General features: G+C 37.7%; 6 protein-coding genes across 11 annotated transcripts; 3 read left to right on the top strand and 3 right to left on the bottom strand.

Annotated features, from left to right (window-relative positions):
- Window positions 1-32592: 32592 nt before the first annotated feature.
- LOC133726711 (uncharacterized) lies at window positions 32593-34356 on the bottom strand. The gene is made up of 3 exons (XM_062154318.1): window positions 33508-34356; window positions 32748-33389; window positions 32593-32613 (listed from the first exon to the last, which is right to left on the bottom strand). Exons 1-3 carry the CDS (start codon window positions 34354-34356, stop codon window positions 32593-32595), a joined length of 1512 nt encoding a protein of 503 aa, XP_062010302.1.
- Window positions 34357-36707: 2351 nt separating this feature from the next.
- LOC133724745 (pre-rRNA-processing protein TSR2-like) lies at window positions 36708-40826 on the bottom strand. 2 transcript variants are annotated; one of them, XM_062151576.1, is made up of 5 exons: window positions 40682-40826; window positions 40319-40523; window positions 39052-39140; window positions 37259-37372; window positions 36708-37067 (listed from the first exon to the last, which is right to left on the bottom strand). In XM_062151576.1, the coding sequence occupies exons 2-5, from the start codon at window positions 40500-40502 to the stop codon at window positions 36873-36875; spliced, it is 582 nt and encodes a 193-aa protein (XP_062007560.1). In that variant the 5' UTR covers window positions 40503-40523; window positions 40682-40826; the 3' UTR covers window positions 36708-36872. The 2 variants fall into 2 exon arrangements, with proteins under 2 accessions (XP_062007560.1, XP_062007561.1); XM_062151577.1 differs by having other exon boundaries at window positions 40319-40603; window positions 40682-40805.
- Window positions 40827-41480: 654 nt separating this feature from the next.
- On the top strand, window positions 41481-47303 carry LOC133724746 (pentatricopeptide repeat-containing protein At1g80270, mitochondrial-like). Its single transcript, XM_062151578.1, has 3 exons — window positions 41481-41639; window positions 42291-42888; window positions 45734-47303. The coding sequence occupies exons 1-3, from the start codon at window positions 41602-41604 to the stop codon at window positions 46979-46981; spliced, it is 1884 nt and encodes a 627-aa protein (XP_062007562.1). The 5' UTR covers window positions 41481-41601; the 3' UTR covers window positions 46982-47303.
- A 4939-nt stretch (window positions 47304-52242) lies between these two features.
- Window positions 52243-59209, top strand: LOC133724748 (uncharacterized). Its single transcript, XM_062151579.1, has 8 exons — window positions 52243-53677; window positions 53747-53879; window positions 56198-56413; window positions 56646-56801; window positions 57003-57255; window positions 57823-58223; window positions 58630-58746; window positions 58834-59209. Exons 1-8 carry the CDS (start codon window positions 52740-52742, stop codon window positions 59164-59166), a joined length of 2547 nt encoding a protein of 848 aa, XP_062007563.1. The 5' UTR covers window positions 52243-52739; the 3' UTR covers window positions 59167-59209.
- Window positions 59210-80323: 21114 nt separating this feature from the next.
- On the top strand, window positions 80324-93721 carry LOC133724749 (DNA gyrase subunit B, chloroplastic/mitochondrial-like). 2 transcript variants are annotated; one of them, XM_062151581.1, is made up of 22 exons: window positions 80324-80603; window positions 80689-80818; window positions 80906-80986; window positions 81055-81168; window positions 81335-81391; window positions 82665-82766; window positions 83702-83852; window positions 83976-84052; window positions 84268-84378; window positions 84550-84620; window positions 84786-84927; window positions 86590-86688; window positions 86796-86924; window positions 87022-87136; window positions 87830-87897; window positions 89320-89433; window positions 89514-89630; window positions 89773-89826; window positions 89907-90012; window positions 93086-93216; window positions 93413-93510; window positions 93547-93721. In XM_062151581.1, the coding sequence occupies exons 1-21, from the start codon at window positions 80461-80463 to the stop codon at window positions 93479-93481; spliced, it is 2181 nt and encodes a 726-aa protein (XP_062007565.1). In that variant the 5' UTR covers window positions 80324-80460; the 3' UTR covers window positions 93482-93510; window positions 93547-93721. The 2 variants fall into 2 exon arrangements, with proteins under 2 accessions (XP_062007565.1, XP_062007564.1); XM_062151580.1 differs by having other exon boundaries at window positions 80325-80603; window positions 93413-93721.
- Window positions 93722-96737: 3016 nt separating this feature from the next.
- On the bottom strand, window positions 96738-99405 carry LOC133736021 (large ribosomal subunit protein uL3). Of its 4 annotated transcripts, none has more exons than XM_062163465.1 (6): window positions 99272-99405; window positions 99008-99127; window positions 98543-98653; window positions 98032-98336; window positions 97270-97679; window positions 96738-97150 (listed from the first exon to the last, which is right to left on the bottom strand). In XM_062163465.1, the coding sequence occupies exons 2-6, from the start codon at window positions 99090-99092 to the stop codon at window positions 96892-96894; spliced, it is 1170 nt and encodes a 389-aa protein (XP_062019449.1). In that variant the 5' UTR covers window positions 99093-99127; window positions 99272-99405; the 3' UTR covers window positions 96738-96891. The 4 variants fall into 4 exon arrangements, with proteins under 4 accessions (XP_062019449.1, XP_062019442.1, XP_062019461.1 ...); XM_062163458.1 differs by having other exon boundaries at window positions 99264-99399; XM_062163477.1 differs by having other exon boundaries at window positions 99008-99102; window positions 99304-99332.
- Between the last annotated feature and the right edge of the window lie 44153 nt (window positions 99406-143558).

The following is a 143558-nucleotide window of genomic DNA, read 5'->3' on the forward strand; positions in this document are numbered from 1 at the left end:
GTGCTCCAGTGGTTGGGGGACAAAGGTTTCGTGCGGCAGGTTGAGGTTTCGAACCTTGCCTTCCCCGTTATTTCATTTATGTCACTTATGACATAATAAATATAACACGTGAGCATATATTAATGAAGGCAGCTCTTGCTTCAGTGGTTGGGAGCAAAACCTTCGTGTTTGAGGTCGGGAGTTCGAACCCTACCTCTTACAAATATTTTTGGGTCTCGTATATGCTTGATATACGGACGTATATACGGTATGTACGGTATACATACGTATATACGGTCTGTACAGTATGCATACGTATATACAGTTGTACGGTATGCATACGTATACACGATCTGTACGGTATGTATACGTATATACGGTATGTACAATTTCATACCGTAGCCGAGCTGGAAGTTGGTGGGCCGATTGGTAGGCCCAAATAGTAAGCCCAATTGTTCGGCCCGAATAGTAGGCCCAAATGTTAAACCCAAAGTGGTTTGGGCCGGTTCGAAATGTGGATGGTTCGGTTTCTTCGGCCCAATTGGCCAGCCCTAGTGCTTAGCCCAAGGATTGAGCAAGCCCAAGTCATCATCATTGGGTGACATAATTAATTGGCGTGCTTTTGGGGATGATTTGTTTTGAGTGATGCATCTCTATGGTTGTGAAGAGTGGTGCATGCTTAAGTTTTACTATGGAGATTTACCGTGATGCTAATTGAGTAGCGAAACACTTTGTGGGAGTGTTTACTGTGCTTGTATGCCAGTACAGAGTGAGGATCTATGAGATGATCCATGTGACGATTTTGTGTATGTGATGTGGAGTGTTGTTGAGCAGTTGTTGTGTGAGTTTACGTTTGTGATGAAAGGATTTAGTGGCCATAGGAATGTATTTTTATACAAGGGTTGAGGCTTTGTAGATTACTACAGCTTTGGGAAAGATGGAGATTCGATGGTTAGGTCAACCTTAATCAAGAGGAATTGACTTACGCTCAAATTTCGGGACGAAATTTCTTTAAGGAGGGTAGACTGTAATACCCCGGAAAATCCAAATTAAATTCCGTGGTTTTTTTAGAAATGATTTCACGATAGTAGGAGCGAGTACAAAGCTTGGAAAAGTTGTGGAATTAGTTCGAACGATTTTATTTTCGAAAACGAACGTTTTTAGGGGGTCAACAAAGTTGACTTTTTATACGTTCAAAATTTGGGAAAACTTCCTTCATGAAAGTTGTAGAGCTCGTCGATACGAGTTCGTGGACATGTGGAACGCAATATTCGGAGTTCGTATGTTTAAGTTATGAATATTTGAAAATTGGGAATTTTCTATAAATAGGAAAAATATCTGATTTTTTTCATTAAGGACAAAAAATTTGTTTTTTTGCGGAATAGCCCCCCCTCTCTCTCTCTCTCTCGCGCAAAACCCTCCCCACCCTTGCCGACCCGCCGACCCGACCCGACGCCAGCGGCGCCGTCGCTCTTCCTCCGGCCACGACCCGGCCCTCCCCGAGGTCGCCTCGAGCCGCCCAGCCGCTCCCTGCCACCGCCTTGCCCCGCCGCTGCCCCCAGATGGAGATCGAAGACACCCCAGCTAGGTGAACCCGACCCGACCGGAAAACCATTTTTCCGGCGTTGCATGGGCCGATCGTCCCCATTTTCGTGATCTCCTCCTCATGCTGATCATCCCCATGTAAGCCTTTCATCACGATTTTTTTGTATAGAACGCTAGATCATGGTTTGACTTTTTCGACGTCCCTGATTTAATCTGGAATCTGATCAGACGCTCCGGATTAATCCAACTTCAACGCTTGATCTAGGACGATCTAGGCCAAACCAGACTTAGCTCCAGGTATGGAAGTCGATCACCCTTTCATTTTGAACCAGTTTGTAGTTGGTCACTTTGCCATCTGAGGTGGTTGACCGTCGTTGACCGCCGCGTTGACCACCCACTGACCACCGCTTGTGGCGGCGCATCAGACCATATTTCGAGTTTTCATTATCTAGGCGATGATCTATGCATCCATACGAGCGTTTTGATATATAACATGGTCATGTTAGAAAAAGTTGATAAATAGTGGATTTACGTTTTGACGTTACTATTTAACGTTTTTACGTTTATCTTCGGTTTACGATCTGTGAAGATCTGACCATCGGTTTTGCTTCAATTTTGGATATGTTGATCGTATGACTGTCCCGGTGACCTTGTGAGGTCACGGGCGAAGATCCGACCGTTGGATCTTCGTATAATTGAGAAATAGTGATTCGGAAGGCGATTCGTGAGAATCTGACCGTCGGATTTTCATATAATTTTGTGGAGATGTTAGTAAAGGCGATTCAGGAAGATCTGACCGTTGGATCTTCGTGATAATTTTGGAGGATGATCCTAAAGGCGATCCGTGAGGATCCGACCGTTGGATCATCATTAAATTCAGATCCGACCGTTGGATCATCGTTTAATTTGAATCTGAGCGTTGGATCGTCGTTTAATTACATATTTGAGTTGTTGGCTAAGTCAAGATCATTATTGGACTAGGTGATTGACGGTTTGAGTTGGTGGACGATTGTGGATCGTATTTTGAGCTGAATTGAAGACGCAGCGGGATTATCGAGGTGAGTAAACCTCACGTGGTTCATATTACGAACCCAATATATTTAATTGCTTTATTTTGCAATCATATGAACTATTGTTGGTGTATTAGACATTCCTGTGTGAATGTCTGTATATATATTATTACGTGAAATAATATGTATTGTTGGAGTTGTGTTGAGTTATTGTTGAGAAACAATATATTGTGAGAGGTGTTGAGTTTTATTGTTGAGGAACAATAAATTGTTGTGATCTGTGGAGATCACTAGGTCACGAGGTGACCATGGCATCTATTAGTGAATCACGCTCTCGTACCGGGCTGGTGGTTATTAATAGTATTAAATCGTAATCACGTCTGTGGCCGGACGAGTGGTTACGTTCAGTTAGAGCTCTAGTCTGTCTGCCAAATGTGGAGTGACCTTATGAGTGAAATTGAGAGTAACTCATAAGTGTCAATATATATATGGTAACCTTATGAGGGAAATTGAGAGTAACTCATAAGGGTCTATATATATATATGAGTCTGTCTACCAAATGTTGGGAAATCTTATGAGCGAATTTGAGAGTAACTCATAAGTGTCTACATATATATATGAGAGTGAGTGATCTTATGAGCTAAATTGAGAGTAACTCATAAGTGTCTATATATATATATGAGAGTGAGAAAGTAACGTGGGTTTGTGGTAGTCTTGAAATCTAATAAATCAACAGTTCTTTCTTGTTTACTCATACTGGCTGTAAAAAGCTTACCGGGTTTTGTGTTGTTGCAACTCCCGGTACACTATTCAAATTGTGTAGCGGGTAATCCTACAGGACAGGAGAACCAGGACGGTGATCGTGCGGTTAGAGCAATTGTTAGAGTTTTACAACAATTGTAAGTTGTGAGGTGTGTTATGCTCATTTGAGCTTTATAATATATTGTGAGAGTGAATTGTAATAATGAACTCGAAGTTTCGAGATTTGGTTTTTTGTAATTGTAATTATTCAGGTTTCGGATTTGAATTTATTATTCAAAATTCGGGGCGTGACAGTTTGGTATCAGAGCGTAAGGTGCATATTTGGTGATGTGTCAATACCTTCCGAGTGATGGCCCGTCTGCAGCGGATCCCCATCGTGTGCTCTTTGGTATTGGCTAAGTCATTGGGTATGCGTGAGTGTTGGGAGTTGTTTAGGCCGCTAGGTCGTTTAGGGAACGTGAATACATTCCCTATAGTATTGACTTGGTTAATATGAATTTGTATTTGACTTATACTGTGTTTTAAGTGTTATACAAGTATTAGCCAAGCATACTATACTCCTTAGGTGATGGATATTCGAAGGGGTTGTACTTAGAACCTTACAGTTGTCTTGTAGGTTCGTATGAGAATAAGTTCAGTGGCCGCGAGTTACAATCCTTGAGGAATAGGAACCTCTTGATTCAACTCTGTTATGTCAACGAGGATTGTTTTATGGAAATGAGGTTCTTTTGATTGTTGAAGTGTTTGGTTGAAGGCATGGTCTGGACCTATGCTCGTCTGTAATGTGGATACGAGTATTAATCGATGGTAATTTTGCCTTTTTAAGTTGGATATACTAATGTTCTTGAATAGATTCTTGACTCATGTGGAGTTGTGAGTAGTGTTGCGGTTAGGGAAGGAATTATTGCGGTTACTTCTTCCTTGTGCTTGTAAGTTGTTAAGCAGGGTTTAAGGTGCGAGACAAGAATTTTATTTTGTGCTCGATGGTTAGAGAGGAGAGACCATTGTTTTGGGTTGTCGTTGAGTACTATAATTCCTTCAGAATCAGGATTGTTGGTAGAATTGGAATTAGTAGTAGTTTTGGTGATTCTGAATTTGAATTGAGTTCGCGAGATGTGTCTTATATACGTGGTTGATGTTACTTGCATCATTTTGGAACGATACGTTACGATTCACAAGGAAAACTGGATTTGAAATTTATTCATTTGAACACCATGGGTTGATGACCTGACCGTGACTTGTGAATATAGTTTTGTTCAAGTGAATGAAATTGAATTTTGTGGCCTTTGTGTGGTGAACTAGTTTTCTTAAGTTTTGGATCGTAGTATGGAGATGGGCTGCAGTGAATTTGAAGTTGTTGTGTGTTTTAAGTTTAAGTAGGCGGGACACTTAAAGTTTTGCAATGGAGTTGATTTTGGTGTAATTAATTGGGAGAGTTAGAATCAGTTCTTGTGAATGATGTTGGATGAGAGTGTGTGCCTTTGGTGATTGATTTTAGGTGTTATAGTTAAACGCAATTTCGGATATTGATTTTAGTGATTTTGTTAGGTATCCATAGTGGTTCAAGTGAATTACTATGTGATATGGAGTTTGATTTGATTTCTGAATCGCTAAATGTTAGGGATTGAATTGTGGTGAGTTTTTGTTGAAACAATTGATAGATGGAATTATCGAGATTCTATAAGAGTTGTAAGAGTAACTCTAAAAACGTGGGTTTTTCCTAGCTAACTCAGGATGTGTTTAGCTTTATAAATCCCTAATCCTATCGATGAAATTGTTGTGTTTGGTTTGACTCAGAGGATACTAGCTAGACCTCGATGCGACTTAATTGATTGTTGGATTCTTTTTGAGTGATTGTTTTTATTGCATCATTATGAAAGATGTGTGCAGTAGAGTTGTTTATGGTTTTGAAAACAGTATTGGGTGACCAAGGTTCGATCCTTGGTGTTGTTGTTGGTTAAACAAACAGGAAAGAAAACATGCACACCATCTTATTGAGTTTATATTACAAAAAAAAAAAAAAAAAAAAAAAAAAAAAAAAAAAGCGAGGACTATGCTATACTAAGCCTAGTCAGCAGCTCCGGATGGGTTGAGGCTGAGCTCAAGAGAAACGTTTGAGCCACTGTGGTAACCGCCTGAGCCACCAGAATAGTAACCACAAGCGCTACCTTCCTCGGAAGTAGCCTTCAGGTTACCAAAGACGTCCTCGCCGTGTACGGGGAACAGAGGAAGAGTTTGAACCTCCTGGTGATCTCCTCCTCGTTGTTGCAGGGATGTTTGTCCTCCTGTTGTGCCAAAAGAGTTGTACTAGTATTAGTGTTGAAGTGTGAGGAAGAATATGAAACAGAATTTAAATCAAGAAATCCTTCATTACCAGTAGAATAGGTGGAACCAAAGTTGAGATCAATGGATCTACCATCATCAGTAGAACTAGTGGACCCAAAATTGATGTCAATGGATCCACCAGCTGGCCCAAAATTGATGTCGATGGATCCACCAGCACCAGTAGAACCAGTGGACCCAAAATTGAGATCAATGGATCTACCAGTACCAAGAGAACTAGTTCTCATGGGCACTGGAGCAGCCTGATTACACCTATTCATCTGCTTCTCTCGAGCCCTGACGTTCTGGAACCAAAAGTAAATGTTCTTACCCTCAACATACCCATACTGGTTCAGCTGGAGACAGATCTCGTGAATCTGCTCTGTAGTTGGGCACTTAAATCCCTTGACATAGTAAAGATCCTTGAGGATTCTTATTTGTTCTGGAGTAGGAATCCACCTGGTACGGCTTCGCCAGAAATCCATGTTGGCACTACTTCCAGCTGCTTGGGTGTTTCCTCCCTCCTCTGTTGGTTGCTGTTGTTGTGGTTCCATTTGTTGCGGGGTTTGGAGCTCCATTAGTTGCAGAGTTCGTGGCTCTTGGGTCATGGGGTGAGAGGATGTGGAAATCGAGGAATACATGGTTTAGTGTTTGAGGGAGATTTTGTTAGAAGGATTGGAGTTGTTGAACTGGTGATTGGAGATCTGAGATTCTCAGAGGAAAGATGAGATCGAATCTTCAAATGGAAGAAAAGATCTGAGAAAGAAGGATTGAAGATTTGGAGGAAAAGATTGAAGATCTGAAAGTTCAGAGGAAAGATGGGATTGAATCAACTAGATGGGAGAGAAGATCAGAAGAGAAGGATTGAAATTGATGAAGAAAGGATTTGAGAAGAGAAAGGCTGAAGAGTTGAGAGAGAAAGGCTTGAGCTCGGAAGAAAATTTCTTTTCTTTTGGAGTGAACAGTTTTTCCCCAGAATGCACCTATTTATAGAACAAGGTGAGCAGATCTCCACCGTTGGATGAACGATCTCAGAATTTGAATCCACGCGTTGGATTAAAGTCATCCGAAAACCCGGAAAAGTTGTTGGCGCGTGGAGAGCGTGTAAGGGGACAGGCCGAACCTCGAGATGCTGTGGCAGACAGCTTTAGCCGAAAGCAGATTTGACTGCCGTAAATCACGGAAGGGATAAGCCGTGACACAAGTGGGCCGTACTTGGGCCTGTCTCGGATCAAGGCATCACTGTAGCTGTGGGTGGAGGCCTGATGGGCCGAGTTTCAGAAACAGTTTTGGACATGATGGGCCGAGTTTCTGAAACAGTTTTGGATACGTTGGGCTGGGTTTCTGCAACAGTCTTGGATGTTTTGGGCCGAATTGTTGAAACAGTTGAAACAGTTGGTTTAAATAAAAGGATTGGTATGGATAATAACGTGAGCAGCCGTGCTCGAGTGGTTGAGTGTACAGTTCGTGTACAAGAGGTCTGAGGTTCGAACCTCGCCTCTCGTTTATTTTTATTATGTTCGTTTATGACAGAATAAGTATAAAATTTGTACACATTATATTAAGCACAGCTTGTGCTCCAGTGGTTGGGGGACAAAGGTTTCGTGCGGCAGGTTGAGGTTTCGAACCTTGCCTTCCCCGTTATTTCATTTATGTCACTTATGACATAATAAATATAACACGTGAGCATATATTAATGAAGGCAGCTCTTGCTTCAGTGGTTGGGAGCAAAACCTTCGTGTTTGAGGTCGGGAGTTCGAACCCTACCTCTTACAAATATTTTTGGGTCTCGTATATGCTTGATATACGGACGTATATACGGTATGTACGGTATACATACGTATATACGGTCTGTACAGTATGCATACGTATATACAGTTGTACGGTATGCATACGTATACACGATCTGTACGGTATGTATACGTATATACGGTATGTACAATTTCATACCGTAGCCGAGCTGGAAGTTGGTGGGCCGATTGGTAGGCCCAAATAGTAAGCCCAATTGTTCGGCCCGAATAGTAGGCCCAAATGTTAAACCCAAAGTGGTTTGGGCCGGTTCGAAATGTGGATGGTTCGGTTTCTTCGGCCCAATTGGCCAGCCCTAGTGCTTAGCCCAAGGATTGAGCAAGCCCAAGTCATCATCATTGGGTGACATAATTAATTGGCGTGCTTTTGGGGATGATTTGTTTTGAGTGATGCATCTCTATGGTTGTGAAGAGTGGTGCATGCTTAAGTTTTACTATGGAGTCTTGAAATCTAATAAATCAACAGTTCTTTCTTGTTTACTCATACTGGCTGTAAAAAGCTTACCGGGTTTTGTGTTGTTGCAACTCCCGGTACACTATTCAAATTGTGTAGCGGGTAATCCTACAGGACAGGAGAACCAGGACGGTGATCGTGCGGTTAGAGCAATTGTTAGAGTTTTACAACAATTGTAAGTTGTGAGGTGTGTTATGCTCATTTGAGCTTTATAATATATTGTGAGAGTGAATTGTAATAATGAACTCGAAGTTTCGAGATTTGGTTTTTTGTAATTGTAATTATTCAGGTTTCGGATTTGAATTTATTATTCAAAATTCGGGGCGTGACAAGTTTCTTGGTTAGCCTTGGAATCTTGCTTGGTACACTTTCCTCTTTTGCGCAGGGTTTCCTGGTTGGAACAGGAAAGCTTCTTTTCTTCATTTCTGCTCATTTCTGTGGTCCATTGTTCCTCATTTTTGCTCCCCTTAATGTTCGCAAGCTCCTCTTTCCATTTATGAGTTCATTTCCACTTTTTAGCTCCGAGGTCCTGAAAATAGAAACTAGTAAGAAAAATATAAACTTTCCTAAAATGAAAAATGGCAACTTTCCTAAACTGAAACTGGAAACTTTCCAAAATTGAAAAATAGAAACTACAAAATAGAAACTTTCTACAAATAGGAACTTTCCCAATCAAAGAATGAAAACTTTCCTAAACAGGGTTTTAATAAGGAAATAACGCAAGAAATGTAGGGAAAAACAAGTAAAACGTCGCATTAAAATGCTCCTATCATTTTCTTACTTGAGGTAAAGACCTCTTTTTTACTAGAAAATGAAATAATTAGAACCTATAGGTAGACTAGTCACCTCCTGCTTACTCTAGCTTAGCTTTGTCGGTTAGATAACACCTGAGAGTAACTTATGCCAGCTCCTGCTAGAAATATCACCTGAAGATTATCCCAAACTGCCAGCTCCTGTTTTGAGCTTGGTGCCCAAGTTTTAAACTGCTCTAAGAGCAGCCACTTACAACACGCAATTAGATTTATATCTGCAGACTCTTACTTGTGGTTGGAAGTGTATAAGCATGTGTTACAATTAAGCTACTAGGTGATGCAGCAGTTAGATAAAACAAAATAGCATTCCAGAATTTATTCTCTAATGTTTTTCTGTGTATGTGTTACAGGGTTTAACAAACACTTCCAACCAATGCAAACTCAAGAAGAAGGAGCACAATTAGCTAAGCATTTGCTGAAAATTTTGATATTTTTGCAAAATGTAATGGCAGCAAGTCAAGGAAGCTATAAAGTACAAATCATAAACAAGAAATTGATGTATTGTGGCTTATGGAAACATGTATTAATGTAGACATAGTACTTTGCAGCTATCTATGTATCCTTCTTGAAACCATGCACAATCTGTACTAACTCTCTTCTTCTTCTTCTTTCTTTTTCTTTTTGACAATGATTGTATACAAGTAAATGTTTGATTTTCTTTGTAAGAACAAAGGAGTCTTTTTTCTAATTGAGTATTACTTGTGTTCTATTCTAGTCTTTTGTCAATAAAAGCCTGTTGGTTTTTGAGTTAACAAAACAAAACCAAAGTTAGCAGTGATCAAGTTTTTCATCATCCATGACCCCATACACAATGCTAGATAGCTTTCCTTTACTAAAACAAATAAGTTCAAAGAGATTTACATATATCTATATAGCTATAACATAGTTTAGAAGTAGAGTAAATTAGACTTATATATTAACTAAACAGAGTTCAATTCTTCACATCTACCCGCCATTGCTTCTACAATGTCAGGTGACAGAACATTAGTAACTTTTCAACATAAAACCTCCCACAATAGTACCAAGAGAGTGACGCACTCTAACACCGATACCACCACCTTAGTAAGACATATTGTCAATGACACCATCCAAATAAGCCTTCAACCAACCAACAGAGGGAGACACCCAATGTTGACGCTGCCTACCAACACACCCACACCTAGGTGTAACAGATTTCAGTAATGACACATAAGTGAGAACCTGATAAAATACATTATTCTAGGTTCTAGATTTATCATTCTAGTGTCTTTGGTTTCTCTCCTTCCAAGCATACCATGAAATCACCAATAGAAGAGCAAAGTTCTTACCAACTTGTTCCAAACAAGTGAACAACCAAGAAGCCAATCTTTAATTGACATAGGATGCAGTACCAATTGGAACGCATGTCCAAGTTTAGGAAATAATTTAATTGAATCATGGATAATACAATGATCTCTACTGACATGCTCAATTGTCTCATCCTCTATATTGCAGAAGTAACAACCAGTCAACGACAATATATGAAGCTTACCTCTTCAAAGACGACAAGTATGCTCTTATAAACTACGGTTCTAGTACTGCGCGCCTCATCCACGTCAAGCCCATCCGCGACGGCTATGCTAGCTTGAAAAATACCATCTTTGCAAGTGGAATCGAGGCAGCATTTTGCTTCACACAGGTATAATGACGCATACCTTTTCAAAGGAGATTCCTACTGCCTCTTCAACTTTGCAAATGACTTCATCGGTGCGGTGGCGTGAAGCAAATCAGTCCCAATTGGCCTGCCCTCCAAAGCATCTTGCCTCGCAAAAACTGTGGACTTGACGTTTATAATCACACTAGCCCTCGTCCTGATGATGATGACCGTGACCAGGATGAACTCTAAAAATTCAGTCCAAAGTGATGCATGGCATGCATGCTTCGAATAAGAGTTCGACTCATTGGTTTCTATTAGTCGGAATAATAAAGGGACTGTGTGTGTTAATTGGCCTGTGTTTGTTTTTTTTTTTTTTTTTTGGTTACAATCGGGGCCTAAGAGACCCAAACAAAAACAACAAAGAAACTAGGAGCTAAAGCAAGAGCTTCTCCTGGCTCTAGAAACAGCAGAAATATCATCAAGATATGCCTGAGCAACATGGATAGGCGGATTCTCAAAAGTGATAAGGCCAAGCTCGTGATTAATACTATCTTTCGCTAAAGAATCAGCCGTCATATTGCATTCCCTGAAGATATGGGTTAGGTGTTCATTCTCCATAGTCATCATCATATTAGAGCAGCCCTTTAGAAGGGAACCAAGGGGGTGAAGAGAGAAATCAGCTTTCTGCATCAGCTGCACAAGGATAGCAGAGTCAGATTCCACTTCAAGCTTAGAGATGCGACAGCTTAGAGCAAGTCTGAGCCCATAGAATAAGCCCCAGGCCTCAGCATCTAAAATTTCCCCAGATCCTAAGTTGATTTGGAAACCAGAAATCCAATTGCCAAGATGATCTCTTATAACACCCCCAGCACCGATTTTCCCAGTAGAGGAGGTTCTAGTCCCATCAATGTTTAACTTGCAAAAATTTTCCATAGGTCTTTTCCAAGCTAGAAAAGTGTATCTATAAACTGTATCAGCATTCATTTTGAGATTAGCCCCAATCCACTCCTCAGCATAATTCCAAATCACTTTATCCGGACAGAAAGGCATGGTAAAACTGGGATCAAAGACAGACTTATTCCTCCATTTCCAGATAAACCAACAGATAAAGACAAAGAGATTGCACCATTTAATGTTTTTCTGAATCAAAGTTTGGCAATGCAATTGAGCAGCAATCCAACCATTCCAGTCAAGAGAGAAAGAGTTGAGAATAGTACCAGGCTTAAGAAAAGCTTTCCAGATAGCAAGGGATCTAGGACAGTCTCTGAGCAAGTGAAGAAGAGTTTCATCAGCAGCATTGCAAATAGGACATGTGGCTGTCAAGGTAAAGCCTCTTCTGGTTCTTTGAACATTAGTTAAAAGCTTCCTATGGAGAACAGTCCAGAGAAAAGTTTTCAACTTAGGAGGAATATCACATTTCCAAGCAGCAATCCATTGAGGATTTTGGAGATTGAGAAAATCAAAATTCGAATTATATGCAGACTTGACAGTGAAGCAACCATTGGAAGTGGCTCCCTAAATTAAAGAATCATTACCACAATTTCCAAACCCAGTAGGGACATTAATAATCTGATGGACAATATCACATGGGACCATGGAGAAGAGAAGATCCAAGTTCCAGCCTGACTCAGTCCACAAGTCATTGATGGTTGCATTGATATTTATATCAGCTGAAGGAAGAGCTAAATTTATAAGAGGTGTAGGGAGAAGCCAAAGATCCAGCCAAAACCTAATAGAAATGCCCTCCCCAATACTCCATTTTAAACATTTTCTCAACAACACAGCACCATGAGAGATGCTTCTCCAAGTACTGGAACAATCAGGAGGGGGTTTATAGCTTTCATCAGTAATATTGGAGCCTTGCAAATACTTTGCAGCATACATAGAGGCCCAAAGTCCAGTATCCTTTTGAGAGATCCTCCAGCTAGCCTTAGCAAGCATGGCTTGATTCATCTCAGCTGTCTTTTTTATTCCAAGACCCCCCAACTGTTTTGGCTGGCAGACAGTGTCCCAATTTACTAAGTGGACCTTCTTCTTCGCAACAGTGTCACCCCAGATGAAGTCTCTATTAAGCTTGTCAATTTTGTCACAGAGTGTGATGCCCCGGAATTTCGTATTTACTTTCCGAGAATTTTCCGGAATTTAAATTGTGGGTATCGGACGGTTTCGTGGCTCGTGGAAGGAGCGGAAGTGTTTCGGACGAATTTTATTCGTAAAGTGTGGAATTAGGGGGGTTTCAAGGTTGACTTTTGATACGTTGAGATTCTCCGAAAACTTCCTTCACGAAAGTTGTAGAGCACGTCGATACGAGTTCGTGGACATGCGGAACGCGAGAATCGGAGTTCGTATGAAGAAGTTATGGGCTTCGGAAAAACTTTCCATTTTGGTATAAAAGGACAAAAAAATCCGGAAATTTCAAAAGAGCCCAGATTTCCCAAAATGGAAACCCGAGCTCGGTCACTTCTCTCTCGAGCCTGCGTCGCACCCTCCACTTCGCCGGCTTCGTTCTTCCTCCTCCGGCCACTATAGGACTCGATCCAAGGTGGGTTGTGTTCGCCTTGCTGCCCTCTACACGTCTGTGGAAGCAATCGAGGGTGGGTCGAGCTGCAGCTCGTGCTACAACGTCGAGAAAAACCCGAGAAGAGGTCGGAATCGCCTCTATTCGCCGATCTTCGTTCTCCCAGCTCCGGCCACCTTTGGCGGTGGTTCGAAAAGGGATTCTGCACTTCAAGGGACGTAGATCATTTCCCCCAAGGTGGCTTGCATCGATTTCAATTGTGGAGATCGAATTGGAGCGAATTCAAAACTAGGGTTCATCGGATCCGTCGGCTTCTAAGGTAAAATTCGATCGATTGGTTCATATTTGGACGTTGGTGTAGTTATGAAAGTTGAAATTGGGGTTTAGTTGAAGAACTTTGGTGTTAGGAGTTTTGTCAAATTCCGAGTTTGGTTTAGCGGCGGTGCCGCCACTGTGGTGGTGTTTTCCGGCGGTTTCCGGCCACCTCAGGGATAGTTTCTGTTCCTGAGTTCGATCTACTCGTCGATACGAGCATTTCGATATATTGTTTGTAATTTTTGGAGATCGGATGAGCATGTTGTGATTTTTACGGTTTCGGACCGTTCGATGTTTCGATCCGTGAGGATTTAAGCATCGGATCGACTTGTGGCTTGGACACATCGATCGTGGAAGTGTTCCGGAGACTTTGGGAGGTCTCGGATGTGGTTTCGCCTTGATTGGCGTCACCTTGGGAATTTTGGTTCGATTTAGGGTTTCGAACGTTATTCCTTGTGATTCGTTAACTGAATCAGAGTTGTGTTTCCTTAGGTACTTGACGAAGTATTCTTTGGACGGCTATTGTGATTGGCTGCTTTGTTTTGTATTGAAGACGCAGCAGGAGTTTCGAGGTGAGTAATCTCACAAGGTTCATTATGAACGGAATTACCATTATTGTTTTGGCGTTAATTATTTAACTGCAAACTATAGTTGGTATTAGTAGGCATTCCTGAGCGAATGACTATGTATATATTTACGTGAAATATATATATTCTTGTGGATGATATGTGATGAATAATATGCATGATGGGTTCATATTATTGTTGAATGAGACTTTTCATAGAAACAATATTGTGGAAAAAGATGTTTTCTATTGTTTGAGAAGTATTGAGTTAGATGTTACATTTTGGAGTCAAGCGTGACTCATTTTAAAGATATTGGTCCTTGTACCAAGGGTCACAGATGGTGAGCAGGGATGGAGAAAGCCGGAACTAGATGGTTGTAACGTTTTAGGTCAGGTGTGACTTACTTAACGTTGACTTGAGACCAGATGGGGTCTGAAAAGCATGGGTCACAGATGGTGACCAACGGTTGGTTCTATGACCAGACGGGGTTTGAAAACCAAGAGTCACAGATGGTGACAGGTCGCAAATGGCGACCAAAGGTTGATTTCGAGACCAGACGGAGTCTGAATGATCATAGGTCACAGATGGTGATAGGTCGCAGATAGTGACTAAGGCGTAAAATGGGGAATCACGCAGTTGGCCGGGTAAGTGGGTATGATCAGCTAGAGCGCTAGTCTATCTGCCATGGTACTTCACGGGTCTAAGTAGGTTACTTATGACTCCTGGGTACGTATTTTGTCCAGGTTGGACTAAGAATCATATGCTATTTGTTAGGTTAACGATAGGTATGATTGATGTGCTTATGTGTTTTATCCAGATTGGATCGATTAATCATATTTGAATTGTTAGGTTAACGATTTATATGATTTTGTCACGGTGTGACTTTTGTGATTTCCTTTTTGGAAAAAAAATATCGTTTTGGGAAGCATGGTATGTTTTCCTTATTCGCGAGTCGAAAGATGTTCCTCGTGTTGGCGTGAGTTGTGCGGGCTTTTATCCCGTAATTTGGTGTGAGTTGTTTTGAGTTACTCATACGGGCTTGCAAAAGCTTACCGGGTTTGTTGTGTGACAACCCGGTGCACTATTCAAACGGTGTAGGGGTTAATCTTGCAGGTCAGGGAAATCGTGGCTGAAGCTGAGGTAGCTTGTTGGCAGCAGAACTGGTAGGAAGAAAATTTGATTGGCTTTGCCATTGTTGCGACTTCCGCTTTGTAGTGAACTCTGAGGAGTATTTACGTTTTATTTTGTGATGGCAATTTAATTTGTAAACTTATGTAATATATAACTCATGTTAAGCGAGTGTATATTAACTTGGATTTGTTCAGGGCATCAGTACGTACTTGTTTTAAGGGAAAGATGTTTCAGGTATTTGTATTGATGACTGAACGTTCACGCATATATAATTATGGGGTTATATATATCGATTTTTATTTGCGTAAAAAAATCAGGGACGTGACACAGAGACTTATGGGCAACATAGCAGTTTGCATGGCATAGTTAGGGATAGCAGATGTGACAGATTGCACCAAAACCAACCTGCCAGCCATACTCAAAACCTTGCTTTTCCAACTAGAAAGTCTGCATTGGATCTTGTCAAAAATACCAGCATAGGTGTGTTTATTGACTCTGGAATGGAGGAGGGGCATACCTAAATATTTGCCAAGATCATTTGTCAAAGGAGACCCACAAATGTTACTAACTTCGACAGCAGTCTCCTTACAAGTATTTGGGGAGCAATAGATCAAGGATTTTTCAAAGCTGATAGCTTGTCCAGAGAGGGAACAAAACAGATCAAGGCAATTTTTAAGAATACCAGCCTGATAAGAAGAAGCCTCAGCAAATAGCATTAAATCATCAGCAAAGAAAAGATGGGAAATCTTAGGTCCAGATTTAGAAGCTCTAACAGGTTTCCAATTTCCAATGTCCACACAAGATTGAATAAGATGTGAGAGCTTTTCCATACAAAGAACAAAAATATAAGGTGAGAGAGGGTCACCTTGCCTAATGCCTCTTTGAGCTTCAAAAGAGCAATGATAGGAGCATTTTAAAGTGGTATTTTAATAGTTAATTCCTCACATTTTGCTTAGTTAATTCCTTAACGAATCGATTTTTAACTCAATTTCTATTTTCTTAGGTACATTGGAGTAAATGATGGTGAAATGAGCATTAGGTCCACACTTACCTATAAATGGTGGAGAAAAATGGAAATGTACTAAAATGTCAATTTTACACATTTTCCTACTCCGGCTAGAAAAAACCAAGCCAAGCAAGGAAGAAGGAGCGGCCGCCGGACCAAATGAACTTCAAATGAGCTGAAACTTTCCAGATCCATTCTAGACATCCTAAGGATCGTTTCTTATGAAGAGTGCCAGAGCTAGAATTGAGCGGAAGGCCTTCAAACAGTCAGCCCAATTTCCTGCAGAAGCAAAACTGGAAAACTGGACCTGTAAGAGGTCCAGCAGCATTTTCGGCCCAACCACATGGAATAAAAATATGAAATTTTACCATAGTGATCTACACTCATAATGGAACATTTTTTATGAAGAGGTCATAGTGAAATTGGGAATGCTTGTTGGAGAAATAATTGAAGGAATAAAGGGGCAGAAACTGATCTAAAAACAGCTCAACACCACATGTTCAAGTTTCCTACCCACATGAAGAAAGCTAGATGCTTTTCTCTTTTTCCTTGGATATATTTTTCTGCTCCAATAGATCATCATCACTTCCATACTTCTACACCTTCATGCCTTGCTTTCATTTCATCATTACTCCATCTTTTCCATATTTTACAAACCACTTTCATTATTTTTCTTCCATTTATCATTTCACTCTTCTTTTTCTTCCCTATATAAACACCTTCTCCTCTCACTCTAAAAACAGATTCCTTCATCCATTTCATCTTCTTTGTCTCTCCATTTCCATTCCATTTTTCTCTCCATTCTCTAGTTGCAAAATTCTGCGTTTTCAAGTAAGAAGAAGAAGAAGAAGAAGGAGCCGGGAATATCATATCCTCCATCGTCCACCTTGAAGGCTTGCTTCCAAGATTCAAGATTTCAACGTTTCAAGCACTCCATCTCCATCTCCAACTCACGGTGTAATTCATTCTTTTTCCTTATTTAATTTCGTAGGAATTTGTTTCTAGTTAACAATAACATTAAGGGCAAAGTTTAAGCCCAATTTCTATGTTTGAATAAAAATTGTGATTTCTTTATGTTGATTTTTATGTTGCTTATGTGAGATTGCTTAATTGATTTTGGATTATGGAAAACTTTTATATGTATGTGTTCTTTGATGGCCAACTTAGGATATATGCATGTAATTGGTGCTAGATTTAAGTAGTAAAGGCTTTGGACAAAAGTCGAAATCAATTAAGGAGGATTGCAAATAGATGGACTTTTTCATACTAGGTTGTGCACTTTGGTTGACATCCTTTCTTTGTTCTTCATGCATTGAATGTGTTCTTGATTAGCTAGTTTTCTAGACTATGATTGCATGTTCAATAGGTTTAATTTAGGTGCTTTCACTTAGATTAAATATTCAAGGAAAGTAAAATATGGGAAATCATTTGCTTCGAATGTTTCACATGGTCAACTTATTTCTCATGACATAGATAATCAACTATAGGAATTGTAATTGGATTTCATTCATATGATTGTAGTTTTGATCTTTGTTTCTTGTGTTCCACCCTTGTATATGTGTTTTTACACTTTCTTTATTTCATTTAATTTTAATTCCAATTCTATAATCTCAAAACCCCCCTTTTTATATTAACTTGTATATATTTTTATTCTTTATTTTATTTTTGTACATAATACTTTTTACTTTATTATTTTAATTCTTTATTTATTTTTTGACAATGACAGGTGTACCCTCAATCCCCGGAATAGAACGATCCCTATTTGCTTATACTACTAACGATGTTTTCAGGGTTAAATTATGCGCTTGCTTTGAGCGTACCAATTTTTGGCGCCGTTGCCGGGGATTGAAAAATCACTTGTTTTTGTTTATAATTGTTGTATATAAACTGTTTGATACTTAGTTTAAATTAACTAGGTTGTTTTTTTTATTGTTGAATACGAGTTTAATTGTGAGTTGTAAATAAAAGAAGGAATAGGTGAAGTCGTGTTTATTAATATTGGCCTAAACCCCTTATTGGTACCTAGTTCAGGTCCCTTAAGGTTGAGGGCGGCCTTTATTAACATTCATTGAACTGTCTAACACACTTAGGACCTTTTACATCCTAGTAAGAATATCCTATGTGAGATGGTGTCTAGGAAGGGGATAACGTTCATGACGGGTTTTTGAATCCAGAAGTGCTTATAAATGGGCTTAGCTCATGCCAAAATGGATTTTTCCTCTCGTGTTCACCCTCCCCTACCTGGCCATTTCAGTAAGGTTGCCCAACGGATGTAGGAGGGACTTTGTGTCTAGACGACTATACTTGGGCCGCACGTCCACTTGATTTACCGCTTGGAATTAGATTTGATATCAATAATGTTTATAACAAAAGAAATACTTGTACATACTCTTTACGTGTAAATTATTTTGTTGTTTCACACTTTATACTTGTAAAAATACTTTTTACGTTTTATACTCACTTGTGTACTTAACTTGTGTCTTATGTACAAAATACTTGTAAATTATACTTGTAGTTTGTAATTCATAGTTACTTGTTTATTTTTTTTGTATTTCTTTGTTAATATTAAGTTACTAACTTTATTTAATGTAGGTACCGTCTGGCTGCAAGACGTAAAATACAAGCGCTGCTTGGGAGGCAACCCAATTCAGAATATAATCAGATTTGCTTTCTCTTCCCCTTTTACTCCTCCATTTTCTTTTTGTTTTAGTAGTTATTTTCGTAAATTCCATCCCTATATGCTTACTTATTTCATTGCATGCTTTTAATTGATTACATTGAGGATAATGCAATATTTAAGTGTGGGGGAAGGGATTTATATTTTTGTCTTTCATTTTGAATCCTATAAATATTTTTGTCTTTCATTTTGTGTCCTATAAATATTTTTGAGTCCTATATTTTTAATAATAATAAAAATAAATAAAAATAAATAAAAATAAAATAAAAATAAAAATAAAATAAAATGCATTCATTCAGTCTTATTAAATTCAGCTTTTTACAAAAAAAAAAAAATAATAATAATAATAAAAAAAATTAAAAAAAAAAATAATAATAAAAAAAAAAAAAAAAAAAATGCATTCATTCAGTCTTATTAATTTCAGCTATTTACAAAAAAAAAAAAAAATAAATAAATAAATAATAATAATAATAATAATAAAAAAAATAAAAAAAATAATAATAATAATAATAATAATACTCTATACTAAGCCATGTCTGCATCTCTGTAGGAGTTGAGGCTGAGCTCAAGGGAAATGTGAGAGCCACCGCCATAACCGCTACCTCCCTCGGAAGTAGTCTTCATGATGCCCAAGATGTCCTCACCATGCATGGGGAACAATGGAAGAGTTTCAATCTCCTGGTGATCTCCTCCTCGTTGTTGCAGGGATGTTTGTCCTCCTGTTGTGCCAAAAGAGTTGTACTGGTATTAGTGTTGAAGTGTGAGGAAGAATATGAAACAAAATTTAAATCAAGAAATCCTTCATTACCAGTAGAATCGGTGGAACCAAAGTTGAGATTAATGGATCTACCATCATCAGTAGAACTAGTGGACCCAAAATTGATGTCAATGGATCCACCAGCTGGCCCAAAATTGATGTCGATGGATCCACCAGCACCAGTAGAACCAGTGGACCCAAAATTGAGATCAATGGATCCACCAGTACCAGGAGAACTAGTTCCCATGGGCACTTGAGCAGCCTGATTGCACCTCTTCATCTGCTTCTCTCGAGCCCTGACATTCTGGAACCAAAAATAAATGTTCTTGCCCTCAACATGTCCATACTGGTTCAGCTGGAGACAGATCTCGTGAATATGCTCTGTAGTTGGGCGCTTAACTCCCTTGTCGTAGTAAAGATCCTTGAGGATCCTTATTTGATCTGGAGTAGGAACCCACCTGGCACGGCTTCGCCAGAAATCTGTGTTGGCACTACTCCCGGCTGCTTGGTTGTTTCCTCCATCCTCGATTTGTTGCTGGGTTTGTAGCTCCATCAGTTGCAGAGTTCGTGGTTCCATGGTGATGGGTTGAGGGGATGTGAAGATCGAAGAGTAAAGTTGTCGAGTGTTTGAAGGAGTTGTTGTTAAAGGGATTAAGGATGATGATGGTGTGTTGGAGATCTGAAAGTTCAGAGGAAAGATGGGATTGAATCAACTAGATGGGAGAGAAGATCAGAAGAGAAGGATTGAATCGAAGAAGAAATATTTTGAGTTTTGAAAGAAGAGGAAAAGCTGAAGAGTTGGGAGAGAGGGGCTGGAACTCAGGAGAGATTTTCGTTCCTTTGGAGTGAACAGTTGCGCCCTCAGAATGCACCTATTTATAGAGCGAGGTGAGCAGATCTCCACCGTTGGATGGACGATTCCTGTGATTCATTCTACGCGTTGGATTAAAGTCGCCCTGAAACCCGGAAAAGTTGTTGGCGCGTGGAGAGCGTGTAAGGGGACCGAGGGAATCTCGAGGCGCTGTGGCAGACAGCTGTAGCCGAAAGCAGATTTGACTGCCGTAAATCACGGAAGGGATAAGCCGTGACACAAGTGGGCCGTACTTGGGCCTGTCTCGGATCAAGCCATCACTGTAGCTGTGGGTGGAGGCCTGATGGGCCGAGTTTCAGAAACAGTTTTGGACCTGATGGGCTGAGTTTCAGAAACAGTTTTGGACATGATGGGCCGAGTTTCTGAAACAGTTTTGGATGAGTTGGGCTGGGTTTCTGCAACAGTCTTGGATGTTTTGTGCCGAATTGTTGAAACAGTTGAAACAGTTGGTTTAAATAAAAGGATTGGTATGGATAATAACGTGAGCAGCCGTGCTCGAGTGGTTGAGTGTAAAGTTCGTGTACAAGAGGTCTGAGGTTCGAACCTCGCCTCTCGTTTATTTTTATTATGTTCGTTTATGACATAATAAGTATAAAATTTGTACACATTATATTAAGCACAGCTTGTGCTCCAGTGGTTGGGGACAAAGGTTTCGTGTAGCAGGTTAAGGTTTCGAACCTTGCCTCCCCCATTTTTTTTTATTTATGTCACTCCATCAGAACCCTCCTCCGAAGGCTGAAACCAGCAAGAAGGCTGCCACTCGCCCGCATACCGCTCCTCCAAAGGAGTAAATGGAGGTACAAGTCTAGGCTGAAAGACTTTAAACATTAAGCGCTGCATGGGAGGCAACCCATCTCAACCGTAGCTGTGGAGGAGCCATCAACGCAGATTTGCTCTCTTAAACTCTATCTCCTCTATTACTATTTTCTGATTGTATCTTTGTTATTTGCGTTTTTAGTTTTTGTTTTTAGGTTTTCTTGAGTTAATCATTCCATTCACATGATAATTGTTCATTGCATGCTCTAACTTGTTTAACATTGAGGACAATGTATGATTTAAGTGTGGGGGGAAGGATTAATGCTTGTAGTTAGTTTTTGTCATAAAAAGAAAACAAAACAAAAAAAAAAAATCGAAAAATGTCAGAAAAATAAAAAATTTCGTTGCTTTTGTTTTTGTTTTGAGTCTTAGGATGCCTTTCAACTGTCTGGGATGATTCTATATCTCTGAAATCATGACTAAAAGAGGATCACAACATTGAGATGATTTTAAACATGGTATTCTTTGGTTAATTGAGATATATGAAAAATGTGTGCCTTGTAGTGGATATGGATTGCATGACCTTGGTACAGAATATGAGCATGTTAAGATGAGGTGTGATTCATAAAGCCATGTGAGATAATTGAACCATGTCCCTTTTTCTTGGAGTGAAATGAAAAATATATTCTTAATTTCTTGGCGATGTTTTGATGATCTCATTATTCTTTCATCTTGATTGACTGCTTGCCATAGATTAAGTTTAATGGACTAGAGAATGCTAGAATTCGCTCTTGTGCTTGTTGAGACGTGATATCAATACATGGCCCTGATTCTGGAAGGGATAGAGGTTCTCTAGGAATTACCACCATTGCCAAATAAACTTGTGTCCCCATTTGTGCCCGTCGTGGGACCCCCCTAGATAAGCCCCTTTGAGCCTACTTTGAGCCTTTTCGTTCATCACCCTTAAAATCCTTAACCATGAAGCTTAGTATAGTTACAACCCTACCCTTTGTTCTAAGGACTTAGTGGAGCTATCTTTTGAGACATACTACATGGGTTTGGTGCTAAGGATGAAGATTGAGAAGAGGTGAAAGTTCAAGTGTGGGGATAGACTTGTCCATAAAGAAAAAGATATGTTGAAGCCGTGAAAAATGAAAAGAAAAGAGAAAAATTGTGTACGGCTAAAAAGAAAAAGAAAAAAAATATATATATATGTTTATGGACTTTCATCCCCCATACTTAGTGATTTTGGAGTTTGCTTTGAATTGAAGGCCCACTACAGAAAAATTTGGCCTTTGTCCATTTCACTAGAGTTCAAGGGAAGTTTATATTGAAGATTGGGCCCAACATGAAGACATTTGGCCCTCTTATATTACCTCTATGGGGAAGTGACGTTTTTGCAATGCCTTGGTGAAATATTTCGAGATCTATACATTCATATGAGCTCTACTAGGTTTTTAGGACACTTTGATAATCCTTACCTTTCATTTCTTTAAACCTTGAGCCTTAGCCCCATTACAACCTTTGAGAGGACCTTCTTGATCCTTAAGATGGGACAGCCTTTGATGTGGAGATGAGTTACAAGAGTTGAACCTATGGCTTGGGTCCATTCGTGCAAGTAGTTGATATCCTTCATGAGATCTTTTGAAAAAAAAAAAATTATATTCACAAAGTGCTTTTCGTTTCTTATATATGTGAGCTATTTGACTGCCTTAAAATATGTTCTCTCACATATAAATGAGTGATTATAAGCTTTTAAGCATTGCCTTGATCTGAGAGAAGAAAAAGTGGATATACCTTGTGAGGATATGAATCATACTTGTCTGAAGCATGCTAAGCTAAACCCCAATCACCATTATTACAACCAAGTCCTACTTGTGTATGTGTGGATCATATGTTTTAATTAACTCTCGAATGCTTAACATTGATTCTTGGTTGAGTGCTAATCTTGGTGTTGTGAAAGTAAGAGATTTCTGAGACAATATGTTAAAGGGCAATAGAGGTCTTTGTGATGTCAACATCTTGGTCTTTGTCTTTGAATTTACTCTTTTATGTGTGACGTTTTTTTTTTTCTTTGTGTTTTGCTTTGTGTTTTACGTTTTTGGTTTCTTTGAGTCTTTGTGTTTTTGTTTCCATACTTAGTCATTTTTTTCGTTGGTTTCTTTGTTTTGTGTCATAGTCTTTTTGGTTTGTTAGTTTTTGATTTTGCTAAGGGACTAGCAAAAGCTAAGTGTGGGGGAATTTGATAGGAGCATTTTAAAGTGGTATTTTAATAGTTAATTCCTCACATTTTGCTTAGTTAATTCCTTAACGAATCGATTTTTAACTCAATTTCTATTTTCTTAGGTACATTGGAGTAAATGATGGTGAAATGAGCATTAGGTCCACACTTACCTATAAATGGTGGAGAAAAATGGAAATGTACTAAAATGTCAATTTTACACATTTTCCTACTCCGGCTAGAAAAAACCAAGCCAAGCAAGGAAGAAGGAGCGGCCGCCGGACCAAATGAACTTCAAATGAGCTGAAACTTTCCAGATCCATTCTAGACATCCTAAGGATCGTTTCTTATGAAGAGTGCCAGAGCTAGAATTGAGCGGAAGGCCTTCAAACAGTCAGCCCAATTTCCTGCAGAAGCAAAACTGGAAAACTGGACCTGTAAGAGGTCCAGCAGCATTTTCGGCCCAACCACATGGAATAAAAATATGAAATTTTACCATAGTGATCTACACTCATAATGGAACATTTTTTATGAAGAGGTCATAGTGAAATTGGGAATGCTTGTTGGAGAAATAATTGAAGGAATAAAGGGGCAGAAACTGATCTAAAAACAGCTCAACACCACATGTTCAAGTTTCCTACCCACATGAAGAAAGCTAGATGCTTTTCTCTTTTTCCTTGGATATATTTTTCTGCTCCAATAGATCATCATCACTTCCATACTTCTACACCTTCATGCCTTGCTTTCATTTCATCATTACTCCATCTTTTCCATATTTTACAAACCACTTTCATTATTTTTCTTCCATTTATCATTTCACTCTTCTTTTTCTTCCCTATATAAACACCTTCTCCTCTCACTCTAAAAACAGATTCCTTCATCCATTTCATCTTCTTTGTCTCTCCATTTCCATTCCATTTTTCTCTCCATTCTCTAGTTGCAAAATTCTGCGTTTTCAAGTAAGAAGAAGAAGAAGAAGAAGGAGCCGGGAATATCATATCCTCCATCGTCCACCTTGAAGGCTTGCTTCCAAGATTCAAGATTTCAACGTTTCAAGCACTCCATCTCCATCTCCAACTCACGGTGTAATTCATTCTTTTTCCTTATTTAATTTCGTAGGAATTTGTTTCTAGTTAACAATAACATTAAGGGCAAAGTTTAAGCCCAATTTCTATGTTTGAATAAAAATTGTGATTTCTTTATGTTGATTTTTATGTTGCTTATGTGAGATTGCTTAATTGATTTTGGATTATGGAAAACTTTTATATGTATGTGTTCTTTGATGGCCAACTTAGGATATATGCATGTAATTGGTGCTAGATTTAAGTAGTAAAGGCTTTGGACAAAAGTCGAAATCAATTAAGGAGGATTGCAAATAGATGGACTTTTTCATACTAGGTTGTGCACTTTGGTTGACATCCTTTCTTTGTTCTTCATGCATTGAATGTGTTCTTGATTAGCTAGTTTTCTAGACTATGATTGCATGTTCAATAGGTTTAATTTAGGTGCTTTCACTTAGATTAAATATTCAAGGAAAGTAAAATATGGGAAATCATTTGCTTCGAATGTTTCACATGGTCAACTTATTTCTCATGACATAGATAATCAACTATAGGAATTGTAATTGGATTTCATTCATATGATTGTAGTTTTGATCTTTGTTTCTTGTGTTCCACCCTTGTATATGTGTTTTTACACTTTCTTTATTTCATTTAATTTTAATTCCAATTCTATAATCTCAAAACCCCCCTTTTTATATTAACTTGTATATATTTTTATTCTTTATTTTATTTTTGTACATAATACTTTTTACTTTATTATTTTAATTCTTTATTTATTTTTTGACAATGACAGGTGTACCCTCAATCCCCGGAATAGAACGATCCCTATTTGCTTATACTACTAACGATGTTTTCAGGGTTAAATTATGCGCTTGCTTTGAGCGTACCAATTTTTGGCGCCGTTGCCGGGGATTGAAAAATCACTTGTTTTTGTTTATAATTGTTGTATATAAACTGTTTGATACTTAGTTTAAATTAACTAGGTTGTTTTTTTTATTGTTGAATACGAGTTTAATTGTGAGTTGTAAATAAAAGAAGGAATAGGTGAAGTCGTGTTTATTAATATTGGCCTAAACCCCTTATTGGTACCTAGTTCAGGTCCCTTAAGGTTGAGGGCGGCCTTTATTAACATTCATTGAACTGTCTAACACACTTAGGACCTTTTACATCCTAGTAAGAATATCCTATGTGAGATGGTGTCTAGGAAGGGGATAACGTTCATGACGGGTTTTTGAATCCAGAAGTGCTTATAAATGGGCTTAGCTCATGCCAAAATGGATTTTTCCTCTCGTGTTCACCCTCCCCTACCTGGCCATTTCAGTAAGGTTGCCCAACGGATGTAGGAGGGACTTTGTGTCTAGACGACTATACTTGGGCCGCACGTCCACTTGATTTACCGCTTGGAATTAGATTTGATATCAATAATGTTTATAACAAAAGAAATACTTGTACATACTCTTTACGTGTAAATTATTTTGTTGTTTCACACTTTATACTTGTAAAAATACTTTTTACGTTTTATACTCACTTGTGTACTTAACTTGTGTCTTATGTACAAAATACTTGTAAATTATACTTGTAGTTTGTAATTCATAGTTACTTGTTTATTTTTTTTGTATTTCTTTGTTAATATTAAGTTACTAACTTTATTTAATGTAGGTACCGTCTGGCTGCAAGACGTAAAATACAAGCGCTGCTTGGGAGGCAACCCAATTCAGAATATAATCAGATTTGCTTTCTCTTCCCCTTTTACTCCTCCATTTTCTTTTTGTTTTAGTAGTTATTTTCGTAAATTCCATCCCTATATGCTTACTTATTTCATTGCATGCTTTTAATTGATTACATTGAGGATAATGCAATATTTAAGTGTGGGGGAAGGGATTTATATTTTTGTCTTTCATTTTGAATCCTATAAATATTTTTGTCTTTCATTTTGTGTCCTATAAATATTTTTGAGTCCTATATTTTTAATAATAATAAAAATAAATAAAAATAAATAAAAATAAAATAAAAATAAAAATAAAATAAAATGCATTCATTCAGTCTTATTAAATTCAGCTTTTTACAAAAAAAAAAAAATAATAATAATAATAAAAAAAATTAAAAAAAAAAATAATAATAAAAAAAAAAAAAAAAAAAATGCATTCATTCAGTCTTATTAATTTCAGCTATTTACAAAAAAAAAAAAAAATAAATAAATAAATAATAATAATAATAATAATAATAAAAATAAAAAAAATAATAATAATAATAATAATAATACTCTATACTAAGCCATGTCTGCATCTCTGTAGGAGTTGAGGCTGAGCTCAAGGGAAATGTGAGAGCCACCGCCATAACCGCTACCTCCCTCGGAAGTAGTCTTCATGATGCCCAAGATGTCCTCACCATGCATGGGGAACAATGGAAGAGTTTCAATCTCCTGGTGATCTCCTCCTCGTTGTTGCAGGGATGTTTGTCCTCCTGTTGTGCCAAAAGAGTTGTACTGGTATTAGTGTTGAAGTGTGAGGAAGAATATGAAACAAAATTTAAATCAAGAAATCCTTCATTACCAGTAGAATCGGTGGAACCAAAGTTGAGATTAATGGATCTACCATCATCAGTAGAACTAGTGGACCCAAAATTGATGTCAATGGATCCACCAGCTGGCCCAAAATTGATGTCGATGGATCCACCAGCACCAGTAGAACCAGTGGACCCAAAATTGAGATCAATGGATCCACCAGTACCAGGAGAACTAGTTCCCATGGGCACTTGAGCAGCCTGATTGCACCTCTTCATCTGCTTCTCTCGAGCCCTGACATTCTGGAACCAAAAATAAATGTTCTTGCCCTCAACATGTCCATACTGGTTCAGCTGGAGACAGATCTCGTGAATATGCTCTGTAGTTGGGCGCTTAACTCCCTTGTCGTAGTAAAGATCCTTGAGGATCCTTATTTGATCTGGAGTAGGAACCCACCTGGCACGGCTTCGCCAGAAATCTGTGTTGGCACTACTCCCGGCTGCTTGGTTGTTTCCTCCATCCTCGATTTGTTGCTGGGTTTGTAGCTCCATCAGTTGCAGAGTTCGTGGTTCCATGGTGATGGGTTGAGGGGATGTGAAGATCGAAGAGTAAAGTTGTCGAGTGTTTGAAGGAGTTGTTGTTAAAGGGATTAAGGATGATGATGGTGTGTTGGAGATCTGAAAGTTCAGAGGAAAGATGGGATTGAATCAACTAGATGGGAGAGAAGATCAGAAGAGAAGGATTGAATCGAAGAAGAAATATTTTGAGTTTTGAAAGAAGAGGAAAAGCTGAAGAGTTGGGAGAGAGGGGCTGGAACTCAGGAGAGATTTTCGTTCCTTTGGAGTGAACAGTTGCGCCCTCAGAATGCACCTATTTATAGAGCGAGGTGAGCAGATCTCCACCGTTGGATGGACGATTCCTGTGATTCATTCTACGCGTTGGATTAAAGTCGCCCTGAAACCCGGAAAAGTTGTTGGCGCGTGGAGAGCGTGTAAGGGGACCGAGGGAATCTCGAGGCGCTGTGGCAGACAGCTGTAGCCGAAAGCAGATTTGACTGCCGTAAATCACGGAAGGGATAAGCCGTGACACAAGTGGGCCGTACTTGGGCCTGTCTCGGATCAAGCCATCACTGTAGCTGTGGGTGGAGGCCTGATGGGCCGAGTTTCAGAAACAGTTTTGGACCTGATGGGCTGAGTTTCAGAAACAGTTTTGGACATGATGGGCCGAGTTTCTGAAACAGTTTTGGATGAGTTGGGCTGGGTTTCTGCAACAGTCTTGGATGTTTTGTGCCGAATTGTTGAAACAGTTGAAACAGTTGGTTTAAATAAAAGGATTGGTATGGATAATAACGTGAGCAGCCGTGCTCGAGTGGTTGAGTGTAAAGTTCGTGTACAAGAGGTCTGAGGTTCGAACCTCGCCTCTCGTTTATTTTTATTATGTTCGTTTATGACATAATAAGTATAAAATTTGTACACATTATATTAAGCACAGCTTGTGCTCCAGTGGTTGGGGACAAAGGTTTCGTGTAGCAGGTTAAGGTTTCGAACCTTGCCTCCCCCATTTTTTTTTATTTATGTCACTCCATCAGAACCCTCCTCCGAAGGCTGAAACCAGCAAGAAGGCTGCCACTCGCCCGCATACCGCTCCTCCAAAGGAGTAAATGGAGGTACAAGTCTAGGCTGAAAGACTTTAAACATTAAGCGCTGCATGGGAGGCAACCCATCTCAACCGTAGCTGTGGAGGAGCCATCAACGCAGATTTGCTCTCTTAAACTCTATCTCCTCTATTACTATTTTCTGATTGTATCTTTGTTATTTGCGTTTTTAGTTTTTGTTTTTAGGTTTTCTTGAGTTAATCATTCCATTCACATGATAATTGTTCATTGCATGCTCTAACTTGTTTAACATTGAGGACAATGTATGATTTAAGTGTGGGGGGAAGGATTAATGCTTGTAGTTAGTTTTTGTCATAAAAAGAAAACAAAACAAAAAAAAAAAATCGAAAAATGTCAGAAAAATAAAAAATTTCGTTGCTTTTGTTTTTGTTTTGAGTCTTAGGATGCCTTTCAACTGTCTGGGATGATTCTATATCTCTGAAATCATGACTAAAAGAGGATCACAACATTGAGATGATTTTAAACATGGTATTCTTTGGTTAATTGAGATATATGAAAAATGTGTGCCTTGTAGTGGATATGGATTGCATGACCTTGGTACAGAATATGAGCATGTTAAGATGAGGTGTGATTCATAAAGCCATGTGAGATAATTGAACCATGTCCCTTTTTCTTGGAGTGAAATGAAAAATATATTCTTAATTTCTTGGCGATGTTTTGATGATCTCATTATTCTTTCATCTTGATTGACTGCTTGCCATAGATTAAGTTTAATGGACTAGAGAATGCTAGAATTCGCTCTTGTGCTTGTTGAGACGTGATATCAATACATGGCCCTGATTCTGGAAGGGATAGAGGTTCTCTAGGAATTACCACCATTGCCAAATAAACTTGTGTCCCCATTTGTGCCCGTCGTGGGACCCCCCTAGATAAGCCCCTTTGAGCCTACTTTGAGCCTTTTCGTTCATCACCCTTAAAATCCTTAACCATGAAGCTTAGTATAGTTACAACCCTACCCTTTGTTCTAAGGACTTAGTGGAGCTATCTTTTGAGACATACTACATGGGTTTGGTGCTAAGGATGAAGATTGAGAAGAGGTGAAAGTTCAAGTGTGGGGATAGACTTGTCCATAAAGAAAAAGATATGTTGAAGCCGTGAAAAATGAAAAGAAAAGAGAAAAATTGTGTACGGCTAAAAAGAAAAAGAAAAAAAATATATATATATGTTTATGGACTTTCATCCCCCATACTTAGTGATTTTGGAGTTTGCTTTGAATTGAAGGCCCACTACAGAAAAATTTGGCCTTTGTCCATTTCACTAGAGTTCAAGGGAAGTTTATATTGAAGATTGGGCCCAACATGAAGACATTTGGCCCTCTTATATTACCTCTATGGGGAAGTGACGTTTTTGCAATGCCTTGGTGAAATATTTCGAGATCTATACATTCATATGAGCTCTACTAGGTTTTTAGGACACTTTGATAATCCTTACCTTTCATTTCTTTAAACCTTGAGCCTTAGCCCCATTACAACCTTTGAGAGGACCTTCTTGATCCTTAAGATGGGACAGCCTTTGATGTGGAGATGAGTTACAAGAGTTGAACCTATGGCTTGGGTCCATTCGTGCAAGTAGTTGATATCCTTCATGAGATCTTTTGAAAAAAAAAAAATTATATTCACAAAGTGCTTTTCGTTTCTTATATATGTGAGCTATTTGACTGCCTTAAAATATGTTCTCTCACATATAAATGAGTGATTATAAGCTTTTAAGCATTGCCTTGATCTGAGAGAAGAAAAAGTGGATATACCTTGTGAGGATATGAATCATACTTGTCTGAAGCATGCTAAGCTAAACCCCAATCACCATTATTACAACCAAGTCCTACTTGTGTATGTGTGGATCATATGTTTTAATTAACTCTCGAATGCTTAACATTGATTCTTGGTTGAGTGCTAATCTTGGTGTTGTGAAAGTAAGAGATTTCTGAGACAATATGTTAAAGGGCAATAGAGGTCTTTGTGATGTCAACATCTTGGTCTTTGTCTTTGAATTTACTCTTTTATGTGTGACGTTTTTTTTTTTCTTTGTGTTTTGCTTTGTGTTTTACGTTTTTGGTTTCTTTGAGTCTTTGTGTTTTTGTTTCCATACTTAGTCATTTTTTTCGTTGGTTTCTTTGTTTTGTGTCATAGTCTTTTTGGTTTGTTAGTTTTTGATTTTGCTAAGGGACTAGCAAAAGCTAAGTGTGGGGGAATTTGATAGGAGCATTTTAAAGTGGTATTTTAATAGTTAATTCCTCACATTTTGCTTAGTTAATTCCTTAACGAATCGATTTTTAACTCAATTTCTATTTTCTTAGGTACATTGGAGTAAATGATGGTGAAATGAGCATTAGGTCCACACTTACCTATAAATGGTGGAGAAAAATGGAAATGTACTAAAATGTCAATTTTACACATTTTCCTACTCCGGCTAGAAAAAACCAAGCCAAGCAAGGAAGAAGGAGCGGCCGCCGGACCAAATGAACTTCAAATGAGCTGAAACTTTCCAGATCCATTCTAGACATCCTAAGGATCGTTTCTTATGAAGAGTGCCAGAGCTAGAATTGAGCGGAAGGCCTTCAAACAGTCAGCCCAATTTCCTGCAGAAGCAAAACTGGAAAACTGGACCTGTAAGAGGTCCAGCAGCATTTTCGGCCCAACCACATGGAATAAAAATATGAAATTTTACCATAGTGATCTACACTCATAATGGAACATTTTTTATGAAGAGGTCATAGTGAAATTGGGAATGCTTGTTGGAGAAATAATTGAAGGAATAAAGGGGCAGAAACTGATCTAAAAACAGCTCAACACCACATGTTCAAGTTTCCTACCCACATGAAGAAAGCTAGATGCTTTTCTCTTTTTCCTTGGATATATTTTTCTGCTCCAATAGATCATCATCACTTCCATACTTCTACACCTTCATGCCTTGCTTTCATTTCATCATTACTCCATCTTTTCCATATTTTACAAACCACTTTCATTATTTTTCTTCCATTTATCATTTCACTCTTCTTTTTCTTCCCTATATAAACACCTTCTCCTCTCACTCTAAAAACAGATTCCTTCATCCATTTCATCTTCTTTGTCTCTCCATTTCCATTCCATTTTTCTCTCCATTCTCTAGTTGCAAAATTCTGCGTTTTCAAGTAAGAAGAAGAAGAAGAAGAAGGAGCCGGGAATATCATATCCTCCATCGTCCACCTTGAAGGCTTGCTTCCAAGATTCAAGATTTCAACGTTTCAAGCACTCCATCTCCATCTCCAACTCACGGTGTAATTCATTCTTTTTCCTTATTTAATTTCGTAGGAATTTGTTTCTAGTTAACAATAACATTAAGGGCAAAGTTTAAGCCCAATTTCTATGTTTGAATAAAAATTGTGATTTCTTTATGTTGATTTTTATGTTGCTTATGTGAGATTGCTTAATTGATTTTGGATTATGGAAAACTTTTATATGTATGTGTTCTTTGATGGCCAACTTAGGATATATGCATGTAATTGGTGCTAGATTTAAGTAGTAAAGGCTTTGGACAAAAGTCGAAATCAATTAAGGAGGATTGCAAATAGATGGACTTTTTCATACTAGGTTGTGCACTTTGGTTGACATCCTTTCTTTGTTCTTCATGCATTGAATGTGTTCTTGATTAGCTAGTTTTCTAGACTATGATTGCATGTTCAATAGGTTTAATTTAGGTGCTTTCACTTAGATTAAATATTCAAGGAAAGTAAAATATGGGAAATCATTTGCTTCGAATGTTTCACATGGTCAACTTATTTCTCATGACATAGATAATCAACTATAGGAATTGTAATTGGATTTCATTCATATGATTGTAGTTTTGATCTTTGTTTCTTGTGTTCCACCCTTGTATATGTGTTTTTACACTTTCTTTATTTCATTTAATTTTAATTCCAATTCTATAATCTCAAAACCCCCCTTTTTATATTAACTTGTATATATTTTTATTCTTTATTTTATTTTTGTACATAATACTTTTTACTTTATTATTTTAATTCTTTATTTATTTTTTGACAATGACAGGTGTACCCTCAATCCCCGGAATAGAACGATCCCTATTTGCTTATACTACTAACGATGTTTTCAGGGTTAAATTATGCGCTTGCTTTGAGCGTACCAAGCAAGTCAACTCTCCATTAAAACAAATCTGAAAACTAGTTGACGTAATGCAGTGCATAATGAGCTTAACAAGAGACTGAGGAAATTGAGCTTCATATAAAACCATCTCAATGAAGTCCCATCTCAATCTATCATAAGCTTTAGATAAATCAACCTTCCAAGCAAAAAAGCCCAAATTTCCAGAAGATCTTCTGAATTTAAAAAGCATTTCTTGAGCAATCATAACATTATCAGAAATGTGCCTGCCAGGAACATAACTTACCTGATTAGGGCTGATTAAGTGCTGCATCAAGGGCCTTATACGAGCAACAATGATCTTGGAGATGACTTTATAGATGGTAGTGCACAAGCTGATGGGTCTAAAGTTAGCCATATGCTGAGGGCCATCAATTTTAGGAATCAGAGAAATGATAGTATGATTCAGGCCAGGGGGGATTTTACAGGAACTAAAAGCATCATGAACAACTTGAAAAATTTCACCAGAATAGGTTTGCCAATGATTCTGGTAAAAGATGGCAGGAAAACCATCATGGCCAGGAGCTTTGAGGCCACCAATAGCAAACAAAGACTCTTTGACCTCCAACAAAGTAATAGGCTGACAGATGTTATCTAAGGTGACCTGATCGATAGGAGGGAACAACCAAGGAATGATAAATCTGATATCATCAACATCTTTAAGAGAGAATAGATCAACAAAAAAATCAACAGAGATTTTTTTCATAGTGGCAGAATCAGTGAACCAGTTACCATTCTTATCAAATAAGCCCTCAATTTTATTTTTCCTTCTTCTAACAAGAGTAGTTAGATGGAAGAACCTGGTATTTCTATCTCCACCTTGCAGCCATTTGTCTCTGGATTTTTGTCTCCAGAAAAGGTTCTCTTGATCTCTGATGGTCTCATATTCCTGAATAAGATCAGCTTCCAGATTAATCAAAAAAAGATTTTCATGTCTATCTCTGGCCCTTTGAATGCCACCAATTCTAGCCAAAATTCTTTTTTTCCTGTGAAAAGTGACCAAAAACCTCTTTATTCCATTTAGCAAGAGCAACAGAAAGGGCTTGAACTTTAGCAGAAAAATCACCAGTAAGAGAATTCCAAGTAGAAGAGACAAAATCAGCATAGTTAGCATGAGAGAACCACATAGCCTGAAATCTAAAAGGAATAGCCTCTCTATTAACAAAGTTATTGGAGTAGAGCTGCATCAGAATAGGGCAGTGATCTGATCTAGTCTTGGGAAGGTGTTGGATAAAGGCTTCAGCAAAAGAAGACCTCCAAGAACAATTACAAAAACCTCTATCCAGTCTCTCTTTAACTCTGTTATTACTCCAGGTAAAGCGAGATCCTTGAAATCCCATATCAATCAAGGCATTCCTATTGACCCAATCCCTGAAACCACCAAACCTTCCAGTAAAAGGACCACAACTTTTGTCATCAATTGAAATCAATTCATTAAAATCTCCAATAAACATACAAGGGAGATTAATATCAGCAATGAGATGATCAAGGTAAGGCCACAGATCAGCTCTAACCGAATTAGTAGGGCTAGCATAGATCACAGTGAGCATCCAACTAGGCTTGCCAGGAAGAGAAACTTTCACGGAGACAGATTGGAAATTTTTGTCAATGAAATCAACATGAACTTTGAGACTGTTCCATAGTAACCAAATACCACCAGAAAAGCCCTCAGCTTCAACAACTCTAAAGTCAGAAAAACCAAGTTTTTTTAGAGTATCTCGAGCCTTAATGAATTGAACACGAGGTTCACAGATAGCTAAAATATCCACAGAATGTAAATTAACCAAGTCCGCAATAGCAGATCGAAAATTCTCACTTCCAGCACCTCTGGCATTCCAAAATAAGACTTTAAACATTGAGAGGCAATGAAAGAGAGGGTAGACACCCTAGTTAAGCATCAACCATTCCCTCCCCATCATGGGAAGGCAGGTTGTCCTCAATTGTCAACATGCTATTATCAGCAAAAGTTTTCTCCACAAATTTATCGGAATCCTTATCAGTGGATAACAGCAAGTCGTCCTTTGATACGGTCTCCTCAGGTGGACAATGGCCAAATATGGCAGAGATCCCATCACCAAGAGCATTAGACCCCATATTTTCAAATGAGAGTTTCTTGAAAACATTAGTCTGATGTTTAGTGACAGAAGGGCAATGCCCTTTAGATTTTCTTTGGTAATGCATGTCAACTTTAGATCCACTACAACTTCCAATATTTGAAACATCTTTCATAGGAATTCTAGAGAGGTTTTTACTTTTCACATTAGAATTGTTAGAAAAACCAGATGCAAGCTTAGTAGGGGAGAGCGTACCAGACAGTTCAGAGTTCTTCAAAGTGGCATTAGAGGCAGTAGCAGATTTAGCTTTAGTGGACACAGGGGCAACTTTCTTCTTCTCTTGGAAACTCTGCCAACGCTTAACAATAGAAGGTGTGGTTGCAGCAGGATTGTCCTCAACAGTCTTCTCAGGCATTTCAGAATCCATGCCACCCTCATCCTGCAAAACCGAAAATCTAGACCCAGAATTTCCAGACTTTTTGGCAGCACCAGAATCACTATTTTTCTTCTTGTTCCTGTAGCTCATAAGCATCCAAGGACCCATATCTTCCTTAATCACATCACAAGAAGGAGGATGGATTAGCTCATTCTGCCCATTGGCCATATTCACATCAGCAAGGATTACACCATCAGAGTCATTAGCATGGAGGAGAGCAGTAGCACTATTGATATCTTGTTGGGTAACATTAGCACCTGCAGTAGACTTGAGTGTAGGACATTTATCTTTGGAGTGACCAAAGCAACCACATTCAAAGCAAATTAAGGAGATGCCTTCATACACAACATTATATGCAGCAGATTCAACTTCAACATATGGGCGCAGAGGCTTGCTTAAATCAATTTCAATACAAACACGGGCAAATTGTCCTCTAGATTGTCCAATAGTAAGCTTGTCAACCTTCACAACATCACCAAGGATCTTCCCAATTTTGGCCACAGTAAATTCCTTAAAGTACTTGACAGGCAACCCGAAAATTCTGACCCATAAAGCCATTTTCCCAATAAACTCATTCATAGGATCAAAGTCAGGCCTCCATTTTTTCACAATCAAAGTCTGCCCAACCAAAATCCAAGGACCCCCACACAAGGCATAGTTCATATCTTCTTCTAAATTGAATTTGACAATGAAAAAATCATTAGGAAGGTCAATGAGTTGCCAACCTCCTTTTACTTGCCACTTCCTTCGTAATCCTCTCAGCATAAACTCAAAAGAATTGGTGGAGTTAGGCTTACCCATGAGTTTCACAACCACAGCACAACGCCATTCATAATCAAGCTTATTATGGACTTTTTCAGAGAATGAGACATTCTGGCCATGTTTACCTTGAGAGTAAGAGCAATCATCGTCAGTAAACTCAAAGTCCTCCAGCATGGTTTGCATGTAGCGATCCACCGGATTTTTGAGTGTGCTGGCATAAGTCGTCTGATGCTGCAGAGAAGGAGGTGTCTGCACAGAGGAATCCAGATCTTCCATTCGAAGAGCCTCCAAATCGGTGCTGATATCGCCTCCATTCTTCATACGCTTACGCTGAAACGACATCGAAACCTTATCTCCGCCGCTTCCCGGTGGAAGGGCAGAGAAAACAAACGCCGGCGAAGCCACCAGAAAGATCAGGTAGTCAAGAGAACGTCGGAGATGTTGAAATCAACGAGGGCCAATCGGAGCAAAAGTTAGGTAACGATAGGAATGGAGAAAGCGCGTGAGGCGCGTTCAAGCGATGGGTTTTTAGCTATCCAATTCTATACTTTTTTCCATTAGTTTCGAAAGATAAAAAGTTAATCAATTGGCCTGTGTTTGTTTTAGTCACTGCTGGACAGGGTTTGTATTGTAAAATATTAATAAAATCATGAGGGTATTACCTAAATAAATAAATTAATAAGGACTACATTAATGTTGTTTAGTTAATTTCTTCTTGTATCAACATATATATGGGAGTCTTTTTTAATGAGAATCACTAAAATGAAGAATAGTTCAGAAATTTTTTAAAAGACTTACTTTTCGATTACATTTGCGCAAATCAACCGTTAAATATTTAGATATTTATGTGTAGGAGATGGAAGCGGTAGCAAAGATTTTGATAAAAGTTTGAAAGAAATGTTGTATGAGGTTGAGATTCTGGTTAGTAAATTAGACTTGCATTTTAGCCAAATGCTTCAAGAACAATCACAAAATCATATATAAAACTGATTAACGTCTTTTACACACATGGTATGAAAACAACTGGGTCTGCATATAATTACTCTACCACACGAGTAAATGATGACAAAAATTGAGTATACTATGTAGCATACAGGGGTTTGCATATAAGGGGTTTAACCTAATTCCTTTTACCCCTACTTCTTCTTGTTCCGACTACCTCCCAACCATCTTCCGCTTCAACTACCTGCTTGGTCTTTGGCTCTACTGCATGAGACTCTGGTTTGTCCACAATCATGTTTGATGAATCATCTTTATTCATGCTAGGATCAGTATCATCATCATCCTCGTCACTGTCTTCTTCATCATTGACAACCTGGCATGAGTAAGGAACAGAATGAAGAGTTTATTGTAATGCAAAAATTTATCATATACTCGATCATTACTCAATTTTGAGCACTCACCTGAACAAGATAAACCCAAAAACCAATGTCCTCAACACAAAACTTTGGCAAACTCATAGAACTGTCAAAACTCTTAATGCACAGGGTTTTAAATAGAACTTACCTGTTTAACATGAGGAGTAGGAACTCTTCGACTATTGGCTTCCCTTAGGCTTTCAATAGACTTGAAATTGCAATCCAAACATTCTTCATGCATAATCATTATTTTTTCAGCTACCTGTGCAAAATCCGAAGCCAATTAAAAGCAAGTTCTAAAAAACGCTAGGTGCTAGTCGGGCGGTGAATAGGGGACTAGCGCCTAGTCGCCTAGGCGGGGGACTAGACGGCGCCTAGTCGCCTAGGCGGGGGACTAGACGGCGCCTAGGCAGTTTTGTATTTTTTAAATTTTTATAGAATTTAACTAAATACTTATTTAATTAACTATTTTTAACTAAATACTTATTTAATTAACTAAATAAAATTATAGCTAGGCGGTAGAATTGAAATAGGCTGTAGAATTGACGACGAAAAAAAGTATAGTATTCAATTATCCAACAAAAAAGAAGAAGCTATTCACCAAAAAAAAATACAACAAAAAAGAAGAAGCAGCATTCAATTATGCTTCTTGTACCCAGCACATGTGCCCATCCAATCTTTTTTCTCTCTCTCAACTAACAGCAGCCACGAATTACTGTCTCTATCTCTCTCTCTCTCTGAAACAATAAACTACTGCATACATTTTCATTCCCTTCTCTCTCTCTCTTGTGCGAAACCATCTTCTGGGAAACCAGTAGCCACCGCCTCCACATTCTTTCTCATCTCTCTTTTAATCAATTTTTCTTAACTTTCTTCATTATTCAGTCAATCATCACACAAAAGAACTGGAAACAATAACCAAGACCACAATGACGATCAATATTCTGGCCTTTTGTTTTTTCAGCTACTTTGATCAGAGTCGATTCCTCTGCTTTCTCTCTCTCTCCGAGCCTTCATACTCCATGAAACAACTGATATATCCGCCTAGAAAGGCCGCCTAGCGCCCAACCACCCCCGCCCAGACGATTAGTCGCCTGCCTAGACCACCTAGGCGGCCACCCAACTGCAGTCCGCCCAACAACGCCGATTTGGCATTAGTCGAGTCGGAGAGCTGCCGCCCAGCGCCTAGGCGGAGCCTAGGCGGCCGAGTTTTAGAACACTGATTAAAAGTTAAAAACACAATAAAGATAAAACAGCTAGTCTAAAATTTCATCCCTCATATCCACAGTTACAGATTCCCTTGGGCTCTTAATAGAATTTACAAGATGAACATTCTGCATGCATAATTTATGAACATTCCAACTACTTGTGCTCTAAAGGAAAAATAAACCATAAAAAGACAAACTGCTGATACAAAATTGCATCCCCGATGTCAACCAGCCTTAAGCTTTCAATAGACTTGAAATACAATCTACACATTCTCCGAGCATTCTTTATGCATAATCATTAACTTTACAGCTAACTTCAACCCGCAAAAGAAAGGAAGAAAAGAGAAACCATAACACAGAAGCACAAAATTGCATCCCTTATACCCACTAGTCATAATCATTAGCTTTACAGCTACTTGTGCAGAGAATCAGCTGACTACAGCTGTAGATATGTTGGGTTAATGCCAGCCATAGTTAACAATAAAAGAGTTTGAGTTACTAAAGACGATTAATTAACCAAATACTGAAGGTCAGACATGCAGAACACGGACATCTCACAAATCCTTAATGGCTCCTCATTTTTTTAATTCAAGTACACTATCTAGGGCAAGCAGATATTTGTCTATTTCCAACCACAGGCATAGCATAACAAAATTTATTTGTAATACAATCCATCAAGATACTATCAGATGTTGCAACATGTCACCTAAGAAAATGGTGTAATGTAACATACCTCCTCAATGCTACCATCCTCTATCACAGTATTGAGAAAACTCATAGCTTCAATGAGCATTTCTTCTAAATCATCTATATAAAGAGGTTCTGAAAAAGAATGAACAGATGGCTGTCAGAACTATAACACTAATCATTGTAAGAAAATCCACATAATGCATACTATATCAGTGTATCATATTCCTACATAATGTGTACTATATCACTGTATCATATTCCTACTGCTACACAAGCACATCTCTCCACAGATTACATACCATCTTTTTCTACAAAATTGACAGCTCATGAGGCAAAGGTCCTTACTTTTGCAGATAACTTTGTACACAAAAATAAAATAAACTAATTAAAAAAATAACTTTGTGCCATAAGACCTGGATTGAACTCTTAGCAAATCTAAACACAGCATTGGCATAATAATGCTCTCAAAAAGAACCACACACATCGGAACTCGTATTGCAGAAGCATATTCTAGCACAAAATTGACAAATCCTGTGGTAAAGATCCAATAAAAAGAAAAAAAAACTAGAGGAAAGATCACTTTTTAACATTAATGAGCAAAAATATGGCAAACTAAAACCAGCCGCAATTAAATTCAACGGGTCAAAGAATTAGAAAGGAGAAGGGGGTCAAAAGCTACACTATAACCAAACAAAACCACTACACAACTCTCCACAGCTTCATACAACAAAAACTGAAAAAGCACTTTCTTGCTCTCTTGAAACATAGAAACTTGAATGCAATTGTCTTAATCATCCTTCAGATTAAGCACTCATCAGGACACCTGAACTATGCCAAAGGTAAGAGTTACAATATCTTTCCTCACGAAGATTAGCAATATATCTGGAGTTACCACAAATGCCCAAGTTCGTATACAGGTCTTTATTGAATAAAGAACTTTGTGCGTGTTTGTTTCTCAAACTGATGTTAAAAATCATATTTGCTGACACAAAACTACAATCAAACAGGAATTACACTAGTGTGAAGAAACTACTGCCTTCAAGGGATACAAAATTAGAGACCAATTTACAAGAAAACGGGAATAATTACACTGTCAGTTGCGAATTGAATAACAGATTCTTCAGATATACTAGATTAAACTCTGTCAGCACAATTTCTGAACAAAAGAATTGACCTTTATGCCAAAAAAAACTAGATTAAACTCTCAACACATCCACGCACAAACAATGCTCTGATAATTTCAGCACAAAAAATAAAAATCACAGACTCAATTCGCAGAAAAAGGAGAAAGCTTGACGAGTTGAACTTACCGGTGGAGAAATTGACCCAGGAGACGATATCAGAGACCAGTTGCTCGGCCTTGAGGCGCGATTCACGGCCACCCCACTCGTTCTCGACGGCCAATTGAAGCGCCGACCACCGCGACAGAACCAGCCCGACCCCTTCTTGGAAGGCCACCACAGCCGCCGCCGTTAGCTTTCTCTCAGGCTCCATTTTCAAGGCTCACTCAGTGGTCTGATGATGAGGAAAGGTATGATCTTGAGAAGTATTTAGTATTTAGGTTATGATGCAAATTGGGTCGGGTCGGGTTTTAACTAAAGTTGAATCAACAATGAAACTTGAATCATTTCAAAGAGAGCAACTAAAGAAGAAGGGACTAAAGGAGTACGTACGTGGTGCTTGGTGAGCTTTCGGCGACTGGCCCTGGTCTTGTTCTTCTACACTTGCTTCAATGCAGCTCCAGAGTAAGATCACCGAGAGCCCTAAACCCTAAAGCATCTCCCATGGTAGGCTAAAAGCCAAATGGTTTTAGCCTACCAAAAACAGAATATTCCCTCTAATATGCTTTTTTAGCCTACCAACAAAAAACAGTGCTGCCACCGTAGGCCAAATTCTGTAGGCTAAAATCAAATATCATCACATCTAACGGCTATCAATATATTCCCAGCTCAGAATATATTTCCGAATATGGTTTTGACGAGGCTATCAATAAAACTAGTTGATTTAGTTAAATGAAAATAAATATATCATAAAAATTAATGATTACACATTCTAAACATATCAAATATTGGGCTCATATTGAAGATCTCAACAAGATATTTACAATGATGTAATTTTAATATTTAGTAACATTATAAATAACCCATATATATAGGAAAAATGATTTTTCTTAAATGTAATATTCATGTTATTAATGAAACAAAAAAAAAGTCAGTAGGGCCCACCATTGGGCTTATCAAATCTGAGCCCAAATTTGGCCTAGCAAATTTCAGAATGCCAAATTTTTTTCTTGGCATTTGGGATATAGCTTACGGTGGGAGTATGTTGAAGGCCATAAATAGGATTATGGCTTACGGTGGGAGATGTCCAAACTACGTTGCTTTGGATTCGGTTTTGGGCCGGTCCCTAGGGTCTAAACGTCCAGGCCCACGTAACTAAACACTTTACCTCAAAGGGCGGGGCGCCTCATCATCCTAAGAAAAGAAGCATAAAAGAAAAGCTAAAACCCAGAGCGCGGGGTTTGTTAGGGTTTAAGAGACGCCATTTCCTTTGTTACTATCAGGGGCTTCTGATTTGCTTACTATCTATCGCCATGTGGGCTCTTCGTCGTCGTGTATCTCTTCCTCTCAGGTATGCATCTCTCTTCGCTCGATTCATCTTTAATCCCCGCTTCTTTGTTGGGGGATTTATGACATCTTTCAGTTTATACTCGATCAAACAAAAATGTTCGTTTCTTTTCCTGCTGGGTTTTTGATAAATTTTCGATTTTCAAAGTTTTTGTTTTAGAAATCCTAAGTTCAGTGCAGCTCTTGAGAAATGAAAACATGAAGCTGTTTCGATATCTAGTTACAAACAAAAACAAAAAGAATTGAATTTATAAAGTGAAGGAGAGAGTGAAGAAAAGTCCATTTGCTTCAGGTCCTTGCCCTTTGTGGCATATAAACAGATATTTTATACCAAAATCATTCCGCTGTTGCATCTTGTTTTACTATCATTATAGCACTCACTCCTTCTCATGGTTATGAAATAACACCTACCAAAAGGCACCTTTCTCTCTAACAATACTATTGTAAATGTTTCAATCTTGACAACAGTCGCACGCTTCCGAATTTTATGGTATACACATGTATTAATGTATGTCCTATTATTGGATTGGTTTACGCTTTTCCTTTTGTTGCAAATAGTGTGTGAATGCAATTCTTCATCTTTTGGTTCTTTTATGTCTGCCATATTCTTCTCTACTTGGTATTATCCTATACTTACTTCTCCTTTTGTTTCCAGGAAGCAAGGATTTAGCATTGGAACTTCCCATGCTTGTTGTGCTAATTTGGAGCTACCAATTACTTACATACAAGACAAGCCTTCTTTCCTCGAGTCCCCTCAATCAGTGTCCGGTGGATATCTGCCTTCCAAGAGATTATACTACACAACGGATGTTTTGTCAAAGTTCTCTATAGATAGACGCAGCCTTTCTTCACAAGCTGGTACAAAAAGCAGTGGGGAGGAAGATGACTTGGAAGATGGGTTTTCTGAACTTGAAACGCCACCTACTGCTGAGGCAATTCAGGTGAGCAATACAAACGATGAAAATGAAGATGAATTAATCTCTGGACCAGAAGTCTCTGATGATGAAGAAGACATTGAACCTTCTCAAAATGAGCTGGAGTTATCTGAGACAGAGACCGATCCAAATGAGAAAAGGTCGCCAAGGAGAAGGGATGTTTCAGCACTTTTCAAAGCCATCTTAGAATTTCCGGGTTTATCTGTTCATAGTGCTCTGGATAAGTGGGTTAAAGAAGGAAATGATTTAAGCAGGGCAGAGATCTCATTGGCCATGCTAAACTTACGCAGACGTCGAATGTTTGGGAGGGCATTGCAGGTGATTTCACATGTTTTTAGATTTATGCTTTGAGTTTTGTGATTTATGCAATTCTCAAGCGTTTTACTTTCGTCTTATCTGCATTTTAGGTATAACTCTGAACTTGTTTATTTATTTATTTATTTATTTTTATATAACTTTTAAACGTAGGTTGCTTTTGTAAATAGATGTCCAAATATAGCTTCTATTAAATCTTAGTTGGGGGGTGTAGTTTATTTAATTTTTCAATTATAACAATTACTCCAAAAAGATTTTCTCCTTCTGTGAGGGGGAGAGGGGTATTTCTTTGATTTCTGTACGTACTGCAGAGTTGTCTCTGATGGCTTCAGTATTTATTACTTCAAGCTAGGATCATAGAAAGAGAGGCCTGTTGCTTGATCCCTTGCTTGACAGTTTTACTGTTAGTGAACTAGAGTAGGGACCATATGGTGTATGTCTATTCTCAGCATGAAGGTTCATGTGGCTTATGATGAAGAATACAAGCAGATTATTTTAAGTCAGGATTTGGAAAGTAGTTCAAATAAATCTAGGCTTTTATTATTAGGATTATTTCTTTAGGATTCTTTTAAGCATAGGGATATTCCTAGTTATTCTAGAATTATCTTAGCCTCCCTATATATAGAGGCCTTTGTTGTCTTTTGTTTTCAGAGTTGTGAGTTAATAAAAATTGAAAGCTTTTGCTTCTCTCCAGGTTTGTGAGATGCAACCTAACCCTAGGTGTGATGCCTTTAAACCCTACTGGTGTGATGCTAGTAGCCTTATCCTAGAACCTTACGGGTGTGATGCTGGTAGTTCTATCCCTTTCTTCTTAACTTTGTTATTCAAAATTCCTTTTCGTCTAAACAATCGACACCCGCAGCAATCAAATCCTAAAGCGAACCCTAGTTCTACAGTTCTTTTGTCTATTGGTCCTGCATCAGCTTAGCTTTGAGATTTCTACATCACATAATCACCATATTCTTTTTGCATCATCTCAGAATGAATGATGCGTATACCATATAATCACCGTATTACATCATGTTCATGCTCCATAGGTAAGTAAGCATGCTATCCATTGAGTAAAGGAGTGGTTTGGGCGGTTTGTGGCCCATGAGTCCTTGCTGCTGTATGTGTTGTAGCTCATGATCAAAAGCTCCTCTTATATGAGTTCTAGCGTTTTGATGCAATCACATAGCTTGTGCGATCCATCCCCAACCTTAATGAATTGAGAATGAAGGAATTACCAAATGAGCTACTCCGCAGGCATGACATATACGCAGTTGAAGCATAGACCTCCCTCAGGTGGGCACGAACACTTTCCTTGATAATATTTACAAGTGTTCGTGAACTCTATCAGTCAAGTTCTTTTATGTAAGGTGCAAGCGCCTGACCTATGGGCTTGATGGGATAGGAGAAGCTAGTTCATTCACTTGACAGCCTCGCCATAAGTGACTGACTGGGGGACAAATACATGATATCAGTCAAGTTGCAAGTACCAAATGAGCCACTCCGCAGGCATGACATAGACATATATGCAGTTGAAGCATAGACCACCCCCAGGTGGGCAGGGACACTTTCCTTGATAATATTTACGAGTGTTAGTGAACTTTATCAGTCGAGTTCTTTTGCGTAAGATGCAAGCGCCTGACGTATGGGCATGATGGGATAGGAGAAGCTAGTTCATTCACTTGACAGCCTTGTCATAAAAGACTGGGTGGGGAACAAACACATTATATCTAGTTTTTGTGAAGGAAAGCTTTTTATTATGTTATAAAAAATGAATGAAATCTCTAGTTCACATGCAGGGGTGGAGGGGGCGGGAGCAAAAAGTAAAGAACAATTGTACTAGTTTCGATTACTTTTTAGAAGCATTTTTTAATTAATTCTCCACAAGTGCACTAGATGATTATAAGGAATCTACTGCAAGCATTAGTTATAGCTCTAATTAATCAAAATTGATATATTTTTTTGGTCACTATTGAGGAATCGCTTGTTTATAGTTTTTTCATTCTTATAATTGCTTAATTATAGCTAACTAAGAGATTTATAAAATGGTGGAGGTGCCATGGCCACTCCTGGCCCCTGAATGGCTCCGCCACTGTTCTCATGTAATCCTGAATTCGAATTTCTTATATTGAATCTCTTTAAAGTTGTTCCATAGCTTTGGAATTGCAATTCATTTCTACTGTAGCAGTTTGTTTTTCAGTAGCACTTCCTTTTCTTGATAAGTTTGGTCAGTCATCATTTACATTATACCAAGGAAATATTTTAAGTGTGCCCTTATCTTATTGATCGTTGCAGCATTGTTATAGCACTTATGTTCCTTTTCTCTTTCCCAACTAGAATAGTTTCTTGTTTTGTAGTCATGACTCATGACACAGATTTACTTCTTTGTTTCTTCTTCTTATTGGTTGATGCAACTGCACTAGAAGGTGGGATGAGTAAGCCTGAAACATGATCGTCAATAACACTGACTTTAACTGGACAAAATGGGAATATCATCGAGTTATCGCCTTAACTCCGTTTTTAGAGTGCAGGGTAAATTAAGAGTTGGCCTGGAGTCATGAGTTCTCAGATACTTTAGTAAGTTGTATAGTCTTATGTTAAATAGTGGATCAGTCTGATTTAAACACTTATTGCCCTGGAGACTGGAGCTGGAGTCATGAGTTCTGAGTCTGATTCATAGCAGAAGTATTCTCTTTCAGTTTTGGAATTGGCCACAGATATAACATGTTGCTTTCTTGGAACCAGAGTATTCCTGGCACTATAAATGCATGTTGCTTTCTTCCGTTTGATTTCCAGTTTTCTAGAAGTATTTTGTGCTGACTTAAATTTTGAAATTCTGTAATGCTCTGTCGATTTGCAGCTCTCAGAGTGGTTGGAAGCACATAAGCAGATCGAATTTACTGAAAGAGATTATTCATCTCGCCTGGACTTAATTTCCAAAATACGTGGCCTCCAGAAGGCAGAGAAGTATGTTGAGTTGATCCCACAGTCCTTTAGAGGTGAGGTAATCTACCGAACCCTGTTGGCTAATTGCGTTGCTGCCAACAATTTGAAGAAAGCCGAGGACATTTTCAACAAAATGAAGGATCTAGAATTCCCAGTTACCCCATTTACGTGCAACCAGTTGGTCCTTCTTTACAAAAGGCTTGACAAGAAGAAAATAGCAGATGTCTTGCTTTTTATGGAGAAAGAAAATGTGAAACCGACTGCCTTCACTTATAAACTATTAATAGATACCAAAGGCCAATCCAATGACATAGCTGGAATGGAACAAGTTTACGAAACAATGAAAACTGAAGGCATTGAACCAGACATTACTGTAAAAGCTATAATGGCTAAGCATTATGCCTCTGGTGGACTGAAAGAAAAAGCTGAGGTTCTTTTGAAGGAGATGGAAGGCGGTAACTTAAAGGAGAACCGCTGGGCTTGCCGAACTTTGCTTCCCCTTTATGCAGAACTGGGTCAGGTTGATGAAGTGGGGAGAGTTTGGAAGGTTTGTGTGTCAAATCCTCGGGTTGAAGAATGCTTGGCTGCAATTGAAGCTTGGGGAAAGTTGAATAAAATTGAAGAAGCAGAGGCGGTTTTTGATAAGATGTTGAAAACATGGAAGAGACTTTCTTCCAGGCAGTATGCTGTGCTTTTGAAGGTGTATACGAACCATAAGATGCTTGCGAAAGGCAAAGATCTTGTTAAGCTTATGGCAGATAGCAATTGCGAGATTGGCCCATTAATTTGGGATGCACTTGTAAAACTCTATGTGGAAACTGGAGAGGTTGAAAAGGCTGATTCTATTTTGCAGAAGGCTGCTGAGAAGAACCAGAAGAAGCCAATGTTTAGTTCTTATATGGCTATTATGGATCAATATTCAAGGAGGGGTGATATCCATAACTCAGAAAAGATATTTTATAGGATGAGACAGGCCGGTTACACAGCTCGACTTCGTCAGTTCCAATCTCTTGTCCAGGCCTATATAAATGCCAAGGCTCCAGCCTATGGAATCTGGGAGAGAATGAAGTCGGATAATATCTTTCCCAACAAAGCTCTGCTTGGGCAGCTGACACAAGTCGATCCATTTAAGAAGACAGCAGTGTCTGATTTGCTTGATTGAGGAATTTGACGGTTATTCTTCAGATCGGATAATTGAATCTTTTGATCTAGGAGCCACTATCTATAACATTGTAGGTTCATATTATGTTTTGCAACTATCTATTTCAAGTTCAGAGTTTATTTCCCCATGCTGGAGTATTTATCTACCGTATGGCAAAAACTTGGGCATTGTGGGATTTTGATCTTGACTTTCATAGACTTTGTTCATTACCTGTGTTATAGTTGTCGTTGATTCTGATGACTTATTGTTCCTAGTTCCTACCCTAGTGTTAGAATATGCCATGTTATCTTATTCTGTGAAAGCTATTATTTTTAAAATGTTCTCTTTTTTTGTTCCGATACTTTTTTTTTTTAGGGAAAGATAATAGTTTCATTCATAGTAACGCAAGCCAGAATGGCACAGATACAAAGCCCTAACTAGGGAGGATAGGTGCCATTACATTAAAAAACAATTCCGCTCCTTTATTCAGAAGGAGTCGGCCAACGAGTTTTTCAGTTGCTCCACCTTCCACTGCCGAATTCATTGTACGCCGCCGCCACAGAGAGGAAGAAGAGGTCGACGCGGTTCTGATGGAACAAATTTCATGGCCTGAGGTGGCCAGAATCGGTGCCGGTGAGGCCGAGAAGCAGGTTCGACGCCAATTTGCCTATTTCTGGGTTTGGGGGTTTCTATTTCCAGGACCTTCTATATAGGTGGTTTCCAAAACAGGAAGCTACTATTTATAGTATCAGGGTTCCCCCTAATTACAAAAATGTCACTAACTTAAATCCTTAATAACTTATTCGTTACAACTTTGATTTTAAAGTGCTTTTTCATGTGCTCGATTTAACGCCCTCTACAACTTTCCAGAAGAAGTTTTCTGGTAAAGTGAATAAATTAAAAAGTCAACTTTTGGAAGCCCCTAAAAGTTTCGAATCGAAGTTAAAAGTGAAGATGATTATCGAACTTTTGGGTACGGGGTGCAACAGCTTTGCATTCTTTAGCTGGGAAGGGCATCTCAGATGCTAAAGACTTGCTATATGAAGTTCTTAGATGGACTGTTGGTGATGGTCATTCTATTCTTTTTTGGTTCGTCAATTGGGTTATGCCTTTTCCTTTATTTTCATTTATTCCATAACAGTAGAGAAATCAATTAAATTGGCCTCTTAAAGTTTCTCATTTTATCCATATTCTTTTGGTAAAGAAGCTTTGTTGAATATTCTTCCAACTGATATTGTTGATAAGATCATATCTATTCCTTTGCCTTTCTTTCCTACCAGGATGAGTTTGTTTGGGGCCCTTCAGGATCAGGTACTTTCACTGTTAAAAGTGCTTCTTGGCTTCAATCTCAACAGGTTCATGCTCACTCTAAAGCTTCTTTGTTAAATAAAATGTGGAAGTTAAATTTACCTCCCAAAGTTAAGATCTTTGCTTGGATTCTAATTAGAAATCGTTTAAGAACAAGAGATAAGCTTTGTGCTTATAATCATAATATGTCTCCTCTTTGTCCGTTTTGTACTAATTCTTCCAGAAACTATTGACTAGCTTTTTATGTATTGTCCTTTCACTCATCAGGTTTGGACTTTAACTCATTCTTCTAATCCTCTTCAGTGGAATGGCTATTTTATTTCTTGGCTAGATCATATTAGTAATGTAGGTTCATCTTCTGATTCTCTTGCTCAAGTGCTGCTTATTTTTGGTCCATTTGGCATTCTAGAAATAGGTTAGTCTTTCAACAGTTAGTTCCTTCCCCTAATAAAACCTTGTTTGGGGCTATTATGATGGGAAATAAATTACTATCAGGCTAACCCTAAGAGTAGTCAGCCTAAGTTGTCCAAATATTTTCATATGGCAACCTCCTGATTCAGAGCAAGTGCAATTAAATTTTGATGGTTCCATAGAAATGACTCAGCTACTATAGGTAAATCCTTGTGTTGCAACTAACAAAAGATTAGGTCATTCTAGTGTTCTAATTGTAGAAGCAACTGCTCTCAGAGATGGTTTACACACTGTCTTACTTCATTATTATCCCAATATCTTTGTTAAGGGGGATCCAAAGCTCCTGACTGACTGCATTCAAGGGAGGGCTGCTGTTCTTTAGAGAATTAAAATCTGGTTCAAGATATTAAGCATCTAGCTCAACAGGTTAATTCTATTTTCTTCCGGCACATATACCGAGAAGTCAACTTTGTTGCTGATCATCTAGCATCCTTAACTCATCAATCTCGAAATCCGTTTGTTTGGCTCTTTTGCCTTCCCCTTTCTGTGTCCCTAGCATTCTATTTGGATTAACTGAGATGGGGAGTTAGTCGTGGTTTTGTGTTTTAGTTGTTTTGTTGTGTTTTTGTCATTAAAAAAAAATAAAAAAACAAAGACAAATGCTGTGAAAAAGTGAGGAAGCAGAACACCATATAGAAGCAAATAATGAGCTTGTCGTAGTTGTGATGGCTAAGTACTAAGTGAATTATGCTGATCCTTCTAGATGACGAGGTTCGTCGTGCCCATAATGTCGAAAGACATAAACATGTACGAGGCAAAAATCTTCTAGAAGATTATTTCATCAAAGATCCAATATTTCTTGCGGAAAGAATTTTAAAGACGCTATAGAAATATAGAATAGGACGTTCACTTTTCACTTGCATCTTGTCTGGGGTATGCAACTATGATATTTTTTTTTTATTATTATTTTTGGGTGCAAAAATTGACTTGGTTGCACAATGCTTGCCTATGGAGCATCAGTAAACCAATGCGATGAGGTCTGTTGGATGGGGAACTCTACTGCACCCAAGTCATTGAATTGGTTTTATACTGCAATAGAAGCTTAGCCTCCAAATGCTGCAGACTTGGTGAGGCTTCTTAACAAAGTTTAACGTCGTGATTTTTCAGGTATGTTCGGTAGCATGGACTGCAAGAATTGGCAATGGAAGAATTACCCCACTGACTAGGCTGGAGCATACACTGGTTGATAAGGCCACCTCCAACCCATTAGTTCAAACTGCTAAGGGGGCAAAAAATAGCCCAATTCAACTTCAACCCATGATGTTAAGGGGCAAAAGTGCCAAATTTGAGGGGCAAATGTGAGGTTTTTTTTTTTTTTTTTTGGTCAATGGAAAATATGTATTAGATGGTCCAACTAGTACATCCAAATACAAGAGGTACAAAAGACCCCAACATCAAGAGGCGCATAGGCCCCAGCAACAAGAGGCACATAGGCCCAGCAATAGAGGCACTTAAGGCCCAACATAAACAAAATACAACCCATAATGGGTGTGGCCAAATTACAAGTCAGAAGCCCAAATGTAAAAGAAAGAAACCCTAAACATTCTAACAGCCACCACATCTTCATCAGCCGCATAGTCTTCCTGCCGCAGTAATCAAGTTGTTATCTGACGTCAATTCGCCGCCGCCGCATCAGATCGCACCGCCTTCTCCACCGGTTGTGACACACTAGCGGGCTCAAGAACGCCCAATAGAAACCGAATAACCAAAGAGGGAGTGATTACCGAGGTAATCTGGACACCCTCTGTTGATATAACAAAAATCCACCAACGGGTGAAAGTTTGTTTAGAGATGGTGGAGCATGGAGCCGATCTGAAAGCAAAATTGGTCAAACCTGTCAAACAAAAACAATAACAAAGGAGGAAGAAGATCTGTGCTAAAAAATTGATGAAGAGTTGATGTGAGATAGGATTTGGGTTGTGGTGAAGGAGTGAAGAGGTGGAGAGGTGATGTGGTTGGTGAGAGTGAGAGCTCGCCCAGTCATGGCAGAGCTCATGATGGCAGCAGCAAGTGATGGGTAGATGGAGAACTTGAAGGAAATAGAGGGAAGAGAAAGAGATGGAAAATGAAGGAAAATGGCAGATCTGGTCAAGAAAAAGGCTGGGTGGATGGAGTGGAGATGGAGATAAAAGTAGTGGTGGTGGTGGTGGTGGAAACAGAGGTGATGGTGAGACTCTCAAAATGATGGCTGATTTGAGAAAATTTCTAGAGAGAAGGAGGACCCTCTCTCTCTAGAAACTTTCCCTGGCTCTTAGTTACAGAAAGGTTTCAGCAATGGCAAATGTGAGGTTAAATGGCTAAAAATAACCCTAAGGAGAGCCCTTTGGCCCTTGAAAAAATTGGATCAGAAGCATGCTGGCCCACGCCTAGTAGTGGAGGCTGACAACAGCATGACGTCAGCTAGCCGTTGGGTAATTTTTTTTTTTTTAAATAGCCGTTGGTTAGGTTTTTTTTTTTATAGCCGTTGGGTTTGTTTTTTTGTTTTTTTAGCCGTTGTCAGGGTTGTCACTGACAAGTGTTTGCATTTTCTTACTTTGTTGTGTAACTTTTAAATGCTTTTGTCATGAATAAATAAATATTAAAAATATGATTCCAGTTTTATTCCATTTCAAAATTAGTTAAAGATATTTTTAATTATCTTTAAAAAAAAATACAACGGAAAAAATATTTTTTATCATAAAAATTATTTCAATTACTATAAGTCAATTGACATATATATATATATATATATATATATATATATATATATAACATAGGGAAGGTTCTGAAGAGGACGTCCGCACTTTTTCTGGGTTGCGGACGTCCTCTTCAGAACCTTCCCGTATATAACATATCCAAAATGTTAAAATATATTTTAGGGATATAATTTAGTCTTGACGGGTTGGAGACGGTTAATGTCAGATCAATGAATAGTATAGAATTCAAGCTAAAATTTAGCCCTTTGGGTTGGAGATGGCCTAAAGGTACCCAACTATCATTCTTCAAGTGGTGGCCTCGTACGACACGTAGATAATGCACGCATTCTTTGTTACACGGGAATCTAGCAATGACATCAATGTGTTAGGCCCAAACCGGGAAACTTGGGTTTCGACTATGCCTTTAGGCCCAAAATGGGCTACCGTCCTTTTAGTTTGGTTGTCTATTTACTTTAATTTATTTTCTCTTTTTCTTTATACTATCTTTTGCATGTGAAAATTAATTTTTCAGCAGTATATGTTCTTAGAAGAAAAGATAAAAAAAAAATTTCCTCTTGTGCAGGAATCACACGCGATGACTTGTTTAAGCTATTTTGTCCAGGTTCACTTGGGGGAACCTCAGTGCAGAAACAAGACGAGATGCACTATAATGAATAGCAACACCAAGGTAGTCAAGATTCATTACACAAAGAAAAAACAAATAGCGCATGAAACTCTTGAAAAGTATGAAAATAATTTGGTATTTTGCAATCTATATTTTATCAACGACATATGTATCCATGTTAATAAATAGCATAGAAAATATTGGAAGTTTTTTTTTTTTTTTTTTTGGTGATGGAAAGATTTTTATTCAAACAAGAACAACATTACAAACAAAAGACCCAAAACGAGCCCAAATAAAAAGCAACAAACAAAACCAAATAGCCCTACAATCTTCAGCCACAGTGCAGATCTAACAGGAGGGAGATGACGTAGTGACGTCGCCGCCACCAGCCAAGCCCAAAGGTGACACAGAAACGTCACCAGATCTGCCGATGAAGACATGGAGTCCAACCAAAACAATCCCGTGCAAGTACAGCAGCATAGAACCCATCGAAAGATCTCCATAACCCAAATCTCTAAACCATACAAAACATCCTCAGAAACAAAGTCAGTAACCAAAGCAGAAGAAAAAAAGAAAAAGAGATAAGGAGAAGGAGACTGATCCGCAGAGGGATCAAAGGGACAGACGGTCGAAGACCGTGCAGACCCTTGTTTGGAAGTTTGAACACTTGGACGACACAGGAAAAGAAAAAAGAAAAAAAATGAGTGCCCTCAAGATCACCAAAAAGCACCACAAACACTTGAACAATCCTTTCCCTTCCGCACCTCTCTCTCTCCCGCTCATCCAAGGAAACCTTGTCTTTAATTCTGAAACGGTGCCTTCACCCCAACGTTTTGATATTGGAAAGGATTTTGAGCTGTCTTGGAACACCAGCAATGGCGGGTCTTTGTCAATTTCTCACCGATGGCAGCCCAGGAGAGCCATATGGTCCACCGTTCCTGGTCAAGCCTTTGTCTCTGCAGCAGTGGCTCAAACACGAGTGGAAGAAAGCAGGGGTTCTTTTGTGGTCGAAGACATTTGTGTTGATCTGGTTTGCCATCACCAAACCATTCAAGACATAAGGGTGATCAGTCAGTCTGATCATCATGATTCTCCATCTGGGTTTTCAGGGCTGGACCTGGAATCAGATTCTCCAGGTACCCAATTCCCTATTGTCCTTGTAACTGGCTGGGTTTTCAATACGGAGAGGAGGAAGAAGCGTTTTCTGAAATTTGAGGGGAAGGGATCTTCTGCTTGTGCAAAGTATTGGGTTTTGTTTGAACAGAAATGCAGTCATCAAATTGGGTTCCAAGTGAAGCTCGGACAACCCAACTTTGAATTTCCCACCAAAGCAGCTACTTACAAGGGTTTTAGAACTAGGCTGCTGGGTCGGTTTCAGAAACCCAGGCTGCGGTGGTCTTGGTCCTTTACGAGGCCCAGAGGGTTTGTCTTGCTTCCCTCTGAGGCTCAACAATTCAAAGAATTCAACAGGGTGTGCCTGACATATTCAAGTGAAGAAAAGGAGAGGTTTTATGGATTTGGGGAGCAATTCTCTTTTATGGATTTTAAGGGCAAAAGGGTGCCCATTTTTGTTCAGGAACAGGGTATTGGGAGAGGAGATCAGCCTATTACCTTTGCAGCTAACTTAGTCAGTTACAGGTAACCCATCTACTTCTATTTAACAATGAGATATTGGCAAATGAGTTTTGATTTCTTCCCGCATTGCAGGGCTGGCGGCGATTGGAGTACAACCTATGCTCCTTCCCCATTCTATATGACTTCAAAGATGAAATCTCTTTACCTTGAAGGATATGATTATTGCGTATTTGATCTAACACAACATGACAAAGTTCAGATAAAGGTACTTTTGAATAACTATTGCATCTTGCACTCAGTCACCATGCCATTTATATTTTTTATTTGGATTCTTCAGAATTTTATTTAGACCGAATAATGTAGGAACTGCAAGGTTGGGATTGAGTTTGGGTCCAAAAGGTAGCAAAGGGAGATCTATGTGTTTTTGTCTCATATTAGAATCATTAGCGAGAATTAAGTTTAATATTAGCATTTACATAGAATTGTCAGATAAGCAAGTACAGGACCTTCTAAAATAGATAAGGAGCTAGCAAGAGCTCAGATAAAGCGGCGCTTGGAATAGAGATAGGTGGGTACATAGCCTTTTTCCATTCATATCCTCTCTCATATAGATTATCAGTATATCATAACTATACCAATGCTATGCTGGTACAAATGGTTGTGTTTTTTCCTTGGAGGGTTTTTGGGTTTAGACCGAAATTGAATGATCTGGAAGTTGGGGAGCTTTGGTGCTTATACTCTTGGCTCAAGGGTGATCAAGACAAGATAAAAGTAGGTGAATGTTTAAGGCTGGGACTGATTTTATTTTAGTTTTTATTTTTTTTAATCTTAGCAGTTTATGCATAACCCTTTAACTTCCTTAGTTCAATCGTTATTTTGTAATTGGGAATTTAGGATGCCTAAGTTCCCTCCTAATGTTTGGGTGTTAGATTGGACTAGTACACATGGGAAGCTAAATACATAGTTGTGATTTGCTTCGAAGGATACAACCTTTTGGTTGTTTCTCCCCTAAGCCTTGTATAACTTGCAAGAAGCAAGTGAGAGTGTCAATCATTTGTGATTGGTTTAGCTCTTTGGAAAAGGGTGTTTAGGGAATGTAATGTGAGCTAGGACATAATAGCAAATTGTTGTGACCTAATTGTATGAAAGATACTGTAAAGACCTGTATTTAAATTAGGCAATACAGTATTTTTTTTTTTTAATTAAAAGGACACTCCAATCAGATTAGATTGTACACATCTTATAGCTTGCCATTCTTTTCTTTTAATTTGAACCTAGCCCAAACGTCTGATCTCTTTCTGTGAAGTTTGAATGACATCATACCCTGCTTCTCCTTATACTATCATCTTCCTCTTAGACAGTGACACCACCTTGTCAAAATGACTACCCTTGAGCAAATTTTATCAGCATCTATATTCGTTTCTTCTCTTTTTTCATTGCAAATGGAGTGCTCTCGCTTCCAGTTACCAACTTTTCCATACTGTCCAAATTGTTCTTTCATCTTCTTATTATCTTCATGATTGTAGATGGTTTTGTTCTTCTGTTTTTCTCTTGGTTCTGTTTGAGTAAAACTCTCGGTCGAATTTTATTACTACAAAGGTTCATGAGTTTTCAATGGGTGAGTTTCTTGAATGTTTTAGGGTCTTGGATTGCTAGTTCATATTGTTCGCTTGATCAATCTGAACCTATCTTTGTGCTGTACTTGGAAAATTCAGAGTTGAAACCTATTTAGAGGCAAATGTGCAGGAAAATATACAGATATGATTAGTTTTGAATATCATTGTCATTCTTTTGACTTGTTTAAATCGGTCTTTCCATGTTTGTTTGAAATCTGGATCATATCATAGATATAGTAATGTGTAAGTGGTTTTGCTTGATGAAACAAGGATTTATGGAAGTTTGACGAGTCATATTATAGACTTTATAAGTGTGTGTGTGTGTGTGTGTGTTATCGCTTGAGAGAACACGAGTTGATAAATGAAAGAGAAGACTAATAAATGTTAAGTAGATTGCATGCATATTCATGAGAACTAGAGAGTGAACATAACATACATGCGAACATATGCATTTATAAATATTGTTCGACAACTTCTTTTGTGTGTTACTTCTTTTAGTTTATTAATTGACCATGGTCAGAATTTTTTTTTTCCTACCGAGTGTAGGTTGTCTAGCAGGTCTTGAACGATAACTTAAAAGCACCAGAAGACCAGAAACTAGGTGTAATAAGAGTATTGTACTCTGTACCACTAGGATTAGATTCATGTCTTGTGGGACAGTCTGGTTCTGAACAACTTTTGAATCTTCTCTGTTTTAGGAATAGCTCATCTTTTACTGTTTTCTTAGATTGCAATGTAGCAGTTTGTTAATCCAGTCTTCTGTTTGGTGTTTCTTTTTTCTATGGATCTTTTTATTTATTTACCATTTGCTGGTGTATCTAAGAGCTTTGTGGATGTCTTATCTTTTCATCTAATCAATAAAGTTCAGTTTCTTATATAAAATAAAAGAGCCATATTTTTACTGGCTCAGCTCATACAGTATCTCAAACGTGCAGTTTTCCATTTTTGTGTATACTGGAGCTTGCAGATACATGGGAATTCAGTAGAGGGACGGATATTGCATGGAAACTCACCGACTGAGCTCATTGAATGTTTCACTGAAACCATTGGGAGACCTCCTAAACTTCCAGACTGGATTATTTCTGGAGCTGTTGTTGGCATGCAGGGTGGCACAAAATCTGTACGTCGTATTTGGAATGAGCTTAAGAGTTACAATGCTCCAGTTTCAGCATTCTGGTTGCAGGTATGTACATCCCGTGCGCCAAAACAATCTACATTACATATGAACCGTTTAACATGTTTTTTGGTTTTTTATTTGATCAATCCCAACAATATTTGCAATTCTTCATCTTCGCATAAGCTATTGAGCAATTTAAAACTGTAAGAAAACTAATTTCTAATTATTTCCACCAAATTTTGTCAAGTAAAATGTATGACTAGAAGTATGGTTTTTAACCCTCATACTTCTTTCACAGGATTGGGTGGGCCACAGAGAGACATTGGTTGGATCACAACTCTGGTGGAATTGGGAAGTAGATTCAACAAGGTATATGGGATGGCAACAACTAATCAAAGATCTTAGTGCTCAGCATATTAAAGTGATGACATACTGCAACCCATGTCTAGCTCCGGTATATATCCTCATCTTCAATAACTAATTTCTGTATAAACTTTTTTAGTACAACTCCCACAATCACTCATTGTCACTAATCACTTTAAGATTCAAAAGGCAAACGGGCATGTATGATCATCACGCTTTTCTTTTCTTAACCAAGTGAAATGAATGACAATGTCTCACATGGAACCAAAATCTGTGCTGATACTTATTTCAGTGTCATGAAAAGTCAAACATAAGGAGAAACCTCTTTGAGGAAGCAAAGAAGTTGGACATATTAGTGAAAGACAAGCAAGGAGAACCTTATATGGTTCCAAATACTGCTTTTGATGTAGGAATGTTGGACTTGACACATCCAGATACTGGAAATTGGTTCAAGCAGATTCTTCAGGAAATGGTTGATGATGGAGTCAGAGGGTGGATGGCTGATTTTGGTGAAGGCCTGCCTGTGGATGCCACCCTCTATTCAGGTTCGGAACCTCAACTTGATTCTTTAAAGGGTCCTCTCATGACCTTGGTCATGAGTTCTGTTATGCCATGTGACAAAGTGTGAATTGGAATCTCATAGATTGAATTATAATTTCTTTTTACTTTAGTAGTGAACAAATATCCTGACATACAAGGCAAGAAGACTAGGGTTAGAAGATTTTCTATCAAAGAAAAAGGCAAGCATTTACATTTTGGATGCTCTCTTAAGCTTGAAATGTTCTGTAATGGTTTTCCCTCAGTCACTTCTTAACTATGTTTTCTCTCACAGCCTCATAACAACAGTTCTAATAATGTTCAAACCGGCAGGTTCACCTTTATGCCAACAAAAACAGAAATTACTTCATCAAGATATACCCTTCATTTGAAGTGTTCCATTTGTTTTGTAGTTTTGGTAATTGAATTGAATTCAATGTTTCATTAAGTCACTTAGAAGTTAGAACTATAAAATTATTTGTTCAGAATGACATTGCAGGCGAGTCTAAGTGTCTTATTTTGTATGTAAATGTTTCATTCAGTCTTTTGATAAGGATTTTTATTCATCGTTTCAGGCGAAGATCCTATTTCAGCCCACAACAAGTACCCAGAGCTATGGGCCCAAATAAATAGAGAGTTTGTGGAAGAATGGAAAGCTAACCGTGTGGGAAAGGAGAAAGAAGATCCACAAGAGGCCTTGGTCTTTTTCATGAGGGCTGGTTTCAGAGATAGCCCCAAATGGGGAATGCTATTTTGGGAAGGAGATCAGATGGTAAGTTGGCAGATTCATGACGGAATAAAGAGTGCTGTTGTTGGTCTACTCAGCAGTGGAATTTCAGGGTATGCTTTCAATCACAGTGATATTGGAGGGTACTGTGCTGTAAATTTACCTTTCATCAAGTATCGAAGAAGTGAAGAATTGCTTTTGCGATGGATGGAGCTAAATGCTTTCACCACTGTTTTCCGGACACATGAAGTAAGTTCAACATCTGCAATCTGAAATACATAGGCATCATCATCGTCATCATCATCAATAATTATCATTGGTAAAAATAAGAGGGAAAAGAAGTAGAATCTTGGAAGTCCTGAGCAAAACCTTTTACTGAACATGTATATTTCATGATTGATATTGATTGAAGATAAAAACTACAACATGACCTAGATGCTTTAATCAAGAGAGAAGTACGTAGATCAGTTAATTTCAGAGCTGCAAAATCATCACCACATACTCTCAAGATAAAAACAAATATGCAATGCCAATAGAGAATAAAGGTTTGTTTAATAATGTATGTCATTTTCATTTGATGTTTTCATACCCATTACCGCAAAAACATGTATGATCTTATCATCTGCTGATCTAACTATCTCTCTTCTGCAAATAGGGAAACAAACCATCTTGCAACAGTCAATTCTACTCAAATGAGAGAACTCTAGCTCATTTTGCACGATTTGCTAAAGTCTATATAGCTTGGAAGTTCTATAGGATCCAGCTCGTCGAGGTAATTCCTGAACATCTTGTATACAATTTTATTACAACCTTTGAGATTTCCGTAGAAAATATGACAAACTTCTTTCCTACATTATAGGAAGCGACTCATAGAGGCCTGCCTGTATGCCGCCACTTATTTCTGCATTACCCTAATGATGAACATGTTCATAATTTGAGTTACCAGCAGTTCTTGATTGGTACTGAGATTCTGGTGGTGCCTGTCCTCGACAAAGGTATGAACAATGTGAAGGCTTATTTTCCAACTGGTAATGACTGTTGGCAACATGTATGGACTGGAAAGCAGTTTACTGAAGAGGGTTTTGAAACCATAGTAGAAGCTCAAATTGGTTACCCTGCTGTATTTGTTAAGACTGGTTCCGTTGTTGGAGAGACGTTTTTGAAAAACCTCAGAGATTTGAAAATTCTTTAAGGCAAAAATCTGGCCATTCAAATTATAAATAGTTTTTAGCCTATATATATATATAGGGCGCTTCTAGTAAAGAATCCATTTTTTTTGGCATGTTTAAGGGATCGCTTATGGGATCAACTTTTCGATCACATCTTCACATCTCAACTGTTCAAATTTTAGGACTTCCATTGTTAGATGGGTAATGAAGATTTTCAGACAGATGCAAATTAGAGAACATGTGCACATCCTGATTGGTAGATTCTAGTGTTGCTTGTCCTTGAGAGTTGAGACCTTGACAAAGATATTAAAGATATTAATTATGTGAAGGCTTATTTTCCAGTAGGTAATAGTTGTTGGCAACATATATGGACTGGAAAGCAATTTACAAAAGAGGGTTTTGAAACCAAAGTAGAATCTCAAATTAGCTGCCTGTAGTATACGTTAAAGACTTGTTCTATTGTTAGACATACGTTTTTGAAAACCCTCGGAGATTTGAAAATTGTTTAAGGCAAAAACCAAGCCATTCAAATTATAAATAGCTTTTAGTGTTGAGTCATTCAAGTACGGGATTTTTTTTATATTCTCTCTCTTTTTAAGGGATTGCTTGTGAGACTCATTTTTCGATCACATCTCCACATCTTGACTATTTAATTTTTAGGCGGCCTTCATTAGCTGATGACGTATGCAAATTTCAACCATGCAAAAATTAAAATAAAGATATGTGTGTGTGTGTGTGTGTGTGTATTTATTCATTTTTTGAAAACCTCAGTCCTTCTCTGCTAAGGAGGTCCTTAGATATTAAATTTCCTTGATATACTCACTTTTCGATCGCATATCCACATATCAATCGTTCAGTTTTTAGGTATATATGAATAGATCATCTCTGCAAATTTTCAGCCAAATTGATAATCATTAAGGCATTCAAAACTGCGATTTACAATTATGAACACGAATGGTTCAGGTTGGACATATTTGGTTCGTTCATTGATTTAATCTAGTTTGATACCTTAACGATCATTAATTTGGTTGAAAATTTGCAAAAGTGATCTGTACATTAGGACCTAAAAACTGAACGGTCGAGATGTGGATATGCGATCGAAAAGTGGGTCTATCAAGGAAATCCTTAGATATTAATATGGATTAATTTCAGTTTACCCCCCTAAGGTTTGGGGGTGTCATCATGTCACCCCCTCGACTCTCAATTTTGAATTTTTACCCCCCAAACTTTCCAATTTCAGTCAGTCATGTCCAATTTCTCAGATTCCGTCCAAATTGGACGTTAGTTCTGACGATCTAACCCACTTTGAAGCCTTTTATGGTCATTTCAAGATATACAAAAAACTCACATGTGTCCTTAAAAGGCTTCAAAGTGGGTTAGAACGTCAGAATTAACGTCCAATTTGGACAGAATCTGAGAAATTGGACATGACTGACTGAAATTGAAAAGTTTGGGGGGTAAAAATTCAAAATTGAGAGTCGAGGGGGTGACATGATGACACCCCCAAACCTCAGGGGGGTAAACTGAAATTAATCCTATTAATATCTAAGAACCTCCTTAGCAGAAAAAAGTTGCAGAAAACCCATCCCCGTCTTGGCTGTGCTCTCATCATGGCTGTGTTATATTCCATCCATATCCCAATTCCATTCATTTAATATCCCTTTGGTGTCATTGAGATAAGAGATGTCGTTTCTATTCTATCTCTTTCTATTTCTAGATATATATGGAAAGTTAAAAAATCATCATATAATAATCCAGAAATTACAATAGAAAAGAAAAAAGGGAGGTTTGTGATGATTTTAAAATCGTTTATACTAGGGAATCTAGTATCCTTATGCATGAAGATAATCAATTCGGTCGTTGTGGTCGGACTCTATTATGGATTTCTGACCACATTCTCCATAGGGCCCTCTTATCTCTTCTTTCTCCGAGCTCAGGTTATGGAAGAAGGAGAAGAAATAACCGAGAAGAAAGGATCAGCAACAACCGGTTTTATTACGGGACAGCTCATGATGTTCATATCGATCTAAGGATTTTCGGTATCTAGGGGAAATGTGTCTCAAGTACATCGAGGTAAAGCTTGAAAGCCAAGCCCATGTAACAAATTTTTTTGAACACACCCTCAAATTACGCTCCTTCCAAACAAACCACCCAACTAAAAGCAATACGGCCACATTCTTTTTAGAGAGAACTTCAAAACAAGAAGACAACCAAGTGATGATTGGCGTATCTTCATTGCAATCAATCTGCAGGACACCATGTAACTTAGGAAAGAATGAAAGCAAATCCTAAACAAACTGGCAATCCCTTGTAATATGATTAATGGATTCATCATGATCATTGCAGAACTAGCATCCATCCTGAATAAAAAGCCGTCTAGCACACAGCTTTGCAACTGTGGGGAGAATAGACGAGCAAACTTTCCACCAATGAACTTTAACCTTACCAGGAATGTCACTCCCCAATTTTCAAGCACAGTTAAAAAAAAAACAAACATAAATACTCCGGGCGTGATGGTTCAGACATCAATACAAAATAACTAGAAAATTTTTCGTTAAAGAATAAGTAAACAAAGATGTCCTGAACCCACAATGTCAATACAGACTCATTCTTTAGAGTCATATATTACATTACACTAAGTTTACAATTTAAAATGAATCTACAATTCAATAAGTAAACAAACTCACCACACACATTACACAGCGGAAGACTAACAAGTTTCTAAACCTATAACTGCAACAACAAGATACCTCTCAGCTCCAATCATGTTCACCCTAACCTGCTGGATAAACCCCTACACCATTGAATAGTGCACCGGGTTGCAAACAACAAACCTGGTAAGCTCATGAAAGCTCATGTGAGTAAACTCCAAACAACCAACATAAAACATGCTTAAACCATCTCAACCTAACAAAATCGATATGCAATTATCACGACAAATAACATCAAGTTCACATCCTACAATATCATGCTCACGTAAGTTAACTCAAAATTAAAACCCACATGCTCTGACTCTCAACTCATGCATCTAATTTCACAAAACTTCAACTAAATAATTAAACTCAATAACGTTTTAAACATTTTAAAATACAACAATCTACAAAATCAACATTCATTTGTCTCAACAAAAGTAGTTGCCACCTTAGTGACAACTCAAATCATTTTTAGTCTCAACGACACACCCACAAAATCACACTTCTTTCCTCTCAACATAAAGCATTTGTCAAAATTATGACATCACAACTCGTTTCACAACCCACTACATATTTCAAACCACAATTGCATTCACAATATGAATTAAGTAAAATCAGTAACCCCTGCATAGAAACTTAGTTCAGGAGATCACATTAAAAACAATCAATAGAAATCATAGTAATCCCTGCATAGAGTTTAGTTTAGGAAATTACATTAAAACAAACAATTCAAAAAAACAGTAATCCCTACGTGTAATTTAGTTCAGGAGATTACATTAAAATCAACAATCAAAATTCATAGTAATCTCTGCATATTGTTTAGTTCAGGAGATTATATTAAAACCAATCAATTCAGAACACAGTAATCCTTGCATATAATTTAGTTCAGGAGATTACGAAGGAAAACAAGCAATTCAATAATAGAAATAAACTAAAAATCAATACACATTCATCTACTCATCACACCAATCACCACATCAACAATCTCAACATCAAACACTCAACAACAACCCACATCATTTACACAAAATCATCACACAGATTACCACACTGGTTGTCACATAATATTGTTTCCTCATCTCCAACAGCCTCAAAACAATAATGAAATCATTTTTCAAATATTGTTTTCTCAACTCAAAACCATCACCAAAATCATACCTACTTCTTTCAAACCGTCTTTGCTTTCCAAAATTATTTTCCTCAACATCACATTGCACAACAATAGTAAACTTCACACACAATTCCACCAAGATATATATATATATATACACACACACACACACGTAGTCATCCACTTAAGGATGCTAGTAATACCAACTATAGTTTTACATATTATCCTACTTGAAAATCATTTTATAACAAAACATTGTTTTAACTTACCCATGAACCGTTGACGATCAAGTTCATATATTTCAAAACAAATATTTATTTTATATATACGTAGTCATCCACTCAGGGATGCTAGTAATACCAACTATAGTTTTACATATTATTCTACTCGAAAATCATTTTATAACAAAACATTGTTTTAACTTACCCATGAACCGTTGACGATCAAGTTCATATATTTCAAAACAAATATTTATTTTGATAAATATGATTTCGCATGCTAACAATTAAATCTACTAAATTAAAACATAACTAATTTCACAACCGAAACACCGTGAGATTTACTCATCTCAAAATTCCTGCTACGTCTTCATAAAATTAGGTAATGTACGGAACGTACTCTGCCAAGAACCTAAGGAAAATATGGCCTCGATTCATTACACGAATCACAACAACAATTAAATTTCGAATCTCCCAATTCGATCCAAAAATCCGAAAGTGACTCCAATCGAGGCGAAACATCATCCGAGACCACCCAAAGTCTCTGGAATACTTCTACGGTCAATATATCAAAACTACAAGTCAATCGGACGGCTGGATCCTCACGGATCGAAAGCCTAGACAATTGAAAACCGTAAAATCTCTAACAAATTCATACGATCTCCAAAACTTACGTACTATATATCAAAATGCTCGTACCGACGAGTAGATGATATATAGAACCAGAAACTGCTTCTGACATGGCCGGAAACGCCGCCAAGCGCCGCGGGTCAAACTCAGAACCATAACAATTCAATCGGTCAAAATGTAGACAATGAAGAGAGGAACAACTTTTATACCTAGAGCTAAGTCCGATTCGGCCTAGATCAGCCGGAATCAAGCCTGCAAGCTGGGAAAACCTCCACCGTTGACCTGAAATTCACGATCCCGGCCACCACACTTTGAATTGTTCTTCAAGGCCGGTATGGTTGTGATCTAGAGGAGGAGAGGTTTCCAACGAGGTAAGGATCAGACCCAGACACCGCCGGAATCGGAAAGTCCGATCGGGTCCAACGGGTTCGAATCTAAGCACTCTGATCTCCTTTTTTCCAGCGAGAAATGGCAAAAACCGGTCCGGTGGGGAAAAAGAGGACGGCGGTCTGAGTCAGTTGGTGGTCATCTCGCCACTAAAGGACGCCGGAAAATGCCAGAAAAGTCGGGTCGGGGTTGGCTGAGAGAGAGAGAAATCTTCCGGAATTTTCAGGAAAATTTCCGAAATTTCTGAATTTTTGGGATTTTTTTCCTATTTATACTAAAATGAAAAAAAATTCGATGACCATAACTTCTTCATACGAACTCCGATTTTCGCGTTCCGCATATCCACGAACTCGTATCAACGTGTTCTACGACTTTTGTGAAGGAAGTTTTCGAAGAAACTCAATGAATAAAAGTCAAATCTTTGACTGCTCGAAAATAAAACGTTTCGAGTAATTATTCGTCCAAAACACTTTCGCTCCACCCTCGAATCACGAATTTGTAGTAGAGAATACTTTATTAATTTCCGGTAATTTCAAGAAATTAATAACAAATTTTCAGGGTATTACAAAGAATTCGAGCAAACCAAATCTGTTTGCAGAAGGAAGAGAGATTCTCTGAACTAGAAGCAGCTGCCTCACTGTTATGAAGCTCACTAAAAGCTAGCACATAAGCACTCTTAGTAGAGAATTTACCTCTCTTGTCATAATGCTAGATAAGACTATCAGGAACATCACGCTGACTAAGAGACATAGATAAAATTAAATCAATATCATATCTACAAAATATTGTTGAATAAGTGTCTGATTCCAAAGTTTGAAATTGTTAGTTTATTTTTTTATATTTCTTTTGTTATATAGAAGCCTAAAAAAAAAAAAACCTAGCCTTTAGGATCTACACAAACTCTTCTATATCTGATGTGATCATCAAGATCATCCAAATAAGCTGCAAAAGTATAGGTGAGACGGTCATTAAAAACTACCACACCCACATCATGATCAATGCTTTTCTTGGACAAGAAAATTGATACTTTATTGACCCTCAGAAATATAATCAAATTTTTTTTATCATACAAAATTTATTACTGAATCACAGTAAAACAACAAATTTTTTTTTTTATTAATCCTCAATAAAACTATATATGACCCTCAGTAGAACAATCAAATTTATTATTGACCTAAATTAAGTAAAACAGCCAAATTTTTTATTAATCCTCAATAAAACCATATATGACCCTCAATGACACAACAAATTAATTATTGACCCTCATTAACACAACATATCCATTATTGATCCTCAATAACACTAATGCAAATTTTATTGAGAACATGAGCTAAATACTAACAATTAGACAAACAAATACTAATAATTTTATCAACCCATAGGGACTTTCAACAACTAACAATTTTATTGACGAAAAAAAAAAACAAAAAGAACATACAATATTCTCTGAAAAACCCTAGAGGCATGGCTGGTCCTCCAAAAAGATTATATGCCTGGTCTGACGACACAACCTTGCGGTGTCGTAGTCAGACGGGCTAGAAGGGACCTTGTGTCCGATGGTGATTGGTCTAATACTGGGGGTTCTCGGCGTAAGCCAAGTCGGAGTGAAGATGGCGTCACTGACCAGATCATTTAAAGGTGATGTCCGGCGGCGCGACTTGTTGGCAGGAGGGCGGTGGCTTTACGTCGTGATCTAAGGGAGGATCCAATATCGGCGATGCAAAACCGAGATAGGTCGATGGGCCGCAATTTTGGTTGGTTGGATTTGGGAGTGCAGGATCTTATCTGACTCATGTTGGCTCTAGTCTGATTCGTGCATACTCCAATCTGGGTTGGAGGAGGATGTGGGGGGGGCCACCTATCGGTTTGCTCTTCCTTAGCCTAGAGTGGGGAAGCTGGTGGTGGTAGGTTGGCAAAGAAGTTGGAGACGCTGCCGGTGGTGGGCTGGTAAGGGAGATGGGGGTGGCGTTGCTGCTGCAACCTTTCACTTGGGCTTGGTAGTGTTTGGGCCTGCGCTTTGGCTCTGGGCCCATATTATTATAGTTTTTCGAGAAAATGGTTCATAAGGTACCTAACCATTAGCTCCTTATAAATTTTGGTACCTCAAGTTTTGAAAAATGGGGTTCTAAACCCAACCGAAGATAGGTACTTAGAGCCGCTATCTTCGTTACGGAGTAATTCATAATTCAAAAAAGGAAGGCTACTTTTGTCCATTCCTCTGTGGTAGTTTAACCTAATCCATTTCCCCGATTTTTAACTCACTCTGAACCTCTCTCTCTCTTCTATCTCAAAAGGGAAAGTGAAACCTCTCCCTCTCTTCAAAAGGAATCTAAACTCTCTCTCCTTCACTTTTGTACAGAGATTTGATTCTCTGAATCTAATAAGAGAAAGCCAATATTTGTACTAGTATGGCCAGATTGTGGAGATACTTTCTAATCGATGGGGAGTCACGACACTACTCAAGTAAAATCAATGGTTCCCCTCTCCAAAAATTTATTCCATTTTACTCGAATATGCTAGGATATAATCTATTGTTTATGCCTTTATGTGGGTTTGTCTACGGTTTGGGTCTTTGCTGTGTTTTGTTTGTTTTTTTTGTCACCGTCAGCAATTTTTAGTTAGGGTTGTCTCTTTGATGTTGGGAATGAAGTGGTTGGGGAGGTTAAATGAATGGGATGAAATAGGGTGACCGGTTTGGGGCTAGTTGGTGAGGGTTCTTAAATCCCATCAGTTTAGGATTTTGGACATAAATGAAGAGGGTTGCGTATGGGGCTTGTTTGGTGACCCTCTTAACTCTTAAATGAATTTTGTTGCTGAAATTTTCAGTGTGTGCTTTGTGTGTAACAAGATGACATCTTTAGGGTTTAGCTAGGATGCTGTAAAAAGTTGATAGAATAACTTGTTGAATTTCCAATTGCAGATCCAAGTCTTTTCACTATGAGGATTCATTATGGAGGAAGATTTCATAGTGAGAGGGGATTGAATAGGGTTTACAGAGGGGCCAATTGTGCTATGTTGATGGAGTAGACCCAGACAAGGTGTCCTTGACATGGATATACTATTAGGCATACGATTTGGGATGCCAGATAGGCCCAATTCAATTCTGGTTTAGGATTCCTGGCAGTGAAGAGGGGACAGGCCATCTGCCTGTAGTTAATTATAGAGAGGCAGTGGAGATGTGTGGTTATGTATCTCCTAGGACCAAGTATCTAGACTTGTACATAGTATGTACAAGTGAAAGGAGGATTTTTTCTGTACAAGAGCTTGAAGTATTTAAAGACAATCTTAATCATAACTTGTTCATGGGCTGGTGGATTGATGATGTGGAAGAAGGGCCCAATGTTATAGACAATTAGGGGGAGAAAATGTCTTTGGGGGATGAGGACATGAGTGATGGTCATGGGCCTATTTTTATGGATTTGGATGACTCTGATGAGCCTAATGTTGAAACAGTTAATGGAGATGGGCATCAAGAAGGTATGAATGGAAATGGACCTGACAATGCACCAAATGGAGATAACTATGGTAATGTTGAGGTATCCACGACTGAAGCTGAAGTTCAAAGAGCCAAAAGGAGAGTTGTGTACAAGGGCAAAAGTGTGGTTCAAGAAGGGGACATTCCAACTGCAAAGAAGAATAGGGAAAACCAAGAAAAGATGAAGAGAAGATATGGTATTAGGTCAGGGGGTGAGAGTTCAAGGCAGAAAGTGCCTGTTTGGGAGGTTTCTTCTGAAAGCACAACAGATTCGGAAGACCCTGAGTTTGATGGCATCGTGGATTCAGACTTTGACCTTGATGAGCTTTGAGCAAGCGCATAATTTAACCCTGAAATATCGTTAGTAGTATAAGCAAATAGGGATCGTTCTATTCCGGGGATTGAGGGTACACCTGTCATTGTCAAACAATTAAACAATTAAAATTAAAACAAAGTATAATATTCACAAAGATATTCACAATTATAAACATTGTACACGAAAAAGGGGGTTTTTGATTTTGGTTTTTCCGAAAATAAACTAAGTTAACAAAACAATTAAAATGCAAAAACATAAAAATAAAGATGGAATGAGAGAACAAAGATCAAAAACCGAAACATATGATTAAAATCGATTCAAACCCTAATATTGTTCATCTAAGTCATGAGAAAGGAGTTGATCATGTGAAACGTTAAAAGCAAACAATTTCCCATATTTTACTTTTCAATGCTAATTAATCTAAGTGAAAGCACAAAGACTAATCCTATCAAACATGCATTCAAGCCCTAGAAAGCTAGTCAATCATGACATGTTCAACGCAATAAGCACCTAGAAAGGCTATCAACTCAAGTGTGCAACTTAGTATGAAAAAGTCCACCTAATTGCAATTCTCTTTAATTAAATTCGGTTTTTGTACAAAACCTTTACTACTTTTCGATTCAAGAACACAAAACCAAAAAGTTGATTCATGTTCTTAAATTGTAGCACCATTCATATCGAAACCCTAAGTGTTTGCAACCACATAAGATTAAAATACAAAAGTAATCTATAACGCAAATTTAATTAAACAAACCCACATAAGCAACTTTCGAAGAACAATATATGAATCTGAAAATTTCTCAATTAATCATAAAATTCCAGAAATTAATAATTGTTCAAACACATATGTCAACTAGTTCATAACCAACGAAATTCAAAGCAAAGGTTACAAAGAAGAGGTCGAATTACAACGTGAGATGAAGATGGTGATGAACGAATGATGTGGTAGTCTCTTGAATCTCGAAAGCAAGCTTCAAGGATGGTGGTGGATGATGATGCTCACGGCAATTCTTCTTCTCCCTTGGCCTTGCTTGAATTCCGTGGAGATGACTAGAGGATGGAAGAACTCACGGCTATGCTAAGAACTTTTCTGAATTTTTCTAAAGTGTAAAACGTAAAAAGAAGAGGACCTTAGACGTTGAGAATGAGAGAGTATATATAGGAGATGGCTTCCTTGCTCTCCAAGCCGTGCATATCTTATAAGAATCCTCACGGCAATTGCTTGATAACTCCACATAATTTCCTCCAATGGTAGCTTGCCACATAAGCCCTATGACATGGTCCAACCAATCACAAAATTCCAATGTTAATTCCCTAAATAATCTTGCCGAAATATATAGAGATATATTCTGATTTTCTTCACCAATTTCGGCAACAATATATTTGGAAAATATAGGGGACGAATCTAGACTCCTTTGAGAGCTTTTTGTGTTCAACACATATTCTCTTTCCTTTAAAATCTCCCTAAGAAATCTCCATCGAAATCTTTTCTTATTTTCTGATTTTTCTCACGGCAAACTCCTTGTTTCTCTCTTGATTTTCACGGCCAACTCTCCTAGGGTTTGTTCCATGCGTCACAAACCCTAGTTGCATGGGCTTTTAGTGGGCTTTGATCCAATTGCCGAAAATCCACAAAGTCTTGAGAATTCTTGGGCCTTGTTGCTTCAACTTCAAGCCTTGTCACCTTCCAACGTCAAGACACTTCATTTTTCCATTTCTTCTTCATAGTAACGTTGGAAACTTCATTGGTAAGCTTTCCTCCTTTTCGCAGGGTTTCCTGGTTGAAGCAGGAAAACTTCTTTTCTTCATTTCTGCTCATTTCTGTGCCTCATTGTTCCTCATTTTTGCTCCCCTTGACTTTCGCAAGCTCCTCTTTCCATTCGTGAGTTCATTTCCACTTTTTAGCTCGGAGGTCCTGAAAATAGAAACTAATAAGAAAAATAGAAACTTTCCTAAAATGAAAAATGGCAACTTTCCTAAACTGAAAATGGGAAACTTTCTAAAAATGAAAAATAGAAACTACAAAAATAGAAACTTTCTACAAATAGGAACTTTCCCAATCAAAGAATGGAAACTTTCCTAAATAGAGTTTTATTAAGGAAATAACGCAAGAAATGTAGGGAAAAGCAAGTAAAACGTCGCATTAAAATGCTCCTATCAGACCTACAAGATGAAGATGATGATGTGGTTTTTGAGCAGCATGTAGATGGTGACACTAGTAGGTTTAATGAGTTTGATGTGGTGGGGCTCATGGGGAACATATGTCAAGAGGATGGAGATGACTCTAAGGGGTTAGCTAGCTAGCATGGTTCCTCAGGTGAGGATGAGGAAGATAGGGGAAGTTTCCTGCTAAGTGCAGGAAAATGTACATTAAATGGAAGGAGTTCATGGAAAAGGAGGACATGAAGAGGCCCACATTTACATTAGGGATGAAGTTTCCAAACTATAAGGTGTTTAAGAATGTTATTAGGTGATAGGAGCATTTTAATGCAATGTTTTAATTGTTATTTCCTCATATTTACATAGTTATTTCCTTTAATAAATCCTTCTTCTTTAGGAAAGTTTATATTTTTAGGAAGTTTCTACTTTTAGTAATAGTTTCTATTTTCAGGTCCTTTGGAGCAAATAAAGCTGAAATGAAGAAATGGAGTTTTCTTGGTCCGACTAGGAATCCCAGTCAACGCAGGAATCCGGATGAGGCTAGGAAACCTGAAGGCATTAGGAAACCACATAGCTTGAAGATGACGTTGGAGATATTTTGGGAGATTAAATCTGATTTTTGCCATGGGAAATGATGGAGATAATGTGAAAATCAAGGAGATTACGTTGAGAAAATCAAGGGAGAGTTTCAAGGGATTGTGCAACAAGAAAAGGCTCGAAACAAGTCCAGATTCATGCCTCAATTTCCTCAAGATGTGTTGGCCGAAATTAAGGAATTAAAATCTGCAGTATTAATGTGAAAATCAAGAGAAAATCAAGGGGAGGATGTTAAGGATAAAGCCATGGAGAGATTTAAGGGAGAAAAGGTCCAAAACAAGTCCAGATTCATTTCTATTTTCACTCAAGAGTATTTTGGCCGAAAATTAAGAGAAAAATCAGATAAAATCTTGGGAAAATCAACAATAATATCTTTTTGAAGAATTTTGGACTTAATTTACTTAATTTTGGAAGCCTCTGATTGGTTAAGTGACATGGCAGAGCTGACGTGGCATTATTTGATTGGTTAATGCTGTGTGGATCAATCTTGAAGACTTGGAGACTAAGTTGCCATCCTCCTATAAATAGGAGCATTCTCTACACCACTTCTCACACAATTCAAAACAACACCTCTCTCCCTCGGAAAATAAACAACAGAAAAATTCTCTCCATTCTCTAGTCTTCAGAAGCTCTACGTCTCAACCAAGGAGGAGAAGAAGTCATGCAATACATCAAAATCATAGCCACCATCTACTCTTGTGTCGTCTCTAAAAGATTGCTTGCTTTCAAGGATTTTCAAGTTCTTCGTCTCAAGGCTTGTCATCCATCTTTCACGGTGTATTTCATACTTTCTTTTATTTTCCTTTGTTTGATTCGTAGAGTTATGAATTCTAGTTAACATGACGTTAAGGGCAAAGTTTAAAGCCCGTTTATATGTTTTGAAATAAAGTTGTGATTTCTATATGTTGATTTATATGTTGCTTATGTGAGATTGCTTGATTGATTTTGGATTATAGAAAACTTTTATATGTATGTGTTCTTTGGTGGCCAACTTAAGATATATGCATGTAATTGGAGCTAGATTTAAGTAGTAAAGGCTTTGGACAAAAGTCAAAATCAATTAAGGAGGATTGCAAATAGATGAACTTTTTCATACTAGGTTGTGCACTTTGGTTGACATCCTTTCTTTGTTCTTCATGCATTGAATGTGTTCTTGATTAGCTAGCTTTCTAGACTATGATTGCATGTTCAATAGGTTTAATTTAGGTGCTTTCACTTAGATTAAATATTGAAGGAAAGTAAAATATGGGAAATCGTTTGCTTTCTAACGTTTCACATGGTCAACTTCTTTCTCATGACATAGAAAATCAACTGTAGGGATTGTAATTGGATTTCATTCATATGGATGTGGTTTTGATCTTTGTTTCTTGCGTTCTACCCTTGTATATATGTTTTTACATTTTCTTTATTTTATTTATTTTTATTTTTATTTTATAATTCTAAACCCCCCTTTTGTGTTCACTTGTATATATTTTTATTCTTTGTTTTATTTTTGTAAATAATACTTTTTACTTATTTTAATTCTTTATTTGTTTTTGCAATTACATGTGTACCCTCAATCCCCGGCTTGAACGATCCCTACTTATTCTATACTAACAACTACATTTTGCAGGGTTAAATTGCGCGCTTCCTTGTAGCGTATCATTAGGAAGCACTCTGTGCTCACAAGAAAAGAGCTTAGGTTTCCAACCAACACAAAGCACAAGGTAACTTTCTTGTTTAAACATTTATTTTTTTATTTTTTTAAGTTACGTTCAAGTTTATTGGATTGTGCAATGACTAATTCTGACTTGTTCATTGACAAGATGTTGGCTGTGTGCAAGACATCTCCTAGTTGTCCTTGGAAGATATATGCATCTACTACTGACAAGGATAATTCCACCATTTTTATTAGGACATTGAAGTAAGAGCACAAGTGTTCTTCTTTTGGGAAAAGGTGTATCATATGCATGCACCTTTCATTGCTAATGAGTACCAGGATTTTTTCATAAGTGATCCAAATTGGTCAAGAGAAGGGATGCAGAATGCAATCAATAAGGACTTTGAAATGGAGGTAGACTATCAGATGTGTTACACAGCAAGGGTCAAGGCACTTAAGTTAGCACAAGGGAGCTATCAAGACTAGTACAACTTGTTAGAGAGCTATTTATGCTCATGAGCTGAAGAAGGAATCCAAGAAGCTCTGTGAGAATTCACACTGAATTGGATGGAGAGCTAAGAAGGTTCAAAATGATATACATTTGTATAGCTGCATTGAAGAAGGGATGGATAGAAGGGTGCAAACCATATATAGGGTTAAATGGCTGTCATTTGAAGTCAGTGCACAAGGGCTAGTTACTTTCTGTTGTCGAGATTGATGGCAATAATGGAACTTATCCAATTGCATGGGCAATTATGGAAGCAGAATCCAAGGGAGACTTGGACTTGGTTTTTGGAGTTCTTGAAGGTTGATTTGGATATCCATCATTCAACTCATTACACATTCATCAGTAACAAGAAAAAGGGGCTTGAGTAAGTTATAAATGAGTTATTTCTAGATGCTGCAAACAGGCATGTGTGAGGCATCTTCACAAACTTTAAATCTGATGGACATACAGATTTGATACACTTCAATTATACTTTACCTTGTCATTACATTAACTCTTTGTAATTGTTTGTGTGTATTGATTTTGTAGGATTGGAATTGAAGCAGAAGTTGTGGGCTATTGCAAGAAGCTGCACAATGAATCAATTCAGGGATGCAATGTAGGACATGAAAAAGAGCTCAATATCTGGTTAGCGATGGGGACAGACCCGCATAGCACTAGTCCAAGTCACACTTTGATCCTAAATTCAAGCTAGTGTGATATTTTGTTGAACAACCAAAGTGAGAGTTTCAACAAAAGCATCCTTCAAGCTAGGAAGAAGCCAATACTTAGTTGTTTGGAAGAAATTAGAACTGGCGCAATGGTGAGGTTAGCTAATAGAAGGTAATCTGGGCCTAATTGGAGGTGTAAGGTTAGGCCAAGAATTGAAAAGTAGTTGAAGAAGAATGCAGCCTTGAGCCATGATTACAAAACTATATGTTCAAGTAATAACATATTTGAGATTCAAGGCAGAGGTCTGCACATTCAGTGTCCTTAGATACAAATACCTGCACATGTAAGAGATGAGACATCTCTGGTATACCTTGTGGGCATGCAATAGCTGTCATACACTCTAAAGGTGGAAGCCTGATAATTTTGTGCATGACTACTTCACCAATGAGACCTACATGAAGGCATATGACTCTATTATATATGTTCCCAATAGCTGGAGTGTCTGAGTGGGACAAGATACATAGGCCAATTGCACCTCCTCTTTATAGGGGCAACCTGGGAGGTGTAAAATGGCTAGGACCTAAGAACTTGGTGAGTCATCCAAATTTGTGCTTTGATCTTAATTGCGTTTTTTCCAAGTTTACTGCTGGTTTTTGTTGTGAAATGAGGCTTTATATCTGACTTTGTTATACTTATTGCAAATAGTTGAAAAGGAGAAGTAGCCCCACCACCTGGAACAGAGAAGCTACCTAAGGTATATTACTCACAGGTGACTTGTGAACTATGTAAGAAGAAGGGCCACAATAAGAGGACCTGCAACATGAGGAATTAGGTATGGTTTTCCATATCATTTTGTTAACAAAGTCAGATTATGTGAATGGTGGTGAAATTATATGTGTTTTTGGGATTACATGCAGCAAGGTCATAATGTGCAGCAGCAGCAGCAGGAAGTTGAAAATGTCTAACAACAGCACAATGAAACTCAGAATGTGGAGCCACAAGTTTCTCAGACTGTACGTGCAAGAGTCCCAGCCTACTTATGTGCTAATCTAGCAATCATAGACTACTACTGTGATGCCCCGGAAATTCGTATTTATCTTCCGATGATTTTCCGGAATTTAAATTGTGGTTATTGGACAATTTCGTGGCTCGTGGATGGAGCGGAAGTATTTTGGACGAATTTTTATTCAGAAAGTATGACTTTAGGGGGGGCTCAAGGTTGAATTTTGATATGTTGGGTATCTCTGAAAACTTTCTTCATGAAAGTTGTAGAGCGCGTCGATACGAGTTCGTGGACATGCGGAACGCGTCAATCGGAGTTTGTATGTGAAAGTTATGGGCATTTGAAGTTTTGGGAAAGTTCTATAAATAGGAGTTTCCATATTGATTTAGGCTAAACCCAATACAAAATGTGTTTTGAAGCGGTAGGACACTGTGTGTGATGAATGCATGCACCATTTCTTTTATGGTAGAACTTGCTGTGAGGGTTGGTTTATGGAAAAGACTTTGTGTTGTTTTTGTGAAAGGTTGACCGTGAAGGAACTGTGTGTTGATGTTGCTGTGTGTTGATGTCTGAATTGAAGTGATGTTGTCATTTTCAATTCTAGGAGATGCCAGTGTGGCTTTATCAATGTGTTGATGCAGATACTGTTTGAGGACAAGATCTTGAATTCTTGTGTAGTCTGTGTGCAGTGCTATAGTTAGCAGAATTGTTGTGATGTTGTGTATAGAAATGAGATTTATGAATGCTTGTTTTACCACCAAGTGGAATGGTGGAATGTACCAGGGTGATACTAAGTGGGGTACCTGTATCTATTGTTGATCTAGGTATGTTGCACAGTGAGATAAGAACAGGTTGTTGAGAAATGAGAATTGGATTTTTGGAAATGAGTTTATTCATACTTGTTGGTTGGTATGTTTAAATTTCGGGACGAAATTTCTTTAAGGGGGGTGAAATGTGATGCCCCGGAAATTCGTATTTATTTTCCGAGGATTTTCCGGAATTTAAATTGTGGTTATTGGACAATTTCGTGGCTCGTGGATGGAGCGGAAGTATTTCGGACGAATTTTTATTCAGAAAGTATGACTTTAGGGGGGGCTCAAGGTTGACTTTTGATATGTTGGGTATCTCTGAAAACTTCCTTCACGAAAGTTGTAGAGCGCGTCGATACGAGTTCGTGGACATGCGGAACGCGTCAATCAGAGTTTGTATGTGAAAGTTATGGGCATTTGAAGTTTTGGGAAAGTTCTATAAATAGGAGTTTCCATTTTCGGAAACTTACTATTTACATTTCACATTTACCATTTCCGAAAAAAATCAGAAACGCTCCGTTCTCTCTCCTCGCCCGCGACTGACCCGACCCGAACCCGGTATTCCGACCCGGTCGGAACTTGCAGCTCCGGTGACCTCTTCCGGTGAAACCAGCCCAGAACGACTCGCCTCCTTGCTCCGGTCGTCTTTGTGGTGGCCTCTGACGGCGATTCTCCTTCGCGGTGGCGCTGCAATGCGGCACAGGTTGTGGAAATCGGACCCGACCGGAAATCGTAGCTCCGGCGACGGCACGGCTTCAAGTTTCCTTCCTTGGCTTCGTGGGGGTCGTCTGAGTCGATCTATGGTGTTTGTTTTGATCGGTTTACGTGGAAATCGGTTAAACTCAGTTGGGATTAATGTTCACGGCTTGTGAGGTAGTTTTCGACCCTTTATGCTTGTTTTCTGACTTCGAGCTAGTTATGAAAATCCACAAGAATGCTTAGATGAAGCTTTTTGATGTTGGGAGTTTTGTGAAATAATGAGTTTTGGCCGGCGGCGGTGCGCCTCCGTCTGTGGTGGTGTTCCGGCGGTGTTCCGGCCATGTATGGAACTGTTTCTGGTATTATATGTCTTCTACTCGTCGATACGAGCGTTTTGATATATAATATGCAGATTTTGGAGTTCGTATGGATTTGTTATGATTTTCACCGTTTCATATCGGTGAATTTATTCAAATCCTTGAGGATTTACGCATCGGATCGACTTGTGGCTTGGACACATCGATCGTGGAAGTGTTCCGGAGACTTTGGGAGGTCTCGGATGTGGTTTCGCCTCGATTGGCGTCACCTTGGGAATTTTGGTTCGATTTAGGGTTTCGAACGTTATTCCTTGTGATTCGTTAGCTGAATCAGAGTTGTGTTTCCTTAGGTACTTGACGAAGTATTCTGTGGACGGCTATTGTGATTGGCTGCTTTGTTCTGTATTGAAGACGCAGCGGGAGTTTCGAGGTGAGTAAATCTCGCGATATGTGTTATGAGCCTAGTTACCGTATTGTCTTGGAGTTATGGGATTAACTGTGACTATAGATGGTATTAGTGGCATTTCTGAGTGGATGACTATGTGTGTGTATATATATATTATGGGGTATATATATATACATATGTATTCATGTATTAGTGACTTCGTGATGAATCTTTGTGATGATTGTCATGTAAAGCTTGTGTAGGAATATTTGTGTAATGAATCGTTGAAATCAGTGTGAGGAATCTTTGTGATGATTGTCATGTGAAGCTTGTGTAGGAATATCTGTGTGATGAATTGATGACATCAGTATAATGAATCTTTGTGATGATTGTCATGTAAAGATGGTGTAGAAATATCTGTGTAGCTTGTGTAAGAATATCTGTGTGATGAATTGATGACATCAGTATGATGAATCTTTATGATGATTGTCATGTAAAGATTGTGTAGAAATATCTGTGTAGCTTGTGTAGGAATATCTGTGTGATGAATTGATGACATCAGTATGATGAATCTTTGTGATGATTGTCATGTAAAGATTGTGTAGAAATATCTGTGTAGCTTGTGTAGGGATATTTGTGTGATGATTGCTATCTGTGTGATGACTAGCAATGAATCTATGTGATGATTGCTATCTGTGTGATGACCGACGATATCTGTGTGATGAATATGCGTGATGATCGCTATCTGTGTGATGACCGACGATATCTGTGTGATGACTGGCGATATCTGTGTGATGATCAGTAGGATGATGGCTATCTGTGTGATGATTGGTGAAATCTATGTGATGATCAGTGTGATGACAACTCGGTAGCGGAGCTGAATTGTTATTAAGTTAACAATAATCAAGAAGACTGCTGTGATGGTCGGGGCTACCTATAGACGTCAGAGTGTGGGATTACGATGACTACTTTGAATTGTTTTGCTTATTTTGCTGTGACTTCCTGAACTAAATTGCACGCAGGGGTTACTTTGAATTGTTTTGCTTGTTTTTTGCTGTGACTTCCTGAACTAAATTGCACGCAGGGGTTACTATGAATTGTTTTGCTGTGACTTCCTGAACTAAATTGCACGCAGGGGTTACTATGAATTGTTTTGCTTGTTTTGCTGTGACTTCCTGAACTAAATTGCACGCAGGGGTTACTTTGAATTGTTTTGCTTGTTTTGCTGTGACTTCCTGAACTAAATTGCACGCAGGGGTTACTATGAATGGTTTTGATTGATCTTTAAGGTCATAGTGATGACGATTGTACTCTGTGTGAGGATAGGAAGGTGATTTATTGCTTTCACCTTTGATGTCATGTTAATGACAAAAGCTCCTAGTGGGGAGGGAATGAGCATGGTTTGGGATTCGCCGTAGGGCGTTAGAATGACATCAAACATTTCTTGAGGAAGTCTTGTTTGATTGAATTTGTGTAATGGAACGCTAGTTGAGAATCCAAGCATGAGGCTGTAGTCACCAGTTGACTTATGTAGGCGCGATATGGAAGATTATGGAATTGATGGTCGTAGGTGTGAGCTATGTGTATATCGTGTTTAGGTTGAGGTGACTTAAGAAATGTGTTTTGCTTTGTGATTTTGAGTTTACTTATACGAGCTTCATAAGCTTACCGGGTTTGTTGTGTGGCAACCCGGTGCACTATTCAATGGAATTGTGTAGGGGTTAATCTTGCAGGTCAGGATAATCGTGGCTGAAGCTGAGGTGGCTTGTTGGCAGCAGAACGGGTAGGAAGCATATTTGGTTGGCTTTGCCATTTTTATGACTTCCGTTGTGTAGCAAACTCTGAGGAGCAGTTACGTTTTATATTGTGTTGGCAATTTAATTCGTAAGCTTATGTAACATATGACTCTACGGAGCGGGTCAATATTGACATAGTAGGTTCAGGGCATCAATATGTGTGTAGTTAAAAGGAGAAAAAGTTTCCAGGTATTTTGTATTGATGACTGAACGTTCACGCATGTATAATTATGAGATTATATATATCGATTTTACTGTGTGGAAAATCAGGGGCGTGACAACTACATCTCCATCAATCTCCTCCACACCTGGTTTCAGATGCAGAAGGTCCAAAGCACTTGCTCACAGAAAACCCAGACCAACAAATGCCCCTCCCTCACTAGTTAATGGATATGAGTAGATTTATAATTCAAAAAGTAGTTGTGGATATGGCTTGCTAGACAATGGTTTTTTTGTTTTTTAATACCTGCTGAAAGTAGCACTTTGGTATGTTGAGTTTGCCTTTGAAATCAATGAAAATGCAAGTTGTGTTTCAGGTTATATGCATTTAAGTTTGTGATTTGTGGCAGGATGAGTATTAGGCATTACAAGTACTTAATTTGTGTCTAGCCAAAAACATCAGGTACCAAACTAATATATAGTTTAGTTAATAACCTTTTTCATCAAATTTGGCAGCAAAGTATAACTGTATGACTTAGTAAATTGGTGGTAAATAAGTCACTAAAGTCCAAAAAGAATTCTAGCAGCAAAGTATGACTAACAAATTTGGCGAGACTGACTTAAGGAACAAAATTACCCTTCTAAATTTGCCAGCTGGCAACCTCCGTAACGGCTCTAGGTATATATCTTCGGTCGGGTTGAGAACCTCAGGTACCGTTCTGATATTTTCAAAACGTGAGGTACTAAAATTTATATGAAGCAAAAGGTCAGGTATCGTACAGACCATTTTTCCTTAGTTTTTCTCTTATGTTTTATTGTTATTTACTTATAGTAAGATGTGGCTTTATGCCGACAATAAGTCCCTACAACCTTTTGGTAGGGCGACGTGGGCTCTATCATAGGATGCACACTCAGTGTGCCTTGTGTGGCCTAGCGAGGTGGTGAGCTGTTTGTTTGATCAAATGGACGCAACCTCCTAGTGGCATGATGAAACAGAGTGTTGCCGGATTTGTCTGCGTGAGGCAACATAGTGAGAAAGCTGTGCTATTTGTAATGATGCTTATTTTTGATAGAGTTATCTTTCCGGTATGTCAAAGCAAATAAAGTACCTAGTCGTGCACTATTTGTTAATTGGTGCTTGGTCTAATACATAGATTTAGTGGAGACTCCTGGTATTATTTCAGGATGTTATCTCGATGCTTAACAATTTTATTGACGAAGATCATCAAGATAAAGTATGCATGTTTAAAATTTCAATTATATATATCAATCGTGAAAAAAAAAGAAAAGAAAAAAGAAGATGTAATTTATCAAATTTTCGAAATCCTAACCTCTTATTTAGTTCTTCAAAATTTCGTTCGATTTCGTTCACGACGTTGTTTTTGAACTCAAACCTCCTTTGATTGTTGGGTTATTCAATTTGTGAGAGAGAAATTTCACTGTATTTTGGTTTAATAGACAGGTAGGGCGCTTGTTTTTCTTGCTCAGACGAGAGTAGAATGTTTGGCCTAGTTGAGTCAAGGATCCTTGGTAGATTTTTATTTTATTGAAATACTATTGAATATAACAGACCAAAAAAAAAGAAAAGAAATTGAAAATAGGAGAGCGCGGTGTAGGGTTTAAGGCTTTAAGCAGCAGAGGGGGGAAAAGGGGGTTGGGTTTATCAATAAACCGCTCGACTCGACTTGGACCCGAAAAGAAAAGAAAAGGAGCGGTGAGGCGAGAGAGAGAGAGAGAGAGAAATAAAAAGAAAAATCGGATGGGATGGCGCTTCTTCTTCTGAGACTGAGAGCTCATTCTCCTAGTCCTCCTTATCTTCTTCGCTTCATGGCCTTACGCTTCATGTCACACTCATGTCTCCTCCACCCTCACTCTTCCTCCCTCTTCTTCAGCCCACCACCACCCAGGTGCTCCTCACATATTCGTTTTTGGAATAAATTTGCTTATTTTTGTGAAACATGTAAGTCAAGGGTTTGTTATTGGTGGTCATAGGATTGGGCTTCGATTGAAGGACGTTCCTAGCTGCTGTGCTGCGGTTCGAAATGTGAGAGCTTTCAGCTCGGTAACCGAGGCTTTTCAAGGAAGCGCTGCCTCCACGGCTTATGGCGCTGATCAGATTCAGGTCTCATTTGCTCTCTTGTGTTTATCTATCTATACTGCAAGTTTAGGTCAGGTCCTTATTATTGCAAGTGTGTTAATGTGGACTTAGGTTTTAGAAGGCTTAGAGGCTGTTAGAAAGAGGCCCGGAATGTATATTGGGGACACCGGATTTCGTGGTCTTCATCATCTGGTAATCTCTCTCTCTTCCCATTTCTAACAATCTGCTTCCGCCGCTATGTTCATCATCTTCTTTTTCAGGTTTATGAAATACTAGACAATGCTGTTGATGAGGCTCAAGGCGGATATGCTTCAAAGGTTGAGGTCATTTTACTGGCCGACAATTCTGTCAGCATCACAGACAACGGCCGTGGGGTATGAACTTTATTTTGAAACTTAGGATTTCTTCTTGTCATTGTATTCTCATGTCGACCTGGAAGTTTCACCGAGTACTCTTCTCAGTAGTTATGGATAATCTACACAAGTTTTCATACTGTATTTTGCCACTGTTTTTTACTTGTTATTCTCTTGTTCATTGCAGATACCTACTGATATGCATCCTGTAACCAAGAAATCTACATTGGAGACTGTGTTGACGGTATTATTCCATTATTTTTCATTCTCAAATATAATTTCTGTATACGGGTAGAATGGAATCCACTTCACATTGCATAGGGGCTACTATTTCTTTCATTAAAATCATTTAGATAACATCATCTGCCTAAAAATTGAACACATCATATATTACGCAAATGCTTAGGTGTAGAACAACTATTAGATGAAGTTTAGTTGCTCATCTAGTAACAGAAAATTTTAAGGGGTTTTCCCTTTCTCAGTCTCTCCTGCTTCTCTTTCTCTTTATCTATCCACTTTCCACCCCTTTTTTCTTTTCATCAGATCTTCTTCACAATCCCGGAGTCAAACCCATTGTATTTTGTCATGGAACATGCAGTTTCCTATCTTCTTCTCTCCAACTTTTATCAATAAATTTGGCTTATTAATACTCGCCTAAGAGAAATCAAATCTTTAATTTTGAGGATGATATGAAAACATGGACACTAGATATAAAAAGCAAACATCTCTTTCATAATCTAAAAGAAGTCAGAGAAAGAGAGGGGTTAAAGAATTAGATGATTAGGCGAATCTGATATTAAAGTGGTTACATTATCTTCTTCTATCTGGAAGAACTGAGAATTTTTTTTTGTTTTTTTTTTTTTTGTTCCCAAGTTGAAGTTAAGATCATTATGCAAAAGTGGAAGTTGGGGGTTGGGTCTTCTAAAATTATGTCTATGTTTTTAAATTAGATGTGGATAATTCCTTCCATCCAACAATCACTCACTGGTTCTCCTCATCTGCAGCTATATATATATATATATGTATATATGTAACATGTTTTCTTAAAAATGTAAGATATATATTTCTGGTCATAAGCCACTGTGAAGAACTCAATGTTAATCACATCTATTGCTGTTACATGATGTACATTTGAGCAATGAATGGTAGAACAAAGTAAGTTTGGGATTTCTAAGGATAGCAAATTATAGGGTTTTGATTAAAATTTGAAGCTTTTAATGTTTTTTTATTTTATTTTTATTTTTTTATATATACTTAAAAAGAACAAATGAAATGTCATTTATAATTTTTTCTTTTGATAAGAAACTTAAAATTCTTTAACAAAAGACTAAGTTCAAGTAGAGTGGATGAGCAGTTCATTAAACAAAAAACATAATCAACAAAAACAACAGCTGAAATCTTTAACAACATTCCCAACTATGAGCTGTTTTGAATGTTTGATTTTTTTTTTCAGTCATATTATTTGTAATTTGTTTTTGACATCATTATCGTTAATTATAGTTGTGATAATCATTCAGGTTTTGCATGCTGGTGGCAAGTTTGGTGGTTCAAGTAGTGGCTATAGTGTGTCTGGTGGATTACATGGTGTGGGTTTATCAGTCGTTAATGCCTTGTCTGAGGTATGTATTGTCTTTTCACCTACATTTATTTGGTCATTTTTTCTATGATTGTGTTAATATCAGTGAACAAGGATTCATAGGGACCTTTAAGTCATTTGAGGCTATGGGTTTCCAAATATCTTTTTTTTTCGCTTTATTATGTTTAGTTTTCTCCTTAGTTTCTTCAATAATGTATTGTTAGGGGCCCTATTCTATCTGTGGAATTGGCTTTTGTATCCAAGTCTTATATGGTTATATCTATCCTTTTAAATGAATTGTGAAATGATCAGAGAATACTTGAAAGCTGGCTTATAGTTCAAAAATAGTAAGATGAAAGAACCTTACGATACATTTTAACAAGACACTGGATGTTCTTTAAACTGAAAATCATGCTGGTGCGAGAGCAGATTGTAAAACATGCCTTCAAAGTGTCTAACTAATTTCCATTCTAATTCAGGATTGCTTACTTTCTTGTTTTATTTGTTTTACCATGCCAATATCAGATAACATCTCATTATCTTGAATTTCTATCCTTATTTTTCCTTTCGGGATAAGTGACAGAAAACTTTATTAACCACGATGTGAACAAGCATGACATCAACGAACAATTTCACTTATGGTATTATAAAGATCTCTAACAGCTAGCTAGCTACTTCAAACTATCACAGGAATACATAACTTAACAACCGTCTCATGTAAGATTAGCCCTGCAATCTGGACTAACAAAGAAAATGATATATGTAATCTGTTTAGAAAAATGTATATGCAATCTATTTAAAAAATCAACCTCCTCACATTGCCTTGCAATGTGCTAATTTCCTCTCCAAATAAATCACTTGAAAAGTAGCCAACATGAGAGTTGCACCATAATTTTGTGTTCTTGACCTGGAGTTTTATAACCTGCATTTCTTGTTCATCTAGCCTACTAAGTTGCATACTTAATTTTGATGCCTCAGGCATTAGAAGTTACTATTTGGCGTGATGGAATGGAATACCAGCAAAAGTATTCTCGAGGAAAGCCTGTGACAACTCTCTCTTGTCATGTGCTTCCAATTGAATTTAAAGATAGACAAGGAACACGAATCAGATTCTTGCCTGACAAACAAGGTTTTTGATTTACACTTTAGGTCATAGTAGATATGTCGTTGGTTTTCATTCTTCCCAATTATTTGGTGATTATTATTTTTGGTGTTTGCATTTACTTCATTCGACTCTCATCTCTTCCTGCAGTATTTAAAACTCTTAATCAGTTCGACTACCACACAATTGCTGGAAGAATTAGGGAGCTAGCTTTTTTAAACCCTAATGTAAGATTTCTGTTCATTGTCAATTAAATCTCACTATATGCTATCTCTCTTTTAACAACTATTTTTTGATCTTTGTTGATTCGTTTTTTTCTTTTCTTTTTGGTAATTGATCTTCGTTGATCTTTAACGCTCTGGACTTTGATTCTTTAATGATGTTTGAAAGCTCAGAAAAGCCTTAGTTTTTTTTTCTTTACTTAACGTTATGCCATTTTCAGCTCATGATCACTCTTAGACAAGAGGATACGGATCCAGAGAAAATCCAGCACAATGAATACTTCTATGCAGGGGGTTTGGTTGAATATGTTAGATGGCTAAATACTGATAAGGTATGCAACATTTGACCCCTTGAGGGCAACCTAACTACATGTCACTGGGCCACATGCTCATAGTGGATATGATGGCCAGGACAAATACTTACTGATGTCTAGTTTAACATTTGTGGATTTTGCATTTGTATCAATTTGTAAAGATTGTTAGTTAACTGTTCTTTGATTCAGAAACCTCTTCATGAAGTGGTGGGTTTCAGAAAAGAAGTAGATGGAATCACTATTAATGTAGCTCTCCAGTGGTAATTCACTTCACCTTTGCTTATGTATTTACATTACCTCTGTATGTGAGAAAAGTTAAATGTTTTCATGAAGTTGTCTTTTTATACGTCAGGTTGAAGTGAATTTACATTAGGATAATCTTTTCTGTAGTTTTGAGTTTTGACAGTTGTTTCATTCTATGCTAGGTGTTCTGATGCATATTCAGATACAGTGCTAGGGTATGCTAATAGCATACGTACTGCTGACGGAGGAACCCATATTGATGGACTGAAAGCTTCGTTAACAAGAACGCTGAATAACCTTGGGAAGAAGTCAAAGCTTATCAAGGTGCAACATTACTCGTTGTTTGTTGATTTAAGAGTGGCCGTTAAATGGCTTCACCTTTTCATTTTTTCCTTGTTATATCTATCTAGTTCTATATGTGTGTGTGTGTGTTTTGTGTGTGTGTGTATTTCATTTTCGTTTTCTTTTTCCTTTTTCTCAGTGATACGAGGGTTTCAGGTTTAGTTCATTAATTCATTAGAAATGATTTGGCTAGAGAGAGGGAGGGCCTGGATTGATAAATTTATAAATTGTGGTTTCCATGCCCAGATTGAACAGGATCTTGCTTAGGAGTTCAGACTTTGCGTGAGAAGTTTACTGTTAGCTAAACACGCTTCTATGACTTCATGCAACACACTTCCAGAAATAAGAATTCATGTTGTTGATTAAAATAGACAGGCAGAGCGAGAGTAATTTAGTATCTCTTTTTGTCTTCTTTGCAAATCTTATTTCAAAAACTTAAAGGACAACTCTTTTCTTTCTCTTTTACACTACAGTGCAATTTAAAAGGCAAAGTAGCCCCCAAGGTGCTAACTTTGATGTAAATGTAAACACAAATAACCCAGCAACTAAGTGTGAAACTGGTACTTAGAGCGAAGACTACTCCAATCGCTGTTGGAGCCTAGATTATTAAGGAACTCAGGAAAAGCCTTTCAAGTATTTCAATCTGGGAGGACATTGATAAAAGATGCTTCAGAACTGAGTTTTACAGGTCTGGGCTAAAACCCTTTTAAATTCCACCAGTAATTCCCTAGACTTTTCTAGAGACCCTTTAAACTTCCCACAAACAAGATCAAAACAGCTAACAGACAACTACCCCTCTTAGTCTCTCTAAACAACTTTTAATAAAGACATTAAAGGAAAACAAACAACTACCGGGATTACATCTAATTTACTTGCATGAGTTGCATCAAGCTTGGTTTATAGCTTATTGAAGGATCAATACTTGAGATATGGTTCAAAGGAGATGGACCTTTTTAGTGCCTTTCTCTCCATTGGTTTGTGATGGGTAAATCAGATAATGAAGTTCAGACCATCTGCTGCTCATTGTCTAGTTGCTGCATCATTGTGGAGAAAATTGTTTAGGGAGACCCAAAACACTTGCACAAGCTGGATTCTTTGTTGCGTTATTGAGTGAAATATTTAAGTATTTTGGCAGAAAAAAGTGGGGTTTGGCTAGGGAGATGTGCTGTGCTGGAAACTTTTTGGGTGGCGTGGGTGGAGAAGAATATAAGGATTTTTAAGGTATCAAGGGATGAAGAGGTGGATCTTTTGCAGGATAAAGTTGGCTTTTGGTCCTCCCAAATCCTGAGTTCAGGGATTATTCTTTCCACGCAATGTCTTTATGATTGGAATCCTGAGTCTCTGTTTAGCTTTTCTGTTTTAGGTGGTTCGTAGCTTGAGTCCTCTACTTTTTTAAGAGGACCCACCCTAATTTGTATTGTTGCTATTGTTCTTTTTAATGAAATTTTGTATACCAAATAAAAGACAAAGTTTTGTCTGCCTAAGCAAGTTGCTAAGTGGATTTTAAATAAGAATGTTAAGGTCAGTATTTGTTAGCTCCTGCTCTTAACTGAAATCTGAATGATTCACTTGAATACCGGTGCAAAGTAGGTAAAGTAACTAAAAAGTTTCATTATTGTGAGGCGTACTACATTGTTTTCTCAGGATAAAGATATTACCTTAAGTGGTGAGCATGTAAGAGAAGGGCTGACATGTGTAGTTTCAGTCAAAGTTCCCAATCCAGAGTTTGAAGGCCAGACAAAGGTAGTGCATTCTTATTTACCCGCGATGTGTAGTAATGATTAGCCGTGTTGCTATTTATGATATCTCCGGTTTGTTTCACATTGTCCCCTTGTTTTGTTGGTTAAAAGACTAGGTTGGGAAATCCAGAGGTGCGAAGAGTGGTTGATAATTCTCTTCAAGAGTATCTTACAGAATACTTGGAGTTACATCCTGATGTACTGGATTCAATCCTTTCCAAGTCCTTAAATGCTCTCAAGGTATCTTTCTTTTGAATGACAATATGACTTTGACCATCAATCTTACATATGTTAAACTTGAGATTCAATTCCTCACGGCTAATATTTCCTTGTTTAGGCAGCTCTGGCTGCAAAGAGGGCAAGGGAACTAGTCAGACAAAAGAGTGTTTTGCGTTCGTCTTCTCTCCCAGGAAAGCTAGCCGATTGCTCATCAACCAATCCTGAAGAATCTGGTACGTGTGCCTCATTCTGTTTGAAAATGATATGAGCTCTTATAGGAATATCAATTTGTGTTTTTGATTACTAGGTTCAGTATTTATTGATGGTATTCATGTGCTAGTTCTGCTTCTGTTATTAAATTTTATAGCTTTGGTCTTGTTAATGTAACCATATCAGTACTGATTGTAATTGTCAATTGATATCTGCTACATATTTCACATATGGTAATTTAGATACAAGTTTTTTTTTTATTGAATTTACAAATCCATAATAGTTTCTAGTCACATTTGGCTGTTTCAAAGTAAAATGCATACTCAAATATACATGATGTTATACATGTCTCTTAGCAACTCTGCTCATATTGGTTATCATTTTTTTTTCTTTACACACCTTTCCGTAGAGAACTATATACATGCTTGCTCTATTAGATACACAGTAACTCACTCTCTTAAGCACTTATTTCTCGGTAATTGCTGGTTTTTGAATGCTAATTGAGTTGGACAAAAAAGTTAAAACTATGCTAACCTTAAATTTTTTTGTTTTTTTTTTCCCCTTCCTTAGCTAGTAAAACTTTTTAAATGTGCGGTGACTATTATCTTTTACTGATAACTTTTCATTTATCACCTACTGCAGACAAAATACATTATCTAAAACACTCGCATTCTTAGTGAATTAAATTTTTGTTCATTGCTGTTGATTGTTTGCAGAAATCTTTATAGTTGAAGGAGATTCAGCTGGAGGAAGTGCAAAGCAAGGTCGTGATAGACGCTTTCAGGTAATTTTAACTATGCTAGTTTGTAGTTTTTAGTAATTTTATATCCTTTCAATTAAGAGGAGCTTATTACTTTTGGAATACATCTTTTGGCGTACATTTTCTTCACCAATGATGTGAATGGGTGGTTGATGTAGGACAACCTAGGGGTTAATGTGTTTCTGGTCTTAGAAGGTGGTGTATAGGGTAATGATCTGTAGTGGAATGGATGTTGTGAGGTAAGAGCTGGAATTAAGGGAAAGGATAGATGTATCAAGAATCACACCAGATTATCCAAAAAAAAAATATCAAGAATCACACCAGAGGGCTTCTTGGTCATCACACCAAGGTATTATGGACTGCAGAATTTAAGCAGTAAATGATTGTATTATCCTTTGTAGCCTTCATTGTGGCCCTTATGAATTAAGTTCTAGTGGGTAGGATTCTTGGATTGTGGAGAGATGCATTCCTAAGTCCTTGGAAATATATTTCTTTAGGTTACTGCTACCATACTCCTTGCCCCTTTGTGGAGCTTGCAATTGGTAAATGGGAGAAGAAATAACTTTTAGAGGGTGTTAGGGTGGGTAATCTTCTTCCCAACAATTTTTTCCTTTGTATTTATCTTCTTAGAACTGGAATGTAACTATCCATTTCTTGACTTCATTATCTTTCCTTGGTGTAATCTATTGAAACCTTCAGTTCATAGACATGTCAGCCTTAGGGAATTCCAAGTGTGCATCTACTGGAGGAGAAGAATTCCATTTTATAATTGCAGATTTTTCTTTCTTTCTAAATAGTGTTTCTTTAATCTTTATACATGAATTATGAAATGTTTGGACAAAAGATCTTGGTCAGCCATCCCTCTGTTATGTTTTCATGCAAATCATTTGGTATTCATTGGTCATCAATTGGTTGAATGGTTGAATTCCATTTCAGCAACTTATGATGATTTAAAGTCCATTTCAATTAAGCGGGAGTGGTTAAATAGCTATCAAATAGTTGCATCTTGATAGCATCTCTCTGAAAGCTAGAATGCAATAATAAAATCCTTACCATTTTGGAAAGGACACATCATTCTTTTACCACATTCCAGTTGTATGTGCTAACCTACTTATAAAGATACTATCACAGCATTAAAATTACATTGCTCTCTTACTGTCTACACTACTGATGATGCTAAGATTCAGTTTGTACCATGGGTCTGGCTTTATCATGGGAAAAATTAACCGGATATGTTTTACAATATATGATTTTATTGCCTCTCATTTGTGTTGACATTCTCACAGTTGGATTGACTTGTTCTTGATATTGCTTCTTAATGCCTGGATTTAGTCACTCTCTTACAATAATTGAAAACCCAAAGCCTTGAATTTGCATCTTTTCTTTAAAAAAAAAAATAAAAAAATAATGAGTTCTGTAATATATATACTCGAATCTTTACTGCAGGCAATTCTTCCACTAAGGGGTAAAATTCTGAACATTGAAAGGAGGGACGAGGCAGCAATGTATAAAAATGAAGAAATTCAAAATCTGATTCTTGGACTTGGACTTGGGGTGAAGGTTGACAATAAATTTTGCGTAATTTTTATCATTTTGGTATATGAATAATGTTTTAATATATATATATTTTAGTTGTTCAGGGAGAGGACTTTAAAAAGGAAGCTCTGCGTTACCATAAGATTATCATCTTAACTGATGCTGATGTAGATGGTGCTCACATCCGAACTCTGCTACTGACATTTTTCTTCAGATATCAGGTAGGTATTAGATCTTTCATGCAAAATGTTACTCGTACACAGAGAAACAGAAAACAAAATGAAAAATATCATACCCAACCTCACTTATATGGATTCAGAATTTCAAATGAATATCAATTGATGGAGTTCTTCTTGATTGCAGAGAGCCTTATTTGATGAGGGTTGCATATATGTTGGTGTTCCACCCTTTTACAAGGTATGCATTTGAATCTAATTAATCAGTGTGATTTTTAATGAATATAGCTAAGTCCATTGCTTTTCTCTGAAATGATCAAGGTTGAAAGGGGAAAGCAAGCATATTATTGCTATGATGACGCTGAACTTAAAAAGCTTCAGAGTTCCTTCCCTTCAAATGCATCATACAACATTCAAAGGTTCAAAGGTAAGAACATTACCTTCAAATGACCGCATATGCACATATTTATTATGCAGCATCTGAAGTAGATGAGCTAAAAGTCATTTTTTGGAGGAAATTAATAACTTCCTGTGAAAAATATAACAGTCTTCCTGTCAACTTCTGTATTCATTGAGGAAAAATTTTCTCCTGAAGATTATGAAACTGTTATGATGTTGAATACTTGAAGATTTCTTGATGTAGGACAACCTAGGGGTATCTGTGTTTTAGGACTTAGGGGTGGACTTAGGGTTGTAGTGTGTGGGGTGAAGGGGACTGTGATTAAAAGTCTGGGTTTTAAGGGAGAAGAAAGGGGAAATCTGGAATCACACCAAATTGGTTCTTGGAATCTTACCATGACTTCTCACGGATCATTCGAGAGGAACCATTTGACACAAACTTAAACATTTGCATTCGCTCTGATTTTCAGAAGTACATCGTGCCTCTTTTATAGAGCTATAGAAGACAGACACTTAAATTTTTATTCACGCTGATTTTCAGAAGTATATAGAGGCTCTTTTATAGAGCTATAGAAGACCTAGAACAAAACCAACACTAAAGCTCCATAAAACACTAGAACATACCAAACAATAAATGACCCATTAATGACTTCTAGAAACCCTAAAGTTTACATATTAATATAACAGCTAATGCCTTGGGAAAACTAAACTTAGCCCTAGAAAATTCTGGATAAAACAACAAGAAACCCATGTAAACTCTCGAAGGCAGATGTAAACTCTTCAATCTTCATTATTTCGACATTGAATTTTCTTTAGTGCATAATTATTCATCTCTACAGGGCTTCAATCTGTTGACTGCCTCAATGTTAGCACACCACATTGTTTATAGAATTCCAGTATATGACATAGGACAGGTCTCATTTAGGTGCTTTCGGTGAGGTTTTTCTAAGGCAACAAAAAAATGTGAAGTATACAGCTATAAGATAAAAGGTTTGCTTCACCGATTGTTTGGGATGGGCAAGGATTGATGGGTTTCGGGTATGTTCCATGGCTGTCATTGGTATGGGAGAACCGTTCCCGAATACAGAAAAGTGACTTGTTTGTGGGATTTAGAGATACTTCTGTCTGGTGTAGATTAGGTCTTCTGTTATAGGTCTATGATGTCCAACGAAGAAAGAAAAGATACCAAACCTAGGGTTCTGTGGGTGTGACATATGCGTGTCTTTAGAAAAGCTGATCTGTGGCGACTGGTAGCTCAAAGATTGATGGTGAAGCTTTTATGCTTGATAAACGTTTTTAGCTTGAATCTGATCTTATTCTGAGCTTAGTTGATTAATTAGGGTCCCCAAAAACTTGTGCAGAGAATTGAAAATATAATATAGTACACACATTTTGCCAAACCTACATAATTGGGACCTGTATGAATGTGCACATTTTGCCAAACCTACATAACTGGGACCTGTATGAATGTGAACAAATCATTTGATTCACATTGTAATTCATATCCTTTTAAAATCGAAACCTAAATCACCTGAATATGACTATAACAAGCCAACACTGCCTAAATGGGATCTGCATGATTCTGAACATGGCATTTTTCTCAAACTACAAGTTCAATATTAATGAACCTGGGTTATTTCTCTCTCCATGCTAGTCAGGATGGGCCGATTTTCAAGACTTGACCAGCTTAATCTATTTTTGGTATAGAGGGACTAAGAAGCAGAATCTCATAACAAAAACCCTGAAATCCTAATTTTGGTGCCTTGGGAACTCTAATTTGGTCCGGTGGGAAATCTACCATCAAAATAACACTTGTAATATCCAAAACCAATCCAGAAATTCCAATCAAAGATACCCAACTTCAAATATGCTCTATCTAGGAGCCATTGCTGGTGGAGAAGATGGCGGAGTGCTTCTTGGTCTTTGCATATCCTTATCTTTGGTGTTAGCATGTTCCTTGCTTTCGAGCCGAACTGGCTAGCTGTAATTACAAGGAGATAGAGTGGAAGGGGGGATTAGATGAACTTGTTTTAATCTATCCAGCTATAACCACATAGCCTACCCCCCTGTGTCCTGGCTAATACTAGGATAGAAACGTCCCTTTAAATGCTTACGAGACTTGTTCACTTTTCTTATAGTGAGCTGGCTCAATGAGCTTTGTTCTTAATTCTAAAGGAGCTAAGCTATATTCACTCTTTCCCTGTATTATAGAATCCTCAAAGTTGATCTTTGTTTAACATTTTGAACCTTAGCAAGATTCTAGTCATAAAATCGACATATGGAACTCTGGGCATGGAGTTTGGTAGCATCACAGGGTTATAACTGAAATCTTTCAAAATTCTTCTGTTCTCTTGACTAATGCCCTCTTTTATTCCCTCGCCGAAATAGGCCGCTACTTTTCCTCACTGAAATAGGCTTTGGTTGCTACATAGGAAACTATTAAAATTAAACTAAAACCCGGAGCACAGTAATCCCAAAGGTTATAAGTTGACTTATGCATCATTGCTGCATCCCATCTCAAAGAAATCTGTAAGAAAATAAGCATCCTCAATTCGTAAGTTGTTAAAAAAACGTAAATCTACATCTGCAGCTTCATTGAAGCAATACTCTTTTTCTTTCGCTTTCCTGATATTAACTAAAATTTAATTGGCTCTCCTTGAACTTCTTATATCTTCTTTTTTTGTTTTTTTGGTTACAAACGGGTCCTAAAAGGTCCAAGCAAAAACAAAAAACAAACTAAGAACTAGAAAAAGAACCAGATCTCCTGGCTCAAGAACTTTCTTATATCTTCAATCACATTTTTTATATTTTGTTTTGTTTTTTGCATGATTCAATAACAATTCTAAAGTTCATTTGATATAGATAACTACCTGTGGTGGCCAGCTCTTATGGTTGTTTGTGGATTATTTTGTAATGAGACCTTATTTAGTTGTGCTATTCCATCATTCTGTTGTATCAGTGGTAAAACGTAGTTTGACAAATGTACACGCACACTGCTTAGTTCTTACTGTGTTGCAAGATAAAGTGCAACATCTGTTACCATGAATTAGACCTCTACCTTTCAGCTGTAACTACATGTTATTATGTTTGTTGCAATGCAGGCCTGGGAGAAATGATGCCCACACAATTATGGGAAACAACAATGGATCCTCAGAAAAGGCTGCTGAAACAATTAAGTGTGGATGATGCTGCTGAGGCTAACTTTGTCTTTTCCTCCCTTATGGGTTCTCGGGTAAGCATAGCATCCTTTTAAGGTTATTGTTGACCTATAATTTGCAGAGATCCGCATATGTGTGACTAGTCAAAATGTGTCCCTTAATTGTCAAAAACTTTATTAGAGTTGACTTTTTTATTAGAGTTGACTTTTGTCTACTTAGTTATGACACTATATAGTATGATATGTTGTGTTTTTTCTTTTTATATAATAGGTGGATTTCCGGAAGGAACTCATTCAAAATGCTGCACGCATGATCAACCTGGATCAGTTAGATATTTAGGGGAGTCATCAATCATGGGCATACCGCAGTGATGAAACATATACATATCTTTTGTATGATTTTTTTGATTCAAAATTGTAAAACTCATTATGAGAATATGCAAAGATTTGCTACCAAGAGTTTAGGTAGATTTTTAGAGGTTTTGTATTTAGTGCAAGCAATGCTGTTTATTTTCTAACAAATTGCGTAGAAAGCAAAATATTCAAAGGGTGGGGGTTGTTACCACCTACCAATTCCTTACTGTTTTTCTTAACCACTACATGTGATTTTTTAACCAAAAAATTCCTCATCTAGAATACAATATTAATAAAAAAACTGCATCATAAAAAAAAAATACAATATTAAAAAAAAAAAAAAGCAAACTAACTTTCCCATGGCGCCATTGTATGGCACCAGGGGATTTGAACTCAATTGAAGATGATCTTGGTTACGATTGAACTAAATTGGATTGGGGTCAGCTAAGACCTTCATGGCACAATGGCGCAAAGACGAACTCCAAAAGCTTTGAAAAGGTGTGGAACGATGTAATGAAGAAAAAACTCAGAACACGACTTTCAAGCCACAATGTAAAATGGAGACATGAAGCTCACAGAACGATTTATAAATTTTAAAGGCATGAAGGTCATAAATTATGTGAAGTATGAGAATGATCTCACATAGAAAGGAGAGAAGAAAATTCTCTTAAGTTTTGAGGTAAGAAGTATTATCAGAGTCTAATTCTATAAGGTATTTTGAGTGTCTCATTCCATAGCTAGGACCTCTAGGAGCTTTTTACATGCCTTCACAGTACATTTCAATATTATGAGTTTCATATGGCATAAGTACATCTCCCTATCCAAAATTATTTTGAATATTTACGCCCCCATGGTGAATATAACAATTAAAGTCATGACCAAGTCCCCGACTAGGGAGGTAATAGGCTTTGCTTCCAAGTTGCCTCAATTTGTTGATTCTCTTTGACTAAAAGGCTTGTCAACTCTGATTGCAATCCTAAAAGTTCAGGAGAAGTGTTGATATTTAGTATGAACTATCACCAAAGCACAGAGGCAACAAAAGGTGACAACTATTGACGACAGTCTTACTCTTGTTAACAAGGAGGAGGATCGTTCTGATCTCAGGCACAAGCTTTGCTTGAACTCGGCAACATGCAGTATCCAATAAAAATGTTATATTGATCGATCACATTTAGGGCTGCACACGAATTGGATTGGTTCGGTTTTGACTCTAAACCGTCTATACTAAAGTGAGCGGTTTAAGCATTTTGGACAACCGGTCATTAAAAAAAATAATCTTAACCCGATCCAATCCAATCCAATTAAAGATGGTTTGGTTCGGTCGGTTAGGCGGTTTTAACCTATATTATATTAACATACTATTTATGAAAAAAAAATTCTAGTAAAATTCAATCTAAATAATAAAAATTATATTAAATAAGCATAATCTAAATTTAAAATAAAATAATCAAATCCAAAACTAATATTCAAAAACTAAAATCTAGAATAGATTCAAAGTGATTGAATTATTTGATGGCTTAGCTATAAATACTAGCTTAATATGGTAGTATGGTTAGAGAATGAGAGATTGAGATATGTGATATGAGAGGATCAAATTAATCGTAGCGATTATATATTAGACTTCTAGGCTTTTGGGCATTGGATTCGATATGGTCGTATATCATTTGAAAATAAAGTTATAATTGGATATTTAGAACTTACTTACAACGACTGGACAAATGAATATATATATATATATATATATATATATATATATATATATATATTTATATTTAACACTTTTTCTTATTATATTTCAAACATACCGGTCGGTTCGGGTTCCGCGGTTTAAGCAAAAGAGAAACCAAACCAACCCAATTCATAAATGGTTTGGTTCGGTATTGAACCGGCTTTCAATTTTTAAAGTTAAAAAAACCTTAACCAAACCATATTTACCGGTCGGTTTTGACCGGTTTGGCCGGTTTGTACCGTGTTTTGCACACCCCTAATCACATTTAATAGATGACCATAAGACACTTAGAACATTCTCGCAAGTTAAAGCTCATGGATCACATAGATTAAGAAAGACTCTTCTGCTGGCTATGGACCTAGGGTTTTTTGTTTTTTTTAGGGCATCGTAAGAACCCTCATACCTTTCCAAATAAGTTTTGCAGTGCCTTTTTGGTTAAAACAAAGAAAGCTCACTCTTCCTTGACCCCCCAAACTAATGGTATTAGGTTAAGTGTACCGTCACTTGTTTACCACGGTAACAGGTCGTTATGTCCTAATTTGTGTCCACTATGTCTGCTTTTACAGCAGAAAGGGTGCAACGAAGGCCATGGGCAGAGAGCCATCAACAAGACTGTGATGATCATGGCTATGAATATGAAGGGCGTAAGGCCACAAGTTTATGATCGATTACTATTGTAATTCTTTTCTAAGCATTTAATATTTATTTGCTTTGCTCAGTTGCTGTGTTAAGCGAGCAGATCAGAGAGCAGGGCTCCGGCTCTCTAGTATGCTAGGTAGAGGACGTGATCGAGGATGAGGTAATAGACAACGGGTTAAGATGCTTGAAAGTGATTTCTGGGGTCATTAATTTGCTTATTCATTTGTTAATTTGACTGATCATGCATGCACTTAATCACTTATTAGGAAAAAAAAAAAACCACTCTCTTGCATACCTCTGTTGGTGGCATTGAGTTTCTTTGATGCACAACTGCTTGTATTTTCATATTCTAACTGAGGAATAGGAAATGCAATATAAATTTCTCAGGGTTACCATCTTTTCTTGGTGTATTTCAGGGCGAGGGAGCAGAGGCGGTGGTTGTGATCTAGGTGGTAGATTAGATGGACCTATCCAAAGTGCACTGTGAGCTCAGGATGAGGTACAAAAGCTGGTTTAGGTTGCAGAAAACTTTGGATGCCTACTCTGCTATACATGTCTATGTAGGGACAAACGATGTTCAGGGGTTGGGGTTAGGCATACTGCTTTAGTGAGTTTCATGTCTATGTAGGGACAAACGATGTTCAGGGGTTGGGGTTAGGCACACTGCTTTAGTGAGCTTCCGGGGAATCTGTGTCAGCCGTGTTTTCCTAGTTTGAAACACAGGCTTATCTTGTTTATGTTGCACCTTCTTTTCATTGTGATAGTATGTGACCAAGTTTAGTCCTAATATGCAGCAGCCATGAACCATATCTAGAATTCACGATTTCAAAAGAACAAAAGACTAAATTTGAAAGCTGGATTGGAGACGTTCAAATTAGCTACAAAATAAAACTTGATACCTACCATTTTAGTACTTTCAAACAGAGATAAATAACAAAACTGTTGGGTAACATAATCGTACTCGCATAGAAAAGTAAAAGCTCCCAAAGCCTTTTTGATAGCCAAACGCTTTCAAACAGTTATTACCCTTATGCCTTGAGTCGTCCATAGTACTTCTGTTTCTCTTGTGTAGTCTGGAAGCGACCATGCCCGAACTTTGAGGAAGTATCGATGAACTTGAGCTTGATATCCTCGAGAGCAAGACGAGATGTCTGCTTGAGCAGGGACTGGCGGAGGGTAACAACCCTCTTCTTGGGTCCAACACAGCATCCCTTGATCAGAATGTAGTCGTCTTTCACCACACCATAATGAGGGAAGCCACCAATCGGAGTGATGTCTTTCTCAGTCCTAAATTATCATCAACCATTACAAAAGTGAAGTAATTTTACGAAACTTGTAAAAGCAAAATATCAAATTATCAATATGTTCAACTTAGACATGAAAGTTTATTAAGTGAAGCTACTCACCTGTCAAACTCAGTGACAGCAGTGTGAGACTCTTGTCCAGCCTTTCCAAGCTTGTAAATTTTCTTGTTCATTTCAGTACGATGATGGTATCCATTCTGACCAGCCCTAGCAACTGTAAATGAGACTCTAGCAGGATGCCAGGCACCAATACAAGCAACCTTACGCAGACCCCTATGAGTCTTACGAGGAAGACGGGTTACACCCCAACGAGTAACAACACCTTCATAACCTTTACCCTTTGTTACACCAATGATATCGATCATCTCATCTTTCTGGAAGACAGCATCAATAGGGATTTGCTTCTCAAAGAAGCTTTTAGCAAATTCAACCTTCTGAGCAATTGTGCCACCATTCACCTGGATCTCCATAAGATGTGCTTTCTTCTGCTTCAATCCCTTCATCTTCCTGATCTGTGCATCATTGTGAGCATAAGTGGTCAGAAAAGTAAAAAAGTAGCAGCTAAGAGATACTAGTTACATAAACAAAGCATATTAAAGAATGTATTAAATCATATAATTTAACAAAATCGTTTATTACTTATTTCCATGCAAGCTGAACTGAATAAATTGGAACATTTTATAAATAATGACCAGACCAAACTGGTATATTGGCTTAAAACTTCAAAATCTTGAGTGAAAAGTCATTAGGAGGCTTGAACAGAAGTACATAAGGCCAGAAAGTTAAGTTGATTTACCCAAAAAAAAAAAAAAAACATCCACACTTTGCTTTGAATCAATTCAACAAGTCAAGTATTATTAATACCTGAGTGTGAGCCAAAACTCGGATAACGGTAGCATATTTAATTAGTTTCTCAAACTGTCCTTCAATATTCTTCTTTCCTTCATCAGTTTCATAGGTCTTGGAGTATTTTGCGAAAGCCTTCTTCTTGGACTTGCACCAGTTCTTGTAAAACCTCCTCTTAACCTCCTCACTGAGATGTTGAGCCCACACTGTGTTCAAAGAACGAAGGCCACGTGGTGTCTTCACATAACCCACAACACCAACAACAACCATTGGAGGAGCCTCAATGATAGTGACAGCCTCGCATGTCTCCTTCTTGTGAAGCTCTGAGGAAGTTTGGTGAGAAATTGTACATTAGGAATTAATAATAAATAATAAATACTGGTCCACAAACATAAAAGACACAGCTGTAAAATTACAAGTCCATAGAAACACACGAGATAAATTTTGGACGAAACAAACAAGAATAAGAAATATTATAAACCTAAAAATGAATGTGAAACCAAAAGACATCAATTGGAAAGAGGCTTACTTGACCCAGGTTTCTCGACATCCCTGACAATGTGAGTCATCCCAGCCTTGTAACCTAGAAAAGCAGTCAACTTGCAGGGCTTGGACGGGTCATCCTTGGGGAAAGCCTTCACTGCATATCCACAGGGTTGACAGAGCATTAATATAAATAAATACAAACTATATAGGCATTGCAAAGACAAAACTTGCTACCGAGACTTGAAGAATGCAACTAACAACAATAGGATTGAAGAAAACCGTGTGCCAAATTCAGCATTCAAAATGTAAAAATACATATTCTCAGGAGAAGAAATAGAAAACAAATGTTGTATATTTTTAAAATAAAAAACCTCTTCACACGGCTAGTCCCCATGTAGGCATTGCAAAATATGAAACAAGCTATGCAGATTTGAATTTCATATATACTACATAATCGGATTGTTAACAAAGACACAAGAAAAAACCGAATGAAAAGGGACAAGTATACCTTTTCCTCTATGACGAGCAGCTCGCTTCCTTGGGAGAAATCCAAGGGATCCATGTCTGGGGTGCTCAAACTTCCTGTGAGACATTCTTCTCCTCCTTTATTTGAAACCAATTACAGGATCTGTAGATCAATTTCAACTCATCAAATCAAAGTACTAGTGCAGTGAGATGAATGCTTGTACTTAAGACTTTGATACAGAAACAACTGGTTTACAAAATCAAAACATGCAGCCACGAAATGAAACTAAACAACTCACTCACGAACCCTAGTTTTGGTGATGAGAGACTGAGCCGAACCTGAGCTTTCGAGCAGCGGCGAAGTTCGAGAGCTAAGATTAGGGTACTTTTAAATAGTGGTCACCTTCTTTGAATTCAGCGAAAGCCCAGTTTTTGGGCCCAAGACGAATAATTTGGGGCCAAAAGGCCCAAGCAACAAACAAGAAAAGAAAATCAGGAAACAACTGGAGTTGGCATTCATACCCATTGGGTATTAACCCACCCAATAATAGTTTGTGGGTAATACTCATCAAATAATTCGCGGGTATGGGTATTTACCCAATCCATTTCTAAACGGGTAAACCCATACCCACCCATTTACCCGTTTTCAATATGGGCAAGTTTTTTTTTTTTTTTTTTTTAATTTAAGGCCTTTAGCCCCTATTAAAGGCTGAGTTTTTTTTTATTTTAAATACTCACTATTTAAGCGCCCCCATTCCCCATCTGGGGATATTTTCAAATAGTTGATTGAGTATTTCAAATACTTGAGACAGTGTTTAAGAAAGAAATTGTTGGTTTAGTGATGAGGAAGCAATACGTTTAAAACAAATATTTATTTCCGTAAAACAATTTTCACAACTTGGCGATTAAATGTAAAATAATAAAATTCGGTTCGTAAATGAACCATCCTCACAGATCGCGTTTTGAATCGTCTTTTCACAATTATACCATGATCCAACGGTTGGATCCTCATGGATCGCCTTTTGAATCATCTTTTCACAATTATACGATGATCCAACGGTCGGATCCTCACAGATCGCCTTTTAAATCAACTTTTCACAATTATACGATGATCCAACGGTCAGATCCTCACGGATTTCCCTTAAGATCATCCTCTCAAAATTATATGAAGATCCAAAGGTCGGATCCTCATGGATCGCCTTTTGAATCATCTTTTCACAACTATACGATGATCCAACGGTTAGATCCTCACAGATCGCCCTTAAGATTATCCTCTCAAAATTATACGAAGATCCAACGGTCAGATCCTCACAGATCGCCCTTAGGATCATCCTCTCAAAATTATATGAAGATCCAACGGTCGGATCCTCATGGATCGCCTTTTGAACCATCTTTTCACAATTATACGATGATCCAACAGTCATATCCTCATCCGAAACCACACAAAGTCATCCGAACACTTCTACGATCAATATATCAAATCTACAAGTCGATCGGACGGCCTGATCCTCACGGATCAAAACCCATTTACGCCAATATATCGAAACTACATTTCGTAACAATTGAGACTTTATTAAATTTACGCCAAACAAGAATTAATACCAAAAATCTCGATCATTACATTTTGGGTCTCAGAGTTTTGGCTGCACAACACCTCCAATCATGGCGGCTCGTCTCGTTGAAGACTTGAAGGTGTATTTTGGGTGGGAAAGAGAAATACCCCGTATAGGTTTTCTGTTTTTTTTTTTTTTAGAATAAGAAAATTATAAAAATGCCCCATATGTTGGTTGAAAAATAATAGTTCTCAATTAAAAAAAAAATTTACAATTTTATATGGGTATTTGGGTACCCACGGGTATACCCATACCCCACCCATTTTTATACGGGTATTTTATAATTACCCATACCCATACCCATAAACTATGGGTATTACCCATTAATAGATACCCAAAAGGAAAAATTACCCGCGGGTACCCATACCCATGGGTTTTAATGCCATCCCTAGAAGCAACAACCACATTCATAATTCTAGCAGTTTCACACAAGTCATTAAGAGCAGCATTCACAACTTGTGGAGGAGGTTGTTGAAAATAATGCACTCCAAACTCAAACCCCAATCTGGACTTGGAGAGAATATTAGCTACCATGTTGATCTCTCTACAAACATTATGAAACTTCACACATAGAGAGCTTGTTTTGAAGAAACTTGTGCCTATTTATAACACTGTTAATAGGACCCGTCCTAAATTTCACCATGAAATCTGAAGCAATCCTGTGAGACCTCACTATGCCAAAAAGTTAATCAGACGACACGCATCAGACGACAGAAGCCTAATTTTCTGTTGTCCAAGTTTTTTAGACGACAGAAAAATCTAACTCTGTTGTCTGAATATGCACTAAAACACACTTTTTTCATTTTGAATAAAAGGGTGGCATTCAGACAACATATTAACGTTGTTAGCTCAAGATAGAAATATACCTATAATTTTCATTCATTTAAAGCCTAAAAGGTAGTCATATTCAGATAACGTGATAAGAGAAATCTGTTGTCTGAATATAGATGGTTGAAATTTTGGAATTCTCCTTCCATGCTCTTTTGACCATTTCCCTCTCAAAATAGTCAAACCTAGCTGAGTCAAAAGAAGGGTAACATTCAGATAACAGATTTAAGAAAATTGTGTTGTCTGAATATATTGGAGTCAATTTTTTAATTTTTATCTTTTTGTTTTCCCTTTGAAAGCCCTCAGTCCTTAAGCCCGATACTTTATTCATTCGATCTAAAACTCTCAACCCTCTCAAGTCTCGAGCTGTTCACCCCTTCTCTCCATCACTCTTCTGCTCTCTACCTATTTCTTTCCCTAATTAGATCTATGAACGAGGAACTAGTGTAGCGTTTGAGTCCTCGAATCCAAAATCCCCAACCACATTTTGTTTCTCTTTACTCTCCAGGTCACCCGTTCGTCCAACCCTATATCTCGTCATTTCAATGAAATCCTTCACAGTTTGGGTCTTGTCTATGGTACTTCCTTATTCTTCTCCTCCTGTATCTCCACTCTCTCTTTGTTTGGCTAAGTTAGATTTTCATTCTTGTACTTAAATCTCGAGCAATCGATCTGGAAAACTAAAATCAATTTCACTTCTATCTGTTTTGGGTTATACTTCCTCTTGTAATATGTCTGTGTTTCTCATGGTTTCTATTTTATGATGAGTATATGGCTTATTGAATCAATTGCTATTCAAATTGAGGGTTCGTAGCAGTAATTTTGGATTGTTTTGATTGGGTATGTTTTCTTGAATGGGTATGTTTCAAATTCACAATGATGAGTATGGACAGTGAGGTGAACAACCTGAGCGTGACACTAGTAAACCTTTGAAAAGGGACATAGTGATTCCTCAGTGCTGTGCACCCAAACTTGTGGTTCGCCAGGTGAGTTGCTAATGTGAATTTTTGGTTCAATGCATGATACAAACTTTTGAATGTGCATCAGTATTGAATGCAGTAGATTCTCTCAGTAGAAATATTCTCCTTTCCCACGTTCATAATGATGAATGCACTTGATGGTGATCTCCCCCAACTATTGTTGTCTAATCATTGAGTTGTGGAGATGGATTTCAAAAATCTCTTTGAAATGAAAAATCAGATGAAGCCAGTGTTTTGTTCTGATGTAACTATAGAAACGATCAGCACAGACTATTAGCTCGTAATTTTTAAGAGTATTGAATTATACGGTTATTTTTACCCATTTGGAGCTTTTATATTTTGTTGAAGGAAGTCAGTATCAAGTGGCATCTCTCTGTATTTCATATGTCTACTTTCACATCACAAGTAGCTGTGGTGGTACTCACTCTGTGGTGCTTACACGTGAAGGGCATGTATGGACGTGGGGTCAACCATGGCCTCCAGGAGACATGTATGGTGCCCTTAGACTTAACTTCACTTGTTTCTAAGCATCTTTCATACATAGCATAATGTACTATGTCAAGCATCTTTCTTACATAAGACAATGTACTGTTGATAGGAGCATTTTAATGCGACGTTTTAATTGTTATTTCCTCATATTTACTTAGTTATTTCCTTAAATGAATCTTTCTTGTTTAGGAAAGTTACTATTTTTAGAAAGTTTCCATTTTTAGTAATAGTTTCTATTTTCAGGTCCTATGGAGCAAACAAGCTGAAATGAGCTCAAAAAGGGAAAGAAAAGCTGGAGAACATTGGAGGGAGCTCAAGGACTGCATAAATGAACTGAAACGAATAAATGAAGTTTTCCTGGTCCAGCTAGGAAATCCTGTTTCAACCAGGAAACCCTGTTTAGAAAAGAAAACTTTGTCAAAACAAGACTCCTGAGAAAAAAAAGGAAGCATGAGCGGAAAAATAAATGAAAGTGACGTTGGAGGAAGATTCCTGGGGGCACTAGGAGACTATATGGATTGAAGATGACACATGGAGGCCCAAGAATCTTCTAGATTAATTTGGATTTCGGCAAATGAGAGAAGGCCCATTGGATTTTGGGTTGTTGGACGTAATGGAGATATGTTTGGAGGAATTAAATCTGATTTTGCCGTGGGAAATCATGAAGATAATGTGAAAAATCAATAAGAAATCAAGGAAAAACATTGGAGATATTCTAGGGAGAGTTTCAAGGGATTGTGCAACAAGAAAAAGCTCAAAACAAGTCCAGATTCGTTCCTAAATTCTCTCAATATATTTTGGACGAAAATAAGGAATAAAATCTGCATTTTGTCATGAAAATCAAGAGAAAATCAAGGGGAGACGTTAAAGGTAGTCCATGGAGAGATTTAAGGAAGAAAAGGTTCAAAATGTGTCCAAATTCATTGTCTAGGTTGATTCCTTGATATTTGGCCGAAAATGAAGAAGAAAATCAGATTAAATCCATATATAGTTCGGCAACAATATATTAGGGACTTATTTTGAAGGCTTTTGATTGGTTGGGTGACACAACAAAGCTGACATGGCGCTACGTGATTGGTCGAAGCTGTGTGGAATTATTAAATAATTCATTGGGAAAATAATAGAAGATTCATGAAGCTTGGAAGCCAAGTCCAACGTCCCCTATATATACTCCCCATATTTTGACGTTTTACACACACCTCATAATTCAGAAAATTCTCTCAAACGTCAAACCTCTCTCTCCATCCTCTAGTGCAATCCACGGTTTTCAAGCAAGGAAGAAGAAGGAGCCGTGAGCATCATCATCCATCCTCCACCTTGAAGACTTGCTTCCAAGATTCAAGAATCCAAACGCCAAGCATCCATCCCCATCTCCATCTCACGGTGTAATTCAACCTATTTCTTTGTAACCTTGTTTGATTTTCGTGGAATTGTTTCTAGTTGACAATAATATTTGAACAAAGTTTAAATCCGAATTCTTATGATTGAATGAATTTTTGATTCCTATAATTGTGATTCTAAGTTGCTTTTGTGAGATTGTTCAATTAAATTTGCTTTACAGAAAACTTTTATATGTTTATGTTCTTTGGTGGCCAACTTAGGATATATGCATGTAATTGATGCTAGATTTAAGTTTATGATTCACCTAATAGTTTTGTGAACTTGAATCAAAAGTAGTAAAGGCTTTGGACAAAAGTCGAATTTAATTGAAAAAGATTGCAAATAGATGAACTTTTTCATACTAAGTTGTGCACTTAAGTTGATAACCTTTCTCTTGTTTATTGCGTTGAACATGTCTTGATTAGGATTGATCTAGGTGCTTTCACTTAGGTTAATTAGTAAAGGAAAGTAAAATATGGGAAATCATTTGCTTCAAATGTTTTACATGATCAACTTCTTTCTCATGACTTGGAAGAACAATTGTAGGGTTGAATCGAATTTGATTATGGAATTGGTTTTGATCTTTGTTTCTTATGTTTCATTCTTGTATAAGTGTTTGTATAGTTTCTTTCTTTTTATTTTAATTTTCAGAAACCAAAATCTTAAAACCCCCCTTTATTTCGTAAATTTGTATATACTTTATTTTATTTTTGTAAATAATATACTTTGTTTTATTTTAATTCTTTATTTGTTTGACCATGACAGATGTACCCTCAATGCCCGGATTAGAACGATCCCTATTTACTGCGTACTAACAATGATATCTTATAGGGTTAAATTATATGCTTGCTTTGAGCGTATCAATTTTTGGCGCCGTTGCCGGGGATTGAAAAATCACTTGTTGAATTGTGAATATTTGTTGGATATATATATATTGTTTTCGTAAATAACTTATTAATTGTTCTTAAACTTTTCAAAAATTAGTTAATTACTTAGGTTGTTATTTATATTATTGAACACGAATTTTAATTGTGAGTTGTAATTTGAGAGGAATAGGTGAAGTCGTGTTTATTAATATTGGCCTAAACCCCTTATTGGTACCTAGTTCATGTCCCTTAAGGTTGAGGGCGGCCTTTATTAACATTCATTGAACTGTCCTCACACTTAGGACCTTTTTCATCTTAGTAAGTATAGCCTATGTGAGATGGTGTCTAGGAAGGGGACAACGTTCATGATGGGTTTTGGATGCAGAAGTGCTTACAAATGGGCCTAAACCACTATGTGGGAGTAGCTCATGCCAAAATGGATTCTGCCTCTTGTGGTCGCCCTCCCCTACCTGGCCATTTCAGTAAGGTTGCCCAAAAGATGTAAAAGGGACTTTGTGTCTAGATGACTATACTTGGGCCGCACGTCCACTTGATTTACCGCTTGGAATTAGATTCGATATCAATGATATTTATAACAAAAGAAAATTGTCACGCCCCTGATTTTTAACATAAATAAAAATCGATATATAATCCCATAATTATACATGTGTGATCGTTCAGTCATCAATACAAAATACTTGGAAACTTTTTCCTTTTAAACCAAGTACATACTGATATCCTGAACCAACTATGTCAATATTGACCCGCTCCACAGAGTCATATATTACAATGCTTACGAATTAAATTGTCAACAACAAAATTGATGCTAGATTTAAATTTATGATTCACCTAATAGTTTTGTGAACTTGAATCAAAAGTAGTAAAGGCTTTGGACAAAAGTCGAATTTAATTGAAAAGGATTGCAAATAGATGAACTTTTTCATACTAGGTTGTGCACTTAAGTTGATAACCTTTCTCTTGTTTATTGCGTTGAACATGTCTTGATTAGCTAGCTTTCTAGACTTTGATTACATGTTTGATAGGATTGATCTAGGTGCTTTCACTTAGGTTAATTAGTAAAGGAAAGTAAAATATGGGAAATCATTTGCTTCAAATGTTTTACATGATCAACTTCTTTCTCATGACTTGGAAAAACAATTGTAGGGTTGAATCGAATTTGATTATGGAATTGGTTTTGATCTTTGTTTCTTATGTTTCATTCTTGTATAAGTGTTTGTATAGTTTCTTTCTTTTTATTTTAATTTTCAGAAACCAAAATCTTAAAACCCCCCTTTATTTCGTAAATTTGTATATACTTTATTTTATTTTTGTAAATAATATACTTTGTTTTATTTTAATTCTTTATTTGTTTGACCATGACACGTGTACCCTCAATGCCCGGATTAAAACGATCCCTATTTACTGCGTGATAAGAGCATAAAGTGCGACGATATTATTGAGTATATGCTCCATTTTAGCCTTGTTTCTCCCTTAAGTTTCGTGTTTTGAGTCATCGAGTCATTTTAAGAGTATTGTATAGTGTTTGGCGTGAAATAAGCGGAAAAAGATAAATTCATGAAAAATCCTAGCTGGATCAGGATTCCTCGTTTTTGTGGTCTTTACATTTTAATTCCCTTTATTTTCTCTAGAAAATTATGATATTCTCCTGCTTGTTGTAGGAAACCTTGGCTGGTGGAACTCCTGGAAACAACAACGATGGAGTCATAAAATAAAGCATTTAAGACATTTGACCAAGCAATGAAGAAGGGAAATAAAGGAGAAAGACGTTTTCAGTTCGAGAATAAAGGAGAAAGACGTTTTTCAGTTGTGGAATAAAGGAGAAAGATGTTTCAACTGGAAAATAAATAAAGGAGAAAGACGTTTCAGCTGTTAAAAGACCCCATTATGAGAGGAATTAAGGCCATAAAGGAGATGTTTCAGTTGGGAAATTAAAAGAATTATGATGCAATCCCATCCGTCCAAATGATGAAGGGTATGATCGACAAAAGCCAACCAATGCTCCCCTATAAATAGGCAACATCCAGAACAGAATTTCCATCACTTCTTGGCCAAAAACTTTTCCGAGACTCTGCCCAATTCACTCCTTAAACTTCCATCACTCACAAGACCGTGACCACCATCCATCCATCATTCTACGAAGTTCTTAGGCGCTGAGTCAAGGACGCTCCACCACCATAGCAGAGACGAGTTCATCACCTTGTTGCCAAGCCGCTGAGGAAAGCTTCAAAGTGTAACTATGACTCTACTTACAATTTTTATTTCGGTTTTGTGTGTTTGGATTTGTGAGTTGTGTAATTGGAGACATGAAATTTTCAGAATATTTTTATTAATATTTTTGAGATTTTCAGTTTATTATTGAGTTAATTTCGAGAATTCTTTTATGATGCATGTTACAATCTTGTGCCCTTTTATGTGTTTAGGGAATTTTCAGAGTTAAGTTAATAAGTTTGCATGCTAGAATAATGGTGAGAGTTCTTGTGTGTTTGCTTAATTTGCCAAGGGTAATTGTTATTTGTTAAGGCGCTGAGTTAAACAAGTAGCAATTAGTTCTAAAAAGTGGTAAAAATCATGCTTTAATGATTAAACGATTATGGAAATTACGTGTTAAATTCTATGTGTAATGGTTAATTTGCACGTGTGAGTTGATTCGAGGGTTAGATAATACTACTAGTTAAGAGAATTACGCTGAGTGTTTTCGAAAATTAGTAGTATTAGGCTTGGTAAGGACTTTTCCGATCCAAGCCTACATTAGAACGAATCAGATAAATGGATTGATCCACTGAGGCTTTTCATTTGGGCTCTTATCTATGCATTCAAGATGGGCACAGTTTTGTAGCATGTTGAAATGAATTTCTGAGTGGTATTGGTCTAGGTTAGGGAAGTCGATCATTGTATATAGTTTTATTTGTTTCGTTTTTATTTTAAGTAGATTAGGAACCAAATCTCAAAACCCCCATTTTATTCTTTTATTTGTTAGTTGACCTTTATGTGTAGGTGTACCCTACAATCCCCGGACTGAACGATCCCTGCTTATCCTATACTGACAACTACATTTTGCAGGGTTAAATTGTGAGGCTATTTTAGCCGCATCAATTTTTGGCGCCATTGCTGGGGATTGTTAAAATCCCTAGTACTTAAAGTGTCATCAATTTTGTTGTATATAGAATGCATGCTAAATTTTTGTACTATACTTGTGGAATGGTGACAAATTGCGATTTATGTTTGGCCAAGCTATAATTGTGATTTAGTTTAAGTTTTATGAGTGTTACAAAATTAAACATGTCTTTTATAATTGTTGTACAATTTGTAGAAGTTTTTAAGCAGGTTGTAAATTGTATGTGTTTCACTTAGATTAATATACTTAATTGTTGTAAATTGTATGTTGTCATGAATTTAGTTAAATACTTAATTGTTGTAAGTGTGTAAAATCGTATGAGTAGACTAGGGCCCTTTTGTTAATATTGGCCTAAACCCTTCATTAGTACGTTGTGAAGGTCTATTGAGGTTGAGGGCGGCCTTTATTAGCACTTGGAGAACGGTCTAACACATAAGTTAATTTCCCAGCTGAGTAAGGGGCGCATACGGATGGTGTCTTAGGTTGGGACCCTGGGTGATGGGTTTAATTGGATCTCAGAGATACTATAGAATGAGCGTAAACCACTATGTGGGAGTAGCCGATAGGGGCCTAAACCTCAATGAGGGAGTAGCCTCCGTAGTATCACCAAAATGAGTCCTCCCTCTCACTTAACTCTTAATCTGGCCATCCGGCCTTCTGAAACAAAGGAAAGAGACTTATGTCTAGGCGACTATCCCTATATCATATCTCACCAATAGTAGTGGTTTCTATTGGGCTCGACTTACAACTTGGAATCAATTGAGATATTAACTATGTTTATAACAAACTCAAAAAAAAAAAAAAAAAAAAAAATGTTGTGTGACATGCTTAAGGTATATTGGATTAAACATGACCTTGTCGAGGGTAGCTGTTCTATAGTCCGATTGCACAAGCGAGGTCCTCTGTTCCAGTACCTAAGTATGTAAATGTAAAAGTAAATTAGAAAGTTAAGGAAAGGCTTATATGTTTGTATTCCGAACCTTGTATATGTTACTAACATTAACCCAAGGAATGAGGACGTGTGAACAAGAAGAAGAGTCTAGGCTGAAGGACTATAAATATTAAGCGCTGCATGGGAGGCAACCCATTTCAACCGAAGCTGTGGATGAGCCATCAACGAGAGTTTGACATTTCTATCCCTTCACTTGCTTAGGTTGAATTGTACTTGTGTCATTGTTTGTTTATTTTACCCTTCCCTTATTTTCGTAGCCCCCCATATTTAGGGTCTATATACCATATTTCTTGCCTACATTGAGGACAATGTAGATTCTAAGTGTGGGGTGGGTTTACACCTTTATTTTAGTTTAGTTTATTTTCGTTTACACCTTTATTTTAGTTTTAAAAAAATAATAATAATAATAATAAAAAAAAAATTCTTTGGTTTTATAGAGTCTTTTTGTTTGTTTGAGTCTTAGGATGCCCCTCACGTCTAGGATGAACATGTCTCTGAATTCATGGCTGAAGGTTTTCACAATCGAAATAGGACTTAATTGAATTATGTGGTTAATCGACATTGTGATACTTGTATGAAGATTTGAGATAGGATTGTAACTTGGTTCATTAAGCATGCTAGGATTAAGTCTAATTCATTTGACCCTAAGTGAGCTGTTGAGCTAAAATACTTTCTTTTCGAGTGTTTATTGATAAATTCAGAATTTCATGGCTGTATTTGCAAAACCTCATCATTCTTTGAAAATCCAATGATCATGTGCCATAGATTTTAATGGACTACAGAGTACTAGAACTCGGCTGTTGTGACTGTCAAAACTTGTATGCCATAATATGCACTGATCCTGGATAGGATAGAAGGCATTAGGGTAACCACCATAGCCAAACAAGCATGTGTCCCCAATTGTGCCCGTCGTGGGACTCCTTAGAATGAACCCCTTTGAGCCTACGTTGAAAACCTTTGTTTCATCACCCTTACTACCCTACCATGAGCTTAGTACAGGATATCTCTACCTTTGTCTTAGGGACTTAGTAGAGCATGACATAGTATGTAGGGGTGACGATGAAAGACAAGTGTGGGGTGGGGAAAATCCAAGAAAAAAAAAAGAAGAGAAAGAAAAAAAAAAAAAAAAAATTTACCATAAAAAAAAAGAAAGAAAGAAAATGAAAATGAAAATGAAAAAGAAAGAAAGAAAAACGGCAAAAAAAAACTCTTGGGAAATTGTTAAAGTGTGGTTTTGGACTTTCATATTTGTAGAAGGCTCAAAGTTGAAAATTAGGCCTTTGTCCGTTTCCATGTTGGTTAGAGTGAAGGTTGGGTTCAAAACAATGATAATTGGCCTACAAAAATGGTGACATAAGGTGGTCCATATATGCTCTGCTAGGTCCTTAGGATTTTTGTATCCTTAATCTTCATTTCGAAAACCCTAGCTTAGCCCCATTACAACCCGTTTTAAGTCCTTACTTGATCCTTGAGATGGGCAGTCTTTGGTTAGTGGAGACAGTTACAAAGTCGAGCTTATGGTTTAGGTCCATTTGTGCACTTAGTCATTTCTTGAGGTCTTTAAAAATTCTTCACAAAATGCTTTTATTGATGAAATATGCAAGCTGTTTGTTGCCTTACAATTTGTTCTCTTGCATATACTTGAGTGTGAAGCTTTTAAGCATAGCCATTTCTGAGAGAAAAATCGAGAGTATGCCTTGTGAGTTTGGATTGGACTTGTTCGAAACATGCTATCATTCACTGTATAACTTAAGTTCTCCATATCTTACTTAGTCATATGAGTGTTACATGTTTATTAACCACGGAATTATCTATGCAATTTTGATTAGTGTTTAACGTGAAAGCCATGAGTTTGGAGTCTCTGAGACAACAGTTAGGGGCAGTAGAGTCATGTACTTGCTTTTTGTGGAGTATTTGTTTTGTTTTGTATTTTTGTTTTGCTAAGGGACTAGCAAAAGCTAAGTGTGGGGTATTTTACTAACAATGATATCTTATAGGGTTAAATTATATGCTTGCTTTGAGCGTATCAACTGTATCAACCCTTTTCATAGTTATACTACCAACCTGCATGCAATTGAGAACTCATTTGACTATTTGATAGGAGCATTTTAATGCGACGTTTTAATTGTTATTTCCTCATATTTACTTAGTTATTTCCTTAATAAATCCTTCTTGTGTAGGAAAGTTTCTATTTTTAGGAATTTTAATAAATGTCTCTATTTTTAGGTCTCATGGAGGGAATGGAGCTGAAATAAGCTGAAAGGAAAAAAAGAAGCTAGGAAAACGTTGGAGATAGCTAAGGCAAAGCACGAGGGCTGCATATTGAGCTGAAACGAAGAAATGAAGTTTTCCTGGTCCAACCAGGAAATCCTATTCAAAATAGGAAACTTTGTCAAAGCAAGACTCCTATGTCAACCAGGAAGCATGGTCGGAAAAATGAAGAGAAATGGCGAAAAATGAGGAGTCCTGATGACAATAGGATACCTGGGTGGACTAGGAGAGTCCAAGAACAAGCTAAAAACGTCCTCTACAAAGGTGATATGGATTGGGAGTCATTTTTGGCAAGAAAAGATGTTTAAAAATCAGATTTTGGGTCCATATTAGATGCAAACTGATTTTGGCCGAATTTCAAGAATATATATGGATAATGACATCTCAATTAAATCCTAAATGCATGATTATGGCCAAAGGGAGATTTCAACAGATAAGGAAGGACAAATTCAAGGGATTGCAACAAGCAGAAATGTTGAAAACAGGTCCAGATACATTCCTTGATGTCCACATTCATTCTTGGCTGAAATTGAGGAGACAAATCAGAAAATAATCATGCAATTAATTCAAAAATAATCTCCCTAAATCAAGGTGTTAAATTGGAGGTTTCTCATTGGTTGGATGACATAGCAGAGCTGACGTGGCATTATCTGATTGGTTAATGCTGTGTGGATCAATATTGAAGACTTGGAGACTAAGTTGTCATCCTCCTATAAATAGGAGCATTCTCTACACCACTCACCATAACACGTCTCTCCCTCAAAAAATAAACATCAGAAAAATTCTCTCCATTCTCTAATCTTCAGAAGCTCTGCGTCTCAACCAATGAGGAGAAGAAGTCATGCAATACATCAAGATCCTAGCCGCCATCCATCCTTGTGTCGTCCCTAGAAGATTGCTTGCTTTCAAGGATCTTCAAGTTCTTCGTCTCAAGGCTTGTCATCCATCTTTCACGGTGTATTTCATACTTTCTTTTGTTTTCGTTTGTTTGATTCGTAGAGTTATGAATTCTAGTTAACATGAGGTTAATGGCAAAGTTTAAAGCCCGTTTATATGTTTTGAAATAAAGTTGTGATTTCTTTATAGTTGATTTTTATGTTGCTTAATTATGTGAGATTGCTTAATTGATTTTGTTTTATAGAAAACTTTTATATGTTTATGTTCTTTGGTGGCCAACTTAGGATATATGCATGTAATTGGAGCTAGATTTAAGTAGTAAAGGCTTTGGACAAAAGTCAAAATCAATTAAGGAGGATTGAAATAGATGAACTTTTTCATACTAGGTTGTGCACTTTGGTTGACATCCTTTCTTTGTTCTTCATGCATTGAATGTGTTCTTGAGTAGCTAGCTTTCTAGACTATGATTGCATGTTCAATAGGTTTAATTTAGGTGCTTTCACTTAGATTAAATATTCAAGGAAAGTAAAAAATGGGAAATCGTTTGCTTTCTAACGTTTCACATGGTCAACTTCTTTCTCATGACATAGAAAATCAACTATAGGAATTGATGCGGCTGAAATAGCCTCACAATTTAACCCTGCAAAATGTAGTTGTCAGTATAGGATAAGCAGGGTTAAATTGTGAGGCTATTTCAGCCGCATCAATTTTTGGCGCCGTTGCCGGGGATTGTTAAAATCCCTGGCGCTTAAAGTGTCATCGATTTTGTTGTTTGTATAGAATGCATGCCAAATTTTTGTACTACACTTGTGGAATGGTGACAAATTGCGATTTATGTTAGGCCAAGCTATAATTGTGATTTAGTTTAAGTTTTATGAGTGTTACGAAATTAAGCATGTCTTTTATAATTGCTGTACAATTTGTAGAAGTTTTTAAGCATGTTGTAAATTGTATATTGTAAATTGTAGAATGAGTTTTTTTTTTTTAAGCATGTTGTAAATTGTATGTGTTTCACTTAGATTAATATACTTAATTGTTGTAAATTGTATGTTGTCATGAATTTAGTTAAATACTTAATTGTTGTAAGTGTGTAAAATCGTATGAGTAGACAAGGGCCCTTTTGTTAATATTGGCCTAAACCCTTCATTAGTACCTTGCTAAGGTCTCTTGAGGTTGAGGGCGGCCTTTATTAGCACTTGGAGAACGGTCTAACACATAAGTTAATTTCCCAGCTGAGTAAGGGGCATACGGATGGTGTCTTAGATTGGGACCCTGGGTGATGGGTTCAATTGTGTCACGCCCCGAATTTTGAATAATAAAATTCAAATCTGAAACCTGAATAAATACAATTACAAAATCCAAATCTCGAAACTTCGAGTTCATTATTACAATTCACTCTCACAATATATTGTAAAGCTCAAATGAGCATAACACACCTCACAACTTACAATTGCTGTAAAACTCTAACAATTGCTCTAACCGCACGATCACCGTCCTGGTTCTCCTGTCCTGTAGGATTACCCGCTACACAATTTGAATAGTGTACCGGGAGTTGCAACAACACAAAACCCGGTAAGCTTTTTACAGCCAGTATGAGTAAACAAGAAGGAAAGGTTGGTTTTATTATCTCACAAATACTTTAACTCAAGTAAACACCCCCAACCTCAATCCTTACCACTCAACCCAACTCAAAACAAATCATTCCACCTCCATTTCCAAACCATTTTCCAACAAATCTCATCACTCACCACTCGACACATTTTAATTAATAAAGGTGTATTCATGAGATCAAGAGTAATTCAACTCTCTACTTTCATGTCATACTGTATTCATGAAATCCCGAGTAGTCCAACTCGCTGATTCATGTCATACTATGAACTTTCAAAAATGTATTCATGATCAAGAGTAATTCAACTCTCTACTTTCATGTCATACTGTATTCATGATCAAGAGTAATTCAACTCTCTACTTTCATGTCATACGTTAACTTTCAAAAATGTATTCATGATCAAGAGTAATTCAACTCTCTACTTTCATGTCATACTGTATTCATGAAATCCCGAGTAGTCCAACTCGCTGATTCATGTCATACTATGGCAGACAGACTAGAGCTCTAACTGAATCTTACGTAATGTGTCACCTTGGCCAAGGTTCACACTTACGAAGACCTTGCCTCTGTCACCACTGGTGACCGATCAGTAGATCAAAACATTTTAAAGGTCATTCTATCTGACTCAAATGTTACACCTCGACTCACTTATACTTTCTCACAATAAAATCAATAATATAAACAAGGTAATTAAAGACATTTGGTTCGTAATATGAACCATATGAGATTTACTCACCTCTAATCCAGCTGCGTCTTCTTAACAGCTCCATTAACAATCTCACGAATCATCCGCCAAATAAATCTATCGATCACCTAATCCAATAATGATCTTAACTTAGCCAACAACTCAAAAGCACACATATACGGAAATCCAACAGTCGGATTCTAATTTAATGATGATCCAACGGTCAGATCGAAATTATACGATGATCCAACGGTCGGATCCTAATTATACGATGATCCAACGGTCGGATCAAAATTATACGATGATCCAACGGTCGGATCCTCACGGATCGCCCTTAGGATCATCCTCCAAAATTATCACAAAGATCCAACGGTCAGATCTTCTTGAATCACTCTAACAAACATCTCCATAAAATTATACGAAAATCTGATGGCCGGATTCTCACGAATCGCCTTCCGAATCACTGTTTTACATTTATACGAAGATCCAACGGTCGGATCTTCGCCCGTGACCACACAAAGTCATCGGGACAGTCATACGATCAACATATTAAAATTTGAATCAAAACCGATGGTCTGATCTTCGCAGATCGTAAACCGTGGATAAAACGTAAAAACGTTAAATAGTAACGTAAAAACGTAAATCCACTATTTATCAACTTTTTCTAACATAACCTTGTAATATATCAAAACGCTCGTATGGATGCGTAGAACATAGCCTAGATAATAAAAATTCAAAATATGGTCGAATGCGCCGCCACAAGGGGCGGTCAGTGGGCGGTCAACGCGGCGGTCAACGACGGTCAACCACCTCCGATGCAAAAGTCGTCAACTACAAACTTGTTCCAAATGACGAGCTGATCCACTTTCATAACTAGCATGAAGTCTGAAAACGAAAGGAAGTGGTCGGAAATTACCTAGAACAGTCGAGGTGGCCGGAAATTTCCAGAATCCGGCGAAATTTGCAGAATCCGGCAAGGCTTGATTTCGACGTCAAAACTTCAATTTCAGGCTTCGATTCCTTCTAGAGAGTTGTTAAGAAACTCAAGACGAACTCATTGATTCAATAATCACAGAAAAATATGGTCTGTAGCTCGAGATATACCGATCGAAAGCTTCGGTGGTCGGAAAAATTCCAGAATCCGGCGAGCTTGAGTTTCGACGTAAAAACTTCAACGAAACGCTTCGATTCCTTCTGGAGAGTTTTTCAGAACTTCAAAGTGAGCTCACTGGTTCAAGAATCACTCAAAAATACGTCCTGTAGCTCGAGATATTTGGATCGATAGCTCCGGTTTCGTTCTTGGCGGGGTTGACTTGTAGTTGCTGCTACGGGATGCGCCGCCGTGCAAGGCTGCTTCTGGGGGCTTCAGAAGGTTGAGGCGAATCCAATGAGACAAGAATCAAGAGATATGGTAACCTGTAGCTCAAGATATTGAGATTGAACCAAAACGAGCTCAAACAGAAACCGACTCCTCCGCCGCCGCTGCTGGCCGTCTTACGGTACGAGGCTGCCACTGGCAGCTGCGCAAGGTCAAGGTGAAGGTATGGGAAGTGGTCTGAGGTTGATTGATGGTCTATGGAGCAAGAACAAGCTTTGGAGAAAATGCTCTGTTTCTTTGAGTGTTTTCGGATGAGAATGAGAATTGGTTTTGAGTTTAGTCGACTCAACAAGGCCAAACAGCATTATACAATGCTTAATCATGTAAAGCAAAGCACCGATAATTAATTAAAGTAAAGCACTATCAATCAACTAAATTAAAGCATCGGCAATCAACTAAAGTAAAGCAATGGCAATCATGTTTTTGCTTTGATAAAAATGAGGTTATTACAAATTGGATCTCAGAGATACTATAGAATGAGCCTAAACCACAATGTGGAAGTAGCCGATAGGGGCCTAAACCTCAATGAGGGAGTAGCCTCCGTAGTATCACTAAAATGAGTCCTCCCTCTCACTTACCTCTTAATCTGGCCATCCGGTCTTCTGAAACAAAGGAAAGAGACTTATGTCTAGGCGATTATCCATATATCGTATCTCACCAATAGTAGTGGTTTCTATTGGGCTCGACTTACAACTTGGAATCAATTGAGATATTAACTATGTTTATAACAAACTAAAAAAAAAAAAAAATTGTTGTGTGACCTGCTTAAGGTATATTGGATTAAACATGACCTTGTCGAGAGTAGCTGTTCTATAGTCCCATTGCACACCGAGGTCCTCTGTTCCAATACCTAAATATGTAAATGTAAAAGTAACTTAGAAAGTTAAGGACAGGCATAATGGTTGTATTTCGCACATTGTATATGTTACTAGTACTTGATTTGGTCTTAAAGGTCCATGAATGTCCACTGTCTCTAATAAGACTAAGGAGCTCTTTGAGAAATTGGAACGTGCTAAGCAAAGGGCAGAACTCACTTTTTCAGACCGCCCTCCTCTAGAAAGGAAGGATTCTCAGGACTCTAGCTATTCAGGTTATAACTCCTCAACGAGATCAACCGAGGAGATCAACAAACCTGACCATTCTGAAGAAGGAGAAGAACAAGTCTTTGAAGAGGAAGAAGAGGAAGTCACTGAAGAGGACGTTGCAGACACAGAAGAGGAAGAAGAGGAAGAGCACGCTCGTGTTGAGCAAGTACAGGCACCAATGGCTGAGACTATTAGGCAACTGTCTAATCCTACAGGTGGGGGTGCTGCGCCCTTATGCATTGCCTATTCAGAACCAGGAGAGGGGCTTAATGATGATTTTGAGTTAAAGAGTGGGTTTCTGCATCACCTACCCAAGTTTCATGGGATGAGTAGTGAAGACACTAACAAGCATCTCAAGGAGTTCGAGTTTGTCTGCGGGAGTATGTGCTCTAGAGGAGCTGATATCAATATCTTAAAGATGAAGGCATTCCCTTTTACTTTGGAGGACAAGGCCAAGACTTGGCTATTTGAGCTGCCTGCTGGGACTATCAACACTTGGGATAGGATGAAGGGCGAGTTCCTTACGAAGTACTTTCCTGCCTCAAAGGTCACTGTTTTGAGGAAGCAGATTAGTCGAATCACGCAAGGACATGAGGAGAATTTATGCAATTATTGGGATAGATTTAAGAGCCTTGTAGCATCATGCCCTAACCATGGGATGAGTGAGGGGTCCCTCCTTACCTATTTTTATGAAGGACTCACTGCTAATGAGCGTGGTCTGTTAGATGCTGCTGCTGGAGGGTCCTTTATGGATAAGACACCTGCTGATGCCAAGGAGCTACTTACTAATCGTGCACTAAACTATCAACAATATGAGGGGGTGCTTTCCTCTCAACGGAGGGTACATGAGGTGTCTCAACCCTTACTTTGCTGTCTCAAGTCTTAAACATTAATGGAGGAGGAGCAATGGCTCAAGTGTGTGGGATGTGCTCGACTCAAGGGCACCCCACTGATAAATGTCCCCAGCTTGCCTCTCCAGAAGGATGGGAATCTGTTAATGCCCTAGGGTATCAAGGAGGCCCGAGGTACAACCCTTACTCCAATACGTACAATCCTGGGCTCAGAGACCACCCCAACTTTCGTTGGGCCAACAATGATAACACCTTGAGACCACCTCAAGGCCCAGGTTAGAATTCTCAGCGCCCACCAGGTTTGTTTTTGAGGCCTCAGGTACCTCAAACTTTTGGTATTCCCAATTCTGTCCCTCCACCTCCTGTTGCTAATACTTTGAGTGCCCCTAATTATGATGAACTGTTGAAGTCCCTTGCTGTGGGGTGCTAGGAGCATTTTAATGCGACGTTTTAACTGCATTTCTCTACATTTTTCTGCGCCATTTCCTTGAAAAATCCTTGTTTTTGGAGAGTTTCCATTCTTTGATTGGGAAAGTTCCTTATTGTAGAAAGTTTCCATTTTGTAGTTTTCATTTCTCATTTTTGGCAAGTTTCCATTTTCAGTTTAGGAAAGTTTCTATTTTTCATTTTTAGTAAGTTTCTATTTTTCAATTTTAGAAAGTTTCTATTTTTAATACAGTTTCTATTTTCAGGACCTCCGAGCTAAAAAGTGGAAATGAACGCACGAATGGAAAGAGGAGCATGCGAACATCAAGACGAACGAATATGAGAGAAAACGGCCCACACATTTGAGCAGAAATGAAGAAATAAGCTTTCCTAGTCCAACCAGGAAATCCTACGAAATGGAGGAAGGCTTCCCTAGCAAGTTTCCAACGCAACTATGAAAAAGAAATGGAAAAACAATATGTTTTGCGTTGGAAAATGAGAAGGCTTGAAGATGAAGCAACGAGGCCCAAGAACTCTATGGATTTTCGGCAATTGGATCAAAGCCCACTAAAAGCCCATGCAATTAGGGTTTGTGACGCATGGAACAAACCCTAGGAGAGTTTGCCGTGAAAATCAAGAGAGAAACAAGGAGTTTGCCGTGAGAAAAATCAGAAAATAAGAAAAGATTTCGATGGAGATTTCTTAGGGAGATTTTAAAGGAAAGAGAATATGTGTTGAACACAAAAAGCTCTCAAAGGAGTCTAGATTCGTCCCGTATATTCTCTAAATATATTGTTGCCGAAATTGGTGAAGGAAATCAGAAAATATCTCTATATATTTCGGCAAGATTATTTAGGGAATAAACATTGGAATTTTGTGATTGGTTGGAACACATCATAGGGCTTATGTGGCAAGCAAGCATTGGAGGAAATTATGTGGCATTTTCAGATTAATTCTATGTGATTTACACGGCTTGGAGACCAAGAAAGCCGTCCCCTATATAATCCCTCTCATTCTCAACGTCTAGGGATCCTCTCTTCCATACAATTTACACTTTAGAAAAAATCAGAAAAGTTCTCTAGAATAGCCGTGAGTTTCTCCATCATCTAGTCATCTCCACGGAATTCAAGCAAGGCCAAGGGAGAAGAAGAATTTCCGTGAGCATCATCATCCACCACCATCCTTGAAGCTTGCTTTCGAGATTCAAGAGACCACCACATCATTCGTTCATCACCATCTTCATCTCACGTTGTAATTCGACCTCTTCTTTGTAACCTTTGCTTTGAATTTCGTTGGTTATGAACTAGTTGACATATGTGTTTGAACAATTATTAATTTCTGGAATTTTATGATTAATTGAGAAATTTTCAGATTCATATATTGTTCTTCGAAAGTTGCTTATGTGGGTTTGTTTAATTAAATTTGCGTTATAGATAACTTTTGTATTTTAATCTTATGTGGTTGCAAACACTTAGGGTTTCGATATGAATGGTGCTACAATTTAAGAACATGAATCAACTTTTTGGTTTTGTGTTCTTGAATCGAAAAGTAGTAAAGGTTTTGTACAAAAACCGAATTTAATTAAAGATAATTGCAATTAGGTGGACTTTTTCATACTAAGTTGCACACTTGAGTTGATAGCCTTTCTAGGTGCTTATTGCGTTGAACATGTCATGATTGACTAGCTTTCTAGGGCTTGAATGCATGTTTGATACGATTAGTCTTTGTGCTTTCACTTAGATTAATTAGCATTGAAAAGTAAAATATGGGAAATTGTTTGCTTTTAACGTTTCACATGATCAACTCCTTTCTCATGACTTAGATGAATAATATTAGGGTTTGAATCAATTTTAATCATAAGTTTCGATTTTGATCTTTGTTCTCTCATTCCATTCGTATTTTTATGTTTTTGTATTTTAATTGTTTTGTTAACTTAGTTTATTTTCGGAAAAACCAAAATCAAAAACCCCCTTTTTTGTGTACAATGTTTATAATTGTGAATATCTTTGTGAATATTATACTTTGTTTTAATTTTAATTGTTTTAATTGTTTGACAATGACAGGTGTACCCTCAATCCCCCGAATAGAACGATCCCTATTTGCTTATACTACTAACGATATTTCAGGGTTAAATTATGCGCTTGCAAAAAGCGCATCATCAACTCAAGTGTACAACTTAGTATGGAAAAGTCCACCTAATTGCAATCCTCGTTAATTAAATTCGATCTTTGCTCAAAACCTTTACTACTTTGATTCAAGTTTACACAAAACGAAAAGTCGATTTCATGTTCTTAAACCTAGCATCAATTATATCGAAACCCTAAGTGTTTGCAACCACATAAGATTAAAATACAAAAGTTATCTATAACGCAAATTTAATTAAGCAAACCCACATAAGCAACTCTCGAAGAACAATAATATGAATCTGAAAATTTCATTCAATCATATAAAAATTCCAGAAATTAATATTCATTCAAACATATATGTCAACTAGAACAAACCAACGAAATTCAAAGCAAAGGTTACAAAGTAGAGGTCGAATTACACCGTGGATGGAAGATGATAATGGGTGAATAAAGATGAATTCTTTGAACTCGAAAGCAAGCTTCAAAGGTGGATGGTGGAGGAATAGGTCACGGCTTCTTCTTCTCTTCCTTGGCCTTGCTTGAACTCGTGGCTTGCTCTAGAGGATGGAGAAACTCACGGCTATGCTAAAGGGATTTTCTGATTTTTCTAAGTTGTAAATTGTATGTAGAGAAGACCCCAAAACGTCACAATGGAGAGGGAATATATAGGGGACGGCAAACTTGGTCTCCAAGCCGTGTATTTCTCCTTTATTTCCCATGAAATTAATTTAATCATGCCACACGGCTCCAACCAATCATGTAGCGCCAAATAAGCCCTAGTGTGTCATCCAACCAATCATAAAGCTCCAAAATGATTCCCTAATATATAGTTGCCGAATTCCCATGGATATATTCAGATTTTATACTTTAAATTCGGCCAAAACTCCTCTAGGGAATTTAGGGATGAACCTAGACGCTTTTTGAGCTTTTTCTTGTTGTCCACACTTCTTCTTTCCTTAAAACTCTCCCTATTTCTTCTCCCAACGTTTTCTTCTTGATTTTTCTTGATTCTCACGTTGTTCTCTCTTTCTTTGCACGGCAAAGACTCTTAAGTCTCCCAAAAATATTTTCTTTCCATAAAAACTTGCCCTAGAAAATCTCAACCGAAATCTTCTTTTATTTTCTGATTTTTTCACGCCATCTCCCTTGTTTCTCTCTTGCTTTGGACGGCAAACATCCCTAGGGTTTAGGTTTTGCGTCGCAAACCCTAATCTCATGGGCCTTGTGGGCTTTTATCCAATTTGCCGAAAATCCAATAAGTCTTGAGAGTTCTTGGGCCTTGTTGCTTCTCATTCAAGCCTTGTCACCTTCCAACGCCATAACACTTTATTTTTCCATTTCTTTTTCATAGTAACGTTGGAAACTTCATTGGTAAGCTTTCCTCCTTTTCGCAGGGTTTCCTGGTCGAAGCAGGAAAACTTCTTTTCTTCATTTCTGCTCATTTCTGTGGCTCATTGTTCCTCATTTTTGCTCCCCTTGGTGTTCGCAAGCTCCTCTTTCCATTTGTGAGTTCATTTCCACTTTTTAGCTCGGAGGTCCTGAAAATAGAAACTAGTAAGAAAAATAGAAACTTTCCTAAAATGAAAAATGGCAACTTTCCTAAACTGAAAATGGGAAACTTTCTAAAAATGAAAAATAGAAACTACCGAAAATGGAAACTTACTAAAAAAGATAAATAGAAACTACAAAAATAGAAACTTTCTACAAATAGGAACTTTCCCAATCGAAGAATGGAAACTTCCCTAAACAGAGTTTTACTAAGGAAATGACGCAAGAAATGTAAGGAAATGCAGTTAAAACGTCGCATTAAAATGCTCCTATCAAAGTTTGGAAAATCACTTTTCATAAATTCAAATTGAAACAAAGAGATCAAATTGTTCAGAAAAGTGACTAGGGTTTTGAATCTCACTAGAAAAACTCATTTAAAGATTTAGAAGTCATTTCACTAAAAGACAAGCCAAATCATAAACCCTAGAAGCAAGAAGTTTGGAAAATCATTGTTCATCAACTCAAATTGAAACAAAGTGATCAAATTGTTTGAAAAAGTAAGTAGGGCGTTGAATCTCACTAGAATAACACATTTAGAGATTTAGAAGCCATTTCACTCCAAGCCAAAGCAAATCCTAACCCCCAAAGCAAGAAGTTTAGCAAAACACTGTTAGTAAACTCAAATTGAAACAAAGCGATCAAATTGTTCGAAAAAGTAACTAGTGCTTTGGATCTCTCTTGAACAACGCATTTAGAGATTTAGAAGCTATTTCACTCCAACCCAAAGCAAATCCTAACCCCCGAAGAAAGAAGTTTGGAAAATCACTGTTCATAAACTCTAATTAAACAAAGTGATCAAATTTTCTGAATAAGTGACTAGGGCTTTGAATCTCACTAGAACAACGCATTTAAAGATTTAGAAGCCATTTCACTCAAATCCTAAGCCAAATCCTAAACCCTAGAAGCAAGAAGTTTGGAAAATCACTGTTCATGAACTCTATTTGAAACAAAGTGATCAAATTGTCTGAATAAGTGACTAGGGCTTTGAATCTCACTAGAACAATGCATTCAAAGATTTAGAAGCCATTTCACTCAAATCCTAAGCCAAATCCTAAACCCTAGAAGCAAGCAGTTTGGAAAATCACTGTTCATAAACTCAAATTGAAACAAAGTGATCAAATTGTTTGAAAAAGTAAGTAGGGCGTTGAATCTCACTAGAACAACGCATTTAAAGATTTAGAAGTCATTTCACTAAAACACAAGCCAAATCCTAAACCATAGAAGCAAGAAGTTTTGAAAATCACTGTTCATCAACTCAAATTGAAACAAGGTGATCGAATTGTTTGAAAAAGTAAGTAGGGCTTTGAATCTCTCTAGAACAACGCATTTAGAGATTTAGAAACCATTTCACTCCAACCCAAAGCAAATCCTAACCCCCGAAGAAAGAAGTTTGGAAAATCACTGTTCATAAACTCTAATTAAACAAAGTGATCAAATTATCTGAATAAGTGACTAGGGCTTTGAATCTCACTAGAACAACGCATTTAAAGATTTAGAAGCCATTTCACTCAAATCCTAAGCCAAATCCTGAACCCTAGAAGCAAGAAGTTTGCAAAATCACTGTTCATAAACTCAAATTGAAACAAAGTGATCAAATTGTTTGAAAAAGTAAGTAGGGCGTTGAATCTCACTAGAACAACGCATTTAAAGATTTAGAAGCCATTTTACTCACACCCAAAGCAAATCCTAAACCCTAGAAGCAAGAAGTTTTGAAAATCACTGTTCATAAACACAAATTGAAACAAGGTGATCGAATTGTTTGAAAAAGTAAGTAGGGCGTCGAATCTCACTAGAACAACTCATTTAAAGATTTAGAAGTCATTTCACTCCAACCCAAAGCAAATCCTAACCCCGGAAGAAAGAAGTTTGGAAAATCACTGTTCATAAACTCTAATTAAACAAAGTGATCAAATTATCTGAATAAGTGACTAGGGCTTTGAATCTCACTAGAACAACGCATTTAAAGATTTAGAAGCCATTTCAATCAAACCCTAAGCCAAATCCTGAACCCTAGAAGCAAGAAGTTTGGAAAATCACTGTTCATAAACTCTAATTAAACAAAGTGATCAAATTTTCTGAATAAGTGACTAGGGCTTTGAATCTCACTAGAACAACGCATTTAAAGATTTAGAAGCCATTTCACTCAAATCCTAAGCCAAATCCTGAACCCTAGAAGCAAGAAGTTTGCAAAATCACTGTTCATAAACTCAAATTGAAACAAAGTGATCAAATTGTTTGAAAAAGTAAGTAGGGCGTTGAATCTCACTAGAACAACGCATTTAAAGATTTAGAAGCCATTTTACTCACACCCAAAGCAAATCCTAAACCCTAGAAGCAAGAAGTTTTGAAAATCACTGTTCATAAACACAAATTGAAACAAGGTGATCGAATTGTTTGAAAAAGTAAGTAGGGCGTCGAATCTCACTAGAACAACTCATTTAAAGATTTAGAAGTCATTTCACTCCAACCCAAAGCAAATCCTAACCCCGGAAGAAAGAAGTTTGGAAAATCACTGTTCATAAACTCTAATTAAACAAAGTGATCAAATTATCTGAATAAGTGACTAGGGCTTTGAATCTCACTAGAACAACGCATTTAAAGATTTAGAAGCCATTTCAATCAAACCCTAAGCCAAATCCTGAACCCTAGAAGCAAGAAGTTTGGAAAATCACTGTTCATAAACTCTAATTAAACAAAGTGATCAAATTTTCTGAATAAGTGACTAGGGCTTTGAATCTCACTAGAACAACGCATTTAAAGATTTAGAAGCCATTTCACTCAAATCCTAAGCCAAATCCTGAACCCTAGAAGCAAGAAGTTTGCAAAATCACTGTTCATAAACTCAAATTGAAACAAAGAGATCAAATTGTTTGAAAAAGTAAGTAGGGCGTTGAATCTCACTAGAACAACGCATTTAAAGATTTAGAAGCCATTTTACTCACACCCAAAGCAAATCCTAAACCCTAGAAGCAAGAAGTTTTGAAAATCACTGTTCATAAACACAAATTGAAACAAGGTGATCGAATTGTTTGAAAAAGTAAGTAGGGCGTCGAATCTCACTAGGACAACTCATTTAAAGATTTAGAAGTCATTTCACTCCAACCCAAAGTAAATCCTAACCCCGGAAGAAAGAAGTTTGGAAAATCACTGTTCATAAACTCTAATTAAACAAAGTGATCAAATTATCTGAATAAGTGACTAGGGCTTTGAATCTCACTAGAACAACGCATTTAAAGATTTAGAAGCCATTTCAATCAAACCCTAAGCCAAATCCTGAACCCTAGAAGCAAGAAGTTTGGAAAATCACTGTTCATAAACTCTAATTAAACAAAGTGATCAAATTTTCTGAATAAGTGACTAGGGCTTTGAATCTCACTAGAACAACGCATTTAAAGATTTAGAAGCCATTTCACTCAAATCCTAAGCCAAATCCTGAACCCTAGAAGCAAGAAGTTTGCAAAATCACTGTTCATAAACTCAAATTGAAACAAAGAGATCAAATTGTTTGAAAAAGTAAGTAGGGCGTTGAATCTCACTAGAACAACGCATTTAAAGATTTAGAAGCCATTTTACTCACACCCAAAGCAAATCCTAAACCCTAGAAGCAAGAAGTTTTGAAAATCACTGTTCATAAACACAAATTGAAACAAGGTGATCGAATTGTTTGAAAAAGTAAGTAGGGCTTTGAATCTCTCTAGAACAATGCATTTAGAGATTTAGACGCCATTTCACTCCAACCCAAAGCAAATCCTAACCCCCAAAGCAAGAAGTTTGGCAAAACACTATTAGTAAACTCTAATTGAAACAAAGCGATCAAATTGCTCGAAAAAGTAACTAGTGCTTTGAATCTCACTAGAACGACGCATTTAAAGGATTTAGAAGCCATTTCACTCAAACCCGAAGCAAATCCTAAACCATAGAAGCAAGAAGTTTGAAAAATCACTGTTCATAAACTCAAATTGAAACAAAGTGATCAAATTGTGTGAAAAAGTAAGTAGGGCGTTGAATCTCACTAGAACAACGCATTTAAAGATTTAGAAGCCATTTTACTCACACCCAAAGCAAATCCTAAACCCTAGAAGTTAGAAGTTTGGAAAATCACTTTTCATAAATTCAAATGGAAACAAAGTGATCAAATTGTTCAGAAAAGTGACTAGGGTTTTGAATCTCACTAGAAAAACTCATTTAAAGATTTTGAAGTCATTTCACTAAAAGACAAGCCAAATCATAAACCCAAGAAGCAAGAAGTTTGGAAAATCATTGTTCATAAACTCAAATTGAAACAAAGTGATCAAATTGTTTGAAAAAGTAAGTAGGGCGTTGAATCTCACTAGAACAACACATTTAGAGATTTAGAACCCATTTCACTCCAAGCCAAAGCAAATCCTAACCCCCAAAGCAAGAAGTTTGGCAAAACACTGTTAGTAAACTCAAATTGAAACAAAGCGATCAAATTGTTCGAAAAAGTAACTAGTGCTTTGAATCTCTCTTGAACAACGCATTTAGAGATTTAGAAGCTATTTCACTCCAACCCAAAGCAAATCCTAACCCCCGAAGAAAGAAGTTTGGAAAATCACTGTTCATAAACTCAAATTAAACAAAGTGATCAAATTTTCTGAATAAGTGACTAGGGCTTTGAATCTCACTAGAACAACGCATTTAAAGATTTAGAAGCCATTTCACTCAAATCCTAAGCCAAATCCTAAACCCTAGAAGCAAGAAGTTTAGAAAATCACTGTTCATGAACTCTATTTGAAACAAAGTGATCAAATTGTCTGAATAAGTGACTAGGGCTTTGAATCTCACTAGAACAATGCATTTAAAGATTTAGATGCCATTTCACTAAAATCCTAAGCCAAATCCTAAACCCTAGAAGCAAGCAGTTTGGAAAATCACTGTTCATAAACTCAAATTGAAACAAAGTGATCAAATTGTTTGAAAAAGTAAGTAGGGCGTTGAATCTCACTAGAACAACGCATTTAAAGATTTAGAAGTCATTTCACTAAAACACAAGCCAAATCCTAAACCATAGAAGTAAGAAGTTGTGAAAATCACTGTTCATAAACTCAAATTGAAACAAGGTGATCGAATTGTTTGAAAAAGTAAGTAGGGCTTTGAATCTCTCTAGTACAACGCATTTAGAGATTTAGAAGCAATTTTACTCCAACCCAAAGCAAATCCTAACCCCCAAAGCAAGAAGTTTGGCAAAACACTATTAGTAAACTCTAATTGAAACAAAGCGATCAAATTGTTCGAAAAAGTAACTAGTGCTTTGAATCTCACTAGAACGATGCATTTAAAGGATTTAGAAGTCATTTCACTCAAACCCGAAGCAAATCCTAAACCATAGAAGCAAGAAGTTTGAAAAATCACTGTTCATAAACTTGATAGGAGCATTTTAATGCGACGTTTTACTTGTTTTTCCCTACATTTCTTGCGTTATTTCCTTATTAGAACTCTGTTTAGGAAAGTTTCCATTCTTTGATTGGTAAAGTTCCTATTTGTAGAAAGTTTCTATTTTTGTAGTTTCTATTTATCATTTTTAGTAAGTTTCCATTTTTCGGTAGTTTCTATTTTTATTTTTGGGAAGTTTCCCATTTTTAAGTTTAGGAAAGTTGCCATTTTTCATTTTAGGAAAGTTTCTATTTTTCTTACTAGTTTCTATTTTCAGGACCTCCGAGCTAAAAAGTGGAAATGAACTCACAAATGGAAAGAGGAGCTTGCGAAAGTCAAGGGGAGCAAAAATGAGAAACAATGGACCACAGAAATGAGCAGAAATGAAGAAAAGAAGTTTTCCTGCTTCAACCAGGAAACCCTGCGAAAAGGAGGAGAGCTTACCAATGAAGTTTCCAACGCAACCATGAAAAAGAAATGGAAAAATAATGTGTTTTGACGTTGGAGGGTGACAAAGCTTGAAGTTGAAGCAACAAGGCCCAAGAACTCAAAGATTGAATTGGATTTTCGGCAAAATGGATCATGGCCCATCAAGGCCCATAAAATTAGGGTTTGTGACGCAAAACCTAAACCCTAGAAGAGTTGGCCGTGAAAATCAAGAGAGAAACAAGGAGTTTTGCCGTGAAAAATCAGAAAATAATAAGAAGATTTCGTGGAGATTTTATTGGGAGACTTTTAAGGGAAGAGAATATGTGTTGAACACAAAGAGCTCTCAAAATGTCACGCCCCGAATTTTGAATAACAAATTCAAATCCGAAACATGAATTTAACAACTAAATCAAATAAACGTTCTGAATTTTTTTCTCAGAACAAACACACCACTCGCCACTCAAATAAAAAGTCTCGAAGACCTCGAGTTTATTATTACAAATTCACTCTCACAAGTAAAATTGTAAAGCTCTAAATGAGCATAACAAACCTCACAATAGAAAATCAGAATAACACACTTGCAGCTACTCTACGCAGCTCGATCACCTTCCTGATTCTCTTGACCTGTAGTAGTACCCGCTACACAATTTGAATAGTGTACCGGGATTGCAACAACACCAAACCCGGTAAGCTTTTGACAGCTAGTATGAGTAAACAAGAATGAACTGTTGATTTATTAAAATACATTTCCTTTAACTCAAGTATAGAAATGTAGAAACATCACAATCACAACGACCACCACAAAACCACTTCACTTTCTCACTCTCATATATATATATATATACTTATGAGTCACTCCCCGTTACCCTCATAAGATCACTCAACATTTGGCAGACAGACTAGAGCTCTAACTGATCGTTTCCACCTACCCGACGCGAGGGCGTGGTTCACGATTTAATGCTATTAGTTTCCACCTACCCGGTACAAGGGCGTGGTTCACTAATAGATGCCATGGTCACCCCCGTGACCTATTGATCTCCACAGATCAATATATCTCAAGAAATCAACAATTTATTGTTTCTCAACAATAAATTTAATACCTCTCACAATATTGTTGCTTTTCAACAATAAACTCAACACAACCATAACAGTACATAATATCTCACAATTTCAACAATACATATTATTTCACATAAATAATATATATATAGATAGACATTCACACAGGAATGCCCATTAATACCAACTATAGTTCACAATGACGACAAAAAATAAATTAATTAAAAGTACTCGGTTCGTAATATGAACCACGTGAGGTTTACTCACCTCGATAATCCCGCTGCGTCTTCAATTCCGCTCAAAATACGATCCACAATCGTCCACTAACTCAAACCGTCAATCACCTAGTCAGATACGATCTTAACTTAGCAATCATTCATAAACCACACATATACGGAAATCCAACGGTCGGATTCTAATTTAATGATGATCCAACGGCCAGATCGAATTTATATGATGATCCAACAGTCAGATCCTCACGGATCGCCCTTAGGATCATCCTCCAAAATTATCACGAAGATCCAACGATCAGATCTTCTTGAATCACTCTAACAAACATCTCCTCAAAATTATACGAAAATCCGACGGTCAGATTCTCACGAATCGCCTTCCGAATCACTATTTCACAATTATACGAAGATCCAATGGTGGGATCTTCGCCCGTGACCACACAAAGTCATCGGGACAGTCATACGATCAACATATTCAAATTTGAAGTAAATCTGACGGTCGGATCTTAGCGGATCGTAAACCGAAGATAAAACGTAAAAACGTTAAATAGTAACGTCAAAACATAAATCCACTATTTATCAACGTTTTCTAAAATGACCTTGTAATATATCAAAACGCTCGTAAGGATGCGTAGATCATCACCTAGATAATAAAAACTCGAAATATGGTCGAATACGCCGCCACAAGCGGCGGTCAGTGGGTGGTCAACGCGGCGGTCAACGACGGTCAACCACCTCCGATGCAAAAGTTGTCAACTACAAACTTGTTCAAAATGACGAGTTGATCCACTTTCATAACTAGCATGAAGTCTTAAAACGAAAGGAAGTGGTCGGAAATTACCTAGAACAGTCGAGGTGACTGGAAAATTTCCAGAATCCGGCGAGAAACTGCAGAAAACGGCGAGCTCCAATTCGACGTAAAAACGTCAATTTAAGGCTTCGATTCCTTCTGAAGAGTTGTTAAGAAACTCAAGAAGAACTCACTGGTTCAAGAATCACAGAAAAATATGGTCTGTAGCTCGAGATATACCGATCGAAAGCTTCGGTGGTCGGAAAAATTCCAGAATTTTGCAGAATCCGGCAAGGCTCGATTTCGACGTCAAAACTTCAATTTAAGGCTTCGATTCCTTCTGAAGAGTTGTTAAGAAACTCAAGAAGAACTCACTGGTTCAAGAATCACTCAAAACGACGTCCTGTAGCTCAAGATATTTGGATCGATAGTTCCGGTCTCGTTCTTGGTCGGGGTTGACTTGCAGCCACTGCTACGGGCCACGAAGCCGTGTAAGGCTGCTTCTGGGAGCTTCAGGAAGTTGAGGCAAGCACGAGGATGAAGTTTGGCAAGGATCGGTGGCCGGTAGCGTGAGATATCTCGATTTGGAACCAAAATGCGCTCAAACCGGCCTCGTGCTCCACCGCCGTGTACGGCTCAAGAGACAGCGAAAGGCTACCACTGGCAGCTGCGCAAGGAGGAGGCGAAGGCGTGGGACGTGGTCTGGGGTCGATCGATGGCTTGTGGAGAGAGAACAAGCTTGAAGAAAAATCTGGTGTTGTTTCGGCAGAAAGAGAGAACGAGAGAAAAATGAATTTTTTTCTTCTTCCTCCAAAGCCGGTATACCACCAATCCTATACAATTGTATAATAAAAAGCAAACTAGTGTCGCACCACTTTACTTAATGCTTGAAACACATAGCACGCCTCCATTTTTTTTTAACAAAGTGATTGCCACTACTTTGTGTTAAAACCAGAAATATAGGATTTGATTATTAATGTAGGGGAAATTTGATTAATCCTTGCTACAACAATAACAATTGAGATTTGACGTAAAATTAATCTCCACCAAATCGAAATGAATACTTCATTGAATAAAACTGCCGCCAAGTATTGCTCGATTGAAAATCGAGGTTATTACACAAAAGGTGTCTAGATTCGTTCCCTATTTTCTCTAAAGGTAGTTTGGCCGAAATTGAACTACAAAAATCAGAAAATATCTCAAGGTATTTCGGCCAAGATTATTAGGGAATTAAAATGGAATTTTGTGATTGGTTGAACCATGTCATAGGGCTTACTTGGCAAGATTTTATTGCAGGAAACTATGTGGATTAACCAAGTGATTGCCGTGAGGATTCTTGGAGGAGTACACGGCTTGGAGACCAAGAAAGCCGTCCCCTATATAATCCCTCTCATTCTCAACGTCTGGGGTCCTCCTCTCCTTTACATTATACACTTTAGAAAAAAATCAGAAAACCTCTAGCATAGCCGTGAGTTTCTCCATCCTCTAGTCATCTCCACGGAATTCAAGCAAGGCCAAGGGAGAAGAAGAATTGTCGTGAGCATCATCATCCACCACCATCCTTGAAGCTTGCTTTCGAGATTCAAGAGGCCACCACATCATTCGTTCATCACCATCTTCATCTCACGTTGTAATTCGACCTCTTCTTTGTAACCTTTGCTTTGAATTTCGTTGGTTATGAACTAGTTGACATATGTGTTTGAACAATTATTAATTTCTGGAATTTTATGATTAATTGAGAATTTTCAGATTCATATATTGTTCTTCGAAAGTTGCTTATGGGGGTTTGTTTAATTAAATTTGCGTTATAGATAACTTTTGTATTTTAATCTTATGTGGTTGCAAACACTTAGGGTTTCGATATGAATGGTGCTACAATTTAAGAACATGAATCAACTTTTTGGTTTTGTGTTCTTGAATCGAAAAGTAGTAAAGGTTTTGTACAAAAACCGAATTTAATTAAAGAGAATTGCAATTAGGTTAACTTTTTCATACTAAGTTGCACACTTGAGTTGATAGCCTTTCTAGGTGCTTATTGCGTTGAACATGTCATGATTGACTAGCTTTCTAGGGCTTGAATGCATGTTTGATACGATTAGTCTTTGTGCTTTCACTTAGATTAATTAGCATTGAAAAGTAAAATATGGGAAATTGTTTGCTTTCTAACGTTTCACATGATCAACTCCTTTCTCATGACTTAGATGAACAATATTAGGGTTTGAATCAATTTTAATCATAAGTTTCGATTTTGATCTTTGTTCTCTCATTCCATTCGTATTTTTATGTTTTTGCATTTTAATTGTTTTGTTAACTTAGTTTAAATTTTTAGAAATCAAAAAACCAAAAATCCCCCTTTTCGTGTAAAATGTTTATAGTTGTGAATATTTTTGTGAATATTATACTTTGTTTTAATTTTAATTGTTTAATTGTTTGACAATGACAGGTGTACCCTCAATCCCCCGAATAGAACGATCCCTATTTGCTTATACTACTAACGATATTTCAGGGTTAAATTGTGCGCTTACTTAAAGCGTATCAAAACTCCAATTAAACAAAGTGATCAAATTTTCTGAATAAGTGACTAGGGCTTTGAATCTCACTAGAACAACGCATTTAAAGATTTAGAAGCCATTTCACTCAAATCCTAAACCCTAGAAGCAAGAAGTTTGGAAAATCACTATTCATACACTCAAATTGAAACAAAGTGATAAAATTGTTTGCAAAAGTAAGTAGGGCGTCGAATCTCACTAGAACAACTCATTTAAAGATTTAGAAGTCATTTCACTAAAACACAAGCCAAATCCTAAACCATAGAAGCAAGAAGTTTTGAAAATCACTGTTCATAAACTCAAATTGAAACAAGGTGATCGAATTGTTTGAAAAAGTAAGTAGGGCTTTGAATCTCTCTAGAACAACGCATTTAGAGATTTAGAAGCCATTTCACTCCAACCCAAAGCAAATCCTAACCCCCGAAGAAAGAAGTTTGGAAAATCACTGTTCATAAACTCTAATTAAACAAAGTGATCAAATTATCTGAATAAGTGACTAGGGCTTTGAATCTCACTAGAACAACGCATTTAAAGATTTAGAAGCCATTTCACTCAAATCCTAAGCCAAATCCTGAACCCTAGAAGCAAGAAGTTTGCAAAATCACTGTTCATAAACTCAAATTGAAACAAAGTGATCAAATTGTTTGAAAAAGTAAGTAGGGCGTTGAATCTCACTAGAACAACGCATTTAAAGATTTAGAAGCCATTTTACTCACACCCAAAGCAAATCCTAAACCCTAGAAGCAAGAAGTTTTGAAAATCACTGTTCATAAACACAAATTGAAACAAGGTGATCGAATTGTTTGAAAAAGTAAGTAGGGCTTTGAATCTCTCTAGAACAACGCATTTAGAGATTTAGACGCCATTTCACTCCAACCCAAAGCAAATCCTAACCCCCAAAGCAAGAAGTTTGGCAAAACACTATTAGTAGACTCTAATTGAAACAAAGCGATCAAATTGTTCGAAAAAGTAACTAGTGCTTTGAATCTCACTAGAACGATGCATTTAAAGGATTTAGAAGCCATTTCACTCAAACCCGAAGCAAATCCTAAACCATAGAAGCAAGAAGTTTGAAAAATCACTGTTCATAAACTCAAATTGAAACAAAGTGATCAAATTGTGTGAAAAAGTAAGTAGGGCGTTGAATCTCACTAGAACAACGCATTTAAAGATTTAGAAGCCATTTTACTCACACCCAAAGCAAATCCTAAACCTTAGAAGTTAGAAGTTTGGAAAATCACTTTTCATAAATTCAAATTGAAACAAGGTGATCAAATTGTTCAGAAAAGTGACTAGGGTTTTGAATCTCACTAGAAAAACTCATTTAAAGATTTAGAAGTCATTTCACTAAAAGACAAGCCAAATCATAAACCCTAGAAGCAAGAAGTTTGGAAAATCATTGTTCATCAACTCAAATTGAAACAAAGTGATTAAATTGTTTGAAAAAGTAAGTAGGGCGTTGAATCTCACTAGAACAACACATTTAGAGATTTAGAAGCCATTTCACTCCAAGCCAAAGCAAATCCTAACCCCCAAAGCAAGAAGTTTGGCAAAACACTGTTAGTAAACATGAAGACATTTGGCCCTTTTATGTTACCTCTAGGGGAAAGTGACGTTTTTGCAATGCCTTGGTGGAATATTTCGAGGTCTCTACATTTACATGTGCTCTGCTAGGTTTTTAGGACACTTTGATAAATCCTTACCTTTCGTTTCTTTAAACCTTGAGCCTTGGCCCCATTACAACCCTTGAGAAGACCTTCTTGATCCTTAAGATGGGACAGCCTTTGATGTGGAGATGAGTTACAAAAGTTGAACCTATGGCAGTCCATTCGTGCAAGTAGTTGGTATCCTTCATGAGATCTTTAAAAGCAAAAAATATATTCATGTGTTTTCGTTTCTTATATATGTGAGTTATTTGATTGCCTCAAAATACTTTCTCTCACATATAACTGAGTGTGTTATGCTTTTAAGCATTGCCATGATCTGAGAGAAGAAAGAGGGACATACTTGTGAGATTTGAATCATACTTGTCTGAAGCATGCTAAGCTTAAACCCACCACCATTGTTCCAACCAAGTCCTACTTGTGTATATGTGAATTATGTGTTTTAATTAACTCTCGAATGCCTAAACATTTGTCACGCCCCGGATTTTGAATGATAAATTCAAATCCGAAACCTGAATAATTACAATTACAAAATCCAAATCTCGAAACTTCGAGTTCATTATTACAATTCACTCTCACAATATATTATAAAGCTCAAATGAGCATAACACACCTCACAACTTACAATTGTTGTAAAACTCTAACAATTGCTCTAACCGCGCGATCACCGTCCTGGTTCTCCTGTCCTGTAGGATTACCCGCTACACAATTTGAATAGTGTACCGGGAGTTGCAACAACACAAAACCCGGTAAGCTTTTTACAGCCAGTATGAGTAAACAAGAAAGAACTGTTGATTTATTAGATTTCAAGACTACCACAAACCCACGTTACTTTCTCACTCTCATATATATATATATAGACACTTATGAGTTACTCTCAATTTAGCTCATAAGATCACTCACTCTCATATATATATGTAGACACTTATGAGTTACTCTCAATTTAGCTCATAAGATCACTCACTCTCATATATATATATAGACACTTATGAGTTACTCTCAAATTCGCTCATAAGATTTCCCAACATTTGGTAGACAGACTCATATATATATATAGACCCTTATGAGTTACTCTCAATTTCCCTCATAAGGTTACCATGTATATATTGACACTTATGAGTTACTCTCAATTTCACTCATAAGGTCACTCCACATTTGGCAGACAGACTAGAGCTCTAACTGAACGTAACCACTCGTCCGGCCACAGACGTGATTACGATTTAATACTATTAATAACCACCAGCCCGGTACGAGAGCGTGATTCACTAATAGATGCCATGGTCACCTCGTGACCTAGTGATCTCCACAGATCACAACAATTTATTGTTCCTCAACAATAAAACTCAACACCTCTCACAATATATTGTTTCTCAACAATAAACTCAATACCTCTCACAATGTATTGTTTCTCAACAATAACTCAACACAACTCCAACAATACATATTATTTCACGTAAATAATATATATATAGACATTCACACAGGAATGTCTAGTAACACCAACAATAGTTCATATGATTGCAACAAAATAAGCAATTAATTGTATTGGGTTCGTAATATGAACCACGTGAGGTTTACTCACCTCGATAATCCCGCTGCGTCTTCAATTCAGCTCAAAATACGATCCACAATCGTCCACCAACTCAAACCGTCAATCACCTGGAGCTAAGTCTGGTTTGGCCTAGATCGTCCTAGATCAAGCGTTGAAGTTGGATTAATCTCGTGCGTATGGGGATGATCAGCATGAGGAGGAGATCACGAAAATGGGGACGATCGGCCCATGCAACGCCGGAAAAGTCGTTTTCCGGTCGGGTCGGGTTCACATGGCTGGGGCGTCTTCGATCTCCATCTGGGGGCAGCGGCGGGGCAAGACGGTGGCAGGAAGCGGCTGGGCGTGCGACGGCGAGCTCGGGGAAGGCCGGGTCCGTGGCCAGAGGAGGCCGGAGGAGGGCCGTTCGGCCGGGTCGGGTCGAGCGGTTCGGCCGCGTGGGAGAGGAGAGAGGACGGAGGGTTTCGGGGGACTATTCCGCAAAATCTCCATTTTTTTGTCCTTAATGAATAAATCAGAAATTTTTCCTATTTATAGAAAATTCCCAATTTTCAAATATTCATAACTTAATCATACGAACTCCGAATAATGCGTTCCACATGTCCACGAACTCGTATCGACGAGCTCTACAACTTTCATGAAGGAAGTTTTCCCAAATTTTGAACGAATAAAAAGTCAACTTTGTTGACCCCCTAAAAACGTTCGTTTTCGAAAATAAAATCGTTCGAACTAATTCCACAACTTCTCCAAGCTTCGTACTCGCTCCTACTATCGTGAAATCATTTCTAAAAATCCACGGAAATTAATTTGGATTTTTCGGGGTATTACAATCTACCCTCCTTAAAGAAATTTCGTCCCGAAATTTGAGCGTAAGTCAATTCCTCTCGATTAAGGTTGACCTAACCATAGAATCTCCATCTCTTCCAAATCTGTAGTAATCTACAGAGCCACAATCCTTTGTATAAAAATACATTCCTATGGCCACTAAATCCTTTCATCACAAACGTAAACTCACACAACAACTGCTCAACAACACTCCACATCACATACACAAAATCGTCACATGGATCATCTCATAGATCCTCACATAGATCTTCACATAGATCATCACATAGATCTTCACATAGATCATCACTCTGTACTGGCATACAAGCACAGTAAACACTCTCACAAAGTGTTTCGCTACTCAATTAGCATCACGGTAAATCTCCATAGTAAAACTTAAGATGCATCACTCAAAACAAATCATCCCCAAAAGCACGCCAATAAATTATGTCATCCAATGATGATGACTTGGGCTTGCTCAATCCTTGGGTTAAGCACTAGGGCTGGCCAATTGGGCCTGAAGAAATCGGACCATCCACATTTCGAACCGGCCCAAACCACTTTGGGTTTAACATTTGGGCCTACTATTCGGGCCGAACGATTGGGCTTAACATTTGGGCCTACCATTTGGGCCTACCAATCGGGCCGAACAATTGGGCTTACTATTTGGGCCTACCAATCGGCCCACCAACTTCCAGCTCGGCTACGGTATGAAATTGTACATACCGTATATACGTATACATACCATACAGACCGTATATACGTATGCATACCGTACAACTGTATATACGTATGCATACCGTACAGACCGTATATACTTATGTATACCGTACATATCGTATATACGTCCGTATATCAAGCATATACGAGATCCAAAAATATTTGTAAGAGGTAAGGTTCGAACTCCCGACCTCGAACACGAAGGTTTTGCTCCCAACCACTGAAGCAAGAGCTGCCTTCATTAATATATGCTCACGTGTTATATTTATTATGTCATAAGTGACATAAATAAAATAACGGGGAAGGCAAGGTTCGAAACCTCAACCTGCCGCACGAAACCTTTGTCCCCCAACCACTGGAGCACAAGCTGTGCTTAATATAATGTGTACAAATTTTATACTTATTATGTCATAAACGAACATAATAAAAATAAACGAGAGGCGAGGTTCGAACCTCAGACCTCTTGTACACGAACTGTACACTCAACCACTCGAGCACGGCTGCTCACGTTATTATCCATACCAATCCTTTTATTTAAACCAACTGTTTCAACTGTTTCAACAATTCGGCCCAAAACATCCAAGACTGTTGCAGAAACCCAGCCCAACGTATCCAAAACTGTTTCAGAAACTCGGCCCATCATGTCCAAAACTGTTTCTGAAACTCGGCCCATCAGGCCTCCACCCACAGCTACAGTGATGCCTTGATCCGAGACAGGCCCAAGTACGGCCCACTTGTGTCACGGCTTATCCCTTCCGTGATTTACGGCAGTCAAATCTGCTTTCGGCTAAAGCTGTCTGCCACAGCATCTCGAGGTTCGGCCTGTCCCCTTACACGCTCTCCACGCGCCAACAACTTTTCCGGGTTTTCGGATGACTTTAATCCAACGCGTGGATTCAAATTCTGAGATCGTTCATCCAACGGTGGAGATCTGCTCACCTTGTTCTATAAATAGGTGCATTCTGGGGAAAAACTGTTCACTCCAAAAGAAAAGAAATTTTCTTCCGAGCTCAAGCCTTTCTCTCTCAACTCTTCAGCCTTTCTCTTCTCAAATCCTTTCTTCATCAATTTCAATCCTTCTCTTCTGATCTTCTCTCCCATCTAGTTGATTCAATCCCATCTTTCCTCTGAACTTTCAGATCTTCAATCTTTTCCTCCAAATCTTCAATCCTTCTTTCTCAGATCTTTTCTTCCATTTGAAGATTCGATCTCATCTTTCCTCTGAGAATCTCAGATCTCCAATCACCAGTTCAACAACTCCAATCCTTCTAACAAAATCTCCCTCAAACACTAAACCATGTATTCCTCGATTTCCACATCCTCTCACCCCATGACCCAAGAGCCACGAACTCTGCAACTAATGGAGCTCCAAACCCCGCAACAAATGGAACCACAACAACAGCAACCAACAGAGGAGGGAGGAAACACCCAAGCAGCTGGAAGTAGTGCCAACATGGATTTCTGGCGAAGCCGTACCAGGTGGATTCCTACTCCAGAACAAATAAGAATCCTCAAGGATCTTTACTACGTCAAGGGATTTAAGTGCCCAACTACAGAGCAGATTCACGAGATCTGTCTCCAGCTGAACCAGTATGGGTATGTTGAGGGTAAGAACATTTACTTTTGGTTCCAGAACGTCAGGGCTCGAGAGAAGCAGATGAATAGGTGTAATCAGGCTGCTCCAGTGCCCATGAGAACTAGTTCTCTTGGTACTGGTAGATCCATTGATCTCAATTTTGGGTCCACTGGTTCTACTGGTGCTAGTGGATCCATCGACATCAATTTTGGGCCAGCTGGTGGATCCATTGACATCAATTTTGGGTCCACTAGTTCTACTGATGATGGTAGATCCATTGATCTCAACTTTGGTTCCACCTATTCTACTGGTAATGAAGGATTTCTTGATTTAAATTTTGTTTCATATTCTTCCTCACACTTCAACACTAATACCAGTCCAACTCTTTTGGCACAACAGGAGGACAAACATCCCTGCAACAACGAGGAGGAGATCACCAGGAGGTTCAAACTCTTCCTCTGTTCCCCGTGCACGGCGAGGACGTCTTTGGTAACCTGAAGACTACTTCCGAGGAAGGTAGTGCACATGATTACTATTTCGGTGGCTCAGGCGGTTACAACCGTGGATCTCCAGTTTCTCTTGAGCTCAGCCTCAACCCATCCGGAGCTGCTGACTAGGCTTAGTACAGCATAGTCCTCGTTTTCCTTTTTCTTTTTCTTTTTTTTCTTTTTTTTTTTTGTAATATAAACTCAATAAGATGGTGTGCATGTTTTCTTTCCTGTTTGTTTAACCAACAACAACACCAAGGATCGAACCTTGGTCACCCAATACTATTTTCAAAACCATAAACAACTCTACTGCACACATCTTTCATAATGATGCAATAAAAACAATCACTCAAAAAGAATCCAACAATCAATTAAGTCGCATCGAGGTCTAGCTAGTATCCTCTGAGTCAAACCAAACACAACAATTTCATCGATAGGATTAGGGATTTATAAAGCTAAACACATCCTGAGTTAGCTAGGAAAAACCCACGTTTTTAGAGTTACTCTTACAACTCTTATAGAATCTCGATAATTCCATCTATCAATTGCTTCAACAAAAACTCACCACAATTCAATCCCTAACATTTAGCGATTCAGAAATCGAATCAAACTCCATATCACATAGTAATTCACTTGAACCACTATGGATACCTAACAAAGTCACTAAAATCAATATCTGAAATTGCGTTTAACTATATCACCTAAAATCAATCACCAAAGGCAAACCCTTGCCTGACTCTAACATGTCCTCCATGCTTCTTCCTGCACCATACATAGGCCTCAAAATTCAATTTCATTCACTTGAACAAAACTATATTCACAAGTCTGCTATAGACATCAGGGAAAAACCCATACTTTTACTCATAACTTTTCCTTCTAAAAGTTCATCACGTAGTGTATATAAAATCACCACACAACCTTCTTAGTCTACACTAAGAATTCAATCTCACACAAGGTCAGCATAATTGCCTCAGAGTCACTTTAATCACGTATCACATGTCAATTACCAAAACTCCACTAAGACGTCTCTTTATAAAACAAGATATCTAATCCTTGATACGTACACCTCATCTAAACATCTGTACGTCCAACTTAAGAAGACAAAATTTATAACAATTCATACTCGTATCCACACTAGGTACGTGCATAGGTCCACACCATGTCTTCAACCAAACACTTCAACAATCAAAAGAACCTCATTTCCATAAAACAATCCTCGTTGACTTAACAGAGTTGAATCAAGAGGTTCCTATTCCTCAAGGATTGTAACTCGCGGCCACTGAACTTATTCCAATACGAACCTACAAGACAACTGTAAGGTTCTAAGTACAACCCCTTCGAATCTCCATCACCTAAGGAGTATAGTATGCTTGGCTAATACATGTATAACACTTAAAACACAGTATAAGTCAAATACAAATTCATATTAACCAAGTCAATACTATAGGGAATGTATTCACGTTCCCTAAACGACCTAGCGGCCTAAACAACTCCCAACACTCACGCATACCCAATGACTTAGCCAATACCAAAGAGCACACGATGGGGATCCGCTGCAGACGGGCCATCACTCGGAAGGTATTGACACATCACCAAATATGCACCTTACGCTCTGATACCAAACTGTCACGCCCCGGATTTTGAATGATAAATTCAAATCCGAAACCTGAATAATTACAATTACAAAATCCAAATCTCGAAACTTCGAGTTCATTATTACAATTCACTCTCACAATATATTATAAAGCTCAAATGAGCATAACACACCTCACAACTTACAATTGTTGTAAAACTCTAACAATTGCTCTAACCGCGCGATCACCGTCCTGGTTCTCCTGTCCTGTAGGATTACCCGCTACACAATTTGAATAGTGTACCGGGAGTTGCAACAACACAAAACCCGGTAAGCTTTTTACAGCCAGTATGAGTAAACAAGAAAGAACTGTTGATTTATTAGATTTCAAGACTACCACAAACCCACGTTACTTTCTCACTCTCATATATATATATATAGACACTTATGAGTTACTCTCAATTTAGCTCATAAGATCACTCACTCTCATATATATATGTAGACACTTATGAGTTACTCTCAATTTAGCTCATAAGATCACTCACTCTCATATATATATATAGACACTTATGAGTTACTCTCAAATTCGCTCATAAGATTTCCCAACATTTGGTAGACAGACTCATATATATATATAGACCCTTATGAGTTACTCTCAATTTCCCTCATAAGGTTACCATGTATATATTGACACTTATGAGTTACTCTCAATTTCACTCATAAGGTCACTCCACATTTGGCAGACAGACTAGAGCTCTAACTGAACGTAACCACTCGTCCGGCCACAGACGTGATTACGATTTAATACTATTAATAACCACCAGCCCGGTACGAGAGCGTGATTCACTAATAGATGCCATGGTCACCTCGTGACCTAGTGATCTCCACAGATCACAACAATTTATTGTTCCTCAACAATAAAACTCAACACCTCTCACAATATATTGTTTCTCAACAATAAACTCAATACCTCTCACAATGTATTGTTTCTCAACAATAACTCAACACAACTCCAACAATACATATTATTTCACGTAAATAATATATATATAGACATTCACACAGGAATGTCTAGTAACACCAACAATAGTTCATATGATTGCAACAAAATAAGCAATTAATTGTATTGGGTTCGTAATATGAACCACGTGAGGTTTACTCACCTCGATAATCCCGCTGCGTCTTCAATTCAGCTCAAAATACGATCCACAATCGTCCACCAACTCAAACCGTCAATCACCTGGAGCTAAGTCTGGTTTGGCCTAGATCGTCCTAGATCAAGCGTTGAAGTTGGATTAATCTCGTGCGTATGGGGATGATCAGCATGAGGAGGAGATCACGAAAATGGGGACGATCGGCCCATGCAACGCCGGAAAAGTCATTTTCCGGTCGGGTCGGGTTCACATGGCTGGGGCGTCTTCGATCTCCATCTGGGGGCAGCGGCGGGGCAAGACGGTGGCAGGAAGCGGCTGGGCGTGCGACGGCGAGCTCGGGGAAGGCCGGGTCCGTGGCCAGAGGAGGCCGGAGGAGGGCCGTTCGGCCGGGTCGGGTCGAGCGGTTCGGCCGCGTGGGAGAGGAGAGAGGACGGAGGGTTTCGGGGGACTATTCCGCAAAATCTCCATTTTTTTGTCCTTAATGAATAAATCAGAAATTTTTCCTATTTATAGAAAATTCCCAATTTTCAAATATTCATAACTTAATCATACGAACTCCGAATAATGCGTTCCACATGTCCACGAACTCGTATCGACGAGCTCTACAACTTTCATGAAGGAAGTTTTCCCAAATTTTGAACGAATAAAAAGTCAACTTTGTTGACCCCCTAAAAACGTTCGTTTTCGAAAATAAAATCGTTCGAACTAATTCCACAACTTCTCCAAGCTTCGTACTCGCTCCTACTATCGTGAAATCATTTCTAAAAATCCACGGAAATTAATTTGGATTTTTCGGGGTATTACAACATTGATTCTTGATTGAGTGATAATCTTGATGTTGTGAAAGTAAGAGATTGCTGAGACAAAAAGTTGAAGGGCAATAGAGTCTGTTATGTGTCGAGTCTTTAATTTTCGTTGAGTCGTAGTCGTGTCTGTGTTGTGATTTTGCTAAGGGACTAGCAAAAGCTAAGTGTGGGGGAATTTGATAGGAGCATTTTAATGCGACGTTTTAACTGCATTTCTCTACATTTTTCTGCGCCATTTCCTTGAAAAATCCTTGTTTTTGGAGAGTTTCCATTCTTTGATTGGGAAAGTTCCTTATTGTAGAAAGTTTCCATTTTGTAGTTTTCATTTCTCATTTTTGGCAAGTTTCCATTTTCAGTTTAGGAAAGTTTCTATTTTTCATTTTTAGTAAGTTTCTATTTTTCAATTTTAGAAAGTTTCTATTTTTAATACAGTTTCTATTTTCAGGACCTCCGAGCTAAAAAGTGGAAATGAACGCACGAATGGAAAGAGGAGCATGCGAACATCAAGACGAACGAATATGAGAGAAAACGGCGCACACATTTGAGCAGAAATGAAGAAATAAGCTTTCCTAGTCCAACCAGGAAATCCTATGAAATGGAGGAAGGCTTCCCTAGCAAGTTTCCAACGCAACTATGAAAAAGAAATGGAAAAACAATATGTTTTGCGT

The sequence above is a fragment of the Rosa rugosa genome, chromosome 1, assembly GCF_958449725.1.
Source record: "Rosa rugosa chromosome 1, drRosRugo1.1, whole genome shotgun sequence".
NCBI classification, from domain to species: domain Eukaryota; kingdom Viridiplantae; phylum Streptophyta; class Magnoliopsida; order Rosales; family Rosaceae; genus Rosa; species Rosa rugosa.

Excerpts from the sequence above, each read along its gene's own strand:
- LOC133724748 (XM_062151579.1), top strand. The coding sequence starts at position 52,740 with ATGAGTGCCCTCAAGATCACCAAAAAGCACCACAAACACTTGAACAAT. Across the intron at positions 56,414-56,645 it reads TTTCAGCATTCTGGTTGCAG|GATTGGGTGGGCCACAGAGA; the intron begins GTATGTACATCC and ends CTTCTTTCACAG. Across the intron at positions 56,802-57,002 it reads GCAACCCATGTCTAGCTCCG|TGTCATGAAAAGTCAAACAT; the intron begins GTATATATCCTC and ends TACTTATTTCAG.
- LOC133726711 (XM_062154318.1), bottom strand. The coding sequence starts at position 34,356 with ATGTTTAAAGTCTTATTTTGGAATGCCAGAGGTGCTGGAAGTGAGAAT. Across the intron at positions 33,390-33,507 it reads TTGCTAAATGGAATAAAGAG|GAATATGAGACCATCAGAGA; the intron begins GTTTTTGGTCAC and ends GATCTTATTCAG. Across the intron at positions 32,614-32,747 it reads ACTTAATCAGCCCTAATCAG|ATTGAGATGGGACTTCATTG; the intron begins GTAAGTTATGTT and ends AGCTTATGATAG.
- LOC133724749 (XM_062151581.1), top strand. The coding sequence starts at position 80,461 with ATGGCGCTTCTTCTTCTGAGACTGAGAGCTCATTCTCCTAGTCCTCCT. Across the intron at positions 84,053-84,267 it reads TAGCTTTTTTAAACCCTAAT|CTCATGATCACTCTTAGACA; the intron begins GTAAGATTTCTG and ends TGCCATTTTCAG. Across the intron at positions 87,898-89,319 it reads GTCGTGATAGACGCTTTCAG|GCAATTCTTCCACTAAGGGG; the intron begins GTAATTTTAACT and ends TCTTTACTGCAG.
- LOC133724746 (XM_062151578.1), top strand. The coding sequence starts at position 41,602 with ATGTGGGCTCTTCGTCGTCGTGTATCTCTTCCTCTCAG. Across the intron at positions 41,640-42,290 it reads CGTGTATCTCTTCCTCTCAG|GAAGCAAGGATTTAGCATTG; the intron begins GTATGCATCTCT and ends TTTTGTTTCCAG. Across the intron at positions 42,889-45,733 it reads TGTTTGGGAGGGCATTGCAG|CTCTCAGAGTGGTTGGAAGC; the intron begins GTGATTTCACAT and ends GTCGATTTGCAG.
- LOC133724745 (XM_062151576.1), bottom strand. The coding sequence starts at position 40,502 with ATGGAGCCTGAGAGAAAGCTAACGGCGGCGGCTGTGGTGGCCTTCCAA. Across the intron at positions 39,141-40,318 it reads CTGGGTCAATTTCTCCACCG|AACCTCTTTATATAGATGAT; the intron begins GTAAGTTCAACT and ends ATTCTTTTTCAG. Across the intron at positions 37,373-39,051 it reads AGGATGGTAGCATTGAGGAG|GTAGCTGAAAAAATAATGAT; the intron begins GTATGTTACATT and ends GATTTTGCACAG.
- LOC133736021 (XM_062163465.1), bottom strand. The coding sequence starts at position 99,092 with ATGTCTCACAGGAAGTTTGAGCACCCCAGACATGGATCCCTTGGATTT. Across the intron at positions 98,337-98,542 it reads TGTCGAGAAACCTGGGTCAA|AGCTTCACAAGAAGGAGACA; the intron begins GTAAGCCTCTTT and ends AAACTTCCTCAG. Across the intron at positions 97,151-97,269 it reads GCTGTCACTGAGTTTGACAG|GACTGAGAAAGACATCACTC; the intron begins GTGAGTAGCTTC and ends ATGATAATTTAG.